This window comes from Neoarius graeffei, chromosome 3 (genome assembly GCF_027579695.1).
Source record: "Neoarius graeffei isolate fNeoGra1 chromosome 3, fNeoGra1.pri, whole genome shotgun sequence".
In the NCBI taxonomy this organism is placed as follows: Eukaryota; Metazoa; Chordata; class Actinopteri; order Siluriformes; family Ariidae; genus Neoarius; species Neoarius graeffei.
In genome coordinates, this window is record NC_083571.1 from 70349941 (window position 1) to 70494119 (window position 144179).

At 41.7% G+C, this 144179-nt stretch overlaps 4 protein-coding genes across 4 annotated transcripts; 1 reads left to right on the forward strand and 3 right to left on the reverse strand.

The window, feature by feature from the left end:
- Window positions 1-18028: 18028 nt before the first annotated feature.
- si:dkey-22i16.7 (uncharacterized) lies at window positions 18029-18851 on the reverse strand. Its single transcript, XM_060915981.1, has 4 exons — window positions 18747-18851; window positions 18586-18663; window positions 18349-18393; window positions 18029-18266 (listed from the first exon to the last, which is right to left on the reverse strand). The coding sequence occupies exons 2-4, from the start codon at window positions 18643-18645 to the stop codon at window positions 18105-18107; spliced, it is 267 nt and encodes an 88-aa protein (XP_060771964.1). The 5' UTR covers window positions 18646-18663; window positions 18747-18851; the 3' UTR covers window positions 18029-18104.
- Window positions 18852-61528: 42677 nt separating this feature from the next.
- LOC132882877 (uncharacterized) lies at window positions 61529-68807 on the forward strand. Its single transcript, XM_060915982.1, has 14 exons — window positions 61529-61581; window positions 61822-62112; window positions 66953-66982; window positions 67096-67116; window positions 67263-67292; window positions 67390-67416; window positions 67519-67536; window positions 67638-67670; window positions 67764-67787; window positions 67934-67969; window positions 68053-68088; window positions 68192-68209; window positions 68291-68348; window positions 68582-68807. Exons 1-13 carry the CDS (start codon window positions 61531-61533, stop codon window positions 68324-68326), a joined length of 651 nt encoding a protein of 216 aa, XP_060771965.1. The 5' UTR covers window positions 61529-61530; the 3' UTR covers window positions 68327-68348; window positions 68582-68807.
- A 15674-nt stretch (window positions 68808-84481) lies between these two features.
- On the reverse strand, window positions 84482-118773 carry odam (odontogenic, ameloblast associated). Its single transcript, XM_060915686.1, has 10 exons — window positions 118667-118773; window positions 94876-94894; window positions 87211-87255; window positions 87066-87125; window positions 86725-86937; window positions 85577-85621; window positions 85338-85475; window positions 84902-84985; window positions 84771-84816; window positions 84482-84671 (listed from the first exon to the last, which is right to left on the reverse strand). The coding sequence occupies exons 1-9, from the start codon at window positions 118771-118773 to the stop codon at window positions 84787-84789; spliced, it is 741 nt and encodes a 246-aa protein (XP_060771669.1). The 3' UTR covers window positions 84482-84671; window positions 84771-84786.
- A 5662-nt stretch (window positions 118774-124435) lies between these two features.
- On the reverse strand, window positions 124436-133594 carry scpp9 (secretory calcium-binding phosphoprotein 9). The gene is made up of 5 exons (XM_060915983.1): window positions 133458-133594; window positions 127518-127616; window positions 125170-125244; window positions 124618-124659; window positions 124436-124533 (listed from the first exon to the last, which is right to left on the reverse strand). The coding sequence occupies exons 1-5, from the start codon at window positions 133515-133517 to the stop codon at window positions 124489-124491; spliced, it is 321 nt and encodes a 106-aa protein (XP_060771966.1). The 5' UTR covers window positions 133518-133594; the 3' UTR covers window positions 124436-124488.
- Between the last annotated feature and the right edge of the window lie 10585 nt (window positions 133595-144179).

Consider the following 144179-nt stretch of genomic DNA (forward strand, 5'->3'; position numbering starts at 1 on the left):
CATACTGGGTGCCCGTGATCTCCGGGCCCTTAGACGGCACAGCATCACATACAGGCATGCTTCTGTATTGGAAATCACAAAATGGGCTCAGGAATATTTCCAGAGAACATTATCTGTGAACACAATTCACCGTGCCATCCGCCGTTGCCAGCTAAAACTCTATAGTTCAAAGAAGAAGCCGCATCTAAACATGATCCAGAAGCACAGACGTCTTCTCTGGGCCAAGGCTCATTTAAAATGGACTGTGGCAAAGTGGAAAACTGTTCTGTGGTCAGACGAATCAAAATTTGAAGTTCTTTATGGAAATCAGGGATGCCGTGTCATTCGGACTAAAGAGGAGAAGGACGACCCGAGTTGTTATCAGCGCTCAGTTCAGAAGCCTGCTTCTCTGATGGTATGGGGTTGCATTAGTGCATGTAGCATGGGCAGCTTACACATCTGGAAAGACACCATCAATTCTGAAAGGTATATCCAGGTTCTAGAGCAGCATATGCTTCCATCCAGACAACATCTCTTTCAGGGAAGACCTTGCATTTTCCAACATGACAATGCCAAACCACATACTGCATCAATTACAGCATCATGGCTGCGTAGAAGAAGGGTCCGGGTACTGAACTGGCCAGCCTGCAGTCCAGATCTTTCACCCGTAGAAAACATTTGGTGCATCATAAAATGGAAGATACGACAAAAAAGACGTAAGACAGTTGAGCAACTACACTGAAAAAATTAAACATTGGCTCAAATTTAAAAAAATTGAGGTAATCGATCACACCTAATATTGTAGTGTTATACAATATAAATAATTCATTTGATTTGACCTGAAATATTTAACTTCATGTAAACCAATTTCTGATGGTTGAACCAAAGCAATTATTTCAGATTTTCCTAAATTAAAATAAATAAATAAAAAATTTTAAAGATTTTTTTGGGGCTTTTTTCACCTTTATTTGATAGGACAGTGTAGAGACAGGAAATGAGCTGGAGAGAGACGGGGAGGGATCGGGAAATGACCTCGGGTCGGACTCGAACCCGGGTCCCCGGATTTATGGCATGGCCAGTGGTGATCCTAGAGTGATTTACTCCCCGGGCGAAACCCCCTGCTGGCGCCCCCCCGCCCGCCCGCCCGTCTGTCTTTTTTTGGGGGGGGGGTTTTGGGGGACCTTTTTTTGGGGGGGACCTTTTTTTTCGCGCCCGCGCTCGTGCCGCCCCCCGCGTTGGGCTCTGTATTAGCCAACAGAATGTTAACAGCTTTAGATGGTCGTTTAAACATTTCTCGTCGTGTGTTGTACGTCGCGGACACGGCCCGTTACAAATTTGCTGTTACCAGAATGGCAAATGATCAAGTCGTAATGTATTACTTAAGACTCTGTGTAATGTCATAGTAGTGTAGTACTATGGTAGTAAAGTCTTTTTGATGACTAGTACAACGTTCCGCTGGCGGGATTGTGCATATTATGGGGCTACGACAAGTTAGGCACACACACACACTGATGACGTCACCTGCGCAACTTTGGTATCGAGGGCTACTGCATGATGTCACCGCGCCGTGAGATTTTGTTAAGCGCCATATAGAGATCTTGCAGTCACGTGACCAGAAAGTACACAACCGCCATCTTGTCGGTAAAAAACACCGCTGAATACTGCTGCACTCGTGTACAGAATGGATCAATTTCAACCGACGGACAACACGGCTCATTTTTCTAATGAACAGATAATTAGATATATGTCTAAAATAAACGATCTACAGATTGGTGACCCTTATGGCTTACCGGACGGAGTTTTCACGACCGGATTTTGAACTGCCAGCGGAATACCCGGACGTGTATAATTACCTCATTAACTTTCCCTCGCTGTTCAGTGGTGAAGCACTGCGTGCTTATAAATCTCTGGACAGTTATCTTTACAGAAATTCAGGATTTTTCAGCGACTCAGATGTGGCATCTTGTAAACAAGAATCCTCATTGGACGGGTAAGTCACTTAAGTATTGAGTATAGCACTGACCAGCCAATTATAGAATAGAATAAGGTAATTCCAGCTGTAATTCCAAATCATCCGTCTTGTTTACATGGATCTGGCGTTGGAGAGGTAGAGGCTTAGCAGTGGAGGTTTGAGTGGCTGTTTTCTGAGCTTAGTCAACAGGCCGGCTCTGCAGCCTCGCTTTTGCTTCCGCTCCCGACACCGCCTCCTTCGCTTTGCTTCTGATAACAATCCACGGAGACCCCGCTGGTCTCGCTATCTCGTCCGGAATGTTGTGCATGCGATGGAAATCGCTACAAACCGTCATTTTCTGCTGGAAACCAATGTCCAGTAAGTCCATACGGTTGTAGTGGATATTGAAGTCCGGTACAGATGAACAACACGCAAAAATGCACACAAAAAAACATAAAAAACGCGCACAGGTAGGGAGAGCTTGTAGCCGCAGCCGTTGTAGTAGAATTGTATATAGTAGAGTTTTCCAGAAGAAAAGGTAGAAGTAAAAGCAGAAGTAGAACCAGAAGTAGAAGTAGAAGGCGGAATATGGTATTTTGACCTACAAGATGGCGTCTGTCACAATCTGGATCGGCTGTGACGTCACATGCAAGTGCTCCATTGGAAGACCAAGTACACATCTATGCAAGTACATACATTCATAAAACAAACTACACCTGAAATGTAGCCAGGGCCGGTTCTGCCCTAATCTGGATCTGGGTGCAACATCGCGCAACCCCCCCCCCCCCAAAAAAAAACCCAGTCTAAATCAGGACAACCATCACATAACTATAACTATAAACATTTTAGATCAACTATTTTAACTAAATGGGCTATAATAAATAAGCCTGCAGGCAGCCACGGCAGGCTGCCTCAGAAAAGTAACCATTCAATGACACAACTGAAAGCCTGCAGCCACGGCGGGCTGCCTCAGAAAAGTAACCATTTGTCCTACCTTAAAACTTGTTTTGCATTTTCTGCCTCTTTTTTTGTATTTTCGACCCTCTGTTTATTTTCTTTCCTTTTCTGAAAACCCGATTTGTGTCCAGACATTTTGTTCTGCTACCAACGAACTAACTCGTCAGGTCTCGTCTCTCGAGCCCGCGATGATTCCCGTGGGAAGGGCAACAATTGATACATTTTTACAAACAACCAATAAACAGCCAATAGGGAGGTTGCAACGTTCAGGCTCTCCTTTGCTCAGAGACACTCAGTAATGCACTTATTCTCTGTCTCCTGGCAGAAAGCTCCTTGGTTTGCTTGTGTCTCAATCACAGCTGGTATTCTGTAGAAAGACTTCTTTTCACCTTTCCCATCAGCTTTGTTGGAACACCCTAACACAGCACAAAAGTTTACCATTGTAGGTTTATGATGAATCAAGTGCCTCGTGGGTTTAAATTCCGCGCGCTGCCGTTATTTCCCCCTAATCACGAGTTTGTTGGTCTTCCAATATGGCGCAGGGTTTGTTTACTTCCGATTTCCGGTGACGTCAGTGAAAAGGGTCTATTGGGCTTCTCCATCCAAAATGTTCACACACACACACACCCGCCCGTCTTGTTTTTTTTTTTTCGGGTTTTTTTTTTGGGGGGGGGACCTTTTTTTTGGGGGGGGGAACGTTTTTTTTTTTTCGCGCCCACGCCGCCCCCCGCGATGCCGCCCTGAGCGGCTGCCCGGTCGGCCCGCCCCCAGGACCGCCCCCGGGCATGGCGCCTTAGTCGACTGAGCCACAGCGCCCCCAAATACATTGGTTTTATTACTTAATGTACACTGAAAAAAGTAAAACAAAGTTGTTGTTTATTTAATGTATTTGTTTTCATTCCAGTGAATAAAAGAATAGTTTGCTCCCATATTCAAAAGTTGTTTAAATGAATTTAAAATATTCAGGTTTAACATTATTTATAAATTTAAAATATTCAGGTTTAACAAAGATTATTTATAAATAATCTTTGTTAAACCTGAATATTTTAAATTCATTTAAACAACTTTTGAATATGGGAGCAAACTATTTTTTTTATTCACTGGAATGAAAACAAATACATTAAATGAACAACAGCTTTGTTTCACTTTTTTCAGTGTAGAATCCTACATTAGACAAGAATGGGTTAACATTCCTATCCCTAAACTTGAGCAACTTGTCTCCTCAGTCCCCAGACGTTTACAGACTGTTGTAAAGAGAAAAGGGGATGTCTCACAGTGGTAAACATGGCCTTGTCCCAACTTTTTTGAGATGTGTTGTTGTCATGAAATTTAAAATCACCTAATTTTTCTCTTTAAATGATTCATTTTCTCAGTTTAAACATTTGATATGTCATCTATGTTCTATTTTGAATAAAATATGGAATTTTGAAACTGCCACATCATTGCATTCTGTTTTTATTTACAATTTGTACTTTGTCCCAACTTTTTTGGAATCGGGGTTGTAGATGCTGGGGTGTTCCAGGTAGCTCAGTGCAGTGTGGAAGGCTGTGTTGATGGCATCCTCAGTGGATCTGTTTGCTCTGTATGTAAACTGGTAAGGGTCAAAAGTTGGAGGGAGGCAGTCTTTGATGTGCTGTGCCACCAGTTTTTCAAAGCATTTCATGACCACTGATGTGACATTAAGGCTGTTGATGGCTTGCTTCTTGGGAGCAGGGATGACAGTAGCTGATTTTAAGCAGGATGGGACTATGGCTTGTGACAGGGAAAGATTGAAAATCTTTGTAAAGACCCCCAAGAGCTGGTCAGCACAAGCTTTGAGTATATATATATATATATATATATATATATATATATATATATATATATATATATATATATATATATATATATAATTTTTTTTTTGTATACTTAGTACTTTTGCACTACTCCTTCACTGCCTTGTATTTTTCTCTTTATATATTTTGTTGCTGTAACAATGCAAATTTCCCCTTGTGGGATAATAAAAGGCTATCTTATCTTATCTTATCTTATCTTATCTTATCTTATCTTATCTTATCTTATCTTATCTTATCTTATCTTAATTACTAACACTGGCCACTAGGCGGTGTGTATGACTGGTAATTACTAACACTGACAGGCATGCACAGGACCGAAACCATCAGAAAACAACTCGATGGGTTTCTTTGTATATCCACATTCTATGCCTATGGGGCTCCGCTATTATTACACCTAGTGGTCAAAATGGGAACCAACAACTGCTAATAAACAGGCATATGGACAGTTTTTTTCCCCCCTTCTCACTCTATAGGAGGAGCAACAGATAGGACAGATAATGGCATGGTTGCCAGATTGGGTGAGTTTAAATACTGATCTATGGACACCAAGATCTTGTTTTACAGCAAATAATCTGAATTAAATGCAATACATTTTCACAAAATAGCAACATGTAAACACAGTGTGTCCCTGTTCAACAGTAAGGTATATAGGGAAGGTTGGAAAGGAGGATTGTAGAGTGATGTATCTGTCTGTCACTCAAAGTCTGAGAAAAAGAAGAAATGTCTCCATTTTCTGATTTGCACATTTTTAGAGTAGTATTTTTCAGGTATTTTGTTTTTGAGGTCTGGTTGGGCTGAGAGAAAAACCTGCAGACGATGGACACAGGTGCAGCAGTAGGCCAGGATCCGTGTCAAGCTCCTCTGCCTTTTCACAGGTCTTGTTTTTAATCCTGCTGATGTCCTGCATGGTGCTCGTGGGGGAGCTGGTTTAAATGCCAACCACCCATCCATATGGCAAGTTGTACTGGGTTACGATGTTAGCATTAGCAGGACACAAAAAGTGTAACCTGATCTGACAATATTCTGAAACCTGTTAACCCTGGTTAAAGACATTGCCTCAAACACAGATGAAGGTTCAACTAAAACCACTCCAAATGAGCTGCTTGACTGTACGCTGGATGACTTATCGTCTCTTAACTGTATCTTACAGGGTTACTTTAAATATTCACGAGGCATTAGCCTACAGCATAACTCAAGTGTGATAGTCTCGATATTTTTTAGTTTGTTTGAGGCTATCTCAGGTATGGCTCTTCAATATATACTATATGGTCCTGAGACACTGCTGCTCTGGACAACATGCACATAATCTGCTAAATAAAAATAAATAAATAAAATAAATAAATGTATTTATTAATCAATAATAATAATAATAATAATAATAATAATCAGGAAATGCCTTGGATGTGTGTGTGTGTGAGAGTGAGTGAGTAAGAGAGAGAGAGAGAGAGAGAGAGAGAGAGCGAGCAGGTGACTCAACAGTGTGGCTGCCCCACCCAGAACAATCTGAAAATCTCTAAGTTTTACACACACACACACACAGGGCCGCTGACAGCTTTGGCTGGGCCCGGGACAAAATGCTCTGAATGGGCCCCCTCCTGAACGCCATTAAATGTATTCCGTTACGCCCCAAGCCTGCATGCGACAGCCCCCGCAGTGCCTTCCTAAACTCGTGGATAGTCTACTATAATCACGCGATTGGGGTGCTCTTGAAGGAGCAGCGATGGACAGGGGATTTCGGGCAGGGCTGGGGGCGAACATAGTATACTGTGCGTGCGTACTGTCCAGTGTGAAAAGCAGAGAACACCACACCGCTCGAGAAACGGCGGGATATGATTGCGGGCTAATGTGAATATTCTTAGCTTCAATCAGATATATGAAACACAATGTTATTAAGCCGTTGTGGTTATGAAATGATTCAATGCCCTGTGCGTTTGATATGGTGTTCAGTGTGACTTGCTCTCCCCTCGTTTGTAACATGAATTGCGTGCCGCGCGTGCCTTGGTTGGGGTTACTTTACGGGGCTGGAAAAAGTTGGCTGTGTCTTACCTGGCTCAGCTGCCCCACTGCCTTTGCTAGTACCTGCTGCATCATCCGAATCTTTTTTAAAATATTTATGCAGTGAGCCCCTGAGTCTCTTGGTTTCTTCCTCTCTTTTTCTCTTTTCTTTGGTCCTGACTTGTGCATGTTGGCAAATGGCACACACGCTGATTGTCGAAGCGCTATGATCGAACGATGTCAGTTTTTTCCCCTTAATCAAAGAGTCAGACCAAACCATTTTTGCATTAGGGGTGGTAGGGGGTTCTTGACGCCTTTTTCAAAGACAATAAAGGCAAAAGATCTAGAAATAATTTACTGAATGCAAATATAGCACATTTCTCCCTCAAATCAACACATTTTGAATTTGAAATGAAATAAAATAATCGCAACTTCACGAGAGCCCAGTTCTGGGCCCTCCCCATTCCTGGGCCCGGGACAACATACCCGTTTGTCCCCCCTGTCGGCGGGCCTGCACACACACACACATACACACACTGAGTAGCACCTGTTACAGAGACATAAACATGAAGACATGTTATTTATCTCATTCAGGACAAATTATTAAATATTTCTGACTAAAAATCTGTTCATGCTGAATGAGGAACTTTATTGATGAGATTAAAATGGAATCTACACAAAGATCTTTCAATGTTATACAGTAAAAAAACAAACAAAAGTCTGAGTTCACAACCAAGATGTAACAAAATTCACAAATGCAGTAATAAAGGAGACAAATCAAAAATTTCAGGAACACTTTACTAAGGAATGATGTTCATATAGCAAATAAAAATAACTCTGTAAAGCAAAGATGCCTTCAGAAATACTGAGAAGAATCATCTGGAAGTAGAATAATTAACTAAAGAGCAGTAAACAGGAATAAAATACAATTAATCAGTATTTGATCTTGACTTGAAAGCTGTATCGGTTCTCTCACATTCACTGTTGTGCAGGTTTATCAAGAAATAAAAACATTTTTTGAAAAACATTTCTTTGGAGGACCTCTCGCAGTTCCTCACACAATTCCTGACTTGTGTTTCTCACTTTGTTTCTGTGTCCTCAATAAAACCTGTAAAAGTTCTCAATTGTTGAATAGCTTACTTTCTTCAAATAAATACATCTGAATTTTGTGTTTGTTTACTTCTTGGTTTGTTAAATCTTAGTGACACTCATTGAAAAATTATAAATCTGAGGTTAAATCTAGAACCTTCTACATTGTTTAACTTGTTCTTTAAAGGTTCTCTGAGAGATTTTGCTCATTTGAGTCAGCAGAGAAGAGGTATTTAGGGAACCTGTCAAAATGGTTTTGTTTTGGTGGTGAAAAAATTTGTATATATATTTTTATTATTAAAAAACGTTGGTGGTGAACTCAGAGTTTATTGTCCTGTTATTTGTTTAGGACAGATCCAAGTCAAGACGAGTTTTAACCGTTGTCTCCACGGTTTGGAGGTGTAATCGTTGGTCCAGGTGCAGGAACGGGGGTGGGGTCTGGAGGAGGGGCAGGGCCCGGTATAATCCATGGGTAGATCTGCCACAGGATGTTAAACCATGTGGGCTGCTGTACGGGGTAATGATGGAAAGAAATACTCTGGAGAAATACAAACACAGTTCACTTTAAATTTTGCAAAATGTATAAAACTTTAGATCATTATTGATTCTTTATAGTTTCAGGTGTTTGTGAAGAAGTTCACCTCATCGCTCGAGGATGATTTCCAGCGGGAGTGATGATGTGAATCCTACAATAAACACCATCCATTTATAACCTTGTGTAGCCTTCATTATTATATTTATATTTTCATTTATATTTGTGTGAAAAAAATTAACTTGCTCATACTTACAGCTGCTGAGAGTATGAGACAGACAATGAGTAGAAATGAAAGCATCCTGTGATTGTGCACTGATAATCTAAAGAAGAACAATAAAGTATTTGACTAAAGGCAAACTTTATGATAATTAAACCATATATTTTCTTTGTGATAAGTTAGAATTCATAAAAGATTGGAATGTTTGATCTCTCCAATGCCCTGTAATCTAACAAATGCTTTATGAAGACACATTAACACATTTTGCTATTTTATGTGCTGTGATACTGCTGATAAAACATCTGCTGATCAATCAAAAAAATGTCAATCAATCAATCAATCAATCAATCAATCAATCAATCAATCAATCAATCAATCAATCAATCAATCAAAACACATATACTGGGAAAATCTGCTCAAAATTGTTTTGTTGTACCAGTAATAAATCAATATACATATAAAACAATAATTACATAACTTTATAAAAGAATAAGGTCTGGGAAAATTTGTTACTTTGTTTTTTGTGGTGGTAATAAATCAACAGCTTTAAAAATATTAATAAAGTAGAGAATAGAGACAATAAACACTGGAAAACTTGTTCAAAATGGTTTTGTTTTTCAGTATTAATCACAGAACAATATCACTGAGAAGCAAAGAAACTTTAAAGAACTGAATGTAACAATATTGACTTTTTGCAATCTGTATTGTATAAAATAAAATATACATTTTACAACAATAAATTTTAACCTCAATCTTGTTGCATGTAAAGGTCCCATATGTCACCACAGTGTGTCACTCCTGGATCACCAAAGACTCAAACTAACACAAAATATTTTGTACATTAAAGATGATGAAAATGTGGTTCAGTCATATAATAAAACATTCTGTACTAATAAAAAAATAAAATTTATATATGGATTATCTAAAAATAATTTAAAAAATGAAGAAGAGGCTTAAAGAAGATTCCCAAAGCCCAGAAATTAGCCAGAAAATATACCTGGATTCTGAGGACTTACATGAATCTGTTCAATCACCTAAGAAAAGTGGAGACTCAGGACTTTGTTACTAAAGGAAGTGAACGTAAAGTGTGATGTGTGATATGTGAGAGTCTGTTGATGCTTTAGAGGAACCTCCGCCCTCGACACAGACTAATCCCCCAACAGGGAATTACAACAAGTGTCACAATGCTCTGAAGCTTTAAGGGCCATTTCACAAGCTCAGAGCCGAGTTTCAGCTCTTACTTCAGTTTAGACACCGCCCAATGGAGTGAGGGTGTTTAATCGCCTCTAATCGCCCCACAGCCATTAAACAGATTTAATATTCATTCCTGTTACAGCTGTCATCTCCTGAGAAACCGATGCAAAACCTTTGGGATAATTCCACAACAGCAGAGCCTTTTAGTTTTACAATTTAGGCATGGCACGATAGCACGATACTGAAATACTACCTGATCCCGATAGTGAAATATCACCTGATCCCAATACTGAAATCTCACCTGGTCCCAATAGTGAAATATCATCTGATACCGATACTGAAATCTCACCTGGTCCCAGTACTGAAATCTCACCTGGTCCCAATAGTGAAATATCATCTGATCCTGATACAGAAATATCACCTGGTACCAATACTGAAATATCACCTGATCCTGATATTGAAATATCAGCTGATACAGATATTGAAATATCAGTGATACCGATACTGATATATCACCAGATACCGATACAGAAATATCAGCTGATACTGATACTGAAATATCACCCGATCCTGATACTGAAATATCACCCGATCCTACTGAAATATCACCCGATCCCGATACTGAAATATCACCCAATCCCGATACAGAAATATCACCTGATCCCGATACAGAAATATCACCTGATTCCGATACAGAAATATCACCTGATTCCGATACAGAAATATCAACTGATACTGATACTGAAATATCAGCTGATACTGATACTGAAATATCAGCTGATACTAAGACTGAAATATCACCTGATATTGAAATATCACCAGATACCGATACTGAAATATCAGCTGATGCCAATATTGAAATATCACCAGATACCGATACTGAAATATCACCTGATAGCAATACTGAAATATCACCTGGTACTGATACTGAAATATAACCTGATCCCGATACAGAAATATCACCTGATACTGATCCCAATAGTGAAATATCACCTGATACCGATACTGAAATATCACCTGATCCCGATACTGAAATATCAACTGATACCAATACTGAAATATCGCCTGATACCAATACTGAAATATAAGCTAATCCCAAGACGGAAATAGCACCTGATACTGATCCTGAAATATCACCTGATCCCGATACTGAAATATCACCTGGTCCCGATAGTGAAATATCATCTGATCCCAATACAGAAATATCACCTGATCCCAATACAGAAATATCACCTGATCCCAAGACTGAAATATCAGCTGATCCCAAGAGTGAAATATCAGCTGATCCCGATACTGAAATATCAGCTGATCCCGATACTGAAATATCAGCTGATCCCGATACTGAAATATCAGCTGATCCCAATACTGAAATATCACCTCATACTGATACTGAAATATTACCTGACCCTGATACTGAAATATCACCTGATATCAATACTGATATAACAGCTGATCCCAATACTGAAATATCAGTTGATACCAATACTGAAATATAACTTGATCCCAATACAGAAATATCACCTGATACAGATACTGAAATCTCACCTGGTCCCGATACTGAAATCTCACCTGTTCCCAATAGTGAAATATCACCTAGTCCAGGTGCAGAAATATCACCTGGTACTGATACTAAAATATCACCTGGTCCCGATACTGAAATATTACCTGGTCCCTATCGTGAAATATCACCTGGTACCAATGCAGAAATATCACCTGGTACTGATACTAAAATATCAGTGATAATGATACAGAAATACCACCTGATCCTGATACTGAAATATCACCTGATATTGATACTGAAAAACCACCTGATCCCGATCCTGAAATTTCACCTGATTTCGGTGCAGAAATATTACCTGATACTGATACTGAAATATCACCTGATTCCAATACAGAAATATCAGTTGATACAGATACTGATATATCACTTGATACTGATACTGAAATATCACCAGATCCCAATACAGAAATATCAGCTGATACCGATAATGAAATATCACCCGATACCAATACTGAAATATCATCGTATTGCGATACTGAAATAACACCTGATACTGATACTAAAATATCAGCTGATACCGATACTGAAATATCAGTGATACCGATACTGAAATATCATCTGAAACCGATACTGAAATATCACCTGATATTGATACTGAAAAACCACCTGATACAGATACTGAAATATCACCTGATACAGATACTGAAATATCACCTGATACTGATACTGAAATATCATCTGATACTGATACTGAAATATCAGGTTATTCCGATACTGAAATATCAGTTGATCCCAATACTGAAATATGATCTGATACCGATACTGAAATATCACCTGATCCTGATACTGAAATATCACCTGATACCAATATTAAAATATCAGTGATACCGATACTGAAATATCAGCTGATACCAATACTGAAATATCAGTGATACTGATACTGAAATATCATTTGATACCAATAGTGAAATATTAGCTGGTACTGATACCCATCCCATATTGTTTACTTTAAAAAGTACCCAGCTATAATTATTTTTTGTAAAATTGATTAACTTTACAGGGTAACTCATTAAACTCTGTAAAATATACCATATAAATGCAATCAAATCAATCAGTGTCAACTTTATTAAAAATTCAACACTATTTTTAAAAATTAATTTGAATAGTGACCATCAGAAAACATGCATTTACACAAGAGATGGAACTATATCACCTTTTCTTTTCAAATAGTGATACTGAAACCTTGATATTGAAACCCATCAGATATTTTTTTTCTTAAAATCCTAATAAGTATTCAAATGGTTGGGAGCACTTTACATAAACAGTAAAGGATTAAAATACAGAGCTAAAACATGAGCAAAGTCTAAGTTATATTTGTATAAATAATTATATCATTATTTTCTCAGAATATAAATATGTAAGTAAATAAACACTCTGTGCTACAGTAAAATACTGCATGCAGAAAATTAATCAGCATTTATATCTAAGATCCCTGTTTTGGCACCATTCTGTGTAAACTCTAGAGACTGTTGTGTGTGGAAACCCCAGGAGATCAACACTTTCTGAAATACTCAAACCAGTCTATCTGGCTCAAACCAACACTCATGCCATAATGAAAGTCATACTTTGAGACCACAATTTTTCCCATTCTGATGTTTGAAATGAACATTAATTGAAGCTCTTGATTTATCTGCATTATTTTATGCATTGTGCTGTTGTAAAAAAAATAATCTCGTCTGGAGATAGCGGCGCGCAAGGACGCAGCGGCTCTGAGCTCTCGGATTCGGTGTATAGTTTCCGTAATGGCATGGATGTTTTTGTGTGTACAGGTGTGTGTGAGTGAGAAAAAACAAATCTACACCCCAGCAATGTTGAGGAAGGTGGGATTCTCATGTCGTGTGGATGTTACGACGGATTACCAGCTGAACGGACTCGGCCGTTCAGCTAACCGGCCGCTCCATGCACCGCTTCCACAGCATTCCGCTGGACATAGCGAGATCGCCGGGCACACCCTGGATTGTTGTCGGGCCAAAGAGACGCCGGAGGCGGCGCAGAGACCGGAGGCAGAAGTGGGGCTGCAGGGGCGGCCTACTAGCACGGCTAAGAAAACAGCCCTACAAACCCCCGCTACCAAGCATCTTCCTCACAAATGCTAGGTCCATCATCCACAAAATTGACAAACTGGAGTTACTGATGGCACACAACTGGAACATTCGTGACTGCAGTGTGATGATTATCACGGAAACCTGGCTACATCCGCTCATCCCGGACTCGGCCGTTCAGCTAACCGGCCGCTCCATGCACCGCTTCGACAGGAATAAAAGCTCTGGTAAGAGCAGAGGAGGGGGGCTCTGTATTCATGTTCATATGGACTGGTGTACAAACAGTAGGGTCATACACACACTCTGCTCTCCTGACCTGGAAGTAATGATTGTGCAGTGTAGACCCTTTTACATGCCCAGAGAGCTGACAACAGTAATCATTGCTGCTGTGTATATCCCACCAGATGCTAATGTTAGCACAGCGCTCTCTCAGCTGTACGCCACCGTTAATAAACAAATGCAGGCCCATCCAGAGGGAGCTTTTATTGTTGCTGGGGACTTCAGCCAAGCTTGCCTTAAGACTGTGCTCCCTAATTTCGTACAATATGTACAGTGCTCCACCAGAGGGAAGAACACATTAGACCATGTTTATTCCAACCTGAAGCAAGCCTACAGAGCAGTACCCCTCCCTCACCTGGGCATGTCAGACCATCTTTCACTGATCTTGGTCCCTGCATGCACCTCCCTCAGGAAGAAATCCAAACCTGTCACAAAGAACATTAAAACCTGGCCTGAAGGAGCACTCTCCCAGCTTCAAGATTGCTTTGAGCGCACCGAGTGGAGCATATTTGATCATCTTGACCTACAGGAGCACACAGAGACTGTTCTGTTCTACATAAAGAACTGCACTGACAGTGTTACTGTGGTGAAGCGCATCCGGATCTACCCCAACCAAAAACCATGGATGACCTCGGATGTCCGGACACTCCTGAGAAACTGAAACTCTGCCTTCAAGTCAGGTGACAGAGAACAGTACAGTGTGGCGAGGGCAGAGCTGCGGAGAGGCATCAAAGCTGCTAAGGCTGCTTATAAGAGGAAAGTGGAGGACCATCTCGCCAACAATAACCCGTGGATGGTGTGGCAGGGGCTACAGAGCATCACCAGCTACAAAGGCTCCACACCCATCACTACCATCACTGATGCATCGCTGGCTGAGGAATTAAACAGTTTCTTCTCCCGCTTCGAAGCAGAGGCTCCACACACAGCTGCACGACCACCACAGGCCTCCAGTCACAGCACACTCACACTCCAGGAACACTAGGTGAGGCAGGTGCTGAAGACTGTGAACATCAGGAAAGCAGCCGGACCAGATGGTGTACTTGGAAAAGTACTCTGCGCCTGTGCTGACCAGCTGGGGGGAGTCCTGACCAGGTTGTTCAACCTCTCACTGTCACAGGCTACTATCCCCCAGTGCCTGAAATCAGCTACCATCATTCCTGTCCCAAAGACTCCTGCCCCAAAGTGTCCCAATGACTACAGACCTATTGCCTTAACATCAGTAGTCATGAAATGCTTTGAGAGGCTCATCCTTCACCACATCAAGGACTGTCTCCCCTCAAACCTGGACCCACATCAGTTCGCCTACAGAGCTAACAGATTGACGGAGGACGCCATCGCTATAGCTCTGCACACAGCACTCAGCCACCTTGAGCAGCCAGGGAACTATGTCAGGATGCTGTTCATAGACTTCAGCTCAGCATTTAACACCATTATTCCTGACATCTTGGTGGAAAAGCTGATTACATCGCTCTCTCCCCCTCCATCTGTGCCTGGATCAAAGACTTCCTGACTGACCACCCTCAAGCGGTTAAGGCAGGCACCACCTGCTCCTCCACCCTGACCCTCAGCACAGGCTCTCCTCAGAGCTGTGTGCTGAGCCCTCTCCTGTATTCCCTGTATATGCTTGACTGCACACCCATCCACTCCTCCAATACCATCATTAAATTTGCGGATGACACCACGGTCATCGGCCTTATCAGCAGAGGGGATGAGACTGCATACAGGGATGAGGTCAACATGCTGGCAGGTTGGTGTTCTGCACACAATCTGCTGCTCAACACCAGCAAAACTAAGGAGATGGTGATTGACTTCAGGAAGCACAGGGGGGATCCAGCTCCACTGAGCATCAAAGGGGACTGTGTCCAGCGGGTGTCCTCCTTCAGGTTTCTTGGGACACATATAGCCAAGGACCTCTCCTGGACTGCCAACACATCCGCAGTGGTAAAAAAGGCCCGACAGCGACTCCACTTCCTAAGGATACTCAGAAGGAAGCATCTGGAGGAGAAACTGCTAGTGGCCTTTTACCGCAGCACCATCGAGAGTGTCCTGATGTACTGCATTACAGCTTGGTATGCCAACTGCTCTGTGGCAGAAAGAAAGAACCTGCAGAGGGTCATTAAAACTGCACAACACATCACTGGCAGTCCCCTACCCTCACTAGAAGACATTGCTAGCACACGGTGTCTCAGGAGAGCGAGGGCAATCACTGCTGACCCCTCACACCCGGGATAGCACCTGTTTACCCTAATGCCTTCTGGCAGGAGATACAGGTGCCTCAAAAGCAGGACAAACAGACTTAAAAACAGTTTCTTTCCCTGGGCCATCAGGTCCCTGAACTCATAAGAGAGTGTATGCTAGTGTAATGTGTAAATGATGTAAATATGCATTCCTTTCTTATTTCTATATTACTCCTTTCTTATTTTACTGTTTTACTGTTTTCTTTTAATATTTTACTGTTTTTTTTTCTTTTTTATATTTATTATGCACCGGCCGCAGAAGCACTGCAATTTCATTGTACAGGGAGTGCAGAATTATTAGGCAAGTTGTATTTTTGAGGATTAGTTTTATTATTGAAAAACAACTATGTTCTTGATGAACCCAAAAGACTCATAAATATCAAAGCTGAGTATTTTTGGAAGTTGGAGTAGGGCTTTCTTAGTTTTAGCTATCTTAGGAGGATATCTGTGTGTGCAGGTGACTATAACTGTGCATAATTATTAGGCAACTTAACAAAAAACAAACATATACCCATTTCACTCATTTATTTTCACCAGGGAAAACAATATAACAACTCAACATTCACTAATATACATTGCTGGCATTCAAAAAAAAACAAAAAAAAATAAATCAGTGACTAATATAGCCGCCTTTCTTTACAAGGACACTCAAAAGCCTGCCATCCATGGATTCGGTCAGTGTTTTGATCTGTTTGCGATCAACATTGCGTGCAGCAGCAACCACAGCCTCCCAGACACTGTTCAGAGATGTGTACTGTTTCCCCTCCTTGTAGATCTCACATTTGATGAGGGACCACAGGTTTTCTATGGGGTTCAGATCAGGTGAACAAGGAGGCCACGTCATTAATCTTTCTTCCTTTAGACCCTTTCTGGCCAGCCATGCTGTGGAGTACTTGGATGCATGTGATGGAGCATTGTCCTGCATGAAAATCATGTTTTTCTTGAAGGATGCTGACTTCTTCCTGTACCACTGCTTGAAGAAGGTGTCTTCCAAAAACTGACAATAGGACTGGGAGTTGAGTTTGACGCCATCCTCAACCCGAAAAGGTCCCACAAGCTCATCTTTGATGATACCAGCCCATACCAGTACCCCACCTCCACCTTGCTGGCGTCTGAGTCGGACTGGAGCTTTCTGCCCTTTGCTGATCCAGCCACGAGCCCATCCATCTGGCCCATCAAGACTCACTCTCATTTTATCTGTCCATAAGACCTTAGAAAAATCAGTCTTGTGATACTTCTTGGCCCAGTCTTGACGTTTCATCTTGTGTGTCTTGTTCAGTGGTGGTCGTTTTTCAGCCTTTGTTACCTTGGCCGTGTCCCTGAGTATTGCACACCTTGTGCTTTTTGACACTCCAGTGATGTTGCAGCTCTGAAATATGGCAAAACTGGTGGCGAGTGGCATCTTGGCAGCTTCACGCTTGACTTTCCTCAGTTCACGGGCAGTTAGTTTGCGCCTTTTTTTTTCAACGCGCTTCTTGCGACCCTGTTGACTATTTTGAATGAAGCGCTTGATTGTTCGATGGTCACGCTTCAAAAGCTGGGCAATTTTAAGAGTGCTCCATCCCTTTGCAATATATGTCCCTATTTTTGACTTTTCTGAGTCCGTCAAATCCCTCTTCTGACCCATTTTGCCAAAGGAAAGGAAGTTGCCTAATAATTTTGCACACCTGATATAGGGTGTTGATGTCATTAGACCACACCCCTTTTCATTACAGAGATGCACATCACCTGGTATGCTTAATTGGTAGGAGGCTTTCAAGCCTATGCAGCTTGGAGTAGGCCAACATGCATAGAGAGGGTAATGTGGTCAACATACTCATTTGCCTAATAATTCTGCACTCCCTGTATACCTGATGTGCAATGACAATAAAGATTCTATTCTATTGTCAAGGGATTGGCTGATTAGAGAACTACAGAAAACAGCTGCAGGTGGATGTAGGGGTGTTCCTCATAACCAGGTGGCCGGTGAGTATAATTTGATTCATAATGTTTGCATGGCATATCAGACCTTTAATTTGTGATATCAAATATTAAATGTAAAATAATAATAATAATAATAATTGAAATGCTTTTGTTCCAACAAAACAGATTTGTGAGTGTGGTGTAAACATATCTAATACTTTAATGAGACAGAATATAACACACAGGACAGAAATATGCTTATTATGGACATGTCTTTATTTCAAGAAGCTACCAATAATCTTACATAACAAGATAATTTGAAGTGGTGGTGTTATTTGCCTGTGGTAGGGGCAGAGGCCAGACGTCCGAGCAGCAGGGGCAGCAGAAGATTCAGCATGTTGTTGGTGTTTATGTTGGGGTTGGGGTTGGGGTTGGGGTTGATGCTGGGAATGTATGGAAAGAATGGTGGCTGGAACCGTACTCTTTGGTTAGACTGGAAATATACAGATACAGTTATAAAAAAAGTGAACTAAACACATCCATCACTTTATCAATTCTCTCTCTCTGTGATTTACCTCATTGCTGGATGAGCGCTTCTCTCGTTCATGCTCATCCTTAATCTATGAAAACAGAACAGAAATCTGATCTGGGTCTCAGCTGGACAAAGAAAGTAAAAACAATGGCAGATGTTCTGTGTATGTTGCATTCCTTCAATTCAAAGTTAAAAACAATGCAAAATATGCTTCAAAATTTTTCTGATTTTCAATTTGTTTTACTGAATTAAACATTGCTTCACAAAGTTCAGTACTTACAGGAACAGCACAGGAGACTGCAATAAAGCACACAGCGATGAACACCAACACGATCTTCATGGTGATCTTGATTTCTGGCTAAGAAATTCACAAAATAGATGAATTTTAAAAAATTATTAAAAATGACCACAGGTTAAATGTTCAAACAGACATTCACTTACCTTCAGAAGCAGACGTAAATCGGTCTATTCACAGTCCTAGTTGCATACCTCTGCTCTTCTGTGTTCTATTTTATACAATTTTTCAGCCCACGATTGACCAATCAGTAACAATACCTACAACGATGACACAACTCCTTCAACAATATTCATTTTTCTGAGGAGTTAGGAAATGAAGTGTGATTCAGATTGACTCTGTTTCTGGGAGTGTGTCATAGCTTGGCATTGCAAATCGTTGTGAAACTGTGACTCTTGTAAATGCTATCTAATCTCACAGGACATTATGACAGATGTTTATGATTGTAAACACCTAAAACTTTGTTTCCTCACCAGACTCAGCTGTGTGTCTGCTTTATAGCCAGAAAAAAAGAGAAAATCTTCATCTGTTGTTCAATCTTCTTTGTTTGATTTTTGTAAAATGCATAATTTTGATTCCAAATTCTGATCGGATGAGCTGTGCTTAAAGTAATTGAAAAATTATTTAATGTTCCAGGTTTTACAGCAATAAAACCATCAGACTTAAGACTCATTGTCTGTTGTGTTGCTTAGCAAACCAACTACACTGAGTGGTTGAAGAATTATTTATTTGCGAATATTATTAACAATAAATTATTCACTGAACACCGGATTTGGTCATTTTGTTTAACTTTACCTCTGATAAAATCACTTCATATACAGTGTGGATGAATTCTCTAATCAGATGGTGTTTATTCATCTCATCTCATCTCATTATCTCTAGCCGCTTTATCCTGTTCTACAGGGTCGCAGGCAAGCTGGAGCCTATCCCAGCTGACTACGGGCGAAAGGCAGGGTACACCCTGGACAAGTCGCCAGGTCATCACAGGGCTGACACATAGACACAGACAACCATTCACACTCACATTCACACCTACGGTCAATTTAGAGTCACCAGTTAACCTAACCTGCATGTCTTTGGACTGTGGGGGAAACCGGAGCACCCAGAGGAAACCCACGCGGACACGGGGAGAACATGCAAACTCCGCACAGAAAGGCCCTCGACGGCCATGGGGTTCGAACCCAGACCTTCTTGCTGTGAGGCGACAGTGCTAACCACTACACCACCGTGCCGCCGTGTTTATTCATTTTCTATGAAAAATTCTATAATCAGCAGTAACATAAATCACAGGTTTATATTCATGTTTTCATTTGAATACATTTCTAGAGTAACAGCTCATTCACAGAAACTTACTTCTCGAGAGGAAAAAGTGAGGCTGGTGAGGGAAAGACTGTTTGTAGCTGCTATAATATTGTTTCACCAACATTCCACAACATTTAATGTAACTATAAACAGATAAAAAGTGTAATGTGTCATTCATTAATAAATAAAAATAAATTCATTGTTGATGCGTTGCTGTGGTGGAATAAATAACCTCAGGCCATGCTGTTAGAAGAAAATCATCCACTTCTGAAGAGTTACTCCTCACGTAAAACACACCCTCGAGTGACTTACTGCTTCAACCTGTAACATGTCATAGCTCTGTGATCATAATGTTTACTATGATGTTGTATGATTTAAATAGTTTTGGACCATGACATCACCATTGTTTACTGTGTGTTGGTTCAAAAAAGGGCATGTTATTGGGTTGATATTTGGTGGGATTGGGGGAAAGAAATGAAAGGGCGGAAAGACTAGCACAGTTCTGCTGGATATTAAACTTTGTAGTTGCTAATACCCTCTTTAAACAACCAAAAAGAAGGTTGTACACTTGGTAGAGCCCTGGTGACACACGTTGCAATCAGACTGATTACATCCTGGTCAACACAAGGTTCCGCAACTGTATCAAACAAGTCAGGACTTATCCTGGAACTGACATTGGCTCAGACCACAACCCTGTTGTGATGAAAATGCTAATCAAGTTGAAACAGAAGAAATTGAAGAAAATAGAAACCCAGATGGATATGAATATGCTTAGAGTAGAGCATTACAAGAACAGCTTCAACATCTCATCTCATCTCATTATCTCTAGCCGCTTTATCCTGTTCTACAGGGTTGCAGGTAAGCTGGAGCCTATCCTACCTGACTACGGGCAAAAGGCAGGGTACACCCTGGACAAGTCGCCAGGTCATCACAGGGCTGACACATAGACACAGACAACCATTCACAGTCAATTTAGAGTCACCAGTTAACCTAACCTGCATGTCTTTGGGGGAAACCGGAGCACCCGGAGGAAATCCACGTGGACACGGGGAGAACATGCAAAAATCCACACAGAAAGGCCCTCGCCGGCCACGGGGCTCGAACCCAGACCTTCTTGCTGTGAAGCGACAGCGCTAACCACTACACCACCATGCCGCCCTCAACATCAACATCCACAACAAATATGATATCTTAGCCATTGAGACCCCACAGGCTGAAGAAGCATGGTAACATCAGCAAAAGAAATACTACCTAAGGTGACGTGTAACAGGAAACAAATCTGGATGACAGATGAGATTCTTCTAATGATGGCAGAATGGAAAAGAGCAAAGACAACAGATCCTGCAGTGTATCTTCTGCTGAAAAAGGAAGTTGATAAGGTCCGCAACAAAGCTAAAGATGAATGGTGGAGTCAAGAATGCAGTATAATTGAATTCTTTGATGCAACTCACCAATCTAGAGAACTGCACAAGAAGGTGAAAGAAACAACTGGCATGGAGAGACAAGCAAAAAGGAACCAACTGCATAAAAGATAAGGATGATTTTGATGCTTTTTGATGTGAATGAAATCAAAGCCAGATGGGAGCAATATGTGAATGAACTGTATGATGACAATAGGGGAAATCAACCAATAATAGAAGGAGATGAAGATGAGGATATTCTGCTGTCTGCGGTAGAGAAAGCCATCAAAGATCTGAAGATTGGAAAAGCACCAGGTAGTGACCAATTGACTACTGAGATGCTAAAAGCATTAGATGAAAATGGAGTAAAGATCGTCCATAGTCTAGTGAATAAGATCTAGAAGACAGGGTTCATACCAGTTGACATGAATGAGTCAATGTTTATAAGACTTCCCAAGAAACCAAAGGCAACAATGTGCACTGAATACAGGACTCTGAGTCTGATGAGCCATCTACTGAAAATGACCTTGAGGGTAATACTCATGAGAAACAGAAAGAAAATTGAGGAGGAAATTAGTGAGATGCAAAGTGGTTTCAATGGCTGGAAAGGGAACTCAAGAAGGTATTTTCAACACGTGCATGATTTGTGAGAGATACATTGAAATGGATAAGAATGTGTATGCATGCATCATCGAGTATGAAAAAGTATTTGACAGAGTCAACCATGAAAGAATGATTAAATGCTTGGAAGACATTGGAGTGGATGATAAAGACCTCAGGCTTATAGTAAACCTCTACTGGACACAGAGAGCAACAGTTCAACTTGAACAAAGTACTGTATGTCTGACAAGATAGAACTCAAAAGAGGAGTCCACCAGGGATGTGTGCTTTCACCATGCTTTTTCAACCTTTACACAGAAGGTATCTTCAAATCCATCAGAAATGGCAAAGGAGTGAATATAGGAGGCATTCGGTAGACCACATGAATGAAGCTGGGAAACTCTTCAATATGAAGATGAATGCTAAGAAAACAAAAGCTATGATAATAATCAAAAGAACTGAAAAACCACATATCAACATCACCATAGATGGTGCACTGATTGAACAAGTGAGAGAGTTCATCTACTGAGGACACAAGATAACAGATGATGGCAGATGTGATGAGGAGATCAAGAGGAGAACTGCGATTGCTAAAACATCCTTCTCGAAAATGCAAAAGAGATTAACATATCACAAAATATCACTTGTCCACAAGAAAGCGAATTCTCCAGTGTTATGTTTGGTCAACTCTGAGGTATGGGTCTGAAGCCTGGACAATCACTCCTCACTGTAAAAAATGGCTGTGAAATCTACAGTTATTTACTGTATTAAACACAGTAACATTACTGTGTATGATTTTTACAGTAGAATGCTGTAAAATACAATAAAATAAATAAAATAAAACCTTGTCCACATGACAAAATCACAGTAGTCTAAGTATTACAGTGAAAATCACAGTAGTCAAAGTGTTACTGTAAAGAAAATCACAATAGCCGGTATAGTACTGTAAATAGAAAAGTAAACTACTGTGTGTATATACACACACACACACACACACACACACACACACACACACACAACCCCGATTACAAAAAAGTTGGGACAAAGTACAAATCGTAAATAAAACGCAATGCAATAATTTACAAATCTCAAAAACTGATACTGTATTCACAATAGAACATAGACGACATATCAAATGTCGAAAGTGAAACATTTTGAAATTTCATACCAAATATTGGCTCATTTGAAATTTCATGACAGCAACACATCTCAGAAAAGTTGGGACAGGGGCAATAAGAGGCTGGAAAAGTTAAAGGTACAAAAAAGGAACAGCTGGAGGACCAAATTGGAACTCATTAGGTCAATTGGCAATAGGTCATTAACATGACTGGGTATAAAAAGACCATCTTGGAGTGGCAGCGGCTCTCAGAAGTAAAGATGGGAAGAGGATCACCAATCCCCCTAATTCTGCGCCGACAAATAGCGGAGCAATATCAGAAAGGAGTTCTACAGTGTAAAATTGCAAAGAGTTTGAACATATCATCTACAGTGCATAATAGCATTAAAAGATTCAGAGAATCTGGACGAATCTCTGTGCGTAAGGGTCAAGGCCGGAAAACTATACTGGGTGCCTGTGATCTTCAGGCCCTTAGACGGCACTGCATCACATACAGGCATGCTTCTGTATTGGAAATCATAAAATGGGCTCAGGAATATTTCCGGAGAACATTATCTGTGAACACAATTCACCGTGCCATCTGACGTTGCCACCTAAAACTCTATAGTTCAAAGAAGAAGCCGTATGTAAACATGATCCAGAAGCGCAGACGTCTTCTCTGGGCCAAGGCTCATTTAAAATGGACTGTGGCAAAGTGGAAAACTGTTCTGTGGTCAGACGAATCAAAATTTGAAGTTCTTTGTGGAAATCAGGGACGCCGTGTCATTCGGACTAAAGAGGAGAAGGATGACCCAAGTTGTTATCAGCGCTCAGTTCAGAAGCCTGCATCTCTGATGGTATGGGGTTGCATTAGTGCGTGTGGCATGGGCAGCTTACACATCTGGAAAGACACCATCAATGCTGAAAGGTATATCCAGGTTCTAGAGCAACATATGCTCCCAACCAGACGAAGTCTCTTTCAGGGAAGACCTTGCATTTTCCAACATGACAATGCCAAACCACATACTGCATCAATTACAGCATCATGGCTGCGTAGAAGAAGGGTCAGGGTACTGAACTGGCCAGCCTGCAGTCCAGATCTTTCACCCATAGAAAACATTTGGCGCATCATAAAACAGAAGATACGACAAAAAAGACCTAAGACAGTTGAGCAACTAGAATCCTACATTAGACAAGAATGGGTTAACATTCCTATCCCTAAACTTGAGCAACTTGTCTCCTCAGTCCCCAGACGTTTACAGACTGTTGTAAAGAGAAAAGGGGATGTCTCACAGTGGTAAACATGGCCTTGTCCCAACTTTTTTGAGATGTGTTGTTGTCATGAAATTTAAAATCACCTATTTTTTCCCTTTAAATGATACATTTTCTCAGTTTAAACATTTGATATGTCATCTATGTTCTATTCTGAATAAAATATGGAATTTTGAAACTTCCACATCATTGCATTCCGCTTTTATTTACAATTTGTACTTTGTCCCAACTTTTTTGGAATCGGGGTTTTGTGTGTGTGTGTGTGTGTGTGTGTGTGTGTGTGTGTGTGTGTGTGTGTGTGTGTGTTAGATTAAAAAAGGATCTGGGCACCAGTGGCGGCTCCTGAATTTTTTTTTCGGGGGGGGGGCAATTTTCCCCCGTTATGTCTACACGGACCATAAATGTCCACAGGACTGAAGTAAATTGACCAAGGTAGCAAGTCAATTGGCCGAACTTGTTTTTGCCTGGTAAATTCAGATATCGCAGCTCATTTTGGATAGTCTTTGATGTGCCCTTGAAGACGCTTGAAGTTTTCAGGTGTTCATCAAACAGTTCGTCCAATTGTGCCACAAAATCGACAAGACCGCGAAAAATACCAGGATTGGTGGAGCCCTCTGTTTAGTCTGTGCCTCGCAAGGCTAACTCGAAAACCCCGCAAAACTTTACACACTGAATAAGCCGATTGAGTATGTGTCGGTTCTTGCTCACCTCATCATTGTGACGACGAACTGCTAGCCGATACCCCTCATCCAGCTGTGTGGCAATGTTTACTCTCCCAAAGGCTGAAAATTTCAGCCGTCCATGTGAATCTTTGAATTCTCGTGCTTCTTCACTTTCTTGGAGAGATGATGCATATCTGTAACTCCGTTTATGGTCCACGCTGTACCGTCTGCTGTGCTACTTCCAAGGTGGAAGAGAACACAAGGGTAGCAAAAAAGAGCATTGATTACATCACAGCCAGCTAGCCAAGTTTTCCGGTGGTATCAGTTCTTGTTAAAACCTCTTGAGTAGGTCTTCTCCCCCTTCGTAGACACTTGCTTGATGTTTAAATTTGGTCTAGGAGGTCCTAGCTGTTTGATTACCATTTTCTCCTTATTGGTACGACGATTAAAGGGAACTTCTTTCAGAGACACTACCGTATTGCTGCACTCAACACTCGCCATCTTCTTCATAGAATGTTCACACATTTCCCGCGCAACGGGCGTATGACGAAAGCACGCTGCTTGTGCTAGCACATAAAACCTAATAGAAAATGCATTGGGAGCATGATTTTTCGAAAAAAATAAAACGTATGTAAAATTACTGTCAATGGGAGATTTTGGGGCAAATCTGAACCTGACAGAAATCGCACCAAAAGGGCGTGGCTACACCAGGCGCGACCTTAGCCTGATTGGACGATGATATTACTGTTGCCGTGGTAGTAGGAGTAGATTAAAAAAAAATCCCCCTGTTTGGGAGTGCGTCGCCCAAATCGCCCCTATTAACGAGCCGCCAGTGAGAGAGGGGTTTTTCCGCTTTTTTTTTTTCCCTCCAACTTTTGCTTCTGTGGGAGTATTCATCCTGCATCCACCACCAAGTAGCGTCGGGACTTCCAGAAAATCAGATAATATTTTCCTGTTCATATCTCTCTAGCCGCTTTATCCTGTTCTACAGGGTCGCAGGCAAGCTGGAGCCTATCCCAGCTGACTACGAGCGAAAGGCGGGGTACACCCTGGACAAGTCGCCAGGTCATCACAGGGCTGACACATAGACACAGACAACCATTCACACTCACATTCACACCTACGGTCAATTTAGAGTCACCAGTTAACCTAACCTGCATGTCTTTGGACTGTGGGGGAAACCAGAGCACCCGGAGGAAATCCACGCGGACACGGGGAGAACATGCAAACTCCACACAGAAAGGCCCTCGCCGGCCACGGGGCTCGAACCCAGACCTTCTTGCTGTGAGGCGATAGCGCTAACCACTACACCACCGTGCCGCCCTCCTGTTCATATATTTTGTTCTATAAAATTAAAATAAAAAAGTTATGTTGAGTACGAAAACTCGAGTTCATGCATTTTACCTCATACCTCTTAATCCTGCATGTGTTCATTGATTCACTGAAGTTTATTCATGTTCTGTTTATAAAACCTTTATCTGTAAATAGTTCTCTGACTCTTGTGGTCAAAAACATTTATCTGAAGCTAAATTCGAAGGCTTTTATGTAAATAGTTTTCTAATAAACAATACATATAGAAACTTCTGATCAACTCGCATAAATTTCCGGCGAAAAAGACAACTTCTGGGATAAGACCAGCCTATTTCTGGGTTAAACCACACCCACTTCCGGGTTAAGCCCCATTCAGAGTACGGATATGGATAATTTAGTTGATTTGAACAGATGCAGATAATGGTGTACTCACTCATTCCTAGTAGCCACCTCTGCTGTCATTATTGCTATTTCAGATTGCTTGCTATGCATGTGTTACTTTTTGTTTATCTATATTATTCATCTCATTATCTCTAGCCGCTTTATCCTTCTACAGGGTCGCAGGTAAGCTGGAGCCTATCCCAGCTGACTACGGGCGAAAGGCGGGGTACACCCTGGACAAGTCGCCAGGTCATCACAGGGCTGACATATAGACACAGACAACCATTCACACTCACATTCACACCTACGGTCAATTTAGAGTCACCAGTTAACCTAACCTGCATGTCTTTGGACTGTGGGGGAAACCGGAGCACCCGGAGGAAACCCACGCGGACAACATGCAAACTCTGCACAGAAAGGCCCTCGCCGGCCACGGGGCTCGAACTCAGACCTTCTTGCTGTGAGGCGACAGCGCTAACCACTACACCACCGTGCCGCCCTCTTTCCTTATATGTTCAGATAAAATATTCCAAGTTTTATCTTTCACCAACCCAGTTGCTTTATCTGCTCCTTTTATCTGTTTTATGCACTGCTTGCAGAGCCGTCCCATAGGCTGTGCGAACTGTGCAACTGCACAGGGCCTCGCGCCACTAGGGGGCCTCGTGCCTTAAATCTTGCTGTGTTTTTTTTTTTTTTATTATTATTATTTTTTAAATAAATACATTAGTTATGTATGATTTTGTATCAATGAGATGTCACATAAAACAAACAAACAAATAAAAAACAAATCCAAGCAAAGCGAGTTTTTCATTGTCATTACGTAATGCGTCCTCACTGAAGACGGGAGAGGAGGAAAGTTAAAGCGGGGGAAAGTAAACATGTCGACGGCAAGAGAATGCGACCGATTTCGCAAGCACGAATCAGGTGCTGAGAAGAGGAAAAAATTTAAAAAGAAGGAGGAATTTCACAAGTTACTGCGGGGATCGCTGGATAAATTTATCAGTACTGCCAGTGATGCTGTGGCAGCAACTAGCATCTCCATCACGCACACTGACACTGTGGCAGAGCCGAGCGGGCTTCTACAACAGCAGGATGGGAACGCGCGCACTGAGGATGACGGTGAAGTCCAAGGTGAGGAAGGAGGATAATAAGTAGGCTAGCTGTGGTTGAGAAATATTTTATAATGAGGCTTGTGCCCGATTCAGTTGAGCTGGACCACACGATCAATTCTGTTTTTTTTCTATTACAATCGATCAGAGTTTGCAATAGAACTAGAATAGTTGCATCCGTGCGACTGTTATTCATGCGCAATTACGCATCCATGTCAAAGATTAGGGCCTCGCATTTCAAGTTCGCACAGGGCCTCGCACCCCCCCTGCGACAGCCCTGACTGCTTGGAAGATATGTATGCTCCTTGACCTGCTTTTGTAGTCATTCATGTGGAGCAAATCATTTATGGAATGTATTACTATGAAATATAATTTTTGTAATGTCTGACTCTGACTAAGGAGAGACAATCCTGACTGCGAAAAAATGGATGCTGTCGATCGAGGGGAGGGTCATAATTCCACCTGTTGCTCACCTGACTGACTTCACCACTGCCTTGGCCGCTCTCTTCGCCTGTTACTACTGTATGTTTTCAACCTAGAGTATCAGGTGGAAGCCAACACAACATTGGAGTTTGTTCAGAGGTATTAACTATCTCAAATAGTTGATTGTAAAGATTGAAATGTAAAAGCAAATTGATAATTGAAAAGCTGTTCAAAATCACCCTCTTCCTTTTAAATGTTATTGGTCTTGAGTATGTAATAGTGTAGGTTGAAGTCTCCTTACAACTTAAATGCTTTATTAGAGAACAGAAGACTCGTTGACATGTAAATATTGTCCCACCCTCTAACTCCAACACTCATTTTCATAGGTTTTTGGTCAGGATTACTCCTGACTCCACTAAGTGCAGTGCCAAGGAGCAGATGAGCAGGAAGACTGGGAGAGTGGTGAAGCGGAAGACTTCCTACATGAACCCCCATGTGATCTCCTTCATCAGGGACTTCACTGAGTTCGATTGGCTTAGTGACTAGATAGAGGTGAGGTTCTGATAATAGCTTTTGCATTGAAAGTTCAAGATGGTTTATTTAAAGATGTTATCTCAAATAGTTTTATTAACCCTTGTAGGATGTTCATATTTTCGTTTTTGTTACACTGGACATGTTTGCGGGTCTGGTGGCTTTTTAACTCTTTACCCCTTAATGACGACATATGACGACCCCGTGTATATCCCATAATGATGACATATGATGCCTTGTCTAAAACCTTGTCAAAACCTTGTCTTTAGACTTTTTTTCTTGTAAATATGTTCTCAGGGTGAACAGTATATACATATACAAGGGTGGCTGTAGCAACTGCTTTAAGGGGTAAAGAGTTAAATCAATACAGCCATAACAACTTATGTAAAGATACTTACCAGATGTTCAATTCATCCCTATTACAAGCAATGAAGACAGCATTATATGGGTAATATTTATTATTTATCTCTGTTAGATCATATTAATAAAAATGTTGCCTGATTTTTCATGATAAAATGCAAAAAAAGAGGAAATATGTCAAGGAGTTCAGTTAATGGTCTGCTCCAAGCAATTCAACTTTATGGATTTTTACATGTTTTTCAAAAGATTTAGTTTCAAATTTGAATACAAAAATGTCCAAACTCTGGTCTTTTATGTATAATAGTTACTGACTGCGTTACTGGAGACAGCTGCCTTGGCCAGCTGTTGACTGCTCACTACAGAAATGTAATAAATAAATGATTTTTAGTCATTCAAACCTGCACTCTAAAAAATAATGGGGCCAGTACTGGTTCTTCAGGGTGATGCCATAGAAGAACCTTTTTCAGGGCTTCAAAGAACTGTTCATGCAACAGTTCTTTAAAGAACCATTTAAACCATTTGTTTGAGCAGTGAAGACAGATTTGTGTAAACATAGCCTATGTGCATTGACCAGCAAATGGTAAGAGAATGCCAGGCTCTGAAGAACCATTTCCAATGTGAAGAACCTTTCGCATAATGTAATGGTTCATCACAGAGTTTTGACTCTCCATGGAACCATCCAGAGATTTGAAGAACCACTGAAGCACCTTTATTTTTTAGAGTGTGTGGTTTCAGACTTAACTCTGCTGTAAAAGTTATATCATGGTACAAGTTCATGTGAAAGTTATCAACAATTCAGTTGTTCTGGTGTACAGCCATAGCAGTGTTGATTATACTGTATGTAGAAATGTCATGGTTTGAGTATTGCTGTCCCTCATGTCCAAGTAACAAACTATATTGGGCATTTTTGCCCTCTGAGCAGAGAAATTTGCACCTGCAAAAAAAAAAAAAAAATTGCAAGTTGCTGGGATACAGAGGGTAAAAAGTGTGGGAATATGGCAGCAAACAGGTGTCGGTACTTAGAAATGTAACAATGTTGGAACGTTGTGCTGATACACACACACACACACACACACACACACAATAAGAGCAGGCCATAAGGGTTAAATAATGTGTTCAGCTACAGTTGTGTCACAGTGATTGAGTGGTGATTGAGACTATGCTCCACTGATGAAGGTTCTTGAGTCGATCTCAGCAGAAAAAATCAAACATGCTGTGATTCATGTTCAATCAAAAACATGTTAAAAACAGTTTATTCAACATCTCTTTAAGCATTTTGACACATTGCTAAACTCAATTACATCTTGAATCAAAATGTAGGCTACCGTAAACTGAATGCAGCAGTCATCTTAGGATATTTAAAATACCCTCTCCAATGATCAGTATATAATGTTCTGCATTTATTCTGCTCACACAGAAGCCATGAGGATAAGCTACATTATTCACAGATAAAGTGGGTTACAAGAACAAATATTGTTGACAGTGCTGCATTAAGTTTGTTAGCCCACATTTTGATTGAAGAATATGTAATTGAGTGCTCCTGCAGCCAGTGACACACCTCTTATCAGGAACAAGTATCTTGACATGATACAGACATCACCATCTTAGACCCTCATCTCATACGTGGTGCATTACAAAGTAATTGTCATAAATGTAATTATTAATGTGTTTTCTTCTTTAATTTCAGGGCTCCAATTGGGATTCTGGGTCCCAAGTTCAGTCCAGGCGTCTCCAAGTCCAAGTTTTTTGTCTAAAACGTTTGGCAACTTGTGCTTTATATTCCTGTTCACCAAAGCAATAAATAATCCTCTTAACAATTTTCTTGTTTTCTGTAGTTGATTGAAATATTTTAGAATATGGGTCATTCTATTAATGGTTAATATTAAATCACAGTGATTCAGCATTTAAATTGTACAGTGAGAAACTGAATTTACAGTGGTTACCTGTTAATTACTGTTAATAGTACTGCATTGCCATATACAATACGGTTAAAAAAAAATGACAGTGCTTTGTTTGTACAGTAAATAAACCAGCACAGTAAATACAACTGAAATCACAGTATTTAATTGATATTTAGTCTAAAGTTAAACAACTAATACTGTAAATACAACTGAGATCACAGTATTTGTTTTTTATTTTACAGTAAATACATCAATACTGTAAATGGAATTACAGTACTTCTACTGTAAAATATATTTACAGTAATTACCTGGTTAATTGCTGACAGTAAGTTACTGTAAATTTTATGGTAAATGTTTTACAGTGCTGTAATGAGCAAATGCCTGGCCGCATTTGAAATGTGGGCATATCGGAGAATGATACAAAAACCCTGGACAGCAAAAATCACCAACAAAGAGGTATTAGAGAGGATTAACATCAAGGAATGCCTCATGAACATTATACAAATTGAGAAACTCAAGTATTTTGGGCAGATTATCCACCACAATACTTTTCATTGCATGTTTTTAGAGGGAAAAATTATTGGAAAAAGAGGAAGACCAAGAATTTTATGGACATCCAACATCTGTAGGTGGACAGGCCATAGTTACACCAAAGCAGTGCGAATGGCTCAGGACAAGAGAAGCAACTGGAGAACTATTGCGTCAAACCCTCGACCCGAGGATGAAACCTCACGATTATTTGATGGGAAAACAAATATTACTAATTATAAAAAAGTAATTAAAAAAGTCAAGGATGAAGGTGTGTTGGCCCTGAGAACGTTACACTCTTAAACCCTACAACAAAATTTTTAAAAACTCTTCTACTTCTTTTAGCTGTTCCCATTCGGGGTCACCACAGGAGATTATCATGATCCGCATATTTGATTTGGTGGATGTTTACACCGGATACCCTTCTGGATTCAACCCTCCCCAGTTTGTCCAGGCTTGGAACTGGCACTAAGTATGCATTGTCTTGTACTGGGTATTTTATCTAATCTGCATGCCTTTGAACCATGGAGGAAACTGGAGCACCCAGAGGAAACCCACACAGACACGGGGAGAACATTCAAACTCCACTTGGAAAGGCTCTCGTCGGCTGTGAGGTTCAAACCCAGAACCTTCTTGCTGTGAGGCAACAGTGCTAAGCACTACACCACCATATCATCATTTGTGAAATCTAAGCCACCTTAATCACCCAGTGACTCATTAAAGAACCCTTGAGGAACCCTGATTTCTAAGAGTGCACCAAGTACCAAGATACTGCAAGGTGAACACCTGACAGGTTTTGAGTTTTAAGACGAAAAACCCAACTTAATAAAGGGTTCATTGGATAATTATACATATAGAGGTGTTTGTTTGTTTGTTTGTTTGTTTGTTTGTTTGTTTGTTTGTTTGTTAATTAACTCTGCCAACTTTGTTGAAGGAGGTGATGCTTTCACCTCTGTTTGTTTGCATTTTCTCAATGTAACTCAAAAAGTAGTGAAAAGATTTGGATGAAATTTGGAGGAAAGGTGAGCCATGGGCAAAGGAACAACTGATTAGATTTTGAGGCAAATCTAGAACTGTATGCGGATCCAGGATTTTTTTGTCTGTTCCCAACACAACTCAAAAAGTAGTGTATGGCTTTGGATGAAATTTGGTTGACAGCTTTAGTATTTTCCCAGGATCAAGTGATTTGGCTTTGATGTTGATAATTTGTGGCTTGGTGGAGGTGTGGACTCTACCGAGTGCCCCTCAAGTTTTATTATTATTACTCCTATTTTAAATTAAGATTAGTTAAAAAAAAGTATTTTCAATTATATTACATGAGATAATGTTGAATGTTGATGACCCCTTCCTCCCACTTTCAGAGATATGGACTGAGAAATCATAAAAGAAGAAAAGACATTTTGACAACATGAAGCTTGCTTTATTTTTTTTTATTGTGCCATTGTAGTCTGTGTGATTTCAAAAACAAATTAAATTGATAATTATGATGAAATTTGTTCATGTGGTCATGCTAAGACACATTATAACTCTGTGTGTGTGTTCTTCATCCTGAAGTCGTATTTGTAGAGGTAGAAGGGTTGAGTAGCTGCATCAAGTAGAAGGACAGCAGAGTATTGAGAAGGTTGTTATTGTTGTTGTTGTTGTTGTTGTTGTAGGGATAGAATGGTGGAAAGAATTGTCCTCCATACCCTCGGTAATTCTGGAAATATACAGATACTCACATTTAGAGCTGAAATAAAATTATTTGAGACAAACTGAACTATGACTATATGTCAGTGCAGAGGATACGACTCTGTGCTACAGACCTCCTCACTGTCTGAGCGCTTCTCTCGCTCGTGCTCATCGTCAACCTGCAAACATCAGATCAGATATTTAAAGATGTCTAGAAATGTTTAAATTGGAACTGAACAAAAGGATGAATGAAAAGGACTAATCAGTACATACAGGGATTGCACAGACCAGTCCAATGAGACACACTGCAATGAACACGACCTTCATATTCTCCTGTGATCGCTAAGGATGAAAGATATGGATATGAACATTATTCATTCATTTACAGAGCTACAGAGGTACAAACAGAACACATCATCTTACCTTCAGAAGAAAACGTTAGAACAGACTGAAGTTGTTGAACTCAAGTTGTGAATGCAGGACTTGTACGTGGGCCGCCTTTTTAAAGAAATCTACAACCCATAACTGACCAATCAGCTTGGTGTAAGATTAAATTATTCTGCACTACATATTATTTAGCAATATAACCACAACACAGTAGAATGCACTGATTCAGGCTGCCTTGTTTACTGTAAGGGTGTTTCAGTCAATTTGGCTTACACCTGAGCTAAAGCGCTTATGATGAAACGTGATGAAATTGCATCTGATTCTTCCCTGGAAGGAACTGTGTCATCAATTTGGTCATATTAAATGCTGCTAAGTGCCTTTTAGGCTAAACATTTCTAAATGTAAGCACTGTGATTATGTGGTAGCTCTCAACACTCTCTGTTCCATCATGTGGATTGCTGAAGAATCTGGGCGTCTCATTTCATGTTCATGAACATCACGTTTCTAAAGTAGCTTTTTTATCATCTCAGAAATTCAATTCAATTCAATTTTCACAAAGTAGCTTAACAGAAATATATAAATTCTGGATATTACATTTACATTTGCATTTACAAATTACATAAATTGATAAAATTATCCCTAACAAGCAAGACAGTGGTGATGGTGATGGTGGTGGTGAGGAAAAACTCCCTGAGACGACATGAGACAGAAACCTTGAGAGGAACTAGGCTCAAAAGTGAATCAATATTGTAAATACTTGTAAATAATTTCCCTTCTATAACTGTGTACTTTGTACTAAATAGTCAAAAAGTGCAATTGTGTTACCAGGTACTTACGAGCTTATGAGCAACTTATGAATTTGAGCATCAGAGCTATTTCTGAATTCATTAATTTGTTGAAGTTGTCAGCTGTTCAGTGACTCAGACTCGAGAGCAAAACTGTTCAAAGGAATTGCAGCCCTAAAGCTATCCAAGTGTGACATGGTGGAAAAAGTTCCGAGTTTATTTGTTTCCTTGCATTTATACTTTTTCACTTTGCTGTGGTTATTTTGTACATTATATGACTGAATTGATTTTCTGCTGTGCTTTTATTTTATTTGTGTTTTTAGCTTGAAATGTGTGTGGTATTGTGTAATGATGCATGTTTCACTTCCTGCTGTTACTCATGTGATCTGGATCATTTCTTTGCACCTGTTTGATTTCTCCTTATGCAATGAACAATGCGATGAAGAAGGAAAAATGGGTGGATGGAAGCTCGTGTAATAGAGAATGGCAGAGACAGAGGTAGTCGATGCTGAAACAAGATGCTAGAGATACAGTTAGGTCCATAAATATTTGGACAGAGGCAACATTTTTCTAATTTTGGTTCTGTACATTACCATAATGAATTGTGAACAAAACAATTCAGATGGAGTTGAAGTTCAGACTTTCAGCTTTAATTCAGTGGGTTGAACAAAATGATTGCATAAAAATGTGAGGAACTAAAGCATTTTTTAAACGCAATCCCTTCATTTCAGGGATTCAAAAGTAATTGGACAAATTAAATAATTGTAAATAAAATGTTCATTTCTAATACTTGGTTGAAAACCCTTTGTTGGCAATGACTGCCTGAAGTCTTGAACTCATGGACATCACCAGATGGTGTGTTTCCTCCTTTTTAATGCTCTGCCAGGCCTTTACTGCAGCGGTTTTCAGTTGCTGTTTGCTTGTGGGCCTTTCTGTCTGAAGTTTAGTCTTTAACAAGTGAAATGCATGCTCAATTGGTTTGAGATCAGGTGACTGACTTGGCCATTCAAGAATATTCCACTTCGTTGCTTGAATAAACTCCTGGGTTGCTTTGGCTTTATGTTTTGGGTCATTGTCCATTTGTATTATGAAACGCCGACCAATCAGTTTGGCTGGATTTGAGCACACAGTATGTCTCTGAATACCTCAGAATTCATCCGGCTGCTTCTGTCCTGTGTCACATCATCAATAAACACTAGTGACCCAGTGCCACTGGCAGCCATGCATGCCCAAGCCATCACACTGCCTCCGCCGTGTTTTACAGATGATGTGGTATGGTTTGGATCATGAGGTGTACCACACCTTCGCCATACTTTTTTCTTTCCATCATTCTGGTAGAGGTTGAGCTTGGTTTCATCTGTCCAAAGAATGTTCTTCCAGAACTGTGCTGGCTTTTTTAGATGTTTTTTAGCAAAGTCCAAGCTAGCCTTTTTATTCTTGAGGCTTATGAGTGGCTTGCACCGTGCAGTGAACCCTCTGTATTTACTTTCATGCAGTCTTCTCTTTATGGTAGATTTGGATATTGATACGCCTACCTCCTGGAGAGTGTTGTTCACTTGGTTGGCTGTTGTGAAGGGGTTTCTCTTCACCATGGAAATTATTCTGCGATCATCCACCACTGTTGTCTTCTGTTGGCATCCAGGTCTTTTGGCATTGATGAGTTCACCAGTGCTTTCTTTCTTTCTCAGGATGTACCAAACTGTAGATTTTGCCACTCCGAATATTGTAGCAATTTCTTGGATGGGTTTTTTTCTGTTTTCGCAGCTTAAGGATGGTTTGTTTCACCTGCATGGAGAGCTCTTTGACCGCATGCTTTCTTCACAGCAAAATCTTCCAAATGCAAGCACCACACCTCAAATCAACTCCAGGCCTTTAATCTGCTTAATTGAGAATGACATAACGAATGAATTTCCCACACCTGCCCATGAAATAGCCTTTGAGTCAATTGTCCAATTACTTTTGGTCCCTTTAAAAACAGGGTGGCACATGTTAAGGAGCTGAAACTCCTAAACCCTTCATCCAATTTTAATGTGGATACCCTCAAATGAAAGCTGAAAGTCTGGACTTTATGTCCATGTCCATTATATAACTATAACTTGAATATGTTTCAGTAAACAGGTAAAAAAACAAAAATTTGTGTCAGTGTCCAAATATATATGGACCTAACTGTATGACTGGTGAAGCGGATAAATTGGAGCAGCCGTGCTGGTGACTACAAGTGGTTTGGCCACAAGTAGAATGAGCGTTCAGATTACCATGGTGCATTACAGAGATAGACAGAGTTAAAACTCTGCCCACTGGTGTGAGGATGAAGATCATTATGACTTTGCCACAAATGGTGGTTGTAATGGGACAAATTACTGCTGGTTTTCCTTTATCTCTGTCAACAAAATCCGTAATCATCACGAACCCAGTGACGACCCAGTATCTATGAGATATGGCCAACGCAGAGTTAGTGCATGCTGTAGGCCTGGTTGATCCTCATGCTTAAGGTTGAGGACATTTTGGTGTGCTTCCTTTTCAATAAAAGATTAGTTTTCTGTCAAGACATTTTGAGGATGTATCACTATTTGTAATTGCTTTATTTATTTATTTATTTATTTATTTCTGAGCATTACAGTGATATCTTTTGAGTTTTTAGTATTCATATTTCCATCTGAAAGGGTTGGTAACTGGGTTTGATGTTCTTTAATTTGGGAAGCTGACCTGTTGTTTATGATTCTGAACGATTTCATCAAAAGTCCCTCCCTGTGCTAGGACCTGGTTTTCTCAGGCAGTCTCCCATCCCAATACTAACCAGGCCCTTAAGGCACATCGGGTGGGGCTGATCTCCCTTTCTATCACCCTCATCCTCTTGCCTATTCCATAGCTAAGGTTACGTGGGAGTGATGTAGTGGTTAGCACTATCACCTCACAGCAAGAAGGTTCTGGGCTTGAGCCCAGTGGCTGACAAGGACCTTTCTGTGTGGAGTTTGCATGTTCTCCCTGTGTCTGTGTGGGTTTCCTCTGGGTGCTCTGGTTTCCGCCACAGTCCAAAGACATGCAGGTTAGGCTAATTGGTGGCTCTAAATTGACCGTAGGTGTGACTGTGAGTGTGAATGGTTGTTTGTCTCTATGTGTTATAGTGATGCTTGAAAGTTTGTGAATCCTTTAGAATTTTCTATATTTCTGCATAAATATGACCTAAAACATCATCAGATTTTCACACAAGTCCTAAAAGTAGATCAAGAGAACCCAGTGAAACAAATGAGACAAAAATATTACACTTGGTCATTTATTTATTGAAGAAAATGATTCAATATTACATATCTGTGAGTGGCAAAAGTATGTGAACCTTTGCTTTCAGTATCTGGTGTGACCCCCTTGTGCAGCAATAACTGCAACTAAACGTTTCCGGTAACTGTTGATCAGTCCTGCACACCGGCTTGGAGGAATTTTAGCCCACTCCTCCATACAGTACAGCTTCAACTCTGGGATATTGGTGGGTTTCCTCACATGAACTGCTCGCTTCAGGTCCTTCCACAACATTTAGAATGGATTAAGGTCAGGACTTTGACTTGGCCATTCCAAAATATTAACTTTATTCTTCTTTAACCATTCTTTGGTAGAACGATTTGCGTGCTTAGGGTCATTGTCTTGCTGCACAACCCATCTTCTCTTGAGATTCAGTTCATGGACAGATGTCCTAACATTTTCCTTTAGAATTCACTGGTATAATTCAGAATTCATTGTTCCATCAATGATGGCAAGCCGTCCTGGCCCAGATGCAGCAAAACAGGCCCAAACCATGATACGACCACCATCATGTTTCACAGATGGGATAAGGTTCTTATGCTGGAATGCAGTGTTTTCCTTTCTCCAAAAATAACGCTTCTCATTTAAACCAAAAAGTTATTGTGGCAGTGGGGCCGTGGTCAAGCGTCGGTCTGTGAATGGAGGGCAGAGTCAGGGAAGGTAAGTGGCAGAATCACTGCACCTGTGGGGAATTAACCTGTGTTTGTTTGTCTTCCCCAGTGACCGTGCCCTATAAGAGGAGAGGGAGAGCGGAGGAAGGGAGCTCTCCCCAACCTGAACACTGATGTGCATGCATGTGACTGGGAGAGTGAATGGTAGCAAAACTGAAAAGCGAAATAAATCAGTTAGTGAGAACTCAGTTCTGGCCTGCTGTGCTTCTGTGCTCCACCCACCTTAAACCATTTCCACAGTGTGCCACATGCAGGCACACCAGTGTTCAGGTTGGGGAGAGCTTCCTTCCTCTGCTCTCCCTCTCCTCTTATAGGACATGGTCACTGGGGAAGACACACAAACACAAGTTAATTCCCCTCAAGTGCAGTGATTCTGCCACTTACCTTCCCTGACTCCGCCCTCCATTCACAGACCAACGCTTGACCACGCCCCCACTGCCACAGTAATATTTTGGTCTCATCCGTCCACAAAACATTTTTCCAATAGCCTTCTGGCTTGTCCACGTGATCTTTAGCAAACTGCAGATGAGCAGCAATGTTCTTTTTGGAGAGCAGTGGCTTTCTCCTTGCAACCCTGCCATGCACACCATTGTTGTTCAGTTTTCTCCTGATGGTGGACTCATGAACATTAACATTAGCCAATGTGAGAGAGGCCTTCAGTTGCTTAGAACAGGGTTTCTCAAACTTCTTTGCTCTGGGGCCCAGTAATGTTAGGCCTTGGTGCTACAAGACCCTGCATAGGCCTATGCCTCTGTGCGCCCCCTGAACCCCCCCCCCACACACACACACACACACACACACACACATTGTGTGGGCCTCCATACTGTAGATACATACATACATACATAGTTTATTATTATTATTATTAATTTTTTTTTTTTAGTAGTACTTGTTACAAGTAGCAGGCTTATACCAGCATAACAATATTGTGGCTAAATAAGACCTAACAGGAGTGCATTGGCAGAATTGTAGAAAATTGCCAAATGACCAGTAACTGTCCAAAGATATGCCATTATAATTATAATTATTATTATTATTATTATTAGTAGTAGTAGTAGTAATAGTAGTAGTAGTAGTAGTACAACCCCGATTCCAAAAAAGTTGGGACAAAGTACAAATTGTAAATAAAAACGGAATGCAATGGTGTGGAAGCTTCAAAATTCCATGTTTTATTCAGAATAGAACATAGATGACATATCAAATGTTTAAACTGAGAAAATGTATCATTTAAAGAGAAAAATTAGGTGATTTTAAATTTCATGGCAACAACACATCTCAAAAAAGTTGGGACAAGGCCATGTTTACCACTGTGAGACATCCCCTTTTCTCTTTACAACAGTCTGTAAATGTCTGGGGACTGAGGAGACAAGTTGCTCAAGTTTAGGGATAGGAATGTTAACCCATTCTTGTCTAATGTAGGATTCTAGTTGCTCAACTGTCTTAGGTATTTTTTGTCGTATCTTCCGTTTTATGATGCGCCAAATGTTTTCTATGGGTGAAAGATCTGGACTGCAGGCTGGCCAGTTCAGTACCCAGACCCTTCTTCTACACAGCCATGATGCTGTAATTGATGCAATATGTGGTTTGGCATTGTCATGTTGGAAAATGCAAGGTCTTCCCTGAAAGAGACGTCGTCTGGATGGGAGCATATGTTGCTCTAGAACCTGGATATACCTTTCAGCATTGATGGCATCTTTCCAGATGTGTAAGCTGCCCATGCCACACGCACTAATGCAACCCCATACCATCAGAGATGCAGGCTTCTGAACTGAGTGCTGATAACAACTTGGCTCATCCTTCTCCTCTTTAGTCCGAATGACATGGCGCCCCTGATTTCAGTAAAGAACTTCAAATTTTGATTCGTCTGACCACAGAACAGTTTTCCACTTTGCCACAGTCCATTTTAAATGAGCCTTGGCCCAGAGAAGACGTCTGCGCTTCTGGATCATGTTTAGATACGGCTTCTTCTTTGAACTATAGAGTTTTAGCTGGCAACGGCAGATGGCACGGTGAATTGTGTTCACAGATAATGTTCTCTGGAAATATTCCTGAGCCCATTTTGTGATTTCCAATACAGAAGCATGCCTGTATGTGATGCAGTGCCGTCTAAGGGCCCGAAGATCACGGGCACCCAGTATGGTTTTCCGGCCTTGACCCTTATGCACAGAGATTCTTCCAGATTCTCTGAATCTTTTGATGATATTATGCACTGTAGATGATGATATGTTCAAACTCTTTGCAATTTTACACTGTCGAACTCCTTTCTGATATTGCTCCACTATTTGTCGGCGCAGAATTAGGGGGATTGGTGATCCTCTTCCCATCTTTACTTCTGAGAGCCGCTGCCACTCGAAGATGCTCCTTTTATACCCAGTCATGTTAATGACCTATTGCCAATTGACCTAATGAGTTGCAATTTGGTCCTCCAGCTGTTCCTTTTTTGTACCTTTAACTTTTCCAGCCTCTTATTGCCCCTGTCCCAACTTTTTTGAGATGTATTGCGGTCATGAAATTTCAAATGAGCCAATATTTGGCATGAAATTTCAAAATATCTCACTTTCGACATTTGATATGTTGTCTATGTTCTATTGTGAATACAATATCAGTTTTTGAGATTTGTAAATTATTGCATTCTGTTTTTATTTACAATTTGTACTTTGTCCCAACTTTTTTGGAATCAGGGTTGTAGTTGTAGAAGGCCTATTATTATTATTATTATTATTATTATTATTATTATTATTGCTTCAGCCTAAACTATTATTAAACAAGGGAAACTAACAGAAGTGCTTTGGCTTTGAGATTATTGCCAAATTACATAAATATACTGATATGTAGGACCAATAATTTGACTATTATTATTATTATTATTATTATTATTATTATTATTATTATTATTAATAACCTATTATTACCATTTGCATAAGAACCATTAAACCAAGATTTTTTTTTTACTTTTGTGTTTTAGATTTTTTTTTTTAAACTACACCTTTGAACTTGAAGCACTGCCAAACAGTGCCTCAATAACATACACACACTTATAAAATGGTCTACCAGAAACATGGGACCTCAAACCGAGAAACCTAAAGACCCACTGTAGCCCTAATACTGACTGATTACACAGTCCCAGTATGAAGAAGGGAGAACTGAATGTAGGCTACGTGCTGACTTTTAACCTCAAATGACAGGCCCAGTCACCCACAGAGATTTGGTAAAAGAAAAGTCAGCATTCTAATGCGAAGGATGTGCCTGCTTTCTCGCCACTAACAGGTCGAAATGAGGAAGACAGGGTGACAAGGCCACTCGGAGCGTGTTTTCTGAGTTGAGTCTGTTTCGGTATTTTGTCTTTGGGGCTGTCAAATGTGAAAATGCGGTCTCGCAGAGGTATGTTGAATGGAAAGGCATCAGTGTTTTCACTGCCATCTCACTCAGCTGGGGATATTCATCACAGCATGACAGCCGGAATTCAGACAAAGAAAGTCGACCAAATCTTGACTGCAGACCAGCATCGCACGAAAGCTCCAGAAGTTTATCCTGCACCACAGGTGGCAGAGCGCTCGTTTCTGGGTTGGTGAACGGATCTCTTACCCATTGCTTTTCCTTGAGATGGGATTTTGAGGGGAAGTATGAATCAAAATGACACAGTGTTTCGGTAAGGTCTTGCACGATCACTGCCGGCACCTGCCCCAAATCCACACATTCATCAGCCAGAGACGACAGACAGCCGAACATGTCAAACACACCTCTATTAACTCTGTTGGTCCAGACTGAGAGCTTCTTTTTGAAAGCCATGAATTTATCATTGGCTTGAAAAAATGTCACACGCTTGGCCTTGGATTGACAGGTTTAGCATATTGAAATGGTCCAGGATGTCAGAAAGATAAGCTACCTTTATAAGGCAAGACTGATCTCTCAGGTGATCGGCAAGATTGGACTGTTTATTTGTCAAGAATGCCTCAACCTCATGCCTCAACTCGTACACTCTGTTCACCACTTTACCCCGTGACAGCCAACGAACCTCAGAGTGCAAGAGCAGATGAACATGATCTGCACTAATCTCATCACACAGAGCTGTAAATAGATGGGAATTTGTCGGATTGGTCTTAATGAAGTTCACTATTTTGACCACTTGATTTAAAACTTCATGAAGCTCTGTGGACAGGAGTTTCGAGGCAAGTACCGCTCAATGAATAACAGTGCGTTGCCTACACTGATGGTGAAACGGCTTTTACCCGAGCAACAACTGTTGTGCCTGCCGGTCATAGCCACTGCCCCATCTGTGCAGACACCGATGCAATGCCCCCATATCAACCCATGCCCAGAGATGTACCCATCAAGCATATGGAATATTTCTCCAGCGGTTGTGGTCCCTGGAAGCACCTTAGAAAACAAAAAATCCTCATGAAACTGGCCCTCATGAGCATATCTGATGTAGACCAGAAACATAGCCAAGTTAAAGAGATCCGTGGTCTCCATGGGCATCGCCACCATTGAATGTGAAGGGGACATGTCCCCCTCACATTTCATAATTCTTCGTTTCGACCCCCCACACATTTAACATAAAATATTAATTCACCCAGCGCCGTTTCTATTAGGGGTGTGCAAAAATATCGATACTGCGATATATCGCGATACTTTGTCTTCCGATTCAATATCGATACTCAAAATTTGAATATCAATATTTTTTCAAATAATAAAATCATGTTTCAGACGGGTTGTGAATCCAGTACGACTTCCGCACCTCCGCTCCGCGAGGTGTCGCTGTGCCGCTACCTCACTGCAAGGCACTCTTCGTCTTCTCTTTTTTCCCTGGCGGTTGCAGTGAGGAAAAAAAACAGGCGAGCATGGCTATTAACATAAACCTAGAGACGCCGCCGAACTTTAAGGCAGATGTTTGGAGGCACTTTGGATTCCAAAGGAAAGGAGAAAAAAAACAGTGAGCCGGACAAAGAGAATGCACTTTGCAAAACCTGTTTCGCTCCAATTAAATTAAGATGCTCCAATTAAGATGCCCACTGCACTTTTCAATGTGTTTCAGACAGTGTGTTGTTCCTGCAAAATAAGCACAAGTTAAATGTTCTCAGGTATATGTTCTCAAGTTTACAAAGAACAAATTGATATTAGTGTTAGCACTGAAATGTATGTGCAGTCTGCAGTGTAAGTTTTAAGTTTTCATAAAACAATTTGATTCTGCTTGTTAAGCAGCACTGATGTGTCCATGCTTACAGAAAAGTTGATAATACTAGCACTGAAATGGGAATTTTCTGTATGTTGTAGTGAAGCAACTCTTGGTTTTGCCAGCAGTGGAATAGAGACAAATATATGTCTGGCAAGAGTGTGTAGTTATGTATGTGAAATGTAATTTTACAGTGGTCAATAAATTCTGATTTTCTTCAGTGACACAGATATCGTGATGTGGTTGAAATTTCTTGCAATATATCGATTATCACAGAATCGCTGTACCGTGATATTATCGTTATCGTGGGCAAAATATCGCCATAGTATCGTATCGTGAGGTATCTGGTGATACCCAGCCTTAGTTTCTATTGCTTCGTGAAAGAATCCATTCCACTTGATAAGAGAAAACACAGACCACTGAAAATCCACTCCGGGTTTTCCGGGCGCTCCCTACAACAGCTCACCGCGCGCGAGTGAAGTGAATCTCAGCGCGAGCACAGAAATGTTGGTGCAGCTGCTGGAAAGTGGAGGAGGTGACGTCAGCCCCATTGCAACCTCACAATGCCTAGCTTTTGCTGAAACCTTATTCTTTTGTTATATGCCCTCAAAATTAACCCTAGGACACGTTAAATTAATATTCAGTTAAACAGTGAAATAAGCTTAGCCTAATGGGGTATTCTTGGTTGATGGTGAATAGTTTGCAGTATTTGCTCATCCCCAGACACAATGGACATAAGGACATTCTTTACAAAGAAGCGGAAAGTCAGTCAGAATTTCCCCACAGGACAGGGTTTTTTGTCCCAATGGAAATGTTAGTGCAGTTAGCTGGCTAGTCAATGTTAGGAGATGTATCAACTAGCTTAACGTTAGCTATCATTTAATTCAAACCCAGTAGGCCTGCCTGACTGTAATGCCAAGAATGAGGTCAAGTCTGCTCTGATGATATTTATTGATTCCTTGTTTTGTCTGGTCTTTGGCAGTTTTCTGGAAAGTAAGATGGAAAATCAGTGTATGAAGTAATAGTAGAGAGGAAAGCGATGGAGAGAGATGGATGTTATTCCAGGTGGATTGTGAAGGAAAGGGGGATAAAAGTTATGAAGTGGTAGAAATTGTGGTGGCACCAATATAAGGAGTTATATCTATAAATCTATTTGTTATACTAATCTGTAAATGCTAGTACCACCATTGCATGTAGGTTGACAAAACTGCACTTGTTCATTGTGTGAAGTTCTCTTTTATGTGTTGTTGCTTGACCCAGTGTAATTTTGTGTTATGAAGACTGCATGATGCCATACCATTTTTGTTATGAGTATCACTAAATTGGAAAAAAGTAAAATGCACCCACTAAAGTCACTGTTGGTGGTGAACAAAATTGCACCTGTTCATTGTGTGAAGTTATTTTTTATGCGTCACCGTTGCTTGACACAGTGTGATTTTGTGTTATGAAGTTTGCATGATGCCATGTCATGCCTGGTCATTGTGTGAAATTATGAATATTCTTATTTTTAAACATACAGTTGAGTGTCACTATTGCTTGGCACAGTGGCATGTTGTGTTACATCTAAAACTAAATAGAAAACACAAAATAAAAAGTAAAATGCACCCATAAAGTCATTGTTGGTGATAAATTGTGTCACATTCATCTCATTATCTTAGGCGTAGCGGTGGGTTTAAAAACAGGCTGATGAATATATGGACTAGTTGAATGAGGACTTATTGTTGAGTCTCTAAAATAGTCATTGAATTAAGTGACTTTTGTAGGTAAAATTAGGTGTTTAACAACCTGTTAAAAATACACCAGAATGCAGGAAATGGCATCTAATTAATTAAAAATTTTCTGGCGGAGGAACCCCCGCCAGTGTGTCCCCCCCACATTAAAAATGCTTCTGACGCCCCTGGTGGTCTCATCCAATTGAATGGCAAACCAGTCAGATGACTTTGCCCTTTCTAAAATTTGCATTTCAATGTCTGCCACCATATCGTCAGTTCGACGACAGACTGTGTCATTTGACAGGGGAATCTCTTTTACTTTGGCTGCAGCAGCTGGACCCAACACCTCACTACAAACAGTAACAATCGAAGGCATACTTCTCCCCAATTATGAAGGGTGCCTGACATTTGGAAATGTGGTGTGAAATCATGTATGATGCCTTTGTTAGCTTTTCATTCTCGGTCAAATTACTTTTCAACACTTTAGTTTGGGTGGCCAATTCATCACGTTTTCTTCTGAAAAAATCCTCTGATTTATCCTTGATATGCGAATATTTAGTTTCCAAATGCCGACGTAATTTGGATGGCTTCATACCTTCGTTGCTTAGCATGGTTTGACAGATAACACAGATTGGTTTCGGGGGACAACTATCACTTGAAATAAAGCCGAATTGTATGTATGAAGGGTCGTAATTGTGAGTGAATGGGCGATATTTTTTTGCCTCTGGCTCATGTTGTGTATCTGCACTGTCAAATGGGTGCTTTCCAAAGAAAGAGTCAAGAGTAGCTTGCTTTGAACATGCCATGATATTGCTCTCATAAAGCGTGTGTGCGCGAATGACTGGACTTGGGCCAGAATGAATGAATGAATAAGTGCAAATGTGCAACCTTGCGCGGGCAGGAATGCTTAACATTCTAGAATGGGGGGGTAGGACTTATGCTACGTGGCACACAGTGACAAAAGCACTGAGAGCAGAGCCAGCCAATTGCTCTTCTACATAATCTGATTGACAGTGACCAGTAATTTAAAATTATAATACTGACTACTAGTGCAGAGGCAGGCTTGCGGACCGACGGTAATCTTCTCACGGACCGGTACCAGTCCACGGCCCATAGATTGAGAAACACCGGCTTATAAGTTACCCTGGGGTCCTTTGTGACCTCGCCGACTACTCCACGCCTTGCTCTTGGAGTGATCTTTGTTGGTCGATCACTCCTGGGGAGGGTAACAATGGTCTTGAATTTCCTCCATTTCTACACAATCTGTCTGACTGTGGATTGGTGGAGTCCGAAGTCTTTAGAGACGGTTTTGTAACCTTTTCCAGCCTGATGAGCATCAACAACGCTTTTTCTGAGGCCCTCAGAAATCTCCTTTGTCCATGCCATGATACACTTCCACAAACGTGTGTTGTGAAGATCAGACTTTGATAGATCCCTGTTCTTTAAATAAAACAGGGTGCCCACTCACACCTGATTGTCATTCCATTGATTGAAAACATCTGACTCGAATTTCACCTTCAAATTAACTGGTAATCCTAGAGGTTCACATACTTTTGCCACTCACAGATATGTAATATTGGATCATTTTCCTCAACAAATCAATGACCAAGTATAATATTTTTGTCTTATTTGTTTAACTGGGGTCTCTTGATCTACTTTTAGGACTTGTATGAAAATCTGATGATGCTTTAGGTCATATTTATACAGAAATATAGAAAATTCTAAAAGGTTCACAAACTTTCAAGCACTACTGTAGCCCTGAGATGATCTGGTGACTTGTCCAGGGTGTACCCCGCCTCTCACCCATAGTCAGCTGGGACAGGCCCCAGCTTGCCCATTATAATGGATGGATGGATTTTTCATACCGTCCTAACTTTTTCTGATTTGGAGTTGTAATAATATTATTTTTAATTACTTCATAAAGTGAATATCACTTACTGATATAGACTAACTTTTATCTTGGAAATAGTTTTATTTCTGTTGTGAATGTTTCCTTTTGATTCACATTTTTAAATCGAAAAGTTATTTTATTCATCAAAGCATTTTCAAAAGGTTGAGTCTGATGTGTGTTATATTCATTCTGTTTTTTTATTGTCTTCTCCTTGTTCATGAGCCTTTCTATTATTTAATTCAATACTACTTGTGACAAAACCACACAGAATCAGAATTATTGGAGGTGTTTTATTGAAGCAACCAATTAACAAGAACATAAACACATGAATAAGTGTTTTGAAGTGTCCTCAATTTAGTTTAGTTTAAATTACCATGACATAAAACAAAGTGTAAAGTACCATTTAGATATTAATCATACGCTTTCAACAGAAACTGGGCTACTCTGAGCTAAAAGCCGACATTTTCTGAGCAAACCCAGGGCAAGAAATAGTACAGTTTATCTCCCAGAGGCAGGAGAGGATGGAGTTGGTGATGCTGGAACTGGAGCAGGAGTGAGAAGTGAGAAAAGAACCTGTATGAGCTGAAGGATCTGATCCTGGTTTGGCTGATTCAGTGAAGGAGTAATAGGCAATGCCTGTTTATTACAAACACACATCAAGACATAGAAAGTGAAAAAGATGCATCAATGTCTAAACCAAAATTTCTATCTTTGAGTTGAAAGTAAAGACTTTGATCTGAATGAATTGGTTTCACAGTCTTTACAAACCTCATGAGAGTTGGAGATGTGCGAGCGAGTCTCACGATCATGATTAGTTTCAGGCTGAAAGACAGGAAGTTGGCAGGTAAGTAGATAAATAAATTAAAAAATATGAGACTACTTACTGTTGAAATAAATAAATACATACTTGGATGGCCAAGGCCAAGCCGATGAGACACAACAAAAAGACTGCAGTCTTCATATTTCCTTCTTTTTCAGCTACAAGAAGAAAAAAAAATTAGTGTACATTTTTATGATGGTTATTTATGTCGGCAGAGACATTACAATGCAAACTTAAATCACTTACCTTCCCTGATGTCTTGAACTAGACTAAACCAAGTTCATCTGATTCCACTACAGGACTTACAGTGGTGCTTGAAAGTTTGTGAACCCTTTAGAATTTCTTATTTCTGCATAAATATGACCTAAAACATCATCAGATTTTCACACAAGTCCTAAAAGTAGATAAAGAGAACCCAGTTAAACAAATGAGACAAAAATATTGTACTTGGTCATTTATTTATTGAGGAAAATGATCCAATATTACATATCTGTGAGTGGCAAAAGTATGTGAACCTTTGCTTTCAGTATCTGGTGTGACCCCCTTGTGCAGCAATAACTGCAACTAAACATTTCCGGTAACTGTTGATCAGTCCTGCACACCGGCTTGGAGGAATTTTAGCCCATTCCTCCGTACAGAATGGCTTCAACTCTGGGATGTTGGTGGGTTTCCTCACATCAACTGCTCACTTCAGATCCTTCCACAACATTTCGATTGGATTAAGGTCAGGACTTTGACTTGGCCATTCCAAAACATTAACTTTATTCTTCTTTAACCATTCTTTGGTAGAATGACTTGTGTGCTTAGGGTCGTTGTCTTGCTGCATGACCCACCTTCTCTTGAGATTCAGCTCATGGACAGATGTCCTGACGTTTTCCTTTAGAATTTGCTGGTATAATTCAGAATTCATTGTTCCATCAATGATGGCAAGCCGTCCTGGCCCAGATGCAGCAAAACAGGCCCAAGCCATGATACTACCACCACCATGTTTCACAGATGGGATAAGGTTCTTGTGCCGGAATGCAGTGTTTTCCTTTCTCCAAACATAACGCTTCTCATTTAAACCAAAAAGTTATATTTTGGTCTCATCCATCCACAAAACATTTTTCCAATAGCCTTCTGGCTTGTCCACGTGATCTTTAGCAAACTGCAGACGAGCAGCAATGTTCTTTTTGGAGAGCAGTGGCTTTCTCTTTGCAACCCTGCCATGCACAGCATTGTTGTTCAGTGTTCTCCTGATGGTGGACTCATGAACATTAACATTAGCCAATGTGAGAGAGGCCTTCAGTTGCTTAAGAAGTTACCCTGGGGTCCTTTCTGACCTCGCCGACTATTACACGCCTTGCTCTTGGAGTAATCTTTGTTGGTCGACCACTCCTGGGGAGGGTAACAATGGTCTTGAATTTCTTCCATTTGTACAAAATCTGTCTGACTGTGGATTGATGGAGTCCAAACTCTTTAGAGATGGTTTTGTAACCTTTTCCAGCCTGATGAGCATCAACAACGTTTTTTTCTGAGGTCCTCAGAAATCTCCTTTGTTCGTGCCATGATACACTTCCACAAACATGTGTTGTGAAGATCAGACTTTGATAGATCCCTGTTCTTTAAATAAAACAGGGTGCCCACTCACACCTGATTGTCATCCCATTGGTTGAAAACACCTGACTCTAATTTCACCTTCAAATTAACTGCTAATCCGAGAGGTTCACATACTTTTGCCACTCACAGATATGTAATATTGGATCATTTTCCTCAATAAATAAATTACCAAGTATAATATGTTTGTCTCATTTGTTTAACTGGGTTCTCTTTATCTACTTTTAGGACTTGTGTGAAAATCTGATGATGTTTTAGGTCATATTTCTGCAGAAATATAGAAAATTCTGAAGGGTTCACAAACTTTCAAGCACCACTGTAAATATGATGAGGAAGGATGATGATGACAAGTCCTTCTCCACATCCTTCTTCCTGATTTGCTATGAGAAATTTCGACATATGCACATTGCTAAAGAGAGATAATACCAGAGATCAACAAGGTGTGAAGAAAAACAAGAAGTTTTACAAATTTCTTCAGTCTGTGGTGTGATTATACATTAATACAGAGCAAGTCAAGTCAACTTTATTGTCAAATATGCTATACATGCTCGACATACAGCACAGATGAAATTTCAGTCCTCTCTGACCCACGGTGCAAACAGGCAATGCAATAAATAAAAGTAAAAATAGAATAATTGAAAAAAAACAAACAATATAAACAGTATAAACACTCTCGATAAGAACTAGACATAGACTAAACACTCAGACAAACAATATAAACAGTATAAATAAACAGTATAAACACTAGATAAGAACTAGACAGACTAAACACTCAGACAATATAAACAGTGTAAACACTAGATAAGAACTAGACAAAGACTAAACACTCAAACAGACAATATAAATAGTACAAACACTCTAGATAAGAACTAGACGTAGACTAAACACTCATATACATACATACACACACACACGTAAATTGGTGCAAATAAACAAACAGTCAAGGGCACTTGAGGTATAGCAGGTAAACATGAAATAAGCAGTATAAACAAGCTAGCAGCTGTTAAGGTGAGGTAGTGCGGAATAGTTGCTAGTTTGTTTATACTGCTTATTTCATGTTTACCTGCCATACCTCAAGTGCCCTTGACTGTTTGTTTATTTGCACCAATTTACGTGTGTGTGTATATACGGTATGAGTGTTTAGTCTACGTCTAGTTCTTATCTAGAGTGTTTGTACTGTTTATATTGTCTGAGTGTTTAGTCTTTGTTTGGTTCTTATCTAGTGTTTACACTGTTTATATTGTCTGAGTGTTTAGTCTGTCTAGTTCTTATCTAGTGTTTATACTGTTTATTTATGCTGTTTATATTGTTTGTCTGAGTGTTTAGTCTATGTCTAGTTCTTATCGAGAGTGTTTATACTGTTTATATTGTTTGTTTGTTTTTTTCAATTATTCAATTTTTATTTTTATTTATTGCATTGCCTGTTTGCACCGTGGGTCAGAGGGGACTGAAATTTCATCTGTGCTATATGTCGAGCATGTATAGCATATTTGACAACAAAGTAAATAATTGCAAAAGCATTACAAAATGCACAGTGAAAAGTATTTATGATCACTGGAAGTTTTTGCTTTATATAAAATTACTAAAACATGGCAACATCAGGTGTTCAAACCCATAATAGTATAATTTTCTTCTAAATTTATCTTTGATTTCAGTTTTTTTTTCAAATATTGTTTTTATTTTCAGCTTTTGTAGAAATATGATTCCAACATTAGGATAATAAATCAAAATGATGAGTAATCACAAGTCAACAAACTAAAACAAATAATAATTCCAGTCATCCACAACTGAGACATCCATTGTAAATTAAGTACAGAGATTATAACCACACTGTTTTTGTTTTTCATTTTCCTTTATGACTCATTATTGGTTTGTATGTTCTACTAGATTTGTACTGCTCTAGTATAAATCTTTGAGCCAAGGTTACGCTAAAAGACACAACTTGTTCCTGATGTTTATTCACTTTATGATTGAGATCTGAATCTAGAGATTGTGATTTGCACTAAATAAAGATTTTCAGTTGAGTTCAGTTTCCAATAATGAACGTGTCACTTAGATTTCATTATCAATAATTCTGTAAATCAGGTTTGATTACCATGAACATGTTGAGGGCGATGAAGCCCAAATAATTTCCAAGGTAAGCCTAAGCGTGTATATATTTATTTCATAATTATAAATTTTTCACAGGGCGGCACGGTGGTGTAGTGGTTAGTGCTGTCGCCTCACAGCAAGAAGGTCCGGATTCGAGCCCCATGGCCGGCGAGGGCCTTTCTGTGTGGAGTTTGCATATTCTCCCCGTGTCCGCGTGGGTTTCCTCCGGGTGCTCCGGTTTCCCCCACAGTCCAAAGACATGCAGGTTAGGTTAACTGGTGACTCTAGATTGACCGTAGGTGTGAATGGTTGTCTGTGTCTATGTGTCAGCCCTGTGATGACCTGGCGACTTGTCCAGGGCGTACCCTGCCATTCGCCCGTAGTCAGCTGGGATCGGCTCCAGCTTGCCTGCGACTATGTAGAACAGGATAAAGTGGCTAGAGATAATGAGATGAGATGAGAATATACAATTAGTCTCTGGCTATGTGAGTACGCCGATGATGTACGACTCCACACAACAGACCTCAGTACTGGATGAGTGCTTCTCTTACTCATCATTGACCTGCAAACGCTTGAGTTTTGGCACACATTTACTGAAGGGAAGAAAGATAAAAAAAAAAAAAACTATAAGAACTTATCAGCCAAGTTGTTTGACTGCAAATTTTGACAGTGAAAAAAAAAAGTTTTAGTCATTTATTTGTCGCACTCTTCAGAAATCTGGTTGAACTAGAGCTGTGGATATCGGCAGGTAGGAAACACAGAGAATTTGGGAGTATTCAGTTTGCATAATAACAGACCAGTCAGCACTGGGATTATTCAGGTGGAAAAATAAAATAGCTTGATACAGAATCATCACCCCAGCATCACACCTTATTTGGGAACAGGAAGTCAGCACAGGTAAAGGAGGACTGAAATTGTAAGAGTGTTTCACAGAGATTCAGTTACACCTGAACAAACAAGTCCTTGTGAAATATGTTTTGAAATCATATGCAATATCACCAGCATGAACATTAGCTGTTGATATTCATGTTTTGAAAAACACTGTCACAATAACACGAGCAAAAAACCAACACCATCATAAATCATTCATCACAAACATTATCAGAGATTACTGAGCGGAAACACCTTCATGGGTTGTTACTAATCTAACGCATCAATGTTCTTGTAGTCATTGTTCAGTGTTTATTAGTAAAATGCCTGGTTGGGTTTAACTGTAGTTCTGGCCAACACACAACCTTTGGAGAGACAGAGGTGGAATAATTATCCATCAGTTCACCATGCAGAGTTTGTTTGTAATATTTCATCTTGCATGATTTCATGGCAATTATCATTTGTATTGATCCTAATGAACCTCAAATTTTCATTTAAATGATACCTGCATTAGCAAACATTTTACCTTGTGATGACGTTGACCCATTGTTTGGTTCCCAAATCTCTTCAGTTCATCTGCTGCTTATAACAATAATAAGTCCATATCATTCCATATCACAACTCATAAACATATCTAATGTCTCCTCTACTGAGAGGCTGTAGCATAAAACTGGGACTGGAAATCCATAGTTTTATTTATTTATCTGCAACCCCAAATCAGAAAAAGTTGGGATGGTATGTTGAAATTGAAATTATAACTGAAAACAGTAATTTGTAAATAACTTTTGACCTGTATTGCACAATAATAAGTCCATATCATTCCATATCACAACTCATAAACATATCTAATGTCTCCTCTACTGAGAGGCTGTGGCATAAAACTGGGACTGGAAATCCATAGTTTTATTTATTTATCTGCAACCCCAAATCAGAAAAAGTTGGGATGGTATGTTGAAATTGAAATTAAAACTGAAAACAGTAATTTGTAAATAACTTTTGACCTGTATTGCACTCAGAACAATACAGCAGCATATTATTTGATGTTTTACCTCATGAATTTTATTTATTTTTATTTTTATTTTTTCAAAATAAACACATTTCAATTTTGATTCTTGCAACACATTCCATAAAAAGTGGGGACTTTAAAGCATTTCCCACTTTATAATGTGCCCATTCTTTCTCATAACACTTAAAAGATGTTTAGGGACTGAAAACACCAAGTGACGAAATGTTTCAGGTGTTATTTTGTCCCATTCTTCCTGCAAACAGGTCTAAAGGTGTGCAACAGTACAGGGTCGTCACTGTCATATTTTTCATTTGTAAATTCTCCACACATTCTCTATTGGGGACAGAGGGAACACACCCTCCTCTTCCACAGCCACACCTTTGTAATGTGTGCAGAATGTGGTTTTATATTGTCTTTTGAAATCTCCCTGCAAAAGGTGTCTGACTGTGTTCATACTCTCTGCAATGAAACACAAGTCAAATTAAATTGAAAACTCATTGCTTTCTTTTTTATTATTATTTATTTATTTGCATTTCCCATACTGGGTGGCATGGTGGTGTAGTGGTTCGCACTGTCGCCTCACAGCAAGAAGGTTCTGGGTTTGAGCCAAGTGGCTGATGAGGACCTTTCTGTGTGGAGTTTGCATGTTCTCCCCATGTCTGGGTGGGTTTCCTCTGGGTGCTCTGGTTTCCGCCACAGTCCAAAGACATGCAGGTTAGGTTAATTGGTGGCTCTAAATTGACCATAGGTGTGAATGGTTGTTTGTCTCTATGTGTTAAAGTGATGCTTGAAAGTTTGTGAATCCTTTAGAATTTTCTATATTTCTGCATAAATATGACCTAAAACGTCATCAGATTTTCACACAAGTCCTAAAAGTAGATCAAGAGAACCCAGTAAAACAAACGAGACAAAAATATTATACTTGGTCATTTATTTATTGAAGAAAATGATCCAATATTACATATCTGTGAGTGGCAAAAGTATGTGAACCTTTGCTTTCAGTATCTGGTGTGACCCCCTTGTGCAGCAATAACTGCAACTAAACATTTCCAGTAACTGTTGATCAGTCCTGCACACTGGCTTGGAGGAATTTTAGCCCATTCCTCCATACAGTACAGCTTCAACTCTGGGATATTGGTGGGTTTCCTCACATGAACTGCTCGCTTCAGGTCCTTCCACAACATTTCGAATGGATTAAGGTCAGGACTTTGACTTGGCCATTTCAAAATATGAACTTTATTCTTCTTTAACCATTCTTTGGTAGAACGACTTGTGTGCTTAGGGTCGTTGCCTTGCTGCATGACCCACCTTCTCTTGAGATTCTGTTCATGGACAGATGCCCTGACATTTTCCTTTAGAATTCGCTGGTATAATTCAGAATTCATTGTTCCATCAATGATGGCAAGCCGTCCTGGCCCAGATGCAGCAAAACAGGCCCAAACCATGATACTACCACCATCATGTTTCACAGATGGGATAAGGTTCTTATGCTGGAATGCAGTGTTTTCCTTTCTCCAAACATAACGCTTCTCATTTAAACCAAAAAGTTATATTTTGGGGGCGGCACGGTGGTGTAGTGGTTAGCGCTGTCGCCTCACAGCAAGAAGGTCCGGGTTCAAGCCCCGTGGCTGGCGAGGGCCTTTCTGTGCTGAGTTTGCATGTTCTCTCCGTGTGGGTGTGCTCCGGTTTCCCCCACAGTCCAAAGACATGCAGGTTAGGTTAACTGGTGACTCTAAATTGACCGTAGGTGTGAGTGTGAATGGTTGTCTGTGTCTATGTGTCAGCCCTGTGATGACCTGGCGACTTGTCCAGGGTGTACCCTGCCTTTTGCCCGTCGTCAGCTGGGATAGGCTCCAGCTTGCCTGCGACCCTGTAGAAGGATAAAGCGGCTAGAGATAATGAGATGAGAAGTTATATTTTGGTCTCATCCATCCACAAAACATTTTTCTAATAGCCTTCTGGATTGTCCACGTGATCTTTAGCAAACTGCAGACGAGCAGCAATGTTCTTTTTGGAGAGCAGTGGTTTTCTCCTTGCAGCCCTGCCATGTACACCATTGTTGTTCAGTGTTCTCCTGATGGTGGACTCATGAACATTAACATTAGCCAATGTGAGAGCGGCCTTCAATTGCTTAGAAGTTACCCTGGGGTCCTTTGTGACCTCGCCGACTATTCCACTCCTTGCTCTTGGAGTGATCTTTGTTGGTCGACCACTCCTGGGGAGGGTAACAATGGTCTTGAATTTCCTCCATTTCTACACAATCTGTCTGACTGTGGATTGGTGGAGTCCAAACTCTTTAGAGATGGTTTTGTAACCTTTTCCAGTCTGATGAGCATCAACAATGCTTTTTCTGAGGTCCTCAGAAATCTCCTTTGTCCGTGTCATGATACACTTCCACAAACGTGTGTTGTGAAGATCAGACTTTGATAGATCCCTGTTCTTTAAATAAAACAGGGTGCCCACTCACATCTGATTGTCATCCCATTGATTGAAAACACATGACTCGAATTTCACCTTCAAATTAACTGGTAATCCTAGAGGTTCACATACTTTTGCCACTCACATATATGTAATATTGGATCATTTTCCTCAACAAATAAATGGCCAAGTATAATATTTTTGTCTCATTTGTTTAACTGGGTTCTCTTGATCTACTTTTAGGGCTTGTGTGAAAATCTGATGATGCTTTAGGTCATATTTATACAGAAATATAGAAAATTCTAAAAGGTTCACAAACTTTCAAGCACTACTGTAGCCCTGAGATGATCTGGTGACTTGTCCAGGGTGTACCCCGCCTCTCACCCATAGTCAGCTGGGACAGGCCCCAGCTTGCCCGTTATAATGGATGGATGGATTTTCCATACCGTCCTAACTTTTTCTGATTTGGAGTTGTAATAATATTATTTTTAATTACTTCATAAAGTGAATATCACTTACTGATATAGACTAACTTTTATCTTGGAAATAGTTTTATTTCTGTTGTGAATGTTTCCTTTTGATTCACATTTTTAAATCGAAAAGTTATTTTATTCATCAAAGCATTTTCAAAAGGTTGAGTCTGATGTGTGTTATATTCATTCTGTTTTTTTATTGTCTTCTCCTTGTTCATGAGCCTTTCTATTATTTAATTCAATACTACTTGTGACAAAACCACACAGAATCAGAATTATTGGAGGTGTTTTATTGAAGCAACCAATTAACAAGAACATAAACACATGAATAAGTGTTTTGAAGTGTCCTCAATTTAGTTTAGTTTAAATTACCATGACACAAAACAAAGTGTAAAGTACCATTTAGATATTAATCATACGCTTTCAACAGAAACTGGGCTACTCTGAGCTAAAAGCCGACATTTTCTGAGCAAACCCAGGGCAAGAAATAGTACAGTTTATCTCCCAGAGGCAGGAGAGGATGGAGTTGGTGATGCTGGAACTGGAGCAGGAGTGAGAAGTGAGAAAAGAACCTGTATGAGCTGAAGGATCTGATCCTGGTTTGGCTGATTCAGTGAAGGAGTAATATAGGCAATGCCTGTTTATTACAAACACACATCAAGACATAGAAAGTGAAAAAGATGCAGCAATGTCTAAACCGAAATTTCTATCTTTGAGTTGAAAGTAAAGACTTTGATCTGAATGAATTGGTTTCACAGTCTTTACAAACCTCATGAGAGTTGGAGATGTGCGAGCGAGTCTCACGATCATGATTAGTTTCAGGCTGAAAGACAGGAAGTTGGCAGGTAAGTAGATAAATAAATAAATAAATAAATAAATGTGAGACTACTTACTGTTGAAATAAATAAATACATACTTGGATGGCCAAGGCCAAGCCGATGAGACACAACAAAAAGACTGCAGTCTTCATATTTCCTTCTTTTTCAGCTACAGGAAGAAAAAAAAATTAGTGTACATTTTTATGATGGTTATTTATGTCGGCAGAGATATTACAATGCAAACTTAAATCACTTACCTTCCCTGATGTCTTGAACTAGACTAAACCAAGTTCATCTGATTCCACTACAGGACTTAAATATGATGAGGAAGGATGATGACGACAAGTCCTTCTCCACATCCTTCTTCCTGATTTGCTACAGTGGTGCTTGAAAGTTTGTGAACCTTTTAGAATTTTCTAGATTTCAGCATAAATATGAACTAAAATATCATCAGATTTTCACACAAGCCCTAAAAGTAGATCAAGAGAACCCAGTTAAACAAATGAGACAAAAATATTATACTTGGCCATTTATTTGTTGAGGAAAATGATCCAATATTACATATATGTGAGTGGCAAAAGTATGTGAACCTCTAGAATTACCAGTTAATTTGAAGGTGAAATTCGAGTCATGTGTTTTCAATCAATGGGATGACAATCAGATGTGAGTGGGCACCCTGTTTTATTTAAAGAACAGGGATCTATCAAAGTCTGATCTTCACAACACACGTTTGTGGAAGTGAATCATGGCACGAACAAAGGAGATTTCTGAGGACCTCAGAAAAAGCGTTGTTGATGCTTATCAGACTGGAAAAGGTTATAAAACCATCTCTAAAGAGTTTGGACTCCACCAATCCACAGTCAGACAGATTGTGTAGAAATGGAGGAAATTCAAGACCATTGTTACCCTCCCCAGGAGTGGTCGACCAACAAAGATCACTCCAAGAGCAAGGCGTGTAATAGTCAGCGAGGTCACAAAAGACCCCAGCGTAAATTGTAAGCAACTGAAGGCCTCTCTCACACTGGCTAATGTTAATGTTCATGAGTCCATCATCAGGAGAACACTGAACAACAATGGTGTGCATGGCAGGGTTGTAAGGAGAAAGCCACTGCTCTCCAAAAAGAACATTGCTGCTCATCTGCAGTTTGCTAAAGATCACATGGACAAGCCAGAAGGCTATTGGAAAAAGGTTTTGTGGATGATGAGACCAAAATAGAATTTTTTGGTTTAAATGAAAAGCATTATGTCAACCAACAAAGATCACTCCAAGAGCAAGGCGTGTAATAGTCAGCGAGGTCACAAAAGACCCCAGCATAAATTGTAAGCAACTGAAGGCCTCTCTCACACTGGCTAATGTTAATGTTCATGAGTCCATCATCAGGAGAACACTGAACAACAATGGTGTGCATGGCAGGGTTGTAAGGAGAAAGCCACTGCTCTCCAAAAAGAACATTGCTGCTCATCTGCAGTTTGCTAAAGATCATGTGGACAAGCCAGAAGGCTATTGGAAAAAGGTTTTGTGGACGATGAGACCAAAATAGAATTTTTTGGTTTAAATGAAAAGCATTATGTTTGGAGAAAGGAAAACGGCGCATTCCAGCATAAGAATCTTATCCCATCTGTGAAACATGGTGGCAGTAGTATCATGGTTTGGGCCTGTTTTGCTGCATCTGGGCCAGGACGGCTTGCCATCATTGATGGAACAATGAATTTTGAATTATACCAGCAAATTCTAAAGGAAAATGTCAGGACATCTGTCCATGAACTGAATCTCAAAAGATGGTGGGTCATGCAGTAAGACAACGACCCTAAGCACACAAATCGTTCTACCAAAGAATGGTTAAAGGAGAATAAAGTTAATGTTTTAGAATGGCCAAGTCAAAGTCCTGACCTTAATCCAATCGAAATGTTGTGGAAGGACCTGAAGCAAGTAGTTCATGTGATGAAACCCACCAACATCCCAGAGTTGAAGCTGTTCTGTACGGAGGAATGGGCTAAAATTCCTCCAAGCCAGTGTGCAGGACTGATCAACAGTTACCAGAAATGTTTAGTTGCAGTTATTTCTGCACAAGGGGGTCACACCAGATACTGAAAGCAAAGGTTCACATACTTTTGCCACTCACTGATATGTAATATTGGATCATTTTCCTCAATAAATAAATGACCAAGTACAATATTTTTGTCTCATTTGTTTAACTGGGTTCTCTTGATCTACTTTTAGGCCTTGTGTGAAAATCTAAAGATGCTTTAGGTCATATTTATGCAGAAATCTAGAAAATTCTAAAGGGTTCACAAACTTTCAAGCACCACTGTATGAGAAATCTCGACATATGCACATTGCTAAAGAGAGATAATACCAGAGATCAACAAGGTGTGAAGAAAAACAAGAAGCTTTTCAAATTTCTTCAGTCTGTGGTGTGATTATACGTTAATACAGAGCAAGTAAATAATTGCAAAAGCATTACAAAATGCACAGTGAAAAGTATTTATGATCACTGGAAGTTTTTGCTTTATATAAAATTACTAAAACATGGCAACATCAGATGTTCAAACCCATAATAGTATCATTTTCTTCTAAATTTATCTTTGATTTCAGTGGGGTTTTTTTTCAAATATTGTTTTTATTTTTAGCTTTTGTAGAAATATGATTACAACATTAGGATAATAAACTCAAAATGATGAGTAAACACAAGTCAACAAACTAAAACAAATCATAATTCCAGTCATCCACAACTGAAACATCCATTGTAAATTAAGTACAGAGATTATAACTACACTGATTTTGTTTTTTTTGTTTTTCATTTTCCTTTATGACTCATTATTGGTTTGTATGTTCTACTAGATTTGTTGAGTTCAGTTTCCAATAATGAACGTGTCACTTAGATTTCATTATCAATAATTCTGTAAATCAGGTTTGATTACCATGAACATGTTGAGGGCGATGAAGCCCAAATAATTTCCAAGGTAAGCCTAAGCATGTATATATTTATTTCATAATTATAAATTTTTCACAGGGCGGCATGGTGGTGTAGTGGTTAGTGCTGTCGCCTCACAGCAAGAAGGTCCGGGTTCGAGCCCCATGGCCGGCGAGGGCCTTTCTGTGCGGAGTTTGCATGTTCTCCCCGTGTCCGCGTGGGTTTCCTCTGGGTGCTCCGGTTTCCCCCACAGTCCAAAGACATGCATGTTAGGTTAACTGGTGACTCTAAATTGACCGTAGGTGTGAGTGTGAATGGTTGTCTGTGTCTATGTGTCAGCCCTGTGATGACCTGGTGACTTGTCCAGGGTGTACCCCGACTTTCGCCCGTAGTGTAGCTGGGATAGGCTCCAGCTTGCCTGTGACCCTGTAGAACAGGATAAAGCGGCTAGAGATAATGAGATGAGAGACATTTTTCACCTCTATAGCACCACTCAAAAGTTTGTACACCCCTACTCATTCATAAAGTAGGTTTTTCTCTAATGTGACTATTCTCTACATTGTAGAACAAAAGTGAAGACATAAAAAATATGAAATAACATCTGGAACATATCTGGAATTATGTGGTAAACAAAAAAAAGTGTTTAAAAGAACAAAATGTTTGATATTTTAGATTCTTTAAAGTATCCAGCGTTTACCTTGATGACGCTTTGCACACTGTTGGCATTATTTTAATCAGCTTCGTGAGGTATAGTCACCTGGAATGCTTTTCAGTGAACAGCTGTGCATCGACAAGTTTCAAACCTTCTTAATGTGTTTGAGATCAAACAGCAAATAGTAAATAATAAACATTCAAACAATAAAATAGCCCTATTTGACACCACAACTGCAGTAATCCATGTTATGAACCAAACTAAGTGAAGAGAAACAACATCCATCATTAATTTAAGACATGAAATGACTTTTAATTCATAAAAATAAAGAAATAACACTGAATTAGATAGAAGGTGTGTCCAGACTTTAGACTGGTTCTGCATGTTTGGTGATGAGTTCCTTTCTTGAGTAACAGTGCTGCTTGCTCAACTGTCTGGATAAAGTATAAATAGAGAGAAAGAAGCTGGAGACTGAGCTGAGAGAAGCAGAAGGTAAGTACAGTAACTTCCAGTGGTAGTGTCAAGAGTTAAGGTTAGTTGAATCAAATCCAAATATTGATGCTTGAATTTATACAAGGGTGAGTCAAATAAAAACCTTAAAATGACAGGAATTAGAATTGAATCTTTTTTTTTTATTTTTCTAGAGGAATCCAGATGTTAGATACTGAAACACTTGCACACATTTTAATATACTGCAAAATAATACACTTATCTGACACCTATTTGCAATAATCAATGCAAAATTATGTATCAGGATTTTCTTTGACTTGCCCTCACATGATGGCTGTAACTTGTGATTTTCCCAGCAGAAATGGGCATCCTCATTCTGGTGGCATTATTGTTTGTTGGAGCAATTGCTCATGTGAGTCGAATATTTTGTTGTTTTTCTTAAGTAAAAAAAAATTACAATTAATAAGTTGTTCTGGACCATTATCTCATATCTAAAATGGCTGTATGTGAGTTATATTTCGTTTGGCTATTTTGAGAAAATGGGCATAAAAGAAACAAGTGGTTGTCAGTGTGAAATAATTAAAGTCAGATACATACTGTACCATGAAAATAAATTTCTGACCTTTTTTACTGTACTTCTTCATATCTACAGCCAGAAAATGGCTGGCATCAAGGTCACCAAGGTCCTGGACCAGTGGGAGGAGGATTTTGGCCAATGGGAGGAGGTCCTGGACCAGTGGAAGGAGGATCTGAGCCAATGGGAGGGGTTCGTAAGCCAATAAGAGAAGGATCTGAACAGGATATTGGACAGGATTATGGATCTGTGAGGCCTTTAGATTATGCTGCACATAGAGGAGGACCACGCAGAGGAGGACCAGGTTGGGGAGGACCACGCAGAGGAGGACCAGGCTGGGGAGGACCACACAGAGGAGGACCATTCAGTGTAAACTAATGAATTAATTGTCTCAGTAATTCAATAGGAAACGTACCAGATTAATTCAGTCCCTGGTCGTATTTATACAGATCATAATGTGGACATTTACACTAAATAGACTTATATTATAGCAAATGACAAATATATAGAAATTGGCCAAATTGATTTATGTCCTATTAGGGCATTATTATAAATCAAACATAAGATTATCCAGCATGAATGAATGAATGAATGAATGAAGCCTTTATTGTCACGTAGTCACAAGTACTAGTGAAATTAGCTGTCAACCCGTCCGTACATATACATACATACAATTGACATGGGGGAATAGACAGGACAGGAAGACAGGGATGAAAAATACAGAGTAACATGAGGGAAGGGGAGGAGAAAAAAAGCAACCCCCACACTATGCTCCTACGGGGAGTGTGGGAACATTAAAAAAAACACCTCAGCACATAAGCACAGAATAACACAATACAACACGAAAACTCGAGACTCAAGGAGAAGGGGTGAGGGAGGGGGCGATCATGGGAGGGGGGAAAGGGGGGACAGGGGTGGGGGGAGGGGCAGAGGTATAGGTAACCCAGCACAACCAAGCAGTTCGGTCCTGCGCCTGACAACGGCGCTTACCCACTTGTCACACTGGGGGGTAAAAATGTTTGTCAAGGGCAGATTCACACTAGGAATGATTTCCTTGAACCACTCCTGAGAGTGATCATCCCCCTCCCCTGCTGGCCGGCACTCATAAGGTCCTGAGTGTGCTTATATTTCAAAGATCTTATCCGGTGTGATATACAATGTACCCAGGGCAACCTGGAGCAGTTGGGTGCCTTGCTCAAGGGCACTTCAGCCGTTCCCGTCAGTCTAGGGACTCAAACCAGTGACCTTTTGGTCCCAAAGCTGTTTCTCTAACCTTTAGGCCATGGATTCTCCATGGCCATGGCTGCATCCTCACAATACAGCTTTACTCACTGACTACAATTTGTTGTCATCAGGTGAGAACTTGACCTGTTATTAACTCAAACATTCTCCAGTGAACTGAAAAGTATACGCTATAGCATTCAGGTTCCATGAGGTGGGTGATCACCTCTTCCAAGCAGGCCAAGTGAACGACACATGAGCGAGGTACGCAGTGATCACCAGTGTTGTAGTCGAGTCACTAAACCTCGAGTCTGAGTCCAGTCTCGAGTCCCCAGTGTTCAAGTCCGAGTCAAGTCCAAGTCGTTAAAAAAAATTTGAGTCGAGTCCACTATTGATCCAAGTCGAGTCCGAGTCGAGTCCAACACTCCAACCGCACCAGAACGGTGGCTGTTGTAGTGCCATTAACATTAGCTTGTTCCTGAACATGATGTATGAACAGGTGAATGTGCATTCTCTTTGTCAGGGAGTGTGAAGTATTCTGTCAGAGATGGTTGGGAGACGGATGTAAGTGCAGAAGGCGTGTTTATTAATACAAGTGAAGACAGGTAAACAGTCCAGGGCTGGGTTTCCCGAAAGCCTCTTAAGGTCAAGTGTTTCTTTAATATATTTAACATATATTAATATATTTAAAATAATTAACAGAGAGTTAATTATTAAACATACAAAAAACATTATGAGTATATTTCAATATGGTCTGGAAACATGTATGGCTATCATCATGTCACACTGATTTCGCTACATTTTCATCAAATTTAACTCCATAAGGCCAGTGATTATCTAATTTACTGTCATAAATGAGACAAATTTCTGCACCTCTAACATTGTGCATGTGTGAGAGAGAGAGAGAGAGAGAGAGAGAGAGAGAGAGAGAGAGAATGTGCGCGAGAGAGATTTTGATCTGTGTGTACCTAAGGATATATATATATATATATATATATATATATATATATATATATATGGCGGCACGGTGGTGTAGTGGTTAGCGCTGTTGCCTCACAGCAAGAAGGTCCGGGTTCGAGCCCCGTGGCCGGCGAGGGCCTTTCTGTGCGGAGTTTGCATGTTCTCCCCGTGTCCGCGTGGGTTTCCTCCGGGTGCTCCGGTTTCCCCCACAGTCCAAAGACATGCAGGTTAGGTTAACTGGTGACTCTAAATTGACCGTAGGTGTGAGTGTGAGTGTGAATGGTTGTCTGTGTCTATGTGTCAGCCCTGTGATGACCTGGCGACTTGTCCAGGGTGTACCCCGCCTTTCGCCCGTAGTCAGCTGGGATAGGCTCCAGCTTGCCTGCGACCCTGTAGAAGGATAAAGCGGCTAGAGATAATGAGATGAGATGAGATATATATATATATATATATATATATACACACAGTGTGTGTGTATGTGTGTGTGTGTTTATATACATCTCCGCGCGCGCACATATAAAGGAGAACATTGCCAACTTGACCCATTAAAATAATCCTGAGTGTATGTTTGAGTAACAGTGAAATGAGCAGGAAGGGGAACACATTTACTTAGTTATTTACTTTATTATTTGCTCATTCTTTTGTGTGAGCTTTTATTCACTTATTAAAAAAAACGCTTGGAAAAAAAAAAAAAATATATATATATATATATATATATATATATATATATATATCCCAAAAATGTAAAATACTTTCAATTATTAATTACCACATTATATATGTAATGCTTAATGACAGCACAATATTTAACCCCGCCGACAGTAGTCGGAGGGGTTATTATTTTCACCTGCGTCAGTCTGTGTGTGTGTGTATCTGTCTGTCTGTGTGTCTGCAAGATATCTCAAGAACCAATGGATCGATTTGGACCAAATTTTGTACATGTGTTGCCAATCACCCAGGAAGGAAACCATTAAATTTTGGAGGTCAAAGGTCAAGGTCATGGCAGAACTTCAAAATTTTCACCCAATGTATTTTAATAGGGAAAAGGCGGGGTTTGCACTCGTTAGAGTGTCCCTGTCTAGTTTATTTAACATATTTTAAACTCACTGTCACTTGCCATTGTTTGTTGGTAAAAACAAATGCCATGCGACCTCCTGGACTGGATTTAGCAGCTACTCAGGCCTATATCGGGGACGTGCATTGCAAAGAAGCTCTTCGTAATGTTGCTATTAAGACTCCTTCTGATAAGTGAGTTCGGAAAAACCGCGTACAGAGACAACGTCCTTTGCTGAAGAGAGTCTCTCAACTGTCTCTTTAGCCCTAAAGGGCACTGGTATTGGGAAACCTACCGCAGAACAGCAGGCAAAATCGTAAAACAATGAAACAGGCAATAAGTCGAGTGAGGCACAAACAGGTTATCATAGACTCGGCAGAATCAAAGCCGAAAAACAGGAAACCAGGGATCAGGACCACAAACAAGGAAATAAGGCTCGATAGCATGTTAGCAACGCAGCTCAATACTTCACAAAGTAAGTGTGTTTTCACAGTCTTTATTTAGGCGTGCTGATTGAGTCTTAATCCTGCGCAGGTGCGAGTCGTTTGTGGCGCGCGCTGTCTGGAGCGCACCCCAGATGCACGCGCCAAGGTGCGCAGGTGTCACACTCTTACACAAAATTAGTATAAAAATTAACAGGGGTGTAGCTGGGGGGGGGCCTGGGGTGCCCATGACCCCCCCCCCCCCCTTTGTCGGACCATACATTTTTTCAATAGCCGCATAAGAATATTAGAAAAGTGCACACTGTAATTTGTCTAACATTTTTTTTTAACTAGATTGTCACCTCAGCCTCATTAGGGTTTCTATAACCTTGTATGGACTTCCTGTGGTTTGGCGGTGAAAACCCAGTTCTGCGCAAGCGCAACACGCTCGCACTAGAAAACGTGGTAAAGCTGCCAGTGTAGCTGCAGTCTTTTTAGTTGCGAATTATGAATATTTCCTCTTGTGTTAATAACTCGCCATGTCAAAACAAGCGAAACTTTCCTCCTTCTTTTGACATGAAGAGAGGTAAACAATTTATTATATATTTTTTTTCCATCAAAGTTGCATTTTGTGGCTTCGAAGCTAAATTTTAGCGTGCCGTTTCTAAAACACAACATCAAGAAAACATGGAAGAAACAGCAATAATGGAAGAGCCATTTTCTAAGCTACCTAAAACTAGCAATAGTAATTATTTTTTGTTACATAATGTACTCAGGCTGCCAGTCAGTGTGTGACCCCCCCCCCCCCCTTGAAAAATCCTCGCTACGCCCCTGATTAATGTCGATATAAATAGCCTATCTTATGCCAGATTATTATGGCATGTTACAAAAAATAAAGAAAAAATCAGAGTCCTCGTCTCCTATTTCCGAATCCAAATTAAGTTAATGCACGAGTCCAAGTCCGAGTCATCAGTGCTCGAGTCCAAGTCAAGTCACGAGTCTTTAAAATTAGGATTCGAGTCCGAGTCCTGGATTCAAGTACTACAAGCCTGATGATCACACTAGTAAACGAACCGGACTCTGGGGGTCAAGCATGCTGAGGTGTGGTACTGATCACTGAGTGTGAGTACAGACTTATTTTATTCCACTGGCAGATTAAAATAAAAAAATGATCTGCCAGTGGAATAAAAATATTTCAACCTTGAAATAAGTAAAAATGTGCACAAATAAGTTTAACAGATGAATAATTTTATAATGCAAATTACCAGGTCATTTTAACTATGTTAAAGCTGGTCATTCAGTCTCTTTATCTTCAACATTTTATTGACAGAACATTTGCGCAGTTGCAAAAATTCAATAAAATGTCAGCATGAAATTAAAATCTGATGAAGAAAAGAAATGTAAAAACGATATTTTTTGTTATAATAACCCTAACAACAGTAGTATTACTGTGTTTCATTCACCAGTAAACTCTTCTTTTCCCCAGAATATTTCACTGTACTCCTGTTTACTCTTTTATTTATTCACCCACAACATTTGAATTCTGTTTCAGCCCAACACTCAGTTCATCCCACTTTTCAAGGTGAGATGTTCATGAAACGTCACAAGAATATATTATTGTTTATATTATATTATGCAGTTATAATAATTATTTATTTATCTGTATTAATTATTCTTATTTGTCTTCATATATAGACAGACAATATAACACTCCAGGTGATTATTACTACCACATACATACATACATACATACATACATACATACATATAATTTCTTTAATTTCATATTTTATATAAATATAAATTTATCAATATATTATTTATTTTATATATCTTACAAAACTTCTTTTTTTATTTTTTAGGGTCTCAATCTCACTCTGCCCCTGAAAGAGGTCATCAATGTATATTTCACTTTAAAGACAAAAAAAATCAACTTTTAACTCGACATCAAGAGAAATTCTTCATATTTGTGAATTTTTTTTTCCACAGGGGGAAAATATTTTCATCTTACCAACAGTATGCACTTTTGTTTTATTTCTTTATAAAGCCATATGTATTAAAAATAATATAGTTTTACTTGTATTATGACTGAATTATTGTTTTTAATTGAATTCTTAGATCCAGGGACGGCCACAGGTAGCTAACATCTTCCAATTTCACACTGATATTATTATTATTATTATTATTATTATTATTATGTAAACATAAATAAAACATGAGGTCTTGTTGTTTTACAGATGTATAGGAGTGCTCCTCAGGAACAGTTTGCAGTATTGAGCCTCATTTCTGTTTTTTATTCACTTTATATTCACACTTCACTCAAAGGTCTGAACTAATTAATAAAGTTCTGTTTATTTTTATAGTCTGGATGGAGGTATGGTGCTCAGGTAACACACACACAGACACATACACACACACACACACACTGATCGTTTTTACTAATTCATGTGAAAATACTTCGTTGTTTCTCAGAATTGCTTTTTTAAACACAATGCTATTATCATTAATAAAGTCGTGTCCCTCCTGTATTCAGCCGTATGTGAAGATCATCTACAACCCCAATGCTACGGTAATTCAAATCTAAATTCATCTTGTCTTTTGTGCATTTCTGTCGTTGTGAATGAAAAACAAACAGCTTTTCTTTTCTAACAGCAAAAGATCTCATTTGAATATGGAGTTATGCAATTTGTAAGTAATTATTTGACCAATAAATATTAAACTTTATAATACATCCCTTATTTTTCTGAATCTTGACCTGTTTTTCTTCTTCATGTCCATCTTCAATACACAGCTTCCATGGTTCCTGAAGGTCAGTGTGTCTAATGTTTCACTTACAGTTATATATCGACAGTACCTTTCTGTTTGTGTGAGATGCTATTTATTTATTTAGGCTGAAGTGGAGACTAATGATGTTACAGCAGTCTAGGATGAAAGACATGTCTTTACAGGTACCACCTTTTTTCTATCTATTGATCTGCCTGCCTATTTACTCAGTTGTTTGTTTGTTTGTTTGTTTGTTTGTTTGTTTGGTTGGTTGGTTGGTTGGTTGGTTGGTTGGTTGCATTCTGTTTGGTTGGTTCTTTATCTATTAAATCATCTGATTGCCTTTGTATTTGTTTGTTTGTGTTTGTTTATTTTCACTTTTATCTTTCTAATGATCTATTATTTGCACTGTTCACAGGAAAACAGACACCCAGAGATCATCAGTCACTACAGCATGAACAACTTTAACAACGCTAACAACTTTAACAACTTTGGGATCATGGATGAATTTTATTTTGGTGTTCTTTGCTGAGTGAAGTGTGACTGGTGTAGATGTGTGTACAGGTGTAATGGACGTCTTTATTCATGAAAAATGTCTAAAAATGATTGATTTTTATCTTTCAATAAAGACATCAGCATCCACACTGCTCTATGAGGATATTTTTCTGTTTATTTCATCAAAAACAAAAGATCATGACTAAAAGCCTTGTCACAAAATGGACGTACAGGTACCGTACAGGTACTTTACCTCATCATGGTATCATACAGGTACATTACCTCCTCACAGTACCGTACAGGTACGTTACCTCCTTACAGTACTATACAGGTACATTACTCCTCATATTACCATACCGGTACAGGTACATTACTCCTCATGGGGTCATACAGGGACATTACCTCCTCACGTGATCATAAAGGTACATTACCTCCTCTCGGTACCTTACAGGTACATCACTCCTCATGGGGTCACACAGGTATGTAGTAAATCCCTGATGTGGGTGGAATACAGAAGCACAGCAGGTGGGAACTGAAGTTCTTACAAACTTTTATCATGTGTCTAGCTTTTCAGCTGACTCACTCCCACACACGCACACACACATGCACTCTGGTCAGGAGCATCCCTATTCTCTGCTCTCCCCCTCCTTTTATGCTCTGTGCCTGTAATAAACACACACACGCACCCACATTAATTGACAGCAGATGGAATGACTTAGCCACTTACCTTCCCTGACCCCGACCTCCATTCACAAACTGCTGCTTGGCCACGCCCCCACTGCCACATGGTACGTTACCTCCTCACGGTACCGTACAGGTACATTACTCCTGGCACAGTACAGTCCTCACAGGGTCATACAGGGATATTACCTCCTCACAGTACTGTACAGGTATATTAGTCCTCACAGTACCATACAGGTACATTACCTCCTCACAGGGTCATACATGTACATTACCTCCTCACGGTATGGTACATGTACATTACCTCCTCATGGTACCGTACAGGTACATTAAATCCTCATGGGGTCATACAGGTACATTACCTCCTCACAGTACTGTACAGGTACATTACCTCCTCACAGGGTCATACAGGTACATTACCTCCTCACAGTACCATACAGGTACGTACATTACCTCCTCATGGGCTCATCCAGATACATCATCTCCTCAGTATCCTACAGGTACATTACCTTCTCACAAGGTCATATAGGTACATTACTCTTCACAGGGTCATACCGGTCCATGACCTCCTCACAGTACTATTCCGGTACATTATCCCCTCACGGGGTCATCCAGGTACATTACCTCCTCACAGGGTCATACATGTACATTACCTCCTCACGGTACGGAACATGTACATTACCTCCTCACGGTACCGTACAGGTACATTACCTCCTCACAGGGTCATACATGTACATTACCTACTCACAGTAACATACAGGTAAAATACCTGCTCACTTTACCGTACAGGTACATTGCCTCCTCACGGTAACATACAGGTACATTACCTCCTTATGGTACCTTACAGGTACATTACCTCCTCACTTGCTCATACATGTACATTACCTCCTTATGGTAACGTACAGGTACATTAAATCCTCATGGGGTCATACAGGTACATTACCTCCTCACGGTACTGTACAGGTGCATTACCTCCTCACAGGGTCATACAGGTACATTACCTCCTCACAGTACCATACAGGTACGTACATTACTTCCTCATGGGCTCATCCAGATACATCATCTCCTCACAGTACCCTACAGGTACATTACCTTCTCACAGGGTCATACAGGTACATTACTCTTCACGGGGTCATACCGGTACATGACCTCCTCACAGTACTATTCAGGTACATTATCCCCTCATGGGGTCATCCAGGTACATCATCTCCTCACAGTACCCTACAGGTACATTACCTTCTCACAGGGTCATACAGGTACATTACCTCCTAACAGTACTGCACAGGTACATTACCTCCTCATGGTACCATACAGGTATATTACCTCCTCACGGGGTCATACAGGTACATTATCTCCTCACAGTACCGTGCAGGTACATTACTTCCTCACAGTACCATACAGGTATATTATCTCCTCATGGTACCATACAGGTACATTATCTCCTCATGGTACCATACAGGTACATTACCTCCTCATGTTTCCATACAGGTATATTATCTCATCATGGGGTCATACATGTACCTTACCTCCTCACAGTACCGTACAGGTACATTACTTTCTCATGGGGTCATCCAGCTACATTACCTCCTCACAGTACCGTACAGATATATTACCTCCTTTCAGGGACATACAGGTTCATTACCTCCTCACGGTACCATATATGTACATTACCTCCTTACAGGGTCATACATGTGCATTACCTCCTCACAGGGTCATACAAGTACATTGCATTCTCACAGTACTGTACAGGTACATTACTCCTCATAGGTTCATACAGGTACATTACTTCTTCACGGTACTTTGCATCTACTCATGGAATAGTACAGGTACATCACCCTTCATGGTACCATACAGGTACATTACCTCCTCACGGTCCCTTACAGGAACATTACTCTTCATGGGGTCATCCAGCTACATTAGCTCCTCACAGTACTGTACAGATATATTATCTCCTTTTGGGATCATACAGGTCCATTACCTCCTCAAGGTACCATATATGTACATTAGCACCTTACAGGGTCATACATGTGCATTACCTCCTCATGGGGTCATACAGGTACATTACATTCTCACAGTACTGTACTGGTACATTACTCCTCACGGTACCATGCAGGTACATTACTCCTCATGGGTTACCTCCTCACAGTACCGTACAGGTACATTACTTTCTCATGGGGTCATCCAGCTACATTACCTCCTCACAGTACTGTACAGATATATTACCTCCTTTCGGGGACATACAGGTCCATTACCTCGTCACGGTACCATATATGTACATTACCTCCTTACAGGGTCATACATGTGCATTACCTCCTCACAGGGTCATACAAGTACATTGCATCCTCACAGTACTGTACAGGTACATTACTCCTCATAGGTTCATACAGGTACATTACTTCTTCACGGTACTTTGCATCTACTCATGGAAGGGTACAGGTACATCACTCTTCATGGTACCATACAGGTACATTACCTCCTCACGGTCCCTTACAGGAACATTACTCTTCATGGGGTCATCCAGCTACATTAGCTCCTCACAGTACTGTACAGATATATTATCTCCTTTTGGGATCATACAGGTCCATTACCTCCTCAAGGTACCATATATGTACATTAGCACCTTACAGGGTCATACATGTGCATTACCTCCTCATGGGGTCATACAGGTACATTACATTCTCACAGTACTGTACTGGTACATTACTCCTCACGGTACCATGCAGGTACATTACTCCTCATGGGTTCATACAGGTACATTGCTTCTTCATGGGACTGTGCATGTACATTACTCCTCATGGAAGGATGCAGGTACATTACTCCTCATGGTACCATACAGGTACATTACCTCCTCACGGTCCCTTACAGGTACATTACTCTTCATGGGGTCATACCAGTATATTACCTCCTCACAGTACTATTCAGGTACATTACTTCCTCACAGTACCTTACAGGTACATTACCTCCTCATGGGTTCATACAGGTACATTACTTCTTCACAGTACTGTGCATGTACATGACTCCTCATGGAAGGGTGCGGGTACATTACTCCTCATGGTACCGTACAGGTACATTGCCTACTCACGGTCCCTGACAGGTACATTACTCTTCACGGGGTCATACCAGTACATTACCTCCTCACAGTACTATTCAGGTACATTACCTCCTCACAGTACCATACAGGTACATTACCTCCTCATGGGGTCATCCAGCTACATTACCTCCTCACAGTACTGTACAGGTACATTACCTTCTCACAGGGTCATATAGGCACAATCCCTCCTAACGGTACTATACAGGTACATTACTTCTTCATGGTACTGTGCATGTACATTACCTCCTCATGGAAGGGTGCAGGTACATTACTCTTCATGGTACCATACAGGTACATTACCTCCTCACGGTCCCTTACAGGTACATTACTCTTCATGGGGTCATACCGGTATATTACCTCCTCACAGTACTATTCAGGTACATTACCTCCTCACAGTACCTTACAGGTATATTACCTCCTCAGGGTACTGTACAATTACATTACCTCTTCATGGGTTCATATAGGTACATTACTTCTTCATGGTACTGTGCATATACAGTGGGGTAAAAAAGTATTTAGTCAGTCACCAATTGTGCAAGTTCTCCCACTTAAAAAGATGAGAGAGGCCTGTAATTTTCATCATAGGTATACCTCAACTATGAGAGACAAATAGAGAAAAAAAATCCAGAAAATCACATTGTCTGATTTTTAAAGAATTTATTTGCAAATTATGGTGGAAAATAAGTATTTGGTCAATAACAAAAGTTCATCTCAATACTTTGTTAAATACCCTTTGTTGGCAATGACAGAGGTCAAACGTTTTCTGTAAGTCTTCATAAGGTTTTCACACACTGTTGCTGGTATTTTGGCCCATTCCTCCATGCAGATCTCCTCTAGAGCAATGATGTTTTGGAGCTGTCGCTGGGCAACATGGACTTTCAACTCCCTCCAAAGATTTTCTGTGGGGTTGAGATCTGGAGATTGGCTAGGCCACTCCAGGACCTTGAAATGCTTCTTACGAAGCCACTCCTTCGTTGCCCAGGCGGTGTGTTTGGGATTATTGTCATGCTGAAAGACCCAGCCATGTTTCATCTTCAATGCCCTTGCTGATGGAAGGAGGTTTTCACTCAAAATCTCATGATACATGGCCCCATTCATTCATTCCTTTACACGGATCAGTTGTCCTGGTCCCTTTGCAGAAAAACAGCCACAAAGCATGATGTTTACACCCCCATGCTTCACAGTAGGTATGGTGTTCTTTGGATGCAACTCAGCATTCTTTCTCCTCCAAACACAACAAGTTGAGTTTTTACCAAAAAGTTCTATTTTGGTTTCATCTGACCATATGACATTCTCCCAATCCTCTTCTGGATCATCCAAATGCTCTCTAGCAAACTTCAGACGGGCCTATGTCTTCCATTTTCTAATAATTGCTCCCACAGTTGATTTCTTCACACCAAGCTGCTTACCTATTGCAGATTCAGTCTTCCCAGCCTGCTGCAGGTCTACAATTTTGTTTCTGGTGTCCTTTGACAGCTCTTTGGTCTTGGCCATAGTGGAGTTTGGAGTGTGACTGTTTGAGGTTGTGGACAGGTGTCTTTTATACTAATAACAAGTTCAAATAGGTGCCATTAATACAGGTAATGAGTGGAGGACAGAGGAGCCTCTTAAAGAAGAAGTTACGGGTCTGTGAGAGCCAGAAATCTTGCTTGTTTGCAGATGACCAAATAACTGTGGGTGGTAAAAGAGAGCAACTGGACTTGCTTGAAGATTCTTAAAGATGTTTCACCTCTCATCCGAAAGGCTTCTTCAGTTCTGTCTGACTAGTAGGGAGTATGAGGTTGTGACAGTTCGTATAGGTGGGTGGAGCACAGAAGGACGGCAGGACAGAACTGAGTTCACAAAACTCGCTTTTATTCAGCTTTTCAGCTTATATCTGCACTCTCTCACACACTCAGACACACGCACACACATCAGTCGTCTAGTTATGGAGAGAGCTCCCTCTGCTCTCGCTCTCTCTCCTTAAATAGGGCGCGGTCACTGGGAAGACACACAAACACATTAATTAACAACAGGTGTAGTGATTCTGCCACTTACCTTCCCTGACTCCACCCTCCTGTCACAGACCGATGCTTGACCACGCCCCCGCTGCCACATACCCCCACCGCCCGACTCAGGCCGGGTGGCCGTCCGGCCTGCAGCTGACTCCCCCCCCTTGACGGGAGAGGAAGTCCGCCATGACCATCTGCGCCCCCGGCCTGTGGATCACCTTGAAGTTAAAGGGTTGGAGTGCCAGATACCAACGGGTGATCCACACGTTGGCATCCTTCATGCGGTGGAGCCACTGGAGGGGCGCGTGGTCCGAACAGAGGGTGAAAGGGCGTCCCAGCAGGTAGTACCGGAGTGCGAGGACCGCCCACTTGATCACCAGGCACTCCTTTTCAATGGTGCTGTAGCGCCCCTCACGCACCGACAGCTTACGACTAATGTATAAGACTGGGCGATCCTCCCCCTCCACCCGCTGAGACAAAACGGCCCCCAGCCCTCTGCCCGACGCATCCGTCTGCAACATAAAGGGGAGAGAAAAGTCAGGGGAGTGTAAAAGTGGCCCCCCACACAGTGCAGCCTTTACCTTAGAAAAAGCCCACTGGCATTGCTCCATCCACTGAACCGGATCTGGTGCCCCCTTTTTAGTCAGATCAGTCAGCGGGCTGGTGACGTCCGAATAATTAGGTATAAACCTACGATAATAGCCAGCCAGCCCCAGGAACTGTCTCACCCCCTTTTTGGTCTTGGGCCTTGGGCAGGCCGCAATTGCTGCTGTCTTGTTAATTTGGGGACGCACCTGCCCATTGCCCAAGTGGAAGCCCAGATACTGTACTTCCACCCGCCCAATCGCACACTTCTTCGGGTTGGCTGTGAGACCCGCCCGCCTCAGCGACCTAAGGACAGCCCTCAAATGTTCAAGGTGCCTCGGCCAGTTGTTACTATAGACGATGATGTCGTCGAGATAGGCGGCCGCATAGGTGGCGTGGGGGTGGAGGACCCTGTCCATCAGCCGCTGAAACGTAGCGGGTGCCCCAAACAGCCCAAAAAGAAGTGTGACGAATTGGTGTAAGCCGAACAGTGTGGAAAAGGCCGTTTTTTCCCGGGATAATGGAGTCAAGGGGATCTGCCAATAACCCTTTGTTAAATCCAGTGTCGAGTAAAAACGAGCCATGCCTAGCCGATCGAGCAACTCATCAATACGAGGCATTGGGTACGCATCGAATTTAGACACCGCGTTGACTTTTCTATAGTCTACAGAGAACCGGACCGACCCGTCGGCCTTGGGTACCAAGACCACCGGGCTGCTCCAGTCACTGTGGGACTCCTCGACGATGCCCATTTCGAGCATGGCCTCGAGTTCTTCCCGAACCACCTTTTTCTTGTGTTCGAGTAACCTATAAGGGCGGCTATGCACTACCACCCCCGGGGGCATCTCAATGTGGTGCTCTATGAGGTTAGTGCGGCCGGGCAGGGGCGAGAACACATCCGAAAACTCGGTCTGCAACTGGGCAACCTCCGCGAGTTGGGTCAGGGAGAGGTGGTCTCCACAGGGGACCGGAGAGGTACGTGATGCTAATGTTCCTTTTTGAACCTCCGGCCCCAGCTCCGCCTTCTCCGGAACCACCGACACCAATGGCACGGGGACCTCCTCGTTCCAGAGTTTGAGTAGGTTGAGGTGGTAAATCTGTAGCGCCCCACCCCTGTCCGTTCACCTCACCTCATAGTCGACGTCCCCGACTCACCATGTGACCTCAAAGGGTCCTTGCCACTTGGCGACTAATTTAGAGCTCGACGTGGGCAACAGTACGAGTACTTTATCTCCTGGTGCGAACTCTCTAAGGCGCGTACCCTTGTCGTACAGGCGGGTTTGCCGTTCTTGGGCCTGCCGCAAATTCTCTTGGGTTAGGTGTGTGAGTGTGTGGAGTTTTGCGTGCAGGTCAATAACGTATTGAATTTCATTTTTGCTTGGTGAAGGTCCCTCCTGGTGGCATGGTGGTGTAGTGGTTAGCGCTGTTGCCTCACAGCAAGAGGGTCCGGGTTCGATCCCCGTGGCTGGTGAGGGCCTTTCTGTGTGGAGTTTGCATGTTCTCCCCGTGTCCACATGGGTTTCCTCCGGGTGCTCCGGTTTCCCCCACAGTCCAAAGACATGCAGGTTAGGTTAACTGGTGACTCTAAATTGACCGTAGGTGTGAATGTGAGTGTGAATGGTTGTCTGTGTCTATGTGTCAGCCCTGTGATGACCTGGCGACTTGTCCAGGGTGTACCCCGCCTTTCGCCCGTAGTCATCTGGGATAGGCTCCAGCTTGCCTGCGACCCTGTAGAAGGATAAAGCGGCTAGAGATAATGAGATGAGATGAATGAGAAGGTCTCTCCTCCCAATTTTCTCGCAGCACATCTAAAATGCCGCGCGGCTTACGCCCATATAATAATTCAAACGGGGAGAACCCCGTGGAGGCTTGGGGGACCTCTCGCACTGCAAAGAGCAAGGGTTCGAGCCATTTATCCCAGTTACGTGCGTCCTCACTTACAAATTTTTTAATTATGTTTTTAAGGGTGCGATTAAACCGTTCCACTAAACCGTCCGTTTGTGGGTGATACACGCTGGTGCAGATCGGCTTAATACCTAATAACCCATACAGTTTGTTCAGTGTTCGTGACATAAATGAGGTGCCTTGATCAGTCAGAATCTCTTTCGGGATTCCAACTCGGGAGATGACGTGGAAGAGCGCCTCCGCAATACTGCGTGCTGAGATATTGCGAAGAGGCACTGCTTCCGGGTATTGCATTGCATAGTCCACTAGAACTAATATAAAACGGTACCCTCGTGTTGACCGATCTAATGGCCCGACGAGATCCATCCCAATCCTTTCGAACGGGGTCTCGATTAACGGTAGAGGGCGCAAAGGCGCTTTTGGAATGGCCGCTGGATTTACTAACTGGCATTCGCGGCACGCTGTACACCACCTACGGACATCGCCGCAAATCCTCGGCCAATAGAATCGGGACATTATTCGGGCTAGTGTTTTATCCTGCCCTAAGTGTCCAGCCATGGGATTAAAGTGAGCCGCCTGGAATACCAATTCCCGGTGGCTCTTCGGAATCAAAAGCTGCGTGACTCGCTCTTTAGTTTGAGTGTCCTGCGTCACTCGGTATAATCTATCCTTCATAATCGCGAAGTAGGGGAAGGATGGGGTGGCGTTCGGCTGGAGCGTTTGACCATCGATTACTCTCACTTGGTCAAACGTATGCCGCAGAGTCTCGTCTCGCGATTGCTCTAATGGGAAATCCACGAGGGATTCCCCAACAGAGAGAGGAGGAGCCGGCGGCTCCTCACTCTGACGCGGAGATGACGTAGATGGCTCTGTGACAGCTGCTCCCGCCAAAGCGACACCGGAACCTCCCCCTGTTAAATGGCAGGACCCACTCTTCACTAAGTGTGTCATTAAATCCCGAAATCCAGGCCAATCAGTCCCCAAAATTATAGAGTGGGTAAGGCGAGGATTACCCGCCGCCTTCACTATAAATTTTTCCCCTCGGAAAAGAATGTGGACTGACACTAAAGGGTAGTTGTGAACATCCCCGTGCACACACAACACCTTCACGAATTGTGCTCCCCCCAATGCCTCGTCTTGCACCAGGCTTTGGTGGATTGAGGTCTGATTACAGCCAGAATCCACCAACGCCTGATATGTATCCCCTTGGATACTCACCAGTATGCGATACGCTCCGGCCCGATCAAGAGCGGCTCCTGGCGCGTCGGGGATCCGAACCACTGCGCCCACCTCCATTACCGAGCACTGCTGTTGGAGGTGGCCCGGCTCCCCGCAGCGCCAGCAAACCGGCCCGGGCTTCCTCTCTGCACTAGTGCTCTGGGGCTCACTCACCTGAGGGGAGGGAGAGACAGACACAGAAGGGAGACACGTGAGGGCACTGCGGGTGCAGCCGGCTGGCTGAGGTGGCGCCAGCCCCCGCCTCCGCGGTGGGGGAATAGGGCGAGGAGAAGACGCAGGAAGAGGGGGGAGAGAGAGAGAGGAGAGAAGAGAAGAGAAGAGGTAGTCTGCTGTCCTGCCGTCGGGACAGCCGCCAGATGGTCCTCCGCCAGCTCGATTGCCTGATCCAGCGACGCCGGGCAGTGGCACTGGACCCACTCTGCGATTCCCGCTGGTAAACGCGTGACGAACTGCTCCAGTACCACCTGGTCGATGAGTCCCTCGGCATCGCAGCTGTCGGCCCTCAACCACTGCCAGCAGGCGTCCCGGAGTTGCTGGCCAAACGCAAATGGCCGGCCGACTTCCTCCAAGTGCAGAGCGCGGAAACACTGACGTTGTTGCTCCGGGGTGCGTCCCACCCGCTGGAGGACGGCCCGGTGAAGGTCTGCGTAGGCCAGCCGGCGGTTGGCAGGGAGCTGTAGCGTGGCCAGCTGCGCCTCTCCCATTAGCAGGGGGAGGAGGCGCGCCGCGAGCTGTTCCACCGGCCACCCCGAGGTCTCTGCTACCTGTTCAAAGAGCGTGAGGAATGACTCGGGGTCGTCCTGCGGGCCCATCTTCGTGAGGGTGAAGGGGGAAGGGCCCGCAGTGGTGGAGATGGTGGACCCCGCCGACGCGAGGAGGTGCCGGATCGCCCGATGATCTTCCTGTTGCGCCAGCACCAGGGCCTCAAACCGTTGTTCTTGCTCCTTTCGGAGGGCGAGCAGTGCCTGGTGCTGGCTCTGTTGGGCCGTGGTGAGGGCGTGGATCAGGTCGGCGAAGGGGGAGGACTCCATGGGGCTGTTCTCTTCTGTGCTCGTCCTGGGTTTTGGCACCACTGTGTCAGTTCGTATAGGTGGGTGGAGCACAGAAGGACAGCAGGACAGAACTGAGTTCACAAAACTCGCTTTTATTCAGCTTTTCAGCTTATATCTGCACTCTCTCACACACTCAGACACACGCACACACATCAGTCGTCTAGTTGTGGAGAGAGCTCCCTCTGCTCTTGCTCTCTCTCCTTAAATAGGGCGCGGTCACTGGGAAGACACACAAACACATTAATTAACGACAGGTGTAGTGATTCTGCCACTTACCTTCCCTGACTCCGCCCTCCTGTCACAGACCGATGCTTGACCACGCCCCCACTGCCACATAGGTATTTATCCTCTCATGGATGAAAAGCTCATCTAAGGTGTCGTTGAGTCATCCTGTTGGTGTGGGCCACTGGGGGCTGGATGTGAATGGCCTCAAGAGTTGTTAAGGTGATCAATGGATCGCCCGTTAAGTTGATCAATGGAATGCTGATTCTTTCTGTCCTCTTGTGAGTCACTGAAAACAGCTGGGTTTTGGTGTGCATTCAGTTGTCTGGGAAGTGTGCCAAGGACTGCATTGTAGGTGGCTGATAAATGATGTCTTAGACCCCCACCTCTGTTCAGTAGGGCTGTAATGATACACCCAACTCACGATTCGATTCGTATCGCGATTTTTGACCCACGATTCGATACGCCCACGATTTTTTTTAAATGTTTTTTTAAAGTAGTAAATTTGACTTATTAACATTTACTTACTTACATTAACTATTTAATAACAAATAATTCAGACCACTGCAGAGAATGAGTAATATGTATGCAAAAATGAACAAATGTATATCCAAAGATTGTGTTATTTCTCAAAATAATACTGTTGAGCCGGAAGCTCTGTTTTTTTCGGTTCTGAAAAAGTCATTTTTCCAAATCGTGTAAATCCGTTAAGATTTTTTTGGGGGGGTGGCTCTCTCACTGTCTCACTCTCATAGGGCCAATGATTTTCTGTGATCGTGGAAAACAGATGGAAATTACGGAATTTTTATGGTGAAACATTGCTCGCGTGTCAAAATGTAACTGCAGCAGAAGGCTTCCGCCCAAGCAGACATGCCTTCAGTTTTGCCAGATATTGCTAATGTTTTCCACCCCAAAATATGTTCAAAACCAGCCAAAAAGCACCTAAACCTGCCCAATCTGGCAACACTGCATGCCTTTCCGGTCAAGTGATTGTGATTGGCTTGTGGCACACCTAGCCAGCCAATGAGCTGCTTGTTTACAGATTCGCTCCCCGCGTCGCAACCAGAACGCCGACAGCTTAAAAGAAATGAATGCTCTGCCAGTGGCGAGTGTGGACGTTGCATGACTCGCAGAAGGTTGTTGCAGGTCGGCGAAAAAATGACTTACTAATAGATATAAAAAAAATAAAAGTAATTTAAGTAAGTTTAAAATGTAATTTAAATAAAAAGTAAAGTATTCATAAATTGAAGTTTGGAAGCGCCTCTGTTTTTGGGCTGAGGAGAAGTTTGAAAGGGTGTACCGCGATTCTGCCTTCTTGTATCGCGATACAGATCGTGGCTCTGCGTATCGCGATTTCGATTTCGATACGCATATCGTTATAGCCCTACTGTTCAGTGATGGCCGTTCCAGGTTGACAAAAATGGCTTCTTTAACTCCTCGCTCATACCAACGATCCTCTCTGGCTAAAATGCATACGTTGCAATCCTGAAATGAGTGTCCTTTGTTGTTAGGATGAAGGTAGACAGCAGAGTCCTGGCCTGAGGAACTGGCTCTCCTGTGTTGAGCCATACGTCTGTGAAGCGGTTGTTTAGTTTCCCCAATATATGAATTAGTGCATTCCTCACTGCACTGAATTGCATACACTACGTTGTCCTGTTTGTATCTGGCTATTCTGTCCTTATGGTGGACCAGTTTCTGCTTCAGGGTGTTACTGGGTCTGAAATGTACCGGAATGTTGTGTTTGTAGAAGATCCTCCTGAGTTTCTCAGATAGACCAGAAATGTAGGGAATGACAATGTTCTTGTGTTTGTTCCTGTTATCCTCCTTGTCCGTTATGTTCCTTTTTCTGCTCTTGAAGAAAGACCAGTTGGGATACCCGCAGTTCTGAAGTGCTTTCTTGATGTGATTCTGCTCCTTCTCTTTTCCCTCTACTGCTGTAGGAATGCTCTGAGCCCTGTGTTGCAAGGTCCTAATGACCCCCAATTTGTGTTCCAGTGGGTGGTGAGAGTCAAAGAGTAGGTACTGGTCTGTGTGTGTGGGTTTCCGGTAGACCTCGATGCTAAGGCTTCTGTCTTGTCTAATGTGTACATCACAATCCAAGAAGGCTAGATTATTCCCACTGACGTCCTCCCGAGTGAAATTGATGACATCGGGAGGACATCAGTGGGAAAAATCTACTGAAGAACTGAAGAAGCCTTTCGGATGAGAGGTGAAACGTCTTCAAGAATCTTCAAGCAAGTCCAGTTGCTCTCTTTTAACACCCACAGTCACTATGACCTGGATGACTGAGAATCTTCACAGATAGGTGACCAAATACTTATTTTACCGAGGAATTTACCAATTAATTCATTAAAAATCCTACAATGTGATTTCCTGGATTCTTTCCCCCCATTCTGTCTCTCATAGTTGAAGTGTACCTATGATGAAAATTACAGGCCTCTCTCATCTTTTTAAGTGGGAGAACTTGCACAATTGGTGGCTGACTAAATACTTTTTTGCCCCACTGTACATTACTCCTCATGGAAGGGTGCAGGTACATTACTCCTCATGGTACCGTACAGGTACATTACCTACTCACGGTCCCTTACAGGTACATTACTCTTCACAGGGTCATACCAGTACATTACCTCCTCACAGTACCATACAGGTACAACCCCGATTCCAAAAAAGTTGGGACAAAGTACAAATTGTAAATAAAAATGGTATGCAATGATGTGGAAGTTTCAAAATTCAATATTTTATTCAGAATAGAACATAGATGACATATCAAATGTTTAAACTGAGAAAATGTATCATTTAAAGAGAAAAATTAGGTGATTTTAAATTTCATGACAACAACACATCTCAGAAAAGTTGGGACAAGGCCATGTTTACCACTGTGAGACATCCCCTTTTCTCTTTACAACAGTCTGTAAATGTCTGGGGACTGAGGAAACAAGTTGCTCAAGTTTAGGGATAGGAATGTTAACCCATTCTTATCTAATTTAGGATTCTAGTTACTCAACTGTCTTAGGTCTTTTTTGTCATATCTTCCATTTTATGATGCGCCAAATATTTTCTATGGGTGAAAGATCTGGACTGCAGGCTGGCCAGTTCAGTACCCGGACCCTTCTTCTACACAGCCATGATGCTGTAATTGATGCAGTATGTGGTTTGGCATTGTCATGTTGGAAAATGTAAGGTCTTCCCTGAAAGAGACGTCGTCTGGATGGGAGCAGATGTTGCTCTAGAACCTGGATATACGTAGCTTTCAGCATTGATGGTGTCTTTCCAGATGTGCAAGTTGCCCATGCCACATGCACTAATGCAACCCCATACCATCAGAGATGCAGGCTTCAGAACTGAGTGCTGATAACAACTTGGGTTGTCCTTCTCCTCTTTAGTCCGAATGACACGGCGTCCCTGATTTCCATAAAGAACTTCAAATTTTGAGTCGTCTGACCACAGAACAGTTTTCCACTTTGCCACAGTCCATTTTAAATGAGCCTTGGCCCAGAGAAGACGTCTGCGCTTCTGGATCATGTTTAGATATGGCTTCTTCTTTGAACTGTAGAGTTTTAGCTGGCAACGGCGGATGGCACGGTGAATTGTGTTCACAGATAATGTTCTCTGGAAATATTCCTGAGCCCATTTTGTGATTTCCAATACAGAAGCATGCCTGTATGTGATGCAGTGCCATCTAAGGGCCCGAAGATCACGGGCACCCAGTATGGTTTTCCGGCCTTGACCCTTACGCACAGAGATTCTTCCAGATTCTCTGAATCTTTTGATGATATTATGTACTGTAGATGATGATATTTTCAAACTCTTTGCAACTTTACACTGTCGAACTCCTTTCTGATATTGCTCCACTATTTGTCGGTGCAGAATTAGGGGGATTGGTGATCCTCTTCCCATCTTTAATTCTGAGAGCCGCTGCTACTCCAAGATGCTCTTTTTATACCCAGTCATGTTAATGACCTATTGCCAATTGACCTAATGAGTTGCAATTTGGTCCTCCAGCTGTTCCTTTTTTGTACCTTTAACTTTTCCAGCCTCTTATTGCCCCTGTCCCAACTTTTCTGAGATGTGTTGCTGTCATGAAATTTCAAATGAGCCAATATTTGGCATGAAATTTCAAAATGTCTCACATTCGACATTTGATATGTTGTCTATGTTCTATTGTGAATACAATATCAGTTTTTGAGATTTGTAAATTATTGCATTCCGTTTTTATTTACAATTTGTACTTTGTCCCAACTTTTTTGGAATCGGGGTTGTACATTACCTCCTCATGGGGTCATCCAGCTACATTACCTCTTCATGGTACCGTACAGGTACATTACCTCCTCACAGGGTCATACATGTACATTACCTCCTCACAGTACCATACAGGTACATTATCTCCTCATGAGCTCATCCAGCTACATTATCTCCTCACAGTACCGTACAGGTACATTACCTCCTCACGGTCCCTAACAGGTACATTACTCTTCACGGGGCCATACCGGTACATTACCTCCTCACAGTACTATTCAGGTACATTACCTCCTCACAGTAACTTACAGGTACATTACCTCCTCATGGTACTGTACAATTACATTACCTCCTCATGGGTTCATACAGGTTCATTACTTCTTCACAGTACTGTGCATGTACATTACTCCTCATGGAAGGGTGCAGGTACATTACTCCCCATGGTACCGTACAGATGCACTAACTTTTCCCTAAAGTGTAAATGTGACACTTCCTGAAGCTCTTGATTTCTATCTGCATGATTTTATGCATTGTGCTGCTGTTAAGGGATTGGCTGTTTAAAGAACTGCATAAAACTGTAGGTGAATAGGTGTTCCTAATAAAATGGCCAGTAAGTGTACAATCAACAAAGAATTCTTTTAGTGAAGTTAATGAGTTTAAAAAAGATGCAAGTTGTTGAAAGAGAATAATGAGCTGAAGAGGTGAAGATGGTGAAAACGGGGTTCTTTATGAATTAAACAATTTTTTCCCTTTAAATATCTGAAATACGTTTTATCATTTTATCATGAAACTCATCAGCATCCACATTTTCCTGCATTCTGTGTTCCTTTATCCTTCACATGCACTGGACATTTATTATAATTAAGTTTTTATTATCACTTAATACAGATGTTGTGTAATAAGGGTTGTTAGAACAGTTACACTAAGAGTGACGTCGCTGGATTGAGGGCGTGTCAGACGAAGGCGTGGCCATGAGATGTTTCAGATCTCGGAGTGCTTTCACTCGGACACCTTTGGAGGAAAAAAGGAAAAAATATTTCGCAAAAAAGGTTTACAGGTTACTTACAAAACTAATAAACTATCATGACACAGCTCTGCAATGGTACTCACAAGTTTCTCTTCAGATCTATGGCTGGATCATCGGGGACGCAGGATCCTGTCATTTACAACAAAACAAATCCACAGTGATGTCCATGTCATTAGATATTTGATCTAATACAAATATGAATGTGTGTTTATACCCCCTCGACAACATGCCCAGGGCGATCTCCACGGTTATCAGGGGGCAGAGTCATACGCCAAGGCTCCAACACTTTCCCATTATTCTGATCAAACAAATTAGAAATATTTTAATCCCAAGGAAAAATAAACCACAACTGCATTATTTTCATCACTTATCACTAATCCAGCTGTTCAGGTCTCTTTTGTGTGTGTGTGTGTGTGTGTGTGTGTATAAAGGAAATTGGATAAATTGAAAGAAAGAGAAAGATAAAAGAATAAAAATGAAGAAAGAAAGAATAAAAAGAGAGAATGATGGATGTGACTGAGTGTGAGTTAAATCAGAGCTGCTGATTGGTTGGTTGCTGCATCATTTTATTTCACAATATTATTCGATTTATAAACAGAAGCATGTTTCCTGTGCATGGACTTAAGAGTGTGTGATGTGCCGTATGTTACCTGCACTGCCTGAGGGACTTTAGTGGGTCTCACTGGGTTCTGATTGGCCGCATTTTGATTTGCTGTGTTCATATTGGGTGGGAATTTGAGCAGCGTGTTTCTGGGAGGGAACCCATAACTCAAATAATAGGGAAAACCCTGTGAGGAGAAACACAAGCATTAATCTGAAGATCCAACAAATCAACATGAGTGAAGAGGCGCGCACCCACACATACACGCACGCACACACACATGCTTACCTGTCCTCCTGGTGCCTGAGGGAATGGGAAGTACTGAGGAACCACCTTCAGCAGAAAATAACATCATTACTGATGTGTAGTACACCTGTACTGACCCAGACTACACTTGTACCTACCCTTACTAACCCATCCATCCATTATCTGTAGCTGCTTATCCTGTACAGGCAAGCTGGAGCCTATCCCAGCTGACTATGGGCAAGAGGCGGGGTACACCCTGGACAAGTCGCCAAGTCATCGCAGGGCTAACACATCAAGACACACAACCATTCACACTTACGGTCAATTTAGAGCCTCCAGTTAACCTAACCTGCATGTCTTTGGACTGTGGAGGAAACCGGAGCACCCGGGGGAAGCCCACACATAGTCGGCTGCTGGGCTTGAACCCAGGACCTTCTTGCTGTGAGGCAACAGTGCTAACCACTACACCACCATGCCACTCCCTGTACTGACCAGTACTTTGCAAGTTTCATATGCACAATGTTTTCATCCATAACAGATTCATCATGTAAACTTTAACAAATTAGTTTTATATTTGTGTTGTCATTTAGAACAGAAATAATTTATTTCTCCATAGATGTTTTCTCATCTCATCTCATTATCTCTAGCTGCTTTATCCTGTTCTACAGGGTCGCAGGCAAGCTGGAGCCTATCCCAGCTGACTACAGGCGAAAGGCGGGGTACACCCTGGACAAGTCGCCAGGTCATCACAGGGCTGACACATAGACACAGACAACCATTCACACTCACATTCACACCTACGGTCAATTTAGAGTCACCGGTTAGCCTAACCTGCATGTCTTTGGACTGTGGGGGAAACCGGAGCACCCGGAGGAAACCCACACGGACACAGGGAGAACATGCAAACTCCACACAGAAAGGCCCTTGCCGGCCACGGGGCTTGAACCCGGACCTTCTTGCTGTGTGGTGACAGCACTAACCACTACACCACCGTGCCGCCCCATAGATGTTTTATTTTGTATAAAGTTATTTTGCCAGCTATTTATTTATTTAGTTATTTATGACATATGATGGTGTAATATTGAGTGCTAGATGTTGTAATATGAGTTCTTTTTTAATCTTGTGTTAAAGCAGTTCTGGGTTCTAAACATGGTTCCACTTGAAACCTGTTTTGAAAAAGGGCCCGGTACCTGGGCAGGGTCCTGCTTGTTGATGGGCAGGTTATTGGGGTTGATTGGCCCTGTGGGCTGCTCCTGCTGAATGGAGGGCAGTAGTATTGGGGGCAGGTTCTGGTGTAGGGGCAGGAATGGTCCTGGAACCTGTTGACCAAAATTCACCACCTGAGGAGGCAGCAGGAGATCAGGCCGGGGCTGGATGAAGAACGGAGAGAGAAACTGAGCCCCCTGAGAGGAAAGAAAGAAAAAAAAATGGAGTAAATCTTTTGCAAAGATGGAATACAGTGTTATGGTTCCCATCAATTATGGCTGTATTTGAGCTGAAACATCTTCAGAGATTTGTTCTCTTTCTGTACCTGAATCTGTGTTTGTCCCAAACCGATGCCGGCGAGATTGAGTCCTGGGAGACGCACAATCTACAAACAGTGAAATAAAATTAGCATAAAATCTTCAAAACAACCATAAAATATAAACAACTCTGAAGTCATCAAGGACAAAGACCTCATTGCTGTTACTGGCAATTATTCCAAGCTGCTGGCGGAGGATCTGGAACAGGAGAAAGGGTTTATTATGGCGTGATAATTAAGGAATAAGTAAAAATAAAACTCTGTGTGTGTGTGTCGGTGTGTGTGTGTGTAAAACAGTAAAATAAACAAAGACAGGGTGGTGTGATGACGCAGAGACACTGTTATTACCACATACATATTTGATTATTAGCCTCTAACAGCACATCACTGTGTGCTTTATTCCTCTTATATGACAGCAATTTTGCCAACAAATATAGTTCTTTGTTGACTGAAGAATAAAACTGAGTTCCTGTTCTCACTTACACGAGTCATCCCTTCACCTGCCTCTCTTTCTTTCTCTCTTGAAGTTAATACAGTATGATAAAAAATCCACAAGTTTTTCATCTTTTGTTCCAGAGAAACTGTAAAGCGCAAACTCCTGGGGACTGAAGAAGTCACCGCGTTATCTCTGACACTGGAGACTCCTTCCATAAATATGACATCACATTTCTCCTTACAGAAAACTTCAACACATTTTTTTCTGATTATACATTAGACTGTGATTGAACAGTAAAAACCATAACACTTAAATATAAACCTGCTCTACTGTCAGAGCTGCTGTTACAGAAAAGTAATCAACACCTTCTGACCAATCAGAGTCCAGGATTCAACAAAGTGGATACAGTATTACAACCCCGATTCCAAAAAGGTTGGGACAAAGTACAAATTGTAAATAAAAACGGAATGCAATGATTTGGAAGTTTCAAAATTCCATATTTTATTCAGAATAGAACATAGATGACATATCAAATGTTTAAACTGAGAAAATGTATCATTTAAAGAGAAAAATTAGGTGATTTTAAATTTCATGACAACAACACATCTCAAAAAAGTTGGGACAAGGCCATGTTTACCACTGTGAGACATCCCCTTTTCTCTTTACAACAGTCTGTAAACGTCTGGGGACTGAGGAGACAAGTTGCTCAAGTTTAGGGATAGAAATGTTAACCCATTCTTGTCTAATGTAGGATTCTAGTTGCTCAACTGTCTTAGGTCTTTTTTTTGTCGTATCTTCCGTTTTATGATGCGCCAAATGTTTTCTATGGGTGAAAGCTCTGGACTGCAGGCTGGCCAGTTCAGTACCCAGACCCTTCTTCTATGCAGCCATGATGCTGTAATTGATGCAGTATGTGGTTTGGCATTGTCATGTTAGAAAATGCAAGGTCTTCCCTGAAAGAGACGTCGTCTGGATGGGAGCATATGTTGCTCTAGAACCTGGATATACCTTTCAGCATTAATGGTGTCTTTCCAGATGTGTAAGCTGCCCATGCCGCATGCACTAATGCAACCCCATACCATCAGAGATGCAGGCTTCTGAACTGAGTGCTGATAACAACTTGAGTCGTCCTTCTCCTCTTTAGTCCGAATGACACGGCATCCCTGATTTCCATAAAGAACTTCAAATTTTGATTTGTCTGACCACAGAACAGTTTTCCACTTTGCCACAGTCCATTTTAAATGAGCCTTGGCCCAGATAAGACGTCTGTGCTTCTGGATCATGTTTAGATACGGCTTCTTCTATGAACTATAGAGTTTTAGCTGGCAACGGCAGATGGCACGGTGAATTGTGTTCACAGATAATGTTCTCTGGAAATATTCCTGAGCCCATTTTGTGATTTCCAATACAGAAGCATGCCTGTATGTGATGCAGTGCCGTCTAAGGGCTCGAAGATCACAGGTACCCAGTATGGTTTTCCGGCCTTGACCCTTACGCACAGAGATTCTTCCAGATTCTCTGAATCTTTTGATGATATTATGCACTGTAGATGATGATATGTTCAAACCCTTTGCAATTTTACACTGTCGAACTCCTTTCTGATATTGCTCCACTATTTGTCAGTGCAGAATTAGGGGGATTGGTGATCCTCTTCCCATCTTTAATTCTGAGAGCCGCTGCCACTCCAAGATGCTCTTTTTATACCCAGTCATGTTAATGACCTATTGCCAATTGACCTAATGAGTTGCAATTTGGTCCTCCAGCTGTTCCTTTTTTGTACCTTTAACTTTTCCAGCCTCTTATTGCCCCTGTCCCAACTTTTTTGAGATGTCTTGCTGTCATGAAATTTCAAATGAGCCAATATTTGGCATGAAATTTCAAAGTGTCTCACTTTCGACACTCGATATGTTGTCTATGTTCTATTGTGAATACAATATCAGTTTTTGAGAATTGTAAATTATTGCATTCCGTTTTTATTTACAATTTGTACTTTGTCCCAACTTTTTTGGAATCAGGGTTGTAAATACTCACCGGAGCTGTAGAGCAAAAGCTGAAAAGAACAGCTAAAAGGATGAAGGTCTGGAGCTTCATGGTGTTAAACAACTCTGAAACAGCAAAAACACTAAGAAGAATGAGACTGAAGATCCAAGTCAGAGATCTCAACAAGCTCCCCAGACATTGGCTTGTACCTTCACTGAGGAATGTTGATGAGAATCCAGATGTTGCTGTGAGAGTGTCACTCTGGCTTGGGCTTTTTAAACTCTCTCCGTGCCTCTTATCTGACTCACCGCGGCGCCATGTGGTCATGACGTAATACACACACCGATGACTTCACCTGACCGAGGAGCTGAGTGAGCCGCAGCGCTCACACAGTTACACCGAACCTCACTGTTGCTAAAGAACTTCTCCGTTTTTACTCATGACTGTCTAGTTTTGGCCACATGACATCACGTACCTCATTTTAACCCAACTGCTGTGCCACACCCTTGTTGTAACCAAATCAAGTCCTCGGAGCATCAGTGATTGGAGTCTGGCGTTAGACTAATGACCATGTTGATGAGGAGGAACTTCCTGAGCTCAGCGTTCTGTCTAATCTGCACCTAAACACGACGTCTGAGCTCTGTGTCATTACCAGATTTTCTGACTGGGCGAAAAACAATAAAAAACAAAGATGGTGTTCATGTTTGAGTCTCCAGGGTTAATCTGCGGTTTTACGCCTCGCTTTCTGCCTCTTTTTCTACACAAATAGACTCAGACTGAATGTATTAGAAAATATTAAAAAGTGCACTATAAAACATTTCAGCCTTGTTTAGTTATCTCCACTTACTTTTTCTCTTTAACTCAATGAGCTCTGAAAAGTGTGTACATTTGAACTAATCTCTGCAAGTTTTCAAAGGTTAGACTTGAATATCTTAGTTGTCTTGACTAATTGAGACTTTTTCTGAGTTGAAACAAAGATAATCATCAAATTGAGTTAACTTGCATTTTCAAGGCAGCAGGTAAACTTGCGTTTCCAAGGTAAACCAATTTGAAATGTTTTACAGTGTGCTGTTGAATTCTAGATTCTGATTGGTCAGAAGGTGTTGATTAATTTTCTGATAGTAATACAGCTGCAAATCACTCTCGTTAAGTACATGGCTGTTCGTATAGTAACACCTTATTTGCATAAATGGACTGAAACAAATCGTTAATCAGAAGTTTTATTAAAGGAAGGAGATGTTTCTGGAAGGAGTCTCCAGTATCAGCACTCCGTAAAAGTCAGAGGTGAAGCTGAAACTTTAAGTTTTATGGCATCTTCAGGACAGAGGAGTCGACACTTCTTTATGGTTCCTTGGTCTCTTGAGAAAGAGAGAGAGAGAGAGAGTTTATAGCTTCTGTACCATACAGTCACGGGAGCAGATAGAGGGGGGGACGGGCGGGATTCGTCCCACCCAGATTTAAATTCACCTCGTTTGGTCCCCCCCCACTTATAGGGAGGAAAAAACGTCTATGCTGTATTTCTTTGCATAAGGCAAACCTCACGGAAAAATCAAAAGACTAATTACCATTCGGTTTATTGAGGTGCACAGCAGTACAGACATAGTTGCAACTGCGCAGACTGCACAGGTTGCGAGCTCGAGCTTGGTTGCTATGGTTACCCACAACAAGTTTGACAGGCATATCGGGGACAGCTCCTCCTAGTTCAGGACCCCAACACGGCATGATGAAGGGTGCCAAAAGGCAGAAAACGATTGCATCATTTTTTCAAAAAAAAAAAAGTAAAATCGTACAGAGTAGAGATGCCTTTCTGGTAGCCTCCTTCTTTCAGTGGCAGCCTGTAGATACAGTGCTCAGAAGGCAGTTTTAATGTTTAATCTGGCGTTCCCTGCCATAATTTCAGCGAGCATATTGTTTCATAAGGAAACTTTGCGAAGAGTTGTTGACTGACTGCCGCTCACGCAACACACAGGCATAGTTAGAAAGTCAGGATGCACTGGTTTACACTTTACACACACACGTAGCCCAGCCTCTCGCTATGTTTAACAGTTGGAACTTAGCGGTTTTAAAACTAGTTTTGCAATTTCTGTGCGTGATGATAATGTGTAAACTTTGGATTTCCATAGGCTATGTTAAAATGTTATCATTGTCCTGGCCTGCAGGTAGTTCCTGGTGATGGCAGTGAGGGAGGTGAAATAACATGTATACACACTACCGTTCAAATGTTTGGGGTCACCCAGACAATTTTGTGTTTTCCATGAAAAGTCACACTTTTATTTACCACCATAAGTTGTAAAATGAATAGAAAATATAGTCAAGACATTTTTCTGGCCATTTTGAGCATTTAATCGACCCCACAAATGTGATGCTCCAGAAACTCAATCTGCTCAAAGGAAGGTCAGTTTTATAGCTTCTCTAAAGAGCTAAACTGTTTTCAGCTGTGCTAACATGATTGTACAAGGGTTTTCTAATCATCCATTAGCCTTCTGAGGCAATGAGCAAACACACTGTACCATTAGAACACTGGAGTGATAGTTGCTGGAAATGGGCCTCTATACACCTATGGAGATATTGCACCAAAAACCACACATTTGCAGCTAGAATAGTCATTTACCACATTAGCAATGTATAGAGTGGATTTCTGATTAGTTTAAAGTGATCTTCATTGAAAAGAATGGTGCTTTTTTTTCAAAAATAAGGACATTTCAGAGTGATCCCAAACTTTTGAACGGTAGTATATATATATATATATATATATATATACACACACACACAGCAAATTCCTCAGTGTTGAATTAACACTTTCAGAGTTAATTTGTGTCCAATTGGACCTATATAAAACACAGTAGGGTGTTAAATCAACACTCTGGGTGTTAATTCAACACTGGGGATTTTGCTGTATGTATATATATATATATATATATATATACACACATACACACATGCACACATACATGCATACACAAAATGGAATCATTTGCTGACAGCTCAGTCCCCCCCAGTTCAAAAATCCTATCTGCGCCCCTGCATACAGTATGTAAGAACTTATTTCTCACAATCATTAAATATAATTGTAAATGGATAAAAAGTATGGTGTGTTATTCTTTAATGGATGAAAAACAGTCATTGTTGGTAAATTGCTGTACACAGAAAACAGGAATGATGCAGGTTCATGGAGGCTCGTATATACAGTGGTGCTTGAAAGTTTGTGAACCCTTGTGAGGGAAATTTAGTGAATGAACATTCCTATTCTCTGTGTTTCTGTGTATTGAGCTCAAGTGGCCTAGTGCAGTGATTCCCAACCACTGTGCCGCGGCACATTAGTGTGCCGTGAGAGATAATCAGGTGTACCGTGGGAAATTATCCAATTTCACTCAATTGTTCCGAAAATTATTATTTATTTACTGCACATAATTTGTCTTTGTTCGTCTTTGCCAGCGACGTATAGACCCCTTCGCAGTAAACGTCATTCATACTTAAGAGGAAATTGCCCGCGCAGCCTGGACCCAAAAAAGACTCAGCGACGGTAGAGATGAGAAGAAATATTTGGAAGAAATGCCTAGTTGTTGTGTTGTCGGGTGTCAGAATCGTAGCAGTGATGGGATTAAAATGTACAGAATTCCAGCAGGATCTCACCCATTCCAAAAAAATCGCCGACGTCTATGGCTACAAGCCATCAAACGTGTAGACTGGGATGAAAGCACTATGCGCGGGTTTGCAGCGCCCACTTCATCACAGGTAAGATCAGGCTATTTATTAAATCTTTCTTTTTTATTCTTTCTAGTCTTCGTTTATTGATGTAGCAAAATACTTTGGTAACGTTTGTCTAATTGCTGGGTCATAGTTACACAATGTAATGAATATTGTTAGCATGTTAACTTAGCTTTGCATGCAGTTTTGTTTGTAGGAGAGGTCTCGCTTGACTCAAGCAGTCCAGATTTTGTGCCATCATTATTTGTGTATGCCGAAAATCACAATTTTAAAGCAAGGATGGAAACGTAAAATTGTGTGCCCTCACTCTAAATGCCAACTTACGTTGACTGCTCTAACCTAGCTCCCGCCCCGTTCAGTTTCATTTTTGGTCTCTGCCTCTCGCTTTTTACGCAGCTCTGATTTCTCTTAGCTGCACTCTTTACACTATCATTCCTTTCATGCCATTACCTCCTGCAAATTGCTGTTTAGTGTTGGTATTTGCTGTTGTAGCTGAAGCCACATTGCCATCACATCACTGGCATAATTTGATTAAAACAAAATGAATATGAATGTCCCATTGTTAATCAAGTTGTAGTCTCGCTGTAACCAGAATGTTGATGGCAGGCTACTTTTGTAAATAGGTTGTTTTTTGTTTTTTTTTGAGTTTGACATTTTTTGTAAATAGTATGACTGTCTTCAGGTATCAGAGGAAAACTTACTAACATCGTCCGTCCACTCTTTAATTAAATACGGATCCGGTAGTCGATGTCCACTTGTTAGAGTTAACTTATTTATGTAGCATTCTCGATCTTGTAACGACAATTGTTTTGCATAATCTGACAGCTCATAATGCCGGTCTATGGGCAGCGCCATTGTTTCTGAGTCCAGGCTGCGCGCGCAACAAACCGACCTGGCAACGGTCGGTTTGTTTACAAACATGCGAAGGGGTCTATAGACCCTTTTCACTCACGTGACCTTCGTAAGCGTGACCGCCATTTTGGACATGAAGAAATAACGGTTTATGGCACAGACCCTTTCGGTTCTCGCTCATCTAGCTGCTACAATGACTGCTTAGACTGCAACAATAATACCTAACACACATTTAAGTATCCGTCGTAAAGACGTGAAACTCGTCGAGTGACGAGTGTGTTCATTGATAAGCTAACACAATCTAAAAGTAGACATACAGTACCATCACACTGCCCTGGCGCTGTGTACAGTTTACCTTCTATGGTTTGTGCACTCACTATTTGCCATTACTTTCTCCAACCCAGTGTTCGAACCATACCGATATTTTCGGGGGGGTCCCTTTTTTTCCCTTGGGGGAGGGGTGCTTGCGCTTGCACTTGTCTCAGAGCGCGGATCTCCAAACACATGAGAAGCCTCTCTTACGCACATATCACGCGGACTCCACACCTCTACACACGCATCGCGTCTGAAGTCATAACTCATCAGGGGAAATCGTGTCCGCATTGGCATGTTCAAAAAACAACCTCGCGTCAACAATGATACCACATGCAAGAAAAAAAAAAACAGTCAGGCTCCTCAACACATCTGATCCACAGCAGCACCAAAGCATCACTGGAAATCATGTCAACAACCAATCTTCCATTTCAACATGCGTCAACAAACAAATGGCACCACAAACATGAATGAATCAGTCAGGCTACCAATTCCAAACCCACAGCAGACGAATAATTAAATGCATCTTACCTTAAAGCAGAATCGACCACTAAGGAAGTCTGTTGGCACACTTCCTTTCTACTAGTTTGTGTCCCCAACCTGGCAGCAGCAGTCATTGTCATATCGGTTTATTTTATCTTTGATGTAAACACAACATTTCGGATATGCAAATGCTTCCCGTTACACACGATTGCTATGTCAATAAACATCATTTTGCCAATATTTTAGAGACCATCCATCTTCGCCATCGGTCAGCATCTGTCGGGATCCGATAAAATGATAAATCTTGCCTTGTGTGTTGATGGTTACTACATCCAGGTGCACAACAATATAATGGCATGATGGAAGTCTTGCTGAAAGTAAAAACTTTCTTTGATGGCTATATTCCTTTGGATGCTTCGCCGTCGTTCCTCGTTGTTGGCTGTGGTAGACTACTGGTAGTACATGTCCAAAATGGCGGCCGTGTTTGTCATGACGTCACGTGAAAAGGGTCCATAGTGACAGGCAGAACAATTAAATACTCTTTCACTAGATGGCAGCAGGTAGCTAATTAACCTGTGTTATCTACTTGTTGCCATTCAAACAATAGAATTAGTAATGCTTCGGGCGTGACAGCGGTGATGGCGTTGGATAAATATTTGAAAAGAAAAAGTTCACAATCCAAACTGGGTCCTGGAGAAAATTCTGACCCTGATGAAGGCCCTAGTACATGGGTGCAAGTTTTCCGGCATGTGCCGGAAGCCACTGGCGGCTCGTTAATAGGGGCGATTTGGGCGATGCACTCCCAAACAGGGGGATTTTTTTTTTTATCTACTCCTACTACCACGGCAACAGTAATGTCATCGTCCAATCAGGATAAGGTCGCGCCTGGTGTAGCCACGCCCTTTTGGTGCGATTTCTGTCAGGTTCAGATTTGCCCCAAAATCTCCCATTGACACTAATGGTACGTACGTTTTTTTTCGAAAAATCCTGCTCCCAATGCATTTTCTATTAGGTTTTATGTGCAAGCACAAGCAGCGTGCTTACGTCATATGCCTGTTGCGCGGGAAATGTATTGAACATTCTATGAAGATGGCGGCGAGTGTTGAGTGCAACAATACGGTAGCGTCTCTGAAAGAAGTTCCCTTTATGCCGCTTTTCCACTACAAACGCGGCTGAGCCGTGCCGTGCCGAGTCGAGCTGAGTCGAGCTGAGCGGGGCTGTTGGAGTTGCATTTCGACTACAACCGCGCTGAACCGTGCTGGCTGGAAGTGGGTGGACACATTGGGTGGAGTTAGCGAAAGTGGGTGGACGTCATGTGATGTCGTTAAGCAGCGCAAACAGTGACATCAGTGACAGTGGCGGAACAAGTCAGAGCCGGGCCGGGGGCGGGGCAAATGACCGGGCCCTTTATTAAAGCTTATCATAACATCATTTTAGGCTACAAAATGTCCGCAACTGCGGTGTTTACCAATTTCAACACTACCGGGTGCAACTATGTTATTTAGTACATCAAGTCCTTCAAACGAACATGTAACTCAGAAACAAAAAACATTAGGATACTGTACATGGCTCATAATAAAACATCAATAGCCTATACTGCGCACATTATTTGAAGGGCAAACGAATGAGCGCTCAGAGGTTGCAGCAGTGACAGGAAGAGTCAGAAATAAAAGGAGGGCGCTGCAAACCTCACTGAATGCACTGTGTTTACCAATTTCAACACTACGGGGTGCAACTATGTTATTTTGTACATTAAGTCCTTCAAACGAACATGTAACTCAGAAACAAAAAAACATTCGGCGACATACTGTACATGGCTCATAATAAAACATCAATAGCCTACTGCGCGCATTATTTGAAGGGCATACGATGAGCCTTGCGCTCCGCGAACTCGTCCACGATGCTCTGATTCAGTGAGCTTTTAAGCGGTAGTCTCACGACCCGAATAGTAAACAATAAACATGGAGGACATGGAGTCGTTAGTGTTGCTGGTCTTGGTGCTGTGGCTTGACAACACCAACAGATACTGGCAAGAGCGTATAGATGAGGCGAGGCGCATAAGGCTTCAGAAATTCTCGTAATTCGTAATTCTTCTTCTTCCGGGTTTGCGGTGTTTACAGATCCCAGCGCGCTCGCGGGGCGTGTGTGGGCATGTGAGGACACGCCTCCTCACCAATCAGTGCACAGGGGAGTGTCTGCTCACGCCCCCAGCCTCAGTCAGCACGGTTTGGCTCGCTTCAGCCCTACCCCAAAACGGTGCGAGTTTTAGGGGCTAAGCAGGGCTGAAACGAGCTGAGTCGTGCTGGTTTTTGGTAGTCGAAACGCGAGCCGTGTCGGGCTGAAGTGAGCTGAAGCGAGCTGAAAAAGGGTAGTGGAAAAGGGCCATTAGTTGTCGTACCAATGAGGAGAAAACGGCAATCAAACAGCTAGGACCTCCTAGACCGAATTTAAACATCAAGCAAGTGTCTACGAAGGGGGAGAAGACCTGCTCAAGAGGTTTTAACAAGAACTGGTACCACCGGAAAACTTGGCTAGCTGGCTGTGATGTAGTCAATGCTCTTTTTTGCTACCCTTGCGTTCTCTTCCACCCTGGAAGCAGCACAGCAGACGGTACAGCGTGGACCATAAACGGAGTTACAGATGTGCATCATCTCTCCTAGAAAGTGAAGAAGCACGAGAATTCAAAGATTCACATGGACAGCTGTCTGAAATTTTCAGCCTTTGGGAGAGGAAACATTGCCACACAGCTGGATGAGGTGTATCAGCTAGCAGTTCGTTGTCACAATGATGAGGTGAGCAAGAACCGACACATATATATTGTACAGTATATCTGTGTTCATTGGAGCCAGCAGCACCTTACCATTTTTCCAACTTGTTAAGCCAAGTTGCACTGACTACAAAACCTTGTGTGTATATAGCTAAATAACTAAAGCCTTTTGTGTTCATTGACATGCTTGTAATACTTTAAATTTCCTTTTAAGGCATGGCTTTCTGGAGGAATTCTTGGGAAAAAAACTGCAGAATTTATTTAGAATTATTTATTATTTGTTGTTAAAATGGTGCAATTCCATATAAAAAAAACCACATAATTAAGTTGCACATGTTTGTTTGATGGTTATGCTTTTCTTCATCTTTTTCAAAACTTAAATAAACACTTGTTTTGGATTTATATCCTGCCACTTTAATTGCATTCTTTAGAATGAAGAAATTAGAATATGTTTATAATTAAGAATTTATGTGTCTACTTATTATAGAATACTGGAATAATATGAGAAAATAAATGAGTAATGTAATATTAACTGATTGTGATGCCGAATGTTTTGCTTTGAAGGCTTCACAATGAGTCTTCCTTAGTTTGCCACCTTTAACTTGTTCAGTGTTGCCACCTAGTGGAGAGAAGAGATATTGTCTGTATTGATATCTGAATTTACCAGGCAAAAACAAGTTCGGCCAATCGACTTGCTACCTAGGTCAATTTACTTCAGTCCTGTGGACATTTATGGTCCGTGTAGACATAACGGGGGAAAATTGCCCCCCCCCCCCCCGAAAAAATTTCAGGAGCCGTCACTGCCAGAAGCTCTGTTTTTTTTCGGTTCTGAAAAAGTCATTTTTTCCAAATCGTGTAAATCCGTTGAGATTTTCGGGGTGGCCCTCTCACTGTCTTACTCTCAACGTATTACCGGGTTACCACGGCACAGTCTCTGCACAAGACAAATCTTTTCATCTCATCTTCGCCACAAACCTCATTCAATTTATACGCCGCTCACCAACGAGCAGTCCTGACTAGCCTGTTGTTTCACGCAGAGCCGTCCATCCAGGGGCGCAGAAACAGGGGGAGAAAAATTATGACTTCCACTATTCTGAAAACGAGTCAGCATTATAATGTCTTAGCCTAATTTAATTGTACAGCATGCATAATGTAGATAACTGACATAGATCTGTTGCTTGTTTTGAATATGGCTGCACTTGGAGCAGTCTGTCGGTGTCGTTGAGCAGTCTGGGCTGAAGTAAAAGTCTTTTATGCACCGAACACGTTTCGCAGCGAGATATTCCAATGGTGCCTGGCACTTTTTTTTTTTAATAAAACAAAGTTGCTTTGTTGATCTGTGTTCTCATTAAAATGACAGTTTAGCAGCTCATTCAAGCAACCATGTTGCGAAGAGCTTCCTGGAGGAAAATATAATAAACGCGTTGAAAACAAGAAACAATCTCAGTGCGTCAAGACTGCAGGGAAACGAAACAAGCACTCAGATGTGTTCTCTTTACCAGCGCCGGCGATTGCTATAGGCGACCTAGTGTGCCCAGGGGCGCCAAGGGCGACCAAAACCCCACCAAAAAGGAGGGATGGAGTTATTGAATGGAGATGTTACCAAGTGCATCAGTGGTGTACAGTGTTTTCAACCACTGTGCTGCCGAACTCTAGTACCGCGGAACACTAGTGTGCCGTGAGAGATCACCAATGGCCCTTTTCCACTACCCTTTTTCAGCTCACTTCAGCTCGCTTCAGCCCGACACGGCTCGCGTTTCGACTATCTCAAAACAGCACGACTCAGCTCGCTTCAGCCCTGCTTAGCACCCAAAACTCGCACGGTTTTGGAGTAGGGCTGAAGTGAGCCAAACCGAGCTGAGTGAGGTTGGGGGCGTGAGCAGACACTCCCCTGTGCACTGATTGGTGAGGAGGAGTGTCCTCACATGCCCACACACGCCCCGCGAGCACGCTGGGATCTGTAAACACCGTAAACCCGGAAGAAGAAGAATTACGAATTACGAGAATTTCTGGAGCCTTATGCGCCTCGCCTCATCTATACGCTCTTGCCAGTATCTGTTGGCGTTGTCGGTGACGACAAGCCACAGCACCAAGACCAGCAACACTAACGACTCCATGTCCTCCATGTTTATTGTTTACTATCCGGGTCGTGAGACTACCGCTTAAAAGATCACTGATGTCACTGTTTGCGCCGCTTAACGACATCACGTGACGTCCACCCACTTTCGCTAACTCCACCCAATGTGTCCACCCACTTCCAGCCAGCACGGTTCAGCGCGGTGGTAGTCGAAATGCAACTCCAATAGCCCCGGTCAGCTCGACTCAGCCCAACTCAGCACGGCACGGCTCAGCCCAACTCAGCCGCGTTTGTAGTGGAAAAGCGGCACAAGTGTACCGTGGAAAATTATAGAATGACTGTATATTGTAAATATTGGCAACAGCGTTTTAGTTTCAGTCAACATTTTCTATTGGTGATGTGCCTTGAGATTTTTTCATTGAAAAAAGTGCGCCCTGGCTCATGAAAGGTTGAAAACCTTTTTTACAACACCTCTGATGCGGCTGGGGATGTAGAAATACGCGCTCATTACCTCTGCTGTTACACTACCTGTGACAGTAGCTTCTGCTGAAAGAAGCTTTTCAAAATTAAAACTGCTGAAGAAATACTTAAGGTCAACAATGAGTCAAGAACGTCTGAATGGGCTTGCTCTGATGAGCATCAACCAAGAGATCTCAAGAGAAATATCATTTGATGATATTATCAAGGAATATGCCATTAGGAAGACCAGACGAGTCCCATTGTAATGTTACTTCAATAACAAAGTACCCATAATAGCACTTTTGTTTGAAAATACAGCCCATTGATGTCCTAACAGGGTGCTTAAGTTTGCACAATTTAGAATTGTAGAATTTTTTATTCATTTAATTTGTTAATTCTTCAGAGATGACTTAACTTTTAATAGCAAAAAAGAAACTAAAAATAATTTCTTGTTTATTGTCCATGCACTACACTTTGAACAGGGTGCGGAAGAGTTTTTGCCCATTATATGGAGATATGTATTGAATTTGTGTGGTCATTTTACTTTGTGACACTTTATGTGAATAATGATAACAATAATGAAAAAGATAAAAATGACTTCTTGTTTATTGTCCATGCACCGTACATTGTTTAATAGTAATAGAATAGAGTGATTAGATTAAAGTGTTATTTAGATGTTATTAGAGGGGTTTTTTTCTTGGGGGGGGGGGGGCGCCAAAACTCAATCTCGCCTAGGGCAGCCAAAGACCTAGAGCCGGCCCTGGTTTCACGGTGTTATACATGTGTGATATCATGTTTCACGCATGTAGCATGTTGTTCGACCAAATCAACACAGCTATTGCCATGAGTCGCCGTTTCTTTTGGTACAAGTTAGAACGGTGCTTTTGATTGGCTCACTGCTAACTGCTGTCCAATTAAACTTCAGCTTTTATCTCATCTCATTATCTCTAGCCGCTTTATCCTTCTACAGGGTCGCAGGCAAGCTGGAGCCTATCCCAGCTGACTACGGGCGAAAGGCGGGGTACACCCTGGACAAGTCGCCAGGTCATCACAGGGCTGACACATCGACACAGACAACCATTCACACCCACATTCACACCTACGGTCAATTTAGAGTCACCAGTTAACCTAACCTGCATGTCTTTGGACTGTGGGGGAAACCAGAGCACCCGGAGGAAACCCACGCGGACACGGGGAGAACATGCAAACTCCACACAGAAAGGCCCTCGCCGGCCCCGGGGCTCGAACCCAGGACCTTCTTGCTGTGAGGCGACAGCGCTAACCACTACACCACCGTGCTGCCACTTCAGCTTTTATAATGAGCCTTATTTCGCTTCCCTCCCTTGCGACAGATCCACGTGCTTTGCTTCTGGTTGCTGATCAAAATATGTCAAAATGAAGTTTTTATCAGAAGGCTCCAATACAAAAGAATTAGAAAAGACGTCTAGAAATAAATGGAGATGGGAATGGTTAAGTGAGTGTGACAAAAACAGTGACAAATGGGGAATATGGCTGAGAAAACCGGACGTCCCGGGAGTTGCGACTGCTGTTCAAAGGCTATCAAGTACGGCTCCAGCGGGAAGAAGGGACTTAAAAGTCACGCCGATGAGACTAATCACTTTTCTGATTCTTGTGCTATGTAGTAATAAGTGAATTCAAAATATTTATTGAGCCCTGTGATGACCTGGCGACTTGTCCAGGGTGTACCCTGCCTTTCGCCCGTAGTCAGCTGGGATAGGCTCCAGCTTGCCTGCGACCCTGTAGAACAGGATAAAGTGGCTAGAGATAATGAGATAATGAGATGAAAATATTTATTGGTGATTTAAATTGTCGTCTGATAGTGTGATGTGCAAATGCAATGTGCTTTCTTCTAGAATTGAAATTATTCATCACAAGTATCTGCTTTTATAAACTTTTTTTTTTTACATTTGATTACCTTTCAATGATTAAATAAAAGTAAGGTAGGTCTTGAAATAAGTTTGTTAGCTTTTTTATCATCTTTTCTAATGTGGTTGTTAGGTTAAACTCATTTGTAGTCAGTAATGGATTATAAAATATAGATATTTTTGGATGGAAAAAGCTGAATCTTGTTATTTGCTAAAATCCAGGAGTTTCTGAGGACATCAAGACATGTGGCTCCTTATTTTAACTCAAGCTGTGTATATATTGTAAAAAAAACAAAAGGTATCACAGCAAAAGCATATTAAAAATGGTTGTTTCAACATTTAAATTAGTAGTTGCTAGATGTTTTGAAATATCAAGCCTTGTACTTGAAATATTATTTCAGATGACTTGATGAAATGTATTAAACAGTTGATGTGAATATGCAAATCATATAACTATTAATATTATAAATGTTTGCATGAGATTGCATGAGAGACAACCATTTTAACTTGTAATTAAATTTTTTTTTTTGAGCCCTAAGGGGGGCTCACCCCCCTTTGTAAACCCCCCCCCCCCCCCCCCCCCCCCCCGCATGGCTGCGCCATGCACGTCTGACTTTGTCAGACTTTTCAGGTTTGTGAAAATTTTATACTTGCACCTATGCTAGTATGAGTAGAGGTCAGAAGAAAGCGAAAAAGGTGATTTTCCACAACTTATCTATGCGAGCTGGGCTTTTCAAGCATGACTGCTATAAAAACTAAAAAAGGAGAGTGACTCAGAGCTGTTGAAGATCTTCGTGTGTGTCTGTCTTCAATTCCTGCGAGTATATCAGCTTTGTGTTCAACTAAACAGGCCCAGGTTTCACACTGAGTAAGTAAATTGTGAGTAAATTGAGATGAGATGATCATTATATTTCATTATATATACTTTTTGTGACATTTTTGTTTGGTGGTGTGCTGTGGGATTTTTCAAATGTAAAATATGTGCTGTGGCTCAAGAAAGGTTGGGAAACACTGGCCTAGTGTACTAAGATGTTTTTCCCATGTTGTAATCGCCTTTCTGTGGCCTTGGCTGGTGATAAGCAGGGTGCCTGAGTTCTCCATAACTATGCATCCGCCTGCACATACCAGAGCACGCCAGGTGCATGCTTTAACAAAGCTTCATAGGAAATCTTGAGCCAATCACGTGAAGATGCAAGCAGTAAGCGAATGCCTTTAGAGTATAATAGATAACAGCCACTAAAACACAACTCAGAGCACGCGCGTACTCTCACATCACTAGAGGTGATGTTCTGTTTTAATTTTCTTCCTTTCCTATCTTATATTTCTTTTATATGATTTACCACAATAAATAACAGAAAAGACAACTGCTAAGCATTCTGAAGTGTTTATTAGAAATTTCCATTACAATTTGGCGTCCCTGGGTGGGCCCTATGCATCTGATCCTCGGACGACGGAACCACGGGCGATTGCTCTAAGACAACGAGGGAGGCTCAGCCTCCTCTAAAAATGCCCTTATAACTTTAATGTGCGCATGAGTTTCTCCCCCTCGTGACAGCGCGATGCAGCGCAGCCTCAGTGGACTTCAATGGCATTGGGAGCTATGCGCTTTTCAGTCTCAAAATGCAAGACGGTTATTATCAACTATAGACAGGCAGCAGTGAATCTCAGTTCAGTCCCATGCGGATTCGCAAGTGCTGTGGTGTATTGTAAGAGATCAGCTTACATTTCGATTTCATTCATTACATACGGTTTCTACCAGCTTAAATATTTATTGGACAAATACTGCGAAAATGCCCGCCTACGGACTCCCACGGACTCCCAGCCTCAGTGGACTTCAATGGCATTTGGGAGCTATGCGCTTTTCAATCTCAAAATGCAAGATGGTTATTGGACAAATACTGCGAAAACGCCCACCTACGGACTCCGAGCCTCACATGGGAGGGACATGGCAGGTTCCGCGAGGAGACTGGTGATTGGTGAAAGTGGCCAGATATTTTCTTTGATTGACAGCTCGTTTCAACTATAGATAGGCAGCGGTGAATCTCAGTTCAGTCCCATGCGGATTCGCAAGTGCTGTGGTGTATTGTAAGAGATCAGCTTACATTTCGATTTCATTCATTACATACGGTTTCTACCAGCTTTTTTAGTTTCTATATATTTTCATTGTAAATATAGTGTTGTCAAGTTTGCTATCTTAGTTCCAGAAATTTCGTTTATTTGAGTGACTGAACTTGAACTTGAGGGGGCTAGTCAGCTAGCAAGAAAGCTGCGCACGGATGCCAAGCATTGCTGATTTAATTTTGGCGAAGCCATTTGCCAGTCTTCCTTTCGAGGAAAAAATTAAAATTAAAGAGACCAACGCTTTGCCCGTAGTCAGCTGGGATAGGCTCCAGCTTGCCTGCGACCCTGTAGAACAGGATAAAGCGGCTAGAGATAATGAGATGAGATGAGACCAACGCCTCAAACTGACTTGGTGAAAAAGGTAGGGAATAATACTCGTTCCTTTCAGCTCTCCTGGTACGAGAAAGTGAATTGGCTAACAGCAAGTGACCCACATCAACAACAGTAAATAGGCTACTTTAGTAATATGTCATGGATGGATCAAAAATATAGAATCTATTTAAAATGTTTATGCTGAGTATATTATATTGGAATATATATTTTTCTGGATATGAATTAAACAGCTACAATTTGGAAAACATTTTTAAACAAAAACACAGCCGAGAACATTTCACACTACAGACCTGGATTAAAAGTGAAGGGTTATCAAAATTGTCAATAAAACATTTCTCAGTCAAAATAAGTAAAATATAGGGAAAGTGTCATTGAATGAAATGTGTGGCACCCAGCTCTACTGCTGAGGTTCCTGACAAAGAGCTGCTTTTAATAATGATCAATTTTTAAACAACATGCCACAATTTTAAAATATAAAATGTTAAAATATACCCCCCCAACACCACCATCATGTATATTGGACAGTAGGCTAATGGGCCAAAAGAACCTGTTATTTCACAGTTTGTGACCCTGCCAACAATCAGCCAGATCAGAGGCAAGAGTATGGGCAAAATTGATGTTTTTTCTTTTAAAATCTGGAAATATCGTAACCGACCAGCCTCCCCTGTTTGAAAGACTACCAGCCGCCACTGGACGGAACACTCCCAAGGCTATGGTGCGGAGCTGAGAACTCGGACGAGAGACCAGGTCATCAGGGCTCACCGAACCAGTAAGTGATAACTTTGCATTCTTGTGTAAAGAAATTAGTGGAAACAGTATTTAAAGAATGATACAAGAAATGGACAGAGATTTGTCCTAGTATTTAAAGAATGATATAAGAGACAGACAGAGATTTGTCCTAGTCAATGAAGACTGATATAAGAGATGGACAGAAGTTTGTCCGAGCCCAGGAGGACTGCTAAGCTGTGGTACCATCAATATTACCCCTTTTCCACCAAATCAGTTCCAGGGCTGGTTCGGGGCCAGTGCTGGTGCTGGTTCACAACTCATTCAACTTACGAGCCAGCTGAGAACCATTTTGCTTTTCCATACTGTAGCTCGTGGTGCTAAGGGAAGCCACGTCATTACGTCGCTGTATACGTCAGTTACGTCATTGTATATGTCATTACGTCGCTGTATACATCAGTTATGTCGCTACGTTTGCATAAACCTTGTCGCGAATATCGAAGCAAAAACAACACGGAAGAAGCAGCAACAACAACAATAATAATAATGGATGACTTCGCGTTTGTACAGCTGCTGCTTCTCGCCGCTTAAAAATGGCTATCTTTCGCGGTCTTATTGTTGTTGGTCTTAACAACTCCGCCCCCCCGCTGATGTAAGCGGTTCTTTCCTCTGGCCCAGCAGAGAGTTGGTGCTAGCCTGGAACCGTTTTTTCTGGCCCCAGAGCCAGTTCTTTGTCAGTGGAAACAGAAAACCCGGTTCCAAACTAAGCCCTGGAACTGCTTTGGTGGAAAAGGGGCATATTTTTCCCGAAACGGATAAAACACAATTTTGAGACAATAAACCGCGAGTAGTTTATTGGGTTGTGTAAGAGAAAATCCGCCCAAGTGACGTCTAATAAGAACACACCAAAAGGATTATTGTGTCACATTTTTGGACATAGTCCAACTTGTTCTTCTTGTGATCCTAATAAAGAACTCAGCCATTGTTGTCATAACCTATTGATATAACAGTGTATAATAAGGAACAGAAACGGTAAGTTAAGGAAAGGAAGAAGCAAGTAAGCCTGAGGCTACATGTGCTATAATAAGAAGTGGGTGTTCCTATGACAACCCAAACATCCAGTTTATGAAAACCTCGTATGGGGAGGATTGTTTGGCACAGTTTGACATATGGGTAAAGGACTTAGGATTCCCTGAAAAGGGCAGTTTTAGTCCCAGGCAGATAGAACAGTTAGAAGAAAAGTTGAAACGGAAGGAAAAAGAAGAGTCTGCAGATAACGTTAAGTTCTTAGGGGACTGGAGGGCATTTTCTGCATGGAAAGAAGAAACACTTAAGAGAGAGTACGAAAGAGAGAAACAACAGGCAGGGCTCTCACCCTCTTCTCAGTGTTTGAAATTTCAGATGGACCCTGACCTGGAGTCTGCCCCACCACCCCGACACACACTGCCTCCTCAGCAAGGTGGAGCATCACTCCCACAAGCGCTTCACCCACAGAAAGGGGGAGAAGTTGAGACAAAGAAAAAAAAACTGAGCCTCTGGAATCTCTCCCAGCCTACCAGCTGCCTCCAGCATCAGCGCCTCTCAGCGCTTCTCTGTCACACACGAGATCTGGTCTTGCATATGGCGATGGAAGAGACACCCTCCTGGACCTGACCACATGCTCACCAGTGGGTCCACAAGGCCATAACCTAAAGTCTGAAGTCCTTCATCTTCCAATGGTGGAAGTGGCTGGAGCTGACAGCATGCTTCTAGTCCACAGACCCTGGATGACAGCAGATATGAAGGAAAGCATGGCTTCTCTTTCCAACGTGAGAGAGGTAGGAGGAAAGAGATTTGGTAACAAACTGTTGATGTTTTGCAGAGAATTCCAACCGACCACCCATGAACTTCGCCGCCTAATCATGACCAAGATGGGTATAGATTGGAACAAGGTTTCCAAAGAGTGGCCGGAAGCTGACCAGCGAATGACTACACCAGACTGGAGCGCAGCTGGCAATGGTGAGTACAGAGATACCATCACTGCTCTCTGTGCTCGTCTGGACAGTGCTTTTCCCTTGAACATAGACATTACTAAGATCAGTATGTGTAAGCAAGAAGATGGTGAAGTGGTGTCAGTGTTTCTTGCCCGTCTCACCGCCGCACATGAGAAAAAAACACAGTGGCCTGACCAGGCCCATGAACCTGGCTGCAGTGGAGGGCACTCCTGAGCCTCACCAAGATCGAGCAGTACGCTGTGCATGCAGAAAGTCTGATGAAAGGAAAGAAGAAGACAAAATCAACACAAACAGACCAAGACCTACACGCCACCACTCTCACTCTTCTCCAGACTGCTCAGCCTGGACCTAGAGGAAGAGGTCAAGGTAGGGGCTGAGACAGGATGACCTGGGGTGACTTGTCCTGGATAAAAGGCACAACCTGCTACAATGCAATCAGAAGGGACACATTGCTTGAGATTGTCTCCACAGTAGCAAGCAGAAGCCCTGTGAGGAGTACAGCAAAGCAGGCGGACTCCGGGAACGGGCCCCGCACAGAGAACAGGGGAGGTAACACACACACACACACACACCTGATGATACACATAGACAGGAGCATTCACATGATGTTAAACACATTAGTAGCAGCACCTGCATGCAACAGCAAGACTACACAGAAACGCCCGATACAGCAGTCCAGATAGATACACCTGAAGTTGCATTAAGTTTGTTAAAATACACAACTACTCCCTGCTCTAAACTCCCTTGTATGCCCCTCACTGTGTGTGGGCATGTGTTAACCTTTTTAGTAGATTCTGGAGCAGGACACTCAGTGATGCAGCATGGGGTACTTCCAGTTGACCCACCGCTCAGCTCAAATTCTATTCAGACGATGGCCATTTCAGGACAACCTGTAACCGAAACTTTCTCAGTTAACCTCCCGTGTAAAAGCAAGGGAGGAATAGTTATGTCCCACTCATTCCTCATCTCACATACATGTCCAGTAAATTTGTTAGCACGCGATTAATGTGCAAATTAGGAGTAAATCTCATGTCCACTCCAGATGGACTAACTATTGAAGTATTGAAGTAAGTGAAATGTGCGGTGTGCAGTATGGGTTTGGAAGCCCTCTGTATGTGTATGTCTGGTGGCTCTGCTCAGATCAACTCACATAAACTCCCAAACACCTTGTACAGCTCGCACACTTGAACACCTCATCAGTTGACACAGATTATATGAAAGAGGAAGATTTACATTGCACAGCACATGTTCACCAAGGTCAAGATATAGAGTTTGAAAAGTCTTGGTTTGCAGACCCCCACGCATGTGAAAGATTGACCCTCAAAACTACATATTGGTCTAAACATTATGGTGCTGTGCAGGTCCATTTTACTCGTTGTCCTAACAGCTGCATCAATGTTCAGCACAGTGTTCTCAAACATGTTATACGCGGCCTCATGTCAGAGGACTCTGAGGTCGACTGCTGCCAGCATGATTTCTTTGACATTGTTAATTCTATACCCCATGTCTCATTAGCAAAGCCACGAGCTGCCCATTGGACAGATGTGGGGGAGTGGGTCAAGAAGTGTGTAGCCAATGGCAATGAATGGTCCCAAACAGAGGACCCTAGTGTGTTGTTTTGCCAAAAGCTTGGGGTCTACAAACAAAGTCATGCTATGTGTGTGCATGTTAAGCGCAGCGTAATATTAGCCACTGATGACCGGGATCCTGGGGACCCTGGCTGTAGTGGCCTGTTTGTCTCTAGGCATAACTCCAGCAGAGGTGCACCCCAAATTGGCGGGAGTTCCAAATTCCGTTTGGGCGAAGGGTAAACATGATGTAGGCCTAATAAAGAATGCTGAACCAGTGGTGATCACCCCCAAATCAGATTTCAGGCCTAAACAGACCCAGTACCCACTCAAACCAGAAGCAATCACAGGTATAAGACCGGTCTTTGATTCGTTGCTGAAGGCAGATGTAATTGTCCCTTGCCAGGATTCTTCAGTGCGCACTCCTATTTTCCCAGTTAAGAAGGCAAGAAAACTGTCCCAGCCCGATGAGTGGAGGTTTGTCCAAGATCTGCAAGCAGTCAATGCTGCGGTTGTTCCGCACGTGCCTGACGTCCCTAAAGAGCACTCTGCAGACCACACCCACTCTGGGATTGCCTGACCCCAATAAACCATTTGTTCAAACTGTAGATGAAAAGAAGGGTTTCATGACCTCTTTTTTTTTTTTTTTTTTGCAGAAGCACAGGGATAGACTAAGACCTGTAGCCGACTTCTCCAGCAAATTGGACCCAGTGGTGGCTGGACTTCCTGTTTGCCTGCGTGCAGTTGCTGCAGCTGAAAAGGTGGTAACTGCTTCCAGAAATATTGTGGGGTACTCTCACCTCACCCTTTTGGTCCAACATGCTGTCTCCCTGCTTCTGTTGGAGAAAAAGATGTCACATTTGTCAGCACAGAGATGGTTAAAGTATAACACTGTCATACTTGATATGTCTAACATCATTGTGAAACGTTGTTCTGTTCTGAATTCTGTCTCTCTTCTCCCTACAAAGGACGATGGAGAGCCACATGACTGTGTTGCTCTCACTAACGATTTTTGTTTCCCCAGGGCAGACTTAAAGAGCGACCCTTTGGAAAATCCAGACATGGTCCTCTATGTGGATGGTTCAGCCTCCAGAGACTCAGAGACGGGAAAGAACAAAGTAGGTTTTGCCGTAGTCTCAGATTACAAGGTCCTCAAGGCGTCGTGTCTGTCCTCAAATCTGTCGGCGCAGGCCGCAGAGCTCTGTGCCCTCATTGAGGCATGCAAGTTGGCGGTAGGGCAATCTGTCAATATTTTTATGGACAGTAGGTATGCATTTGGCGTTGTGCACGATTTTGGCACCATTTGGAAACACAGAAATTTTCTCACTAGCACAAGATCTCTCACTGCACATCATAAACTGGTCTCTGAGTTGTTGGATGCTATTCTACTCCCTAGAGCCATTGCTGTGTGTAAGTGTGCTGCCCCTACTAACAATACTGATCTTGTGTCTCAAGAGAATGCCAGGGCGGACGCGGCAGCTAAGTGTGCAGCCTCAGCTTCCAGTTCACCCTCTAACCTTGCTTTTCCTCAGGTTTCTACCCCCTGTTTACAGCTAGCAGACCTTCAGAGCACTGCCACTCAGGACGAGAGACGAGTCTGGAAACAGGCAGGCAGGCTGTATCTTTGCAAACTTGGTCTGGGTTTGTCCCTCGGGCCATCCCTGTCTACCAAAATACATGTTCCCTTTCTATGCAAAATTGGCACATGGGCTCACCCATGTGTCAAAAGGGGGGATGGTCACAGAAGTAACAAAGAGATGGTTCACAAAGGGTTTTTCAAATTATGCTGTGAAATTTTGCAAGCAATGCTTGATATGTGCACAACATAATGCAGGTCAAGGTATCAGACTAACTCAAGCAGCACACCCAATACCAGACAAACCATTTGATCATCTCCAAATGGACTTCATTGAACTGACACCTAGTGAAGGGAAAAGGTATTGCCTGGTAATAGTTGACATGTTTTCAAAATGGGTTGAAGTATTTCCCACAGTTAAACAAGACTCAGAGGCAGTAGTCAAAGCACTCCTGAGAGATATAATTCCTAAGTGGGGTATACCTAGCAAAATCTCAAGTGACAATGGAACACCCTTTGTTAATGCAGCCCTAAAGAAAATAGGAGCATTCCTAGGGATAGACCTGAAACAACATTGTGCCTACCATCCTGCCAGTGCAGGAGCAGTAGAGAGGGAAAATGGGTCACTTAAAAATAAACTAAGGAAAGCTTGTGCAGAAACAGGGCTAGGATGGACAAAGGTCCTCCCTGTAGTATTCACACAAATGAGGATGCAAACTAGGCCTAAACATGGGTTAAGCCCATTCGAAATTCTGTTTGGGCAAGTACCCAACACGGGGATAGGGCCAGCTCAAGGAACACTGCTGGACACCACACTGTGTGATGATGCAATGTTGAATTACTGTGCAATGTTGTCCTCTACTTTGAAATCTGTCCACAAACAGGTAAAAGAAGCACTTCCCAAACCCGCTGAGGGACCTCTGCACGATCTACAACCAGGAGATTGGCTCGTGGTGAAGGACTTCCGACGAACCAAGTGGAACAAGCCACGGTGGAATGGCCCATTCCAGGTCCTGCTCACGACCCCAATGGCAGCGAAGGTCACAGGCAGAGTGACGTGGATCTACGCTAGCCACTGCAGGAGGGTTCCTGAACCGGCTGAGCAGGAGGAAGAGGAAGGCCTAAGTGACCCAGACGCTGACTAAAGCTCGTGAGGAAGAAAGGCATCACTGCATGGAACAGTGCGAGTATCACATCAATCACGCACGCACCCTCAATAGGGAAGAGTATTTCAGTGTCTAGCCGATAGATAAGTCTTAGGGTTTCGAGTTTCCTCCAAGTCCCAGTGAGGTGGGACGAGGGCTGATAGGGCGTGCCCGCCCTCTGAGCACCAATACACATCAAGAAGGGCAAGGGTTAACTCGGTAACATCATTGAGGCACTGAACAAGATGCACAAGGTTGCTGAACAATTACGAGCAGACGAACATGGAGGAGACAAAGACAGCTGGTGGCATTGGTTTAGTGGATGGAAGACTCTAATTCTATCCACCATACCGGTCCTGGGCTTAGTGATTGTGATGCTATGTTTGCTCCCTGTTTTCTGTCAATGTTGTATGTCTGTGTTTCAGAGGCAGCTGACAAATATCGGTTACTAGATGGTGAAAATAGACTCAGACGACTTGCCTGACTGGCCTCCAAACCCACACGAAGACTATAACCCACCGTTCGATGACATCAGCACAGTTGACATGAAACTAGTCCTGACTTAAAACACTTTCATTATGGTTGCTTTTCTGTTCTATTGTTTCCTGATCTATGTATATAGCTTGCTAGCATTAACTTTAAGACGTCTATGTCTTACAAAACAGCCTTAGCATTATCCCTGTACACTCAATGACGTGTTAAGTCGAATCTCTCTGGGAACTCTTACCACTGAAATTGTGTACATTTCTTTCTTTAGCAGTTATTATCCTGCAGGATAAAAAGGGGGGAAATGTGAGGGAAATTTAGTGAATGAACATTCCTATTCTCTGTGTTTCTGTGTGTTGAGCTCAAGTGGCCTAGTGTACTGAGAAAGATGTTTTTCCCATGTTGTAATCACCTTTCTGTGGCCTTGGCTGGTGATAAGCAGGGTGCCTGAGTTCTCCATAACTACGCATCCACCTGCACATACCAGAGCACGCCAGGTGCACGCTTTAACAAAGCTTCACAGAAAATCTTGAGCCAATCACGTGAAGATGCAAGCAGTAAGCGAATGCCTTTAGAGTAGAATAGATAACAGCCACTAAAACACAACTCAGAGCATGCGTGTACTCTCACATCACTAGAGGTGATGTTCTGTTTTAATTTTCTTCCTTTCCTATCTTATTTCTTTTATATGATTTTACCATAAATAACTGAAAAGACAACTGCTAAGCGTTCTGAAGTGTTTATTAGAAATTTCCATTACACCCTTTAGAATTTTCTATATTTCTGCATAAATATGACCTAAAACATCATCAGATTTTCACACAAGTCCTAAAAGTAGATAAAGAGAACCCAGTTAAATGAGACAAAAATATTATACTTGGTCATTTATTTATTGAGGAAAATGATCCAATATTATATATCTGTGAGTGGCAAAAGTATGTGAACCTCTAGGATTAGCAGTTAATTTGAAGGTGAAATTAGAGTCAGGTGTTTTCAATCAATGGGACGACAATCAGGTGTGAGTGGGCACCCTGTTTTATTTAAAGAACAGGGATCTATCAAAGTCTGATCTTCACAACACATGTTTGTGGAAGTGTATCATGGCATGAACAAAGGAGATTTCTGAAGACCTCAGAAAAAGCATTGTTGATGCTCATCAGGCTGGAAAAGGTTACAAAACCATCTCTAAAGAGTTTGGACTCCACCAATCCACAGTCAGACAGATTATGTACAAATGGAGGAAATTCAAGACCATTGTTACCCTCCCCAGGAGTGGTCAACCAAAGATCACTCCAAGAGCAAGGCGTGTAATAGTCAGCAAGGTCACAAAGGACCCCAGGGTAACTTCTAAGCAAATGAAGGCCTCTCTCACATTGGCTAATATTAATGTTCATGAGTCCACCATCAGGAGAACACTGAACAGCAGTCATGTGCATGGCAGGGTTGCAAGGAGAAAGCCACTGCTGTCATGCTCCACCCCGGACTTCCACTCCGGAGATTACTTATCTCCCAGGTCAGCGCTAATCCGGATCCGGGATGGGAATTCCATCTAGCCTGCATTTCACTTCCTGGTTCTCTCTGCTTTGTATAAATAAGCTGATCTCAGACCCTGACTTTGCCAGAACGTCTCTTTTTGCTATTCTAGCCATTTCTGTGCCTTTATTGTGTTTTGTGGTTTTTGCTCAAGCTATTTTTCTCATTCATGGTTTTTGCACTAAGGGTTTTTTCTAGTTCATGGTTTTTGCACTTAGGGTTTTTTCTTGTTTCTGTTGTTTTTTGTTTTGCTGTAGTGTTTTTGTCCTTGTCTGTCTCATGTTTCTGTCAATTTTTTTGTCTCTTTGTACCTGGACTATTTTTGACATTTGTTTGTTTACCTTTTTTGCCACACCCTTTCCCTGGATTAAATTTCATTATTTATTGGATTACTGCCTGTGTGTTCTGCTTCTGGATCCTAATCTCACCACCCCTAACAACTGCTCTCCAAAAAGAACATTGCTGCACGTCTGCAGTTTGCTAAAGATCACGTGGACAAGCCAGAAGGCTAATGGAAAAATGTTTTGTGGATGGATGACACAAAAATATAACTTTTTGTTTTAAATGAGAAGTGTTATGTTTGGAGAAAGGAAAACACTGCATTCCAGCATAAGAACCATATTCCATCTGTGAAACATGGTGGTGGTAGTATCATGGTTTGGGCCTGTTTTGCTGTATCTGGGCCAGGATGGCTTGCCATGATTGATGGAACAATGAATTCTGAATTATACCAGCGAATTCTAAAGGAAAATGTCAGGACATCTGTCCATGAACTGAATCTCAAGAGAAGGTGAGTCATGCAGCAAGACAATGACTCTAAGCACACAAGTCGTTCTACCAAAGAATGGTTAAAGAAGAATAAAGTTAATGTTTTGGAATGGCCAAGTCAAAGTCCTGACCTTAATCCAATCAAAATGTTGTAGAAGGACCTGAAGCGAGCATTTCATGTGAGGAAATCTACCAAAATCCCAGAGTTGAAGTTGTTCTGTACAGAGGAATGGGCTAAAATTCCTCCAAGCCAGTGCGCAGGACTGATCAACAGTTACCAGAAATGTTTAGTTGCAGTTATTGTGTCATGATCCGCGCCGGACTTCCACTCCGGAGATTTATTATCTCCCAGCTCAGTGCAATCCTGATCCAGGACGGGACTTCCATCTTGCCAGCATTCACTTCCTGGTCTGCTCTGCTGTGTATAAATAGGCCATTCTCAGAAGGGGACTTTGCCAGAACGTCTTGTCTGTTTTTCACGTTGTCTCTGTGCCATTATTGCTTCCTGGATTTTTGCTCTCTGTTTTGCCTAGTCTTTGCCACAGTTTTTTGCACTCATGTTTTGTTTTTTCATGTTTTTGTGCCATGTTTTTTGTCTCCAGTTTTTGTCAGGACTGTTTTTTCATCTTTTTTCATACCAGCGTTTAGTCTTTGCCTACCTCGTTTTTGTCTGGACTATTTTTGCTATTTTTGTTCATTTACTTTTTTGGATTTCAATTAAATCTTTTTTTTTTATTCACTGGCTTTTCTGGTTTGTGTTTCTGCTTTTGGATCCTAACTCACCACATCTCGTCATTCATAACAGTATGTTCTGGCCCAACATGGATCCAGCGGAACTTAACCATCTGAGAACGGCTATGCAGCAGCAAGGAGCCCTCCTTGGGACCCACCAACAGGAGCTCAGACAGATCACCCAGAACCTGGCCACCCTGTCCGTCTCACTCAACCTCCTAGCCACACAACTCCAGCACTCCCAAGCCGTGTCTACCCCTGCCCAGCCATCTCTTTCTTCACCCCCCCGCCACTGCTGCTCTCCACGAACCAAGACTCCCTTTGCCTCAACCCTACAGTGGAGAACCAGGTACCTGCAGATCTTTTTTGTCACAGTGTTCACTGATCTTGGAGCTTCAACCTCTGGCTTTCCCCACAGAACGCTCCCGGGTAGCCTATACCATCACACTCCTTACCGGCAAGGCCAGGGAATGGGGGATGGTGGTCTGGGACGCTGACACACCCTGTTGTTCCAGCTTCAAGGAATTCTCTGAGGAAATGAGGCGAACATTTGACTGCTCTTTGTGCAACCAGGAGGTGGCAAGAGAGCTCATGGAGCTGCAGCAGGGGCCCCGATCTACCTCGGATTATGCCATCGAGTTCCGGACATTGGCAGCATCATGCAGTTGGAATGAGAGTGCCCTGGTCAACACGTTCCTACATGGCTTATCCGACGCCATCAAGGATGAACTCTTCTCATGGGAACTGCCGTCGGATCTCTCCTGCCTGATGGACCTTGCCAATCGTATTGACGCATGGGTTCAACAATGGCGGAGAGAGAGGAGCCACCTCAACTTCAGCCCCTCTCCACCACCCACCTCGTCTGTCGAACCCATGCAGGTAGATCGGGTATGGGTGTCAGCGGAGGAACGACTGCACCGACAGTGCATGGGGGCTTGCTTCTACTGTGTTCAGCAGGGACACATCTGCCGAGCCTGCCTGCTAAAAGGATGAGCCCACTAGTGAATCGAGGGGCCCTGGTGGGCAATGCTTGGAACCAGTCCCCTGCCGACTGACCATTGCTCCCCATTATCATCACTCAACAACTGGCATCACCGTCTTCAGGTGCTCGTCAACTCAGGAGTGGACAGGAACCTGATCTGCTCCGCCACAACCAAGGATCTCGGAATCCCGTTACTCGCCCTTGAGGTCCCTCTCACCGTCCTGACACTCAATGGCACTGGCTTGACCACCATCACTCACCTCACCACCCCGCTCACCTTAAGGATTTCAGGCAATCACTCTATACAACTTCACGTCATGAACAACCCTCACATTCCTGTTATTCTTGGACTACCCTGGTTGATTCAGCACAACCCCCACTTAAACTGGACTGATCATACCATCTTAGGCTGGAGTCCTTCCTGCCTGGCCTCCTGCCTGAACTCCGCTCTGCCTCCCACCAAACCACCTCAGCCCTCAGCCAGCGAGTTTCCCGACCTTTCTCATGTGCCTCTGGAATATCTGGACCTCAAGCCTGTCTTCAGTAAGACCCAAGCAGTGTCCCTTCCCCCGCATAGGCCCTATGACTGTGGTATCGACCTCCTGCCAGGGACTGCACCATCCAAGGGACGTCTCTACTCTCTTCCCCCACCAAGAGACAAGCCATGGAGAAATACATCACTGAGTCTCTGGCAGCTGGGATCATGCACCCTTCCTCCTCCCCAGCAGGGGCGTGATTCTTTGTGGAGAAGAAAGACAAGTCGCTCCGCCCCTGCATTGACGATCAAGGTCTCAACACCATCATGGTCAAGAACCACTACCCAGTACCGCTCATGACTACAGCTTTCGAACTACTCCAGGGAGCTAAGGTGTTCACCAAACTGGACTTGCGCAATGCCTATCACCTAGTTAGGATCAGGGAAGGGGACGAGTGAAAGACGGCCTTCAACACCACCACAGGCCACTATGAGTACCTCGTAGTTCCTTTCGGCCTGACGAACGTGCTCGCCGTATTCCAGGCATTGGTTAAGGATGTCTTGAGGGACTTTCTTAACACCTTTGTCTTTGTTTACCTGGATGATATCTTGGTTCTCTCTTGCTCCCTGGAGGAACATCGGGGTCACGTCCGGCTGGTTCTTCAATGCCTGCTGGAGAATAAGCTGTTCGTTAAAGCAGAGAAGAGCGAGTTCCACCAAGGCTCTCTCTCGTTCCTGGGGTTCATCATCTCTCCAGCAAAGATACAGATGGACCCCCTCAAGCTGGAGGCAGTCGTTGACTGGCCCACCCCATCTTCGAGACGAGAGCTCCAGCACTTCCTGGGGTTTGCCAACCTTTTACAGGCATTTCATCCGCAACTTCAGCATGGTGGCCAGACCTCTCTCAGCCCTGACTTCAACCAAGACCAAGTTCAAGTGGGGGGAGGAAGCAGAGAAAGCCTTTTCCAGTCTCAAGCATAGGTTTACCACAGCACCCATTCTCACCATACCCGATTCTACCAAGCAGTTTATTGTCGAGGTTGACACCTCCGAGTCAGGGGTCGGCGCCATGCTATCCCAGAGAGCCAACAACAACAAGGTCCACCCATGCTCCTTCTCCCACCGGCTATCCCCAGCCAAACGAAACTATGACATCGGCGACCAAGAACTAATGGCTGTGAAACAGCCTTGGAGGAGTGGAGGCACTGGCTTGAGGGGTCTGACCTCCCATTCCTAGTCTGGACTGACCATAAAAACCTGGAATACCTCAAGTCTGCCAAACATCTCAACTCCCGTCAAGCCCGTTGGTCTCTCTTCTTCTCCCGGTTCAACTTCACGCTCTCCTACCACCCAAGGTCCAAGAATGGCAAACCCAACACCCTGTCCAGGATGTTCTCTTCCCACCAAGAGGAGTCCAAGCCACCCGAGACTATCCTTCCTCCACGCTGCCTGGTGGGAGCTGCAATTCTAGTGGTTGAGACACTCGTGCAGAAGGCCCTGGAGCGGGACCCGGTGAAGGTAACTCCAACAATATTCCTCATAACCATCTGTTTGTTCCCTGTCATGTACGAACTCAAGTGCTGCAGTGGGGTCACAGTTCCAAGCTGGCCTGTCATCTGGGAGCTGCCCGAACCCTGGCTCTCATCCAGCAGCGCTTTTCATCAAGGAGGACGTCCAGGAGTTCGTGGCAGCCTGCAACACATGCTTCCAGAACAAGACAGCCAATCGACCCCCTGCCAACTTACTAAGACCCCTTCCTATTCCGCATCAACCTTGGTCTCACATCGCCCTGGACTTCATCATAGGACTCCCCAACTCAGGTGGCAATACATGCATCCTCACGGTCGTTGACTGTTTTTCTAAGACTGTCCATTTCATTCCTCTGCCCAAGCTCCCCTCAGCCAAAGAGACTGCAGAACTACACATCCACCACGTTTTCCGCCTACATGGTCTGCCTACCAACATAGTTTCTGACTGGGGTCCTCAGTTCACTGCACAGTTCTGGAGAGCCTTCTGCAAACTCATCGGGGCCACCAGTAGTCTCTCCTCAGGCTTCCACCCACATACCAACAGCCAGGCAGAACGGGCTAACCAGGATTTTGAGGTTGCACTCAGGTGCATGAGATGCCAGTTTTTGGAGCAAGTACCTACCTTGGATCAAATACACACACAACACTCTCCCTTCCTGTGCCACAGGTCTCACTAGGGTACCAACGACCACTGTTCCCCAGCCAGGAGGAGAAGGTCACCGTAGCATCAGCCCAGGCCTTTATACACTGCTGCAGGAGGACGTGGACATTGGCCTGGAGAAGGCTCATTCACGCCGCACTCGCATCCAAGAAGCAGGCAGACAAACGTCGCTCCAAGGCACCCACCTAATGAGTGGGTCAACAAGTTATGCTCTCCACGCACCACTTGCCACTTGGGGCTGTCTCTCGCAAGCTGGCACCCAGGTTCCTTGGACCCTTCCTCATCAAGAAGGTAATCAACCCATGTTCCGTTAGACTGGCATTACCACTCACCATGCGACGTGTTCACCCTATCTTTCATGTATCACAGCTTAAACCTCTGATTGATTATATATATATATATATATATATATATATATATATATATATATATATATACCGTGGGGCAAAAAAGTATTTAGTCAGCCACCAATTGTGCAAGTTCTCCCACTTTAAAAAGATGAGAGGCCTGTAATTTTCATCATAGGTACACTTCAACTATGAGAGACAGAATAGGGGGGAAAGAATCCAGGAAATCACATTGTAGGATTTTTAATGAATTAATTGGTAAATTCCTCGGTAAAATAAGTATTTGGTCACCTACAAACAAGCAAGATTTCTGGCTCTTACAGACCTATAACAACTTCTTTAAGAGGCTCCTCTGTCCTCCACTCGTTACCTGTATTAATGGCACCTGTTTGAACTCGTTATCAGTATAAAAGACACCTGTCCACAACCTCAAACAGTCACACTCCAAACTCCACAATGGCCAAGACCAAAGAGCTGTCAAAGGACACCAGAAACAAAATTGTAGACCTGCATCAGGCTGGGAAGACTGAATCTGCAATAGGTAAGCAGCTTGGTGTGAAGAAATCAACTATGGGAGCAATTATTAGAAAATGGAAGACATACAAGACCACTGATAATCTCCCTCGATCTGGGGCTCCATGCAAGATCTCACCCCGTGAGGTCAAAATGATCACAAGAACGGTGAACAAAAATCCCAGAGCCACACAGGGGGACCTAGTGAATGACCTGCAGAGAGCTGGGACCAAAGTAACAAAGGCTACCATCAGTAACACACTATGCCACCAGGGACTCAAATCCTGCAGTGCCAGACGTGTCCCCCTGCTTAAGCCAGTACATGTCCAGGCCCGTCTGAAGTTTGCTAGAGAGCATTTGGATGATCCAGAAGAGGATTGGGAGAATGTCATATGGTCAGATGAAACCAAAATAGAACTTTTTGGTAAAAACTCAACTTGTCGTGTTTAGAGGAGAAAATGCTGAGTTGCATCCAGAGAACATCATGCCTACTGTGAAGCATGGGGGTGGAAACATCATGCTTTGGGGCTGTTTTTCTGCAAAGGGACCAGAACGACTGATCCGTGTAAAGGAAAGAATGAATGGGGCCATGTATCGTGAAATTTTGAGTGAAAACCTCCTTCCGTCAGCAAGGGCATTGAAGATGAAATGTGGCTGGGTCTTTTAGCATGACAATGATCCCAAACACACTGCCCAGGCAATGAAGGAGTGACTTCGTAGGAAGCATTTCAAGGTCCTGGAGTGGCCTAGCCAGTCTCCAGATCTCAACCACATAGAAAATCTTTGGAGGGAGTTGAAAGTCTGTGTTGCCCAGCGACAGCCCCAAAACATCACTGCTCTAGAGGAGATCTACATGGAGGAATGGGCCAAAATACCAGCAACAGTGTGAAAACCTTGTGAAGAATTACAGAAAACGTTTAACTTCTGTCATTGCCAACAAAGGGTATATAACAAAGTATTGAGATGAACTTTTGTTATTGACCAAATACTTATTTTCCACCATAATTTGCAAATAAATTCTTTAAAAATCAGACAGTGTGATTTTCTGGATTTTTTTCTCATTTTGTCTCTCATAGTTGAGGTATACCTATGATGAAAATTACAGGCCTCTCATCTTTTTAAGTGGGAGAACTTGCACAATTGGTGACTGACTATAAAACCCCGATTCCAAAAAAGTTGGGACAAAGTACAAATTGTCAATAAAAATGGAATGCACTGATGTGGAAGTTTCAAAATTCCATATTTTATTCAGAATAGAACATAGATGACATATCAAATGTTTAAACTGAGAAAATGTATCATTTAAAGAGAAATTAGGTGATTTTAAATTTCATGACAACACATCTCAAAAACGTTGGGACAAGGCCATGTTTACCACTGTGAGACATCTCCTTTTCTCTTTACAACAGTCTGTAAACGTCTGGGGACTGAGGAGACAAGTTGCTCAAGTTTAGGGATAGGAATGTTAACCCATTCTTGTCTAATGTAGGATTCTCGTTACTCAACTGACTTAGGTCTTTTTTTGTCGTATCTTCCGTTTTATGATGCGCCAAATGTTTTCTACGGGTGAAAGATCTGGACTGCAGGCTGGCCAGTTCAGTACCCAGACCCTTCTACGCAGCCATGATGCTGTAATTGATGCAGTATGTGGTTTGGCATTGTCACGTTGGAAAATGCAAGGTCTTCCCTGAAAGAGACATCGTCTGGTTGGAAGCATATGTTGCTCTAGAACCTGGATATACCTTTCAGCATTGATGGTCTTTCCAGATGTGTAAGCTGCCCATGCCACACGCACTAATGCAACCCCATACTATCAGAGATGCATGCTTCTGAACTGAGCGCTGATAACAACTTGGGTCGTCCTTCTCCTCTTTAGTCCGAATGACACGGCGTCCCTGATTTCCACAAAGAACTTCAAATTTTGATTCGTCTGACCACAGAACAGTTTTCCACTTTGTCACAGTCCATTTTAAATGAGCCTTGGCCCAGAGAAGACGTCTGTGCTTCTGGATCATGTTTAGGTACGGCTTCTTCTTTGAACTATAGAGTTTTAGCTGGCAACGGCGGATGGCACCGTGAATTGTGTTCACAGATAATGTTCTCTGGAAATATTCCTGAGCCCATTTTGTGATTTCCAGTACAGAAGCATGCCTGTTTGTGATGCAGTGCCGTCTAAGGGCCCGAAGATCACGGGCACCCAGTATGGTTTTCCGGCCTTGACCCTTACGCACAGAGATTCTTCCAGATTTCTGAATCTTTTGATGATATTATGCACTGTAGATGATGACATGTTCAAACTCTTTGCAATTTTACACTGTCGAACTCCTTTCTGATATTGATCCACTATTTGTCGGCGCAGAATTAGGGGGATTGGTGATCCTCTTCCCATCTTTACTTCTGAGAGCCGCTGCCACTCCAAGATGCTCTTTTCCCAGTCATGTTAATGACCTATTGCCAATTGACCTAATGAGTTGCAGTTTGGTCCTCCAGCTGTTCCTTTTTTGTACCTTTAACTTTTCCAGCCTCTTATTGCCCCTGTCCCAACTTTTTTGAGATGTGTTGCTGTCATGAATATGAGCCAATATTTGGCATGAAATTTCAAAATGTCTCACTTTCGACATTTGATATATTGTCTATGTTCTATTGTGAATACAATATCAGTTTTTGAGATTTGTAAATTATTGCATTCCGTTTTTATTTACAATTTGTACTTTGTCCCAACTTTTTTGGAATCGGGGTGTGTGTATGTGTGTGTGTGTGTGTGTGTGTGTGTGTATATATATATATATATATATATATATATATATATATATATATATATATATATATATACGTATGTGTGTATATATATATATATATACGTATGTATGTATGTGTACACACACACGCAGAGTTAGGTCCATATATATTTGGACACTGACACAAATTTTCTTTTTTTTACCTGTTTACTGAAACATATTCAAGTGATAGTTATATAATGGACATGGGCATAAAGTCCAGACTTTCAGCTTTCATTTGAGGCTATCCACATTAAAACTGGATCAAGGGTTTAGGAGTTTCAGCTCCTTAACATGTGCCATCCTGTTTTTAAAGGGACCAAAAGTAATTGGACAATTGACTCAAAGGCTATTTCATGGGCAGGTGCGGGCAATTCCTTCGTTATGTCATTCTCAATTAAGCAGATAAAAGGCCTGGAGTTGATTTGAGGTGTGGTGCTTGCATTTGGAAAATTTTGCTGTGAAGAAAACATGCGGTCAAAGGAGCTCTCCATGCAGGTGAAACAAGCCATCCTTAAGCTGCAAAAACAGAACAAAAACATCCGAGAAATTGCTACAATATTCGGAGTGGCAAAATCTACAGTTTGGTACATCCTGAGAAAGAAAGAAAGCACTGGTGAACTCATCAATGCAAAAAGACCTGGACGCCCACAGAAGACAACAGTGGTGGATGATCGCAGAATAATTTCCATGGTGAAGAGAAACCCCTTCACAACAGTCAACCAAGTGAACAACACTCTCCAGGAAGTAGGCGTATCAATATCCAAATCTACCATAAAGAGAAGACTGCATGAAAGTAAGTACAGAGGGTTCACTGCACAGTGCAAGCCACTCGTAAGCCTCAAGAATAAAAAGGCTAGATTGGACTTTGCTAAAAAAGCCAGCACAGTTCTGGAAGAACATTCTTTGGACAGATGAAACCAAGATCAACCTCTACCAGAATGATGGAAAGAAAAAAGTATGGTGAAGGCGTGGTACAGCTCATGATCCAAAGCATACCACATCATCTGTAAAACACGGTGGAGGCAGTGTGATGGCTTGGGCATGCATGGCTGCCAGTGGCACTGGGTCACTAGTGTTTATTGATGATGTGACGCAGGACAGAAGCAGCCAGATGAATTCTGAGGTATTCAGAGACATACTGTGTGCTCAAATCCAGCCAAATGCAGCCAAACTGATTGGTCGGCGTTTCATAATACAATGGACAATGACCCAAAACATAAAGCCAAAGCAACCCAGGAGTTTATTAAAGCAAAGAAGTGGAATATTCTTGAATGGCCAAGTCAGTCACCTGATCTCAACCCAATTGAGCATGCATTTCACTTGTTAAAGACTAAACTTCAGACAGAAAGGCCCACAAACAAACAGCAACTGAAAACCGCTGCAGTAAAGGCCTGGCAGAGCATTAAAAAGGAGGAAACGCAGGGTCTGGTCATGTCCATGAGTTCAAGACTTCAGGCAGTCATTGCCAACAAAGGGTTTTCAACCAATTATTAGAAATGAACATTTTATTTACAATTATTTAATTTGTCCAATTACTTTTGAGCTCCTGTAATGAAGGGATTGTGTTTAAAAAAATGCTTTAGTTCCTCACATTTTTATGCAATCATTTTGTTCAACCCACTGAATTAAAGCTGAAAGTCTAAACTTCAACTGCATCTGAATTGTTTTGTTCAAAATTCATTGTGGTAATGTACAGAACCAAAATTAGAAAAATGTTGTCTCTGTCCAAATATTTATGGACCTAACTGTATGTGTGTCAGCGGAATAAAACAGTTTGGAACATTGTTATAGAAAAGCAACATCTGGATGCTAACAGTAATTTCCTGTCATGTTTTATTGTAATCCAACACTTGCTCATGGAGTAAAATAAAAAATGAGAAATATGAAAAATCACAAGCATTGTTTTTGATCATGTAGAAATAATTTGATTATTTATTATTATTGATCATCAAATTAATTAAATTCAAGAATTAATCAATTTACTATTCTCTTTTTAATTTCTGATCTAATTCTAATGATCAGTATCTGATTTCTATCATTCATCATGTGATCATCTTTTCCAACAGCTGCTCCAGGTCGAGCATGTCAACAACCGAGAGAAAGAAAAATAATTCACACATGAAATTCAATCAGTGTTTATTTTGAACAGAATGTGAGATAAAGATGTGCCTCTGGTGGATCAGTGCAGTGAAGTCAGGAGAATTTACTCAGCAGCATGATGCTCGGTTGTACCCGGACTCGAGGTGACCTGAAATCACAAATTAATCAGAAATTAAAAAAAAAAGTTCCCTAAATATGTTCATATTTTTAATTAGCGTTATCACTGCATCACCTGAGCGAATGAATTGTCTTGCGTTCTCCAGTGGAGAGCTCTCTGAGACACAATGCAACAATTTCAACATTTCATTTCATGACATTTAGCATTTATAATCCAAATCCCAAACAACTTTTTTTCTATTCAAACTAACAACTTTCAGATTATTTCATATTTAACACAAACTCATACAGATCGAAGAGAGAGTAATTAGATTCATATCAGCTGTTGGTTCTTAAGAGATGAGAAAATGACTCAGTTTATCAAGAGCCTGTGTAAAATAACATTAAACAAATATTAGAATAGGTTTATATCTTTCATATTTCTCATATATCTCATTGTGGGATTATTATACATTTTATTTCTTATAATGTTTGAAATACTGAGCTATTTTAAATTTGTAGTTTTTACATTAGCTGATAATCTGCTTTCGATTTATTTATTGAAGAAGAAAAGAAAATCTAGAAGTTAAATAAAGTACAATGATGCTACATTTCTTTGAATCTGTGGTTTCACTGATATTAAATACTGTATATATATTTATGATAAAAAATTTATTTATTTACCCACCCTGAATCGTGGCACTGCCCCAGCAAGCATGTCACCCTGGGGCTGCTGTACATTGACCCCCGGGTTCATTTGTCCCTAAAACATCAGAAAGAAAGCATCTACAGTACTGTGCAAAAGTCTTAGCACCCCCCCCTTTAAATCCAAAGTTTTAGGTTTCTATTTACTAATTTCTACATTATCAATTCAGTACAAAAACCTTTTAGAGTTCCAAACATTCATTTTCCAGCACAAAATTAAATGTTACAGAAAAAAGTTTGGGCAGCACGGTGGTGTAGTGGTTAGCACTGTTGCCTCACAGCAAGAAGGTCCGGGTTCGAGCCCCGTGGCCGGCGAGGGCCTTTCTGTGTGGAGTTTGCATGTTCTCCCCGTGTCCGTGTGGGTTTCCTCCGGGTGCTCCGGTTTCCCCCACAGTCCAAAGACATGCAGGTTAGGTTAACTGGTGACTCTAAATTGACCGTAGGTGTGAATGTGAGTGTGAATGGTTGTCTGTGTCTATGTGTCAGTCCTGTGATGACCTGGCGACTTGTCCAGGGTGTACCCCGCCTTTCGCCTGTAGTCAGCTGGGATAGGCTCCAGCTTGCCTGCGACCCTGTAGAAGGATAAAGCGGCTAGAGATAATGAGATGAGATAAAAAAGTTTGTATCTGAGCAGTATATTACATAAGAGAGCACTTTTCAGATTTAAAAAAAATCATAATGAAGGCTGTTGGGTTGTGCTGCAAAATTAAGAAGCAAGTGTGAGAGTCAGTGTCCAGAAAGAACTGTGGCTGGTTCTGCAAGATGCTCAGTAAAACCTACAGCTCATTTCCTTATAAAACTGCACTCATTCTACATGAGATGACTATTTTTTTAAAGCAAAGGGTTGTCTCACACCAAACATTGACTTTGTTTAATTTATTTTGGCTTACTGTTCACTCTTTATAGTTTTTGTTTAATGCTGAAACATTTCATTATTTTTAAGCCATTTTTGGTCGACAGCATTTCTTTACATGTGCCTAAGACTTTTGCACAGCATTGTATATCTTGTATATTTTTATAGCCAAAGGTTTATCGCTATGAAGTGGGTACACACACACACACACACACACACACACACACAGTTATAATGAGTAAATGAGTGTAAGCATACTGCTGCCTGCTGCTGAAGAGGCACAACCTGACAATTCACAGGAGACAGAAAGGGCAGCCCCTAATTTCCACCAGAGCAGAAAAAAAAGAAAGAAAAAAACCCATTAAATACAGGAGGTTTTAAACAGTAAATGGCTTTACTAACAATTTATTATTTATCTCATCTCATCTCATTATCTCTAGCTGCTTTATCCTGTTCTACAGGGTCGCAGGCAAGCTGGAGCCTATCCCAGCTGACTACGGGCGAAAGGCGGGGTACACCCTGGACAAGTCGCCAGGTCATCACAGGGCTGACACATAGACACAGACAACCATTCACATTCACACCCATGGTCAATTTAGAGTCACCAGTTAACCTAACCTGCATGCCTTTGGACTGTGGGGGAAACCGGAGCACCCAGAGGAAACCCACGCGGACACGGGGAGAACATGCAAACTCCGCACAGAAAGGCCCTCGCCGGCCACGGGGCTCGAACCCGGACCTTCTTGCTGTGAGGTGACAGCGCTAACCACTACACCACCTTGCCGCCCTTTATTATTTATATTTTATCAAATAACCTTTTTAACACTTTCAACCTGTTGGCACTTTTACATTCACAGTCCATTAGGATCATGAGGAATAAAAACTAGTGTTCAAAATAGAAAATAACGAAAAGGAAAGTATGATAATAATGATTTTGGGGAGAACTCCTGAAAGTTTCTTAACTTGCCAAAGTGGATTTTCATCCATTTAATTTATTTTTCTTTTTCTCTTTTAAAGAAAATTATTCTTTAGATTCTTCTGAAACATATTCAAGCCAAGTTGGAGTGTAAAACTCAACTCTGGTGACAATTCAGATTAAAAGATTTGAATATTTAACATGACGTATATGAATCCAGACTGGATGGAAAGAAGTTGGCTGAGTGTTTCCCAGTTGGATCATTTGTCTATTTTTAAAGCTGTCAATTCATAGAGAAAGAGTTCCTCAAGTAGAGGCGCAGCTTTAAGCTGGGAATGAAAGTCGAAACTGATCCAAATTTCATTAAAAATATTAAATGCCAACAAAAAGCTTCCTGTACAGACTGATCCGATTTCTCCTGCATTCACACCCACATCCTCAGGATAGCGCTGGATATTTAACGCTTCACTTCTTGCTACACGGAATATGGACGCCATTCTGACTCGAAACATAAAGCATGGTGATGAGTGTAAATGTAAGCTTCATAGAGGAAGTAAAATACCCCATTTGGCTGGAAGAGGACCTGCTGAGGGAGCTGAGCTGGAGCGTTGGGTATTCCAAACTGAGGCTGGAGCATGTACGGAGGGATCACAGGAAACATCTAAAGAAAAAAATATCCAGAACTCATTCTTGAGGTAAATCATATAAAGTACACTGTTAAATATCCAGACAGATCTCTTTATAAGAAACTAATTCAAATAAAATTTACATCTGCATCTTCAAATCAGGGCAGCACGGTGGTGTAGTGGTTAGCGCTGTCGCCTCACAGCAAGAAGGTCCGGGTTCGAGCCCCGTGGCCGGCGAGGGCCTTTCTGTGTGGAGTTTGCATGTTCTCCCCGTGTCCGCGTGGGTTTCCTCCGGGTGCTCCGGTTTCCCCCACAGTCCAAAGACATGCAGGTTAGGTTAACTGGTGACTCTAAATTGACCATAGGTGTGAATGGTTGTCTGTGTCTGTCAGCCCTGTGATGACCTGGCGACTTGTCCAGGGTGTACCCTGCCTTTCGCCCGTAGTCAGCTGGGATAGGCTCCAGCTTGCCTGCGACCCTGTAGAAGGATAAAGCAGCTAGAGATAATAAGATGAGATCTTCAAATCAATTACATTGCACATAATGGGTGGCACGGTGGTGTAAGTGGTTAGCACGGTCGCCTCACAGCAAGAAGGTTCAGGGTTCGAGCCCAGCGGCTGGCAGGGGCCTTTCTGTGGAGCTTGCATGTTCTCCCCATGTCTGTATGGGTTTCCTCCGGGTGCTTTGGTTTCCCCCACAGTCCAAAGACATGCAGTTAGGTTAATATGGGACAGCCTTGGGTTGAGGTGCCCTTGAGCGAGGTACCTAACTCCCAACTGCTCCCCAGGCGCTGTTAGCATGGCTGCCCACTGCTGTGGGTGTGTCTGTGAGCTCATTGCTCACATGTGTGTGTTCACTGCTTCAGACTGGTTAAATGCAGAGAGGAATTTCACAAGCGTGTGATGAATAAAGTTCTTCTTCTTAATTATATATATATATATATATATATATATATATATATATATATATATATAGAGAGAGAGAGAGAGAGAGAGAGAGAGAGAGAGAGTGGCAGAAGCTTGATGATGATTTGGATGGTATCCTGGAAGCCACAATGAAAGGAGGGGCAGACAGGAAACTCCAAACATTGGCCACCATGGTCATCAGCATCGCCACTGAAAGGTTTGGAACAGTTGAGAAGCGTGCTGCTGCAAACCCCTACTCCAAGAACCGCAGGGCAGAGAAGATCTCACAGCTGCGACAGGAACTCCGGGACCTGAAGAACCAGTTTAAGGGTGCAAGCGAGGACCTGAAGTCGGGGCTGGCAGAAATTCACTGTGTCCTGAGGAAAAAGTTGCTTACCCTCAGAAGAGCAGAGTGGCATAGGAGGCGGGCTAAGAAAAGAGCTAAAAGACGCGCTGCATTCCTAGCTAACCCCTTTGGGTTTACCAAACAGCTGCTAGGCCAGAAGCGCAGCGGCCATCTAACCTGCGCAAAAGAGGAGGTAGACTCGTACCTCCATGAAACATATAGTGATGCAGTGAGGGAGGAGGACCTAGGTGAATGCAGAGACCTGATCAAGCCACCTGAGCCAGCTTGTGAGTTCAACACCAAAGCTCCCACCTGGAAAGAAATTCAGACTGTGGTCAAGGCTGCAAGGAACAACTCAGCACCTGGACCCAATGGAGTACCCTACCTGGTGTACAAGAGGTGCCCCAAGCTCCTACACCGTCTGTGGAAAATCCTAAGGGTGATCTGGAGGAGGGGGAAGGTCGCCCATCAATGGAGATCCGCAGAAGGGGTGTGGGTTCCAAAGGAAGAGAAATCTACCACCATCGAGCAGTTTAGGACCATCTCGCTGCTCAATGTCGAGGGGAAGATATTTTTCAGTATTCTTTCCCACCAGCTGTCAGACTACCTTCTTCAGAACCAGTACATCGACCCCTCTGTGCAAAAGGGCGGGATCCCAGGGGTACCAGGGTGCCTGGAACACAGTGGTGTGGTGACACAACTGATAAGAGAGGCTCGAGAGGGGCAAGGGAACCTATCTGTGCTTTGGCTGGACCTAGCTAATGCATATGGCTCTATACCCCACAAGCTTGTGGAGGTGGCATTGGAGAGGCACCATGTCCTGTGTAACATCAAGGTCTTAATCATGGACTATTATAACAGCTTTTACCTGAGATTCTCCTCTGGCACAGTTACATCAGAGCGGCATCGGCTAGAGAAAGGGATCATCACTGGATGTACCATTTCAGTGATTCTCTTTGCCTTGGCCATGAACATGCTGGTCAAGTCTGCCGAGCCGGAGTGCAGAGGGCCCACAACCAAGTCCGGGATTCGTCAGCCCCCCATCAGAGCATTTATGGACGATTTGACAGTAACAACAACGTCAGTTCCAGGATGCAGATGGATCCTCCAGGGCTTGGAGAAGCTTACCACCTGGGCCCGCATGCACTTCAAGCCGGATAAATCCAGGTCTCTAGTCCTGAAGGGAGGGAAGGTGACCGACCGGTTCTGCTTCTTCCTAGGAGGCACCCAGATCCCATCAGTCACAGAGAAACCTGTGAAAAGCCTTGGGAAGATCTTTGACTGCTCCCTGAAGGATACAGCCTCCATCAGGGCTACCAACGAACAGCTGGAGGGCTGGCTAATTACAGTGGACAAGTCAGGTCTCCTGGGGAAGTTCAAGGCATGGGTGTACCAACATGGCATCCTGCCCAGGATACTGTGGCCATTGCTGGTCTATGAATTTCCCATATCCACCGTAGAAGGGTTTGAGCGGAGGGTCAGCAGCCACCTCCGATGCTGGTTGGGGCTTCCTCGGAGTCTCAGCAGTATTGCCCTCTACAGCAACAACAACAAGCTGACCCTACCAATCAGCAGCCTTACTGAGGAGTTTATGGTTGCCAGAGCAAGGGAGGTTCTCCAGTACAGGGAATCTAAGGATCCAAAGGTTGCTCAAGCTGGCATCGAGGTGAGGACAGGCAGAAGGTGGAAGGCGCAAGAGGTGGTGGACCAGGCAGAAGCTCGGCTGTTCCACAAAGAGCTTGTGGGATCTGTGGCGATCGGTCGGGCAGGACTGGGAACCATACCAACAACTCACCTCAGCAGGCTTAAGGGTAAGGAAAGGCGGGACCAGGTCCTACTTGAGGTGCGGGCTGGAGTCGAAGAGCAGCGTGCAAGCCAGTGGGTGGGGCTAAGGCAGCAAGGCGCATGGACTAGATGGGAGGAAGCCATGGACAGGAAGATCTCGTGGCCGGAGTTGTGGAGGGCTGAACCGCTCCACATAAAATTCCTCATCCAGTCTGTCTACGATGTCCTGCCCAGCCCGTCAAACCTCTTCCTTTGGGGCAAGGGTGAAACTCCATCATGTACCTTGTGCCAGGGAAGGGGAACTCTGGAGCACATCCTCAGCAGCTGTCCTAAAGCACTTGGAGATGGTTGCTATCGTTGGCGCCATGACCAGGTGCTGAAGGCAGTTGCTGAGTCCATCCACTCTGCCATTGACCACAGCAAGCACTTGCAACCACTGAGGCATGGAATAACATTCGTAAGAGCCGGGGAACAACCTCCTCCCCAACCAAAGGCCCAAACAGGACTTCTGGGAACAGCGAAGGACTGGCAGCTAAGGGTGGACCTAGGAAAACAGCTAAAGTTCCCTGAAAACATCATGGAAACCAGCCTGAGACCAGATATCGTCCTACACTCAGAGTCTTCCAAGCAGGTCATCATGTTGGAGCTGACGGTGCCCTGGGAGGAGAGAATGGAGGAAGCCAGTGGGAGAAAGGGGGAGAAGTATGTCGAGCTGGTGGAGGACTGCCGCAATAGGGGGTGGCGTGCAAGATGCTTGCCCATTGAGGTTGGGGGAAGGGGCTTTGCAGGGAAGTCACTCTGCAGGGCCTACAGTCTCCTAGGCATCACAGGGGCACGCAAGAGGAGAGCCATCTGCTCAGCTTCAGAGGCCGCTGAGAAAGCATCGCGATGGCTGTGGATACAAGGCATGGATGAGTGCTTCTTGGACACAGGCCAGGAACTGATTACTCCCGGTCGGGTCGCTTGGGTGAGGGGGTCTGAAGTTGAAAGACCCGAAACTCCCCGTGACCCCAGGTACTATCACTGATGATGTGTCCAAGATTCTGCATCACAAGATGTATCTAACAACTGTATATATATAGTGTGTGATATATACTGTATTTTCCGGACTATACGTCGCTCCGGAGTTTAAGTCGCATCAGCCAAAAAATGCATTATGAAGACGAAAAAAACATATATACGTCGCACCGGACTATAAGTCGCACTTTTTTGAAGGGTTATTCTATCCATAGAATCTGTGATTCTATCTGATAAGCGGCGCGTGGTTACTGCGCGACTGCATTGTTTATTTAATAAACGAACAGCTGAGCAGTGATAACGTGCCCTTTGCCCTGTAAGTAGCCTAGTCTGATTATTTTAAATATCTACTACTATCTTTAATACTATCACTATCGTTATTACTAATAGCCTATATTATTATTATTATAACTAATATTAGTAGCCTATTACTGATGCATTAATCAGTTTGCTTTTAGAATATTTTTACCAGTAGGGCTTATTATCGCCCCATGGCTCTTTCATCTGTGTTATTAAAGCTGTAGTCATCATCGAGGAGTGTCATTCTTCATTTTTGTCGAATTTTATTTCATCAAATCAGAGGTCAAGTAGGCTATAGGTATATCATCTCCAAAGACAGGTACGGTAGTAAAAACAACCGTCTAGTGAAAAAAAAAACAACAACCGCTTTTAAATCCCCTACTTAAATCCTTAAAATGAGTCATTTAACTCATGTCTTGTGTGATCTGATCTCCAATGGTGAAATAAACCAGTTGTGATGAGTACAGTCTGTTATTTTAGAAGATAAATGTAATATATAATTTAATATATAGACTAATAAAAATTAATATTTTATAATATAATATCACGGCATATTACTGTCTGTAACTGTCACTAAAGCGTTTTCTAAGATCATAATGTCTGATATTATTATTATTATTATTATTATTATTTTACACACACAATAAGCGCATGTGCGTAAAGTTAGTAAACCATCCCCCGCCTTTTTTTTTTTTTTTTTTGAGTCGCCGGACCCACCCACCTCCTGCGTTCTGGGACCTCCCACTTCACAAATTAAGCACTGCCTAAAATCACTACATAACTTATTTAAATAACTATAGGCCTATCATTAATAATAAAACACAGGTCAATCAAGTTTATCAAGCTGATGATTTCACTCCAAATCAGCAAATCCATTGAATTCCTCATCCTCGGTGTCGCTTCTGAACAACTCTGCCTCCAGCGGCAGATGAAGCGCCGTTTCCTCTTCTTCTGCGTGGCTGTCGTCAGACTCAGCATCAGCTCCAGTTATTCCGCGGTGAAAAAAACATATATACATCGCACCGGAGTATAAGTCGCATGGCCAGCCGAACCATGAAAAAAAGTGCGACTTATAGTCCGAAAAATACGGTATATATAAAATGTGTGCATGTGATGTCTAAATAAAATTATGACTATTTTACATTCTTCTTCTTATTAATATTATTATTAATGGACTTACTCATATGTATTTTAGAAACTATTATAAAACAAAACCAGGCACATTATTTCAACATGTCTGATAATATTTTGTCTCTTAATTGTTGACCCTTTCTTAACTTCTAAACATTCTGAATCCATGTTTATTAAATCTGTCATTCGATTTCAATCAATAAAACTTGATTAATGTTGCATTGTGTCTTTCAGCCTGGTAATAAAATTAGGAAATTATGGTTCCTTTGTTTGTTCTTCACTTTGAGAACTGAGACAGTAGAGAACCCAAGCTTTTTATGATGAAAAACCCTGAAAATTGGTGTTGTTTTAGCATTTGGTGTAAAATGTATAAAGAATGAAGATGTTCTTACTGGACCAATGGGCGGCTGACCGATGAAAGCGCCACCTCCTCCGATCAACGCTGGATTCATGCCTCCAACCACCAGCCTGGGACTCAGTAGTCCTCCATTCAGACCAACCACGCCGGGGTTCAGACCTCCAACCACCCGAAGTTTCTATACAGTGTGTGAATGTAAGACGAGATATAGGTGGTTTTCAATATTCACTACAATATTCAATGTTTCCAGCATCTCGGCATCTAAACACTAATGGACCTCTTTTTTTACATTTTTTTCAATGTGTTCATCCATTTCTGCTAATGTAAATGGTTCTCAAACAAATAATAAGCTTCTCGAGAAAGATTCAACAACAACAAAATGCAAAAATCCACAAAAATCTCCATCCACTTTTCATTAACAGTTCAGTTCACTTACCTTCGCTGAAATCACCTGCAAGGATAAAAAAGCAATGTGAAAAAAAATATTGATATAAACAAATCCAAAGAAAAATTTTCCCCAGAAAGAACAGAAGAGATGATGTGAAGTTGAACCCTTACACAGGCAGCTGAGGCCATGAAGGTGACAAAAAGAGTGAACTTCATGATCGCAGGCTTGGAAAATAAGACCTTTGAAAAAGAAAAAAAAGGTATATTTTTAAAGCTGTGATTTAATATGGATTTAGAATAAATCATCTGGGATTCAGAAAGTTCTCCCTCAAAATAAACAGTGATGTTCATGGTTGCTGCTTATTGAAGGTGTTCCTCAAGGTTCAGTTCTAGGTCCAATTTTGTTAATGGATTTTTTTTTTTCTGTGAAACGTTCAACTCTTCCAGCTTGAATTTACAAATGAACACTTTTATTTAAAAAAAATCAATATAAGAACATGCACTAATTTAAAAATACAAGGCTTAAAAGAGCAGGATAGAACTCATTAACCCTGATAGAGTGTATTCAACCCATACTCACCTCACTGAGAACCAGTGTTTAGAAGCTGGGAGTGCATCTGCTCTCTTCCCAGCTCAGATGCTGGCTTTATAATGGTCCTGAGAAATTCCATTCTAATGACTTCCTGCACAAATCCAGGTGTTTGACCACTGCTTGTTTGCTCAGATTACTCTTGTGGTAAACATGCGCTGATCTTTTGTTCACGTTGTCTCAAAATCTAAATGATTTAATCCGATGCACAGAAATAGATAATGAGCAAAAACACTGTAATTGAATTTTGTGTGACAGGATTTAAAAGCCACACAACTCCATGACATCATCATGAACACCTGAAACCTGAAACTTGAAATCTGCTTCTTCACAAACACACCAGCCTTAAATCTAATCTTTAGAAAGAGAGTGTGAGTATGAGATATTATATCATGCAACAAATATCATCATGCCGAAACCCCAAGAATCCAGAGAAATCTTTTTATATTTTTGCAAGAATCTGAAGGGTTTTTTTCTTTTCTGTGATCAGAGAGAACCCAATGTGGATTTCATCATATGGGTCATAGTTTGAAATATCTGAGCAAAACCATCTCTGGATTCTGGGGTATTTTGTGCAAGCAATTGTTTGAAAATGTGCTTGTGCTTTATTTCATTAGTAGAAGAAATGGAGACATAATTCTTCCAAGTCCAGAAACAAACTATACTTCTGATACAGAGGAGCAATAGCATGGAACAGTCAATCTAGCAAGGAATCAACGGCCAATTACTTAAACAAATTCATGTGTTAACTAGCTAAATTTGACATTAGCAGAATAAATTTTGATCCTATTGTAGCCGTAATTAAACACAAATGCAATAGTTATGCATTCTATTAGTTAACTTAATGTGAAGATAATGAACAGATAATCAACAGATTTTTTTAAGATTTTTTTTTGTATTTGTAATTATTTGTATCTGTACATGCATGACCCCACGAGCTCTGCTGGTCAACTTATCGTGTTTAAATAAAGTCATTCATTCATTCATTCATTCATTATTTGCCCATCATGCTGTTGAAATCTGGACTCTGATTGGTCAGAAGGTGTTGATTAATTTTCTATAACAGCAGCTCTGAGAGTAGTGCAGGTTCAGACTAAAGTAAGGAGAAATGTGTTGATGTGACATTGATGTAAGGAGTCTCCAGTGTCAGTGTTTGTAACAGTCAGAGGGAACAGTAACAGTTCTTTGTGGTTTCTATGGTAACATGATAAGCTGTGTTTTGTTTTGTTAAGAAGAATCTGGTGAGGGAATGATTGTTTATTACTGCTATAATGTAAATGACAACAGGAATAAACTTGTTAATTTGTTTTATTCTTTGAGAAATAATTGTAATTGTTGGCAAATTGTTGTGGTGTAAAAGGAATAAAGCACTTGAGGATGTGTTGTTTTAGGAAAAGATCACGGTCTGAGTGAGAACAATAACTGCATCATCACTGATTTGAAAATGTGATTCTGATTTGACTGAAATTGCAACAAATTTATAATAAAAGCTGTTTTCTCACTGGCACGATAAGCATTCAAGTGAAATTAATTGTGTACTAATTAATTATTAATTAGCTAAATATTTACTGACTAATTAATATCTTCAGAGTGATTTAGTTGACTCATATGACATAATTCTTTCAAAATAATATTAATGAGATGATGTTCAGGTCATTTTTGTCCTGAGAGTAATAACATACAAATAGATATACCCCAAGCCACTTTATTAGGAACACCCATCCACCTGCTGTTTTCTGCAGTTCTCTCATCAGCCAATCCATTGACAGCAGCACAATGCATCAAATCATGCAGATACAAATCAAGAGCTTCAGTTAATGTTCACTTCAAACATCAGAATGGGAAAAATTGTGATCTCAAAGTGTGACTTTCTTTCACTTCACTGTGGCATGGGTGTTGGTTTGGGTCAGATGGACTGGTTTGAGTATTTCAGAAACTGCTGATCTCCTGGGGTTTTCACACACAAGAGTGTCAAGAGTTTACACAGAATGGTGTGAAAAACAAAAAACATTGAGTGAACGACAGTTCTGTAGGTGGAAACAAATGCCTTGTTGATAAGAGAGGTCAGAGGAAAATGGCCAGATTGGTTTGAGCTTTTTTTTTTTTGCCAGGAAGGATATAGTAACTCATATAAAAACTCTTTACAACTGTGGTGAGCAGAAAAGCATCTCAGCATGCAACAGCAGAAGAACACATTGGGTTCCACTCCTGCAGCCAAGAACAGGAATCTTAGAATCAACAGCAAGTTCTTATTAAAGTGGCCGGTGAGTGTGCATATATAAAGTATTATAAACATGAAACGTCACATTTTGTTTTTGGACATTTGCTAAATAGTGAACTTTACAGGAGTTTACTCCTGTTTCCGCCCATGTTCTAATCCCACACATGCAATTGACTTCATAATTATTGGCACACTTCTAGAGAATGGTCAAAACACACGGTGTAAAATAATCAGCGTCCTGCAGGAAAACAATGACATGGTTGAGAAAGCAGTTTTAAAAACTGAGAAATTTGAAATCTCTCTCATTGTGTTATTCTTTTTTTAATGAAGAGTGCCAATAATTCATCATATAGTACTGTATATCTTATTTAAATATGAAAAACAGATCCATTTCTTTCTCTTTTTTTACATTTATTAAAATGATCATTTCTAGAAGCACATCTACTACTACACAATAAAATCATAATACTGGCAGTAAAATAATATAAATGTCAAAAGAAATGAAAGTGAAGAAGATATACAAAGTCATATGTGAAAAATTACAATAGTCAGCAAAAGGCAAGAAATAATGATTGAGGTGGGATAAAATTGACAAAATCTAATTTACTAATACATTTTTGTCCAAATCATCACCATAATTTCACCATAACAAAATACAAGGAATGTAGACAAAATAGACAATGGAAATGTTATACTTTTTCATTTTTAAGAACAGTCTAATGAGGTATATTTTTTTGCTTTGTGCATAGACTGTATATTAAAGTACTGGGATTCAAAATGTTTAAAAAAAATAGGGGGGACATTTAGATAAAATTACAGTATTTTACATTCATGACCTGCTGGATTAAGTTGGTAGTTTCAGCTGCCACATGATGTGACTGTTGCACAAGCACCAAAATATGATCCAGGACATCTACAATAATCTCAGATTTCCTTTTTAATATGTCGATAAAATGAATTTCAAGTAAAACACTTCAAGTACTGTCAATATGATACATATACTGAGGTAAACATCTTTAGCAGCTCGGTCAACAGAGTTGAGTCCAATAAATCACAGGCTTGAAATTCTGTTTTATATTATATTATATTATATTATATTATATTATATTATATTATATTATATTATATTATATTATATTATATTATATTATATTATATTATATTATATGGACACAAGTATTTTACTGGGAAATACACCACTAATATTTTTCCTACAAGCTCCATCAGGGACATGGAGAACCAAAACCGTGACATAAATCTCTATATGTCACTCGTGAGGAAATTGATGAATTGTTTTGATAAATTTTGGGACTTTTTGTTTGTGAATGTGTCTATATAATAAAAAGAAAACCACACATTGGCTTGAAGATATGACGTTTATCTTCTCATGTTGAAAAACTCGCATTTTTCATATGAAATATATCACAAATCTGAGTGACATATTTAAATAATATTGGCTGGCCCTTTTTTTGGTGATATATTAGATATATTCCATTTCAGCTAGCATGATACTGAATGAGTCAAAGGTGAGTGGAGTATATCTGATATACCACAAAAAAAGCCAGCCAATATTGTTATTTATTATTATTGTACATATACATTCCTTTCAGGTGTTCAACATGTCTTTCCCTTTCAAAATTCTCTTAAAATCTTCCGTATTTAACAAAGCAAACCTGGCAGCCATGTTTGTTTACAAATTGTCACAGTCACTCACTAGTGCGGAAGTTTTACGTGTTCAACGTGTGACATCATGTTGTCTTGACAACCATGCGATATTGTAAACCATATTCAATGCTCATTCTCCATTGGGTAGAGTCGTGTAATATACGTAGGATAAGCACAATATTGCATGCTATCAAACCAAATGAATGAAACCTGCTAGAAGGGAATAGAATACATGTTTTTATTCCATCGAAAAAGTGTCCTGTATGTATCATATTTCCCGATATTTCACTCCGATGACGTCACTCCCAGTGTTTTCCTGCTGACTAGACATGCATTGTCAAAATGGTGAACCGGTTCAAAATTAAAATTCTTTTGATTAACATGCATTTTTTTGTGTGTGGATGTGTCCATATAATATAAAGAACATTACATGGTGGCGTGAAGATATGAAGTTTATTTTCTGGTGCTAAAAAATATTTCACTAATTCACTTCGCTCACTCATGATATATACATTCACCACTTGAAGATAAACATCATATCTTCACACCACCATGTAATATCCCCTCTGTATATATATATATATATATATATATATATATATATATATATATATATATATATATATATATATATATCAAATAAACAGAACATATTTATTATTTCTAATCAGTCCACAGCACTCAGAAGGTGATTGATATTCTATAACAGCAGCTTTGACAGGTTTATGTTAATGCCCTTAATCTAATATGCTATTATTACTGTAGTAGCAGCAAGTTAAAGGAAAAATATAATAATAATAATAATAATAATAATAATAATAATAATAATAGCAGCAGCTTAGGAAACGTTTCCAGTGTCAGTTTTTTGTTACAGTCAGAGGTAAAGCTTTAAACATTTACTTTGTAGTTTCTCAGTAACATGGTAAAGTGCAGGGTTGTTGGTTTTTTTTTCTGTTTTATTAGCTCACTGGTTACGCTGATTTTCCATAACATAATGTAACTATAAAGATATAAAATATTCAATATTCATTGCATTAATTCGTGTTAATTCATTGAATACAGTGGTGCTTGAAAGTTTGTGAAGCCTTTAGAATTTTCTATATTTCTGCATAAATAGGACCTAAAACATCATCAGATTGTCACACAAGTCCTAAAAGTAGATAAAGAGAACCCAGTTAAACAAATGAGACAAAAATATTATACTTGGTCATTTATTTATTGAGGAAAATGATCCAATATTGCATATCTGTGAGTGGCAAAAGTATGTGAACCTCTAGGATTAGCAGTTAATTTGAAGGTGAAATTAGAGTCAGGTGTTTTCAATCAATGGGATGACAATCAGGTGTGAGTGGGCACCCTGTTTTATTTCAAGAACAGGGATCTATCAAAGTCTGATCTTCACAACACGTTTGTGGAAGTGTATCATGGTACAAACAAAGGAGATTTCTGAGGGTCTCAGAAAAAGTGTTGTTGATGCTCATCAGGCTGGAAAAGGTTACAAAACCATCTCTAAAGAGTTTGGACTCCACTAATCCACAGTCAGACAGATTGTGTACAAATGGAGGAAATTCAAGACCATTGTTACCCTCCCCAGGAGTGGTCGACCAACAAAGATCACTCCAACAGCAAGGCGTGGAATAGTCAGTGAGGTCACAAAGGACCCCAGGGTAACTTCTAAGCAACTGAAGGCCTCTCTCACATTAGCTAATGTTAATGTTCATGAGTCCACCATCAGGAGAACACTGAACAACAATGGTGTGCATGGCAGGGTTGCAAGGAGAGAGCCACTGCTCTCCAAAAAGAACATTGCTGCTCGTCTGCAGTTTGCTAAAGATCACGTGGACAAGCCAGAAGGCTATTGGAAAAATGTTTTGTGGATGGATGAGACCAAAATAGAACATTTTGGTTTAAATGAGAAGTGTTATGTTTGGAGAAAGGAAAACACTGCATTCCAGCATAAGAACCTTATCCCATCTGTGAAACATGGTGGTGGTAGTATCATGGTTTGGGCCTGTTTTGCTGCATCTGGGCCAGGACAGCTTGCCATCATTGATGGAACAACGAATTCTGAATTATACCAGCGAATTCTAAAGGAAAATATCAGGACATCTGTCCATGAACTGAATCTCAAGAGAAGGTGGGTCATGCAGCAAGACAACGACCCTAAGCACACAAGTCGTTCTACCAAAGAATGGTTAAAGAAGAATAAAATTAATGTTTTGGAATGGTCAAGCCAAAGTCCTGACCTTAACCCTTTGATGCAAAACATGGGTCAAAAGTGACCCGGCTGAGTTTTTATCTTCTATATCTTTGCAATAAATTAATTTCATCATTCAATATTCAAGGTATTCCTCAATTAACTTGTTTTTGATCATCATACATCATTATTTTATTTTTTCCTTTCTTACTTTTTGAATAAAAACCCTTTTTGTATCACTATCCTTCTAATGCACAACATGGGTCAGAAACGACCTGCATTCATTTTCCAGGTTATTTCATGTATGGCTGAGTGTTTCTATGATATACTTTTGAAATAAATTCATTTTGTCATTTACTTTTCCAAATATGCAGTAAATATCTTGTTTTTGTTTAGCACAAATCATCATTTTTATTTTTCCTTTCTTAAGTTATGAACAAGCACAGCTTTTGTAATTCTACATCAAGTTTACACACATGGGTCAGAAATGACCCGCATGCATTTACTACAGCGTTTGGTGGGAACTGTGAACTGTGCTTGTGTCAGACATTTCACAGCTCAGCACAGCGCCCTTTGCCCATCTAATACATGGAAGTAATGTTTTTCAATTGTACTAACATTACCTTAGAAAAAAATTGATTATGTTTAGGTTACCTTGAGAGTGAGTAGTTTACTTGTCAGAAAGTTACAAGTAATTACTATTAGCTACCTAGCTGTTGACATATTCTACTTTAGTTAGCTAATTTTATTGTAGCTGGCTTAGCTAACTACATAGTTAATAAATAAATAACTGGCCCCATTCACTGCTAAAGTAATTACTTGAAACAAATTATTATTATAGTATTAAGACATTTAATTTTAAATCACACTTGGATGACCCATGTGTAGTAATATAAAAAGTATTTTTGTTCATAAAGTAGGAAAGAAAAAAATAAATTAATGATTTGTGGTAATTAAAAACAAGATATTTAAAGAATACTTGGAATATTCAATCATAAAATAAATTGATTTCAAAAGATAGAGCAAAGAAAAACTCAGTCAGCATGAAATAACCTGGAAAATGAATGTGGGTCATTTTTGACCCAGGTTGTGCATTAGAAGGGGTGTGCATATGTTTTGCATCAAAGGGTTAATCCAATGCAAATGTTGTGGAAGGACCTGAAGCGAGCAGTTCATGTGAGGAAACCCACCAACATCCCAGAGTTGAAGCTGTTCTGTACGGAGGAATGGGCTAAAATTCCTCCAAGCCGGTGTGCAGGACTGATCAACAGTTACCGGAAACGTTTAGTTGCAGTTATTGCTGCACAAGGGGGTCACACCAGATACTGAAAGCAAAGGTTCACATACTTTTGCCACTCACAGATATGTAATATTGGATCATTTTCCTCAATAAATAAATGACCAAGTACAATATTTTTGTCTCATTTGTTTAACTGGGTTCTCTTTATCTACTTTTAGGACTTGTGTGAAAATCTGATGATGTTTTAGGTCATATTTATGCAGAAATATAAAAATTCTAAAGGGTTCACAAACTTTCAAGCACCACTGCAAATGATAAATTGTAATTACAGTGGGGCAAAAAAGTATTTAGTCAGCCACCAATTGTGCAAGTTCTCCCACTTAAAAAGATGAGAGAGGCCTGTAATTTTCATCATAGGTACACTTCAACTATGAGAGACAGAATGGGGGGAAAGAATCCAGGAAATCACATTGTAGGATTTTTAATGAATTAATTGGTAAATTCTTCGAAAAAATAAGTATTTGGTCACCTACAAACAAGCAAGATTTCTGGCTCTCACAGACCTGTAACTTCTTCTTTAAGAGGCTCCTCTGTCCTCCACTCGTTACCTGTATTAATGGCACCTGTTTGAACTCGTTATCAGTATAAAAGACACCTGTCCACAACCTTAAACAGTCACACTCCAAACTCCACTATGGCCAAGACCAAAGAGCTGTCAAAGGACACCAGAAACAAAATTGTAGACCTGCACCAGGCTGGGAAGACTGAATCTGCAATAGGTAAGCAGCTTGGTGTGAAGAAATCAACTGTGGGAGCAATTATTAGAAAATGGAAGACATACAAGACCACTGATAATCTCCCTTGATCTGGGGCTCCATGCAAGATCTTACCCCGTGGGGTCAACATGATCACAAGAGTGGTGAGCAAAAATCCCAGAACCACACGGGGGGACCTAGTGAATGACCTGCAGAGAGCTGGGACTAAAGTAACAAAGGCTACCATCAGTAACACACTACGCCGCAGAGACTCAAATCCTGCAGTGCCAGACATGTTCCCCTGCTTAAGCCAGTACATGTCCAGGCCCGTCTGAAGTTTGCTAGAGAGCATTTGGATGATCCAGAAGAGGACTGGGAGAATGTCATATGATCAGATGAAACCAGGGGCGCAGATAGGATTTTTGAACTGGGGGGGACTGAGCTGTCAGCAAATGATTCCATTTTGTGTGTATATATATATATATATATATATGTGTGTGTGTGTGTGTGTGTGTGTGTGTGTGTGTGTGTGTGTGTGTACTACCATTCAAAAGTTTGGGGTCACTTTGAAATGTCCTTATTTTTGAAAGAAAAACACTGTTCTTTTCAATGAAGATCACTTTAAACTAATCAGAAATACACTCTATACATTGCTAATGTGGTAAATGACTATTCTAGCTGCAAATGTCTGGTTTTTGGTGCAATATCTCCATAGGTGTATAGAGGCCCATTTCCAGCAACTATCACTCCAGTGTTCTAATGGTACAATGTGTTTGCTCATTGCCTCAGAAGGCTAATGGATGATTAGAAAACCCTTGTACAATCATGTTAGCACAGCTGAAAACAGTTGAGCTCTTTAGAGAAGCTATAAAACTGACCTTCCTTAGAGCAGATTGAGTTTCTGGAGCATCACATTTGTGGGGTCGATTAAATGCTCAAAATGGCCAGAAAAATGTCTTGACTATATTTTCTATTCATTTTACAACTTATGGTGGTAAATAAAAGTGTGACTTTTCATGGAAAACACAAAATTGTCTGGGTGACCCCAAACTTTTGAACGGTAGTGTGTATACATGTTATTTCACCTCCCTCACTGCCATCACCAGGAACTACCTGCAGGCCAGGACAATGATAACATTTTAACATAGCCTATGGAAATCCAAAGTTTACACATTATCATCACGCACAGAAATTGCAAAACTGCAAAACTAGTTTTAAAACTGCTAAGTTCCAACTGTTAAACATAGCGAGAGGCTGGGCTACGTGTGTGTGTGTAAAGTGTAAACCAGTGCATCCTGACTTTCTAACTATGCCTGTGTGTGGCGTGAGCGGCAGTCAGTCAACAACTCTTCGCAACGTTTCCTTATGAAACAATATGCTCGCTGAAATTATGGCAGGGAACGCCAGATTAAACATTAAAACTGCCTTCTGAGCACTGTATCTACAGGCTACCACCGAAAGAAGGAGGCTACCAGAAAGGCATCTCTACTCCGTACGATTTTACTTTCACTACGACATTACTTTGAACAGACTATCAAAAAATTGCAAGGTGATATGATAAAGTAAGGCACAGTTTACTTACAGTCGTTTTTTTTTTTTAAACGATGCAATCGTTTTCTGCCTTTTGGCACCCTTCATCATGCTGTGTTGGGGTCCTGAACTAGGAGGAGCTGTCCCCGATATGCCTGTTAAACCATAACCA

Excerpts from the sequence above, each read along its gene's own strand:
- si:dkey-22i16.7 (XM_060915981.1), bottom strand. The coding sequence starts at position 18,645 with ATGAAGATCGTGTTGGTGTTCATCGCTGTGTGCTTTATTGCAGTCTCC. Across the intron at positions 18,394-18,585 it reads CAGTCTCCTGTGCTGTTCCT|ATTAAGGATGAGCATGAACG; the intron begins GTAAGTACTGAA and ends CTGTTTTCATAG. Across the intron at positions 18,267-18,348 it reads AGCGCTCATCCAGCAATGAG|TCTAACCAAAGAGTACGGTT; the intron begins GTAAATCACAGA and ends GTATATTTCCAG.
- LOC132882877 (XM_060915982.1), top strand. The coding sequence starts at position 61,531 with ATGGGCATCCTCATTCTGGTGGCATTATTGTTTGTTGGAGCAATTGCT. Across the intron at positions 62,113-66,952 it reads ACAGAGGAGGACCATTCAGT|CCCAACACTCAGTTCATCCC; the intron begins GTAAACTAATGA and ends ATTCTGTTTCAG. Across the intron at positions 67,788-67,933 it reads GATGGAGGTATGGTGCTCAG|CCGTATGTGAAGATCATCTA; the intron begins GTAACACACACA and ends TCCTGTATTCAG.
- odam (XM_060915686.1), bottom strand. The coding sequence starts at position 118,773 with ATGAGCCTTCTCCAGGCCAATGTCCACGTCCTCCTGCAGCAGTGTATA. Across the intron at positions 87,126-87,210 it reads TTGCCAGTAACAGCAATGAG|ATTGTGCGTCTCCCAGGACT; the intron begins GTCTTTGTCCTT and ends CACTGTTTGTAG. Across the intron at positions 84,817-84,901 it reads CTGGGCATGTTGTCGAGGGG|GATCCTGCGTCCCCGATGAT; the intron begins GTATAAACACAC and ends TGTAAATGACAG.
- scpp9 (XM_060915983.1), bottom strand. The coding sequence starts at position 133,517 with ATGAATCCAGCGTTGATCGGAGGAGGTGGCGCTTTCATCGGTCAGCCG. Across the intron at positions 125,245-127,517 it reads TCCTCTTCCAGCCAAATGGG|GGACAAATGAACCCGGGGGT; the intron begins GTATTTTACTTC and ends CTGATGTTTTAG. Across the intron at positions 124,534-124,617 it reads AAGACAATTCATTCGCTCAG|GTCACCTCGAGTCCGGGTAC; the intron begins GTGATGCAGTGA and ends TTGTGATTTCAG.